Below are 132,978 nucleotides of genomic sequence, written 5' to 3'. Positions count from 1 at the left end.
CCATCGTGCGAACATACCTTTCAGCTGCTCAATCACCTGTAGACTGGAGGTGGTCCATAGCTGGGCGATCTCAATGTCCCTGGAATAATAATCAACCACCACCAGGTAGTTTTTTCCATCCTGTTCGCAAAGGTCTGCCCCAATCTTGTGCCATGGGCCGGGCGGCAGTGGTGTTGTACGTAGGGGCTCTTTGTACTGTGAGGGCTTATTGATTTGGCAGAATGTGCACTGTGTAACTTTCCGGTAAATGTCCGATCCAATGCTGGGCCACCAGACAGACATCCTGGCTCTTTCACGACACTTTGTAAGGCCTTGGTGCCCTTCGTGAATCCTGTGTAGGATGTCTTCCTGATACACGGGGGGAATTACAATCCTGTCTTGGTACAGGAGCAGCCCGTCTGCCTCGGACAGCGATGCCCTCGCAGCGTGGTAGCCATGCAGATAAAAGGGCACGTGCCTCGGCCATCCCTCTCTGGTGTACCCGATCACCCTCTGCATTGTGTCGTCCTGATGCGTGGCCTGCTTTAACATGTCCAGCTTCGTGCTCGACACCGGTTTGGTTTTGATCACAGCTTCGACATGCGCACGCATATCCCCGTCTGTGTCTGCCCTGCGGCCGTCCTGGAGTGGGTTCCTGGAAAGGGTGTCGGCCACCACCAGCTGTGAACCCGGAACATACACTCATCTGGGGTTAAAATGCATTAGACGAATTAGAAGCCGCTGGCATCTCGGCGGCACTTTGTCCAGACCATATGCATTAATGAGGGGGGCCAGGGGCTTGTGGTCTGTCTGTAAGCTAAACTCAGCTAAGCCTAACAGATAACGGGAAAACCGCTCACAGGCCCACACCCCTGCAAGGCATTCCCTCTCTAACTGAGAGTATCTCTTCTCTGCATCTGTGAGAGTTCTGGAGCAGAAGGCAACAGGCTGAACTTTGTCCCCCTGAACCTGCAACAGTGCTGCCCCCAGCCCGTAACTACTAGCGTCCGCGCTCACAATGGTGGGCCTTGCTACATCATAGTATGCCAGGGCAGGAGTGGAAGACAACATTGCTTTTACCTTGGTGAAGGCTTGCTGTTGGGGCTCCCCCCACTGCCACTCTGCGTCTTTCTTCAGCAGCTCACTCACCGGGTGTAGCACTGATGACAGTTCGGGTAGAAACCTCCCCAGATAATTTACCATACCCAGCCACTGTCTCACCTGAGGGACACTCAGGGCTCTGCATGTCTGAGATGGCCTTCACCTTGCCTGGATCTGGTTTGATGCCGTCTTTGCTGATGATGTGCCCGAAATATTGCAACTCACTCCAGCTGAAGCGGCATTTCTCCCGGTTGAGCTTCAGCCCCGTTGTTTTGATTGTTTGCAGTACCGCCTCCAAGTTTCTATAGTGCTCGTCCTGGTCCTTGCCGTACACGAGTATGTCATCCATGACGACGACCGTGCCCTTGTGGTCTCTCAGCAGAATGCACATTTTCCTCTGGAAGATCTCCGGTGCCGATGTGATGCCGAACGGGAGCTGCTGGAAACAGAACCGGCCTCTGGGAGTAATGAAAGTAGTTAGTTTTACACATCTGGGATCTAGCGGAATTTGCCAGAAGCCAGACGATGCGTCTAGCGTTGTAAAAACCCCTGCCCCTGCTAACTTGGGCATAATGTCCTCCAGCGTGGGAAGCATAAACCGCTCGCGCTTAACAGCCTGGTTTAACCGTTTTAGGTCCACACAGATCCGTATCTTGCCGTTCTTTTTGACCACGGGCACCATGGGTGCGCACCACTCTGTGGGCTCGGTCACTTCTGTGATGATCCCCAAGGACTGCATGCATTGCAGCTCGTCGTCCACCTTTGGCATGAGAGGGAAAGGGACCCTGCGTGGCGTGCTGAGGGCATAAGGCTGTATATCGGGCTTTAGCTCAATCATGACAGGTCACAATTAAGCAATCCAATGTCCCCGAAAACATCTTCGCTGACCTGATCTGTTCTAAAAACTAGGCCCATTTCACATGCAGCTCTGCGACTCAATAGATTGTTGGCATTTGGCCCTTTTATCACAAAAATCCCAATTTTGTGCATCTTCCCCCGTCTCTCCGTGCACGCCACAAATTTCCCCGCACACTGCAGTGCTCCCCCTGGGCTTCTCAGGTCGATTGATGTTTTAACCAGCTGTGGCCGTTCAGGCAGTGACCTATATGCAGTCTGTGACATGGTAGTGATGTCCGCCCCCGTATCGATTTTAAAATTTAACCAACTTGCCGCAGATCGGTAACTCCACTTGCCACTTTTTCTCAAAATCCATCCCCTCTATGCAACCGAGGAAGTAGGGGCGGCTTTCACTTTCCGCTTCGCCCTCATACGCATCATCCTGGTAAACAACCTCCCTCACGTCTCTGGTTTTGCATACGGCAGCAAAATGTCCCAGCTTGTCGCATTTCCTGCAACGCCTGTTGCGTGCAGGGCATTCCTGCTGCTGCCCGTGCACGCGATTACATCGGGGGCAGGCTGTCTTGGGCCGCTGTGCGTTTCCGTCGCCCTTATTGTAGTGGTTGCTAGCGTTACTGCGGTCGCGGTTGGTATTGGCGCCCTGTGCTTTGCTAACTGCACTCAGTTCAGCTGTAATTCCTTCCGCATTTTGCTGTTTAACCGGTTCGAACTGACGGGGGGCCATTTGCACCGCTTTTCCTAGCGTGAGCTCATCTTCCATCTGCAACTTCTGTGACACGTCTCGGTCAGCAACTCCGATCACAACTCTATCACGAATATGTACTTCCTTTAATGCCCCCAACTCGCAGTGTTCTGCCAACTCATATAAACTCCTCCTCACAAAGGCCTCGACAGTCTCTCCAGCTCTCTGCGAGCGCTGGTGAAAACATGCACGTTCGTGGATGACATTTCTCCGTGGTACGAAATGCTCGTTGAACTTACTGACCAGCCTGTCATAATCGTTAGCGTGAGAAGCCTCTTCGAACGTAAATGAATTAAAAACAGCTTCTGCATCTTTCCCCATTGCGTATATCAAGGAATTGACTTGGATCTCACCATCCTCCGCATTTAGCTTGGTTGCTAGTCGAAACCGGGAAAACCTCTGAATCCAAATCGGCCATACCGCCGGTTGCGTGAAATCAAATGCCTCGGGGGGATTAAATTTTGCCATTCCTCGTCTCACCGGACCAACTCCGTTCCCGATTATTGAGGTAAGTGGATTCGAAGATCTTCTGACACCATGTCATGTGCAGGAACGACAGGCAAGGGAGTCGCGATTAATAACGTGCTTTATTCAGCCATCTGCTTCCAGTCCCCGATCCGGACAATCCCCAGAATGCCCCAGTACAGAACCGCGCTAAAACATATAGTTGCGTGCCCCTCCTCTTACGTACACAGCATGCTGGGCACTGTAGTTCTCATCACAATAGCCTAAGGTATCCCCACCCTTATAAACAATACAGTGGCATCAGAGGCGAAGCTTCTGATCCGCATTTTTTGATGGCCAGGTGATGGACAGGCTGACAGACGAGATCAGGCAGGAGTCTCCGTCGACGATGATGTTAGCGGATGACATTGTCATCTGTAGTGAGAGTAGGGTGCAGGTTGAGGAGATCCTGGAGAGGAGGAAGTATGCACCGGAGAGAAGAGGAATGAAAGTCAGTAGGAGTAAGACAGAATACCTACGTATGTGTGAATGAGAGGGAAGACAGTGGAATGGTGAGGATGCAAGGAGTAGAGGTGATGAAGGCGTATGAGTTTAAATACTTGGGGTCAACTGTCCAAAGCAACGGGGAGTGCAGGAGAGAGGTGAAGAAGAGAGTGCAGGCAGGGTGGAGTGGGTGGAGAAGAGTGTCAGGAGTGATTTGCGACAGAAGGGTACCAGCAAGAGTTAAAGGGAAGGTTTACAAGGTGGTTGTGAGACCAGCTATGTTATATGGTTTGGAGACAGTGGCACTGATGAAAAGACAGGAGGCGGAGCTGGAGGTGGCAGAGTTGAAGATGCTAAGATTTTTACTGGGAGTGACGAAGAAGGACAGGATTAGGAACGATTATATTAGAGGGACAGCTCAGGTTGGATGGTTTCGAGACAAAGCAAGAGAGGCAAGATTGAGATGACTTGGACATGTGTGGAGGAGAGATGCTGGTTATATTGGGAGAAGGATGCTGAATATGGAGCTGCCAGGGAAGAGGAAAAGAGGAAGGTCAAAGAGGAGGTTTATGGATGTGGCGAGGGAAGACATGCAGGTGGCTTGTGTGACAGAGGAAGATGCAGAGGACAGGAAGAGATAGAAATGGATGATCCGTTGTGGCGACCCCTAACGGGAGCAGCCAAAAGTAGTAGTAGTGACATAACGAAAGAAAACAACGATCGGTTTCATATACAAATTGCCACGACTTTAGTGCAGCGACCAGGACACATACCCACATCCGGCTTCCCACTCGCAGACGGGACGCCCGGTTAAGCCGGAGGTAACACAGGGATTCGAACCGACGGTGTTGGTACGTAGGCAACGGAACAGACCGCTATGCTACCCAGACGCCCCCCAGATTTTCTAGTTTCCATCGGTACCCTGTGAGGGCACAGCACCGAGGGCAGTCGTTGTTAACCCGGGCCTTGACCGATCCAGTATTGTCTTGTCAATCCGCACAATGATTTGGAACAATTTTACGTCGGATGCCCTTCCTGACACAACCACTACAACCGCTATGGACGGTAAAGCCCTGGATGCCATCCCAGTATCCATGGACTTGCACCCATGCCTGTCGCCATAATGCCAAGTATAATTTAACATATATGTTCAATGCAATAAACGAGTCAGTGGTCTGAGTTTCTGAAACTCATCATAGGTATATATATATATATATATATATATATATATATATATATATATATATATATATATGGCTTTTACTGATTGGCTAGGCAGAGGGAGCGAGCTGGGAAAGATGGGCAGCAGGTTAGGGTGATGAAGCATAGAGATGGAAATGTGCTGACGAGCGAGGAGAGTGTGTTGAGAAGGTGGAAGGTATACTTTTAGGGTCTGATGGATGAAGAAAATGAGAGAGAAGGTTGGATGATGTGGGGACAGTGAATCAGGAAGTGCAGTGGATTAGCACGGATGAAGTGAGGGCAGCTATGAAAAGGATGAAGAGTGGAAAGGTGGTTGGTCCAGATGACATACCTTTGGAGGCATGAAGGTGATTAGGAGAGATGTTAGTGAAGTTTCTAACTAGATTGTTTAACACAATCTTGGAAAGTGAGAGGATGCCTGAGGAGTGGAGAAGAAGCATACTGGTACGACTTTCAAGAATAAGGGCAAGGCGCAGAACTGTAGCAACTACAGAGGTATAAAGTTGTAAAGTTGATCAGCCGCAGCATGAAGTCATGGGAAAGAGTAGAGGACAGTGATGTACTGGCCATTAGGCTAAAGAGGGAAGCAACAAAATGAAAAAAAAAACAGGTAAAATGAGTGACTGAACTGAGAACAGACAGTCATAACAATGTTCATGAGAAATATCCTGGCATACCTCCCTCAGCGAGATATTGATTATGATGATTATGATTATGCATCACCCAGGTGGGTGCTACACATTGGTGGTGGTTGAAGTGAGTTACCCCCTTCAATGTGAAGTGCTTTGGGTTTCTAGAAATGCACTATATAAATGTAATGATGATGATGATGACGGATTAGATTTGTAGAGCACTTTATCTAGACACTCAAAGTGCTTCACGTTGAAGAGAAACATGGTTGTGTTTGTTGCCCTGCACAGGTACTGTACTGCTCGAGAACATCTGTGGACGGTTTGCAGAAAATGCCCATCCTTGTGCATGACATGTGAGGTAATGATAATGAAAATCTTTGTGTTAAAAGTGGAATCAAATGCCCCCCCCCCAGCTTGACCTCACAGAATGTAATTGCTCTTGTCATTATCAACATATATGTTACGGGTTGTGCAGGAGGACCCAGAAAAGTAACAAAGTAAAGAGAGAAAACAATAAGGGAGAGAGAAATGCGGGATGTGTGTGGTGCTCGGGTCGTTTTGTGTGTAGGGTGTGTGAATATGCTGTGTGTAGTGACAGGCGGTTATGTGTCTAGCTATGTGTTAGCGTAAATTATCTTAAGTGTGTGTAATGTGAATGGAGCATTGGGTGTTGTGTAAGTGTGCGTGCACCAGCAAAAGTTCCAAGTCCGTAGGCAAAGGGGAATCGAGGAGTAATCCGAGTTCAAAAGCCGAAGTATTAGTCCGAGGAGGTTGGTTGGCAGGCGAGCCAGCTCTGCGCAACAGGTCACAGGAAGGCTATGGGAGGATCTGGCAATGAGTTGAGAGAAGACCAGGTTCTTGTAGGGGTTGAAGTTGAGTGACCGGGGAAATGCAGAGCCGTGCTGCCAATCTGCCAGCAGATGGCACCAGAGGCGCCGTAGGGCGCGCCGTGCCCGTTGGGAGGTGCTGGGGACCTCAGGGTCTGAGTGCGGTGATGGGGAACGTGAACGCGCCCCAGCTCTGGTGGCGAGGAGTGGAAACTCAGGCGAAGCCGAGCGCCGTGGAGACCCAGGGGGAACGGAAGCGGTAGGCTGCGGGGGTTGTGAAGGTGAAACGTAACAATATATGGCTAAAAAAAAAAGTAAATAAATGCAGGGTAAAGTCATACAACACCATCTTATCCTGGCATGGAAAAAATAGGAGTCAGACCGACATACATAAACAAATAATGTAATCTGTTGACATTTTTGATGAACCGCTGATTTTCTCCCCGCGTAAGAAGTATAAGGCAAACTTGGATATACAACACTTCCCTTTCACCACTTCCTGCATCATACTGTCTATTACTGTGAGAGGGGGGGGGTCTCTGACGTAATCAGTGTTTGACAGGAAATTAAATTAATTCATTGGAATCACTCAGCCCATATTATAGCCAAACCCATGTTTTCCAGCTACAACCAAACTTTCACTCCACTGGACGCTCCTCCATCTCACCGACTGGGCAGATTTGACTGAGTTTGACATTGAGGTAAGATACTTTTACAAAGTTGCTTCTGAATTCTGCAGTGCACAGCGGCGAAATAACGATTAAAAAAACACAGACACACTTAGAATATGTGTATCGTTAGTCCCAAGGGGCATTTCATAAGGTATTATGAATATATTAGAATATATTAACCTGGGGTTTGTTGATAAAGTTAATTTAAATTGTTGAATAAAGCTGAATGCTTTGTAACTGAATGACGCAAACGTTAATTTAATGACTTACAAATACTATAAGTACTCACAAATACCGTAAGGAGTTACGGGAAACATTATATAAAGAATTTTCAAGTCATATTATCAGATATGATTTTTTACTTTGAATTTCAATACATTTGTTACACTTTATATATATATATATATATATATATATATATATATATATATATATATATATATAAACTATGTGATACCTGCATGTAAGCTGCGTCTATAGTCTAAATACTGTCGTTCGGATTCGCCTTTGGTTTGGTCCACAGCAAAATCCAGCTGAGATTAGAATAACCCGTGGACCCTTTCTGTCTCAGGCTAGGAGAGAGTGACGAGAATGAGAATAAAGGTAGAACCGAGTAGAACAGAATATGTCACGTGTCCCCTGGCTTGTATTTGGCTCATCACATGTATTGTAAATTGACGCTTATATCATCACTGATCTCTGTGGCAGTTCATTCTTCTGACGGTATCAAAATGAAAGTGTGTTAAATCCAAAATGTCCTCAAATACAAACCTTCACGAAAACTGACTGATAGATTAATCGCAGTTGCTACCTTGTGGTAGCAACTGCGCAGACTCCCATTGAAACTGAGGTATTTTCATTTCAGGGTGTAAAAGGTTTATTTTTCCAGACAATTTATCAAAAGAGCTATTCAAAATGGACAGTTTCTCAATTCAGTGGGCGTTTTATTTGGGTAAGCAGAGCTTTCTTTTGGTAATAACCTGTATGACTCTGTCAGTCCTTTTTATTTAGGTGAGTGCTAAACCTAAACATTAAAATATTCCGATTCATCTTTACGTTCATCAGCTGGGTGTTCCCCCATCGGTTTTTGTTAATTTTCAGCCCTGTAATTGAGCTACTGCAGTCTAATTTAGCAGAAGTCCCAAATCACGAGGCTGGGCTCACTGGAGAACCTGAGTCTGTCCTGGGCAAGAACACAAATGGGCAGCATTGTGCATGAGCAGCTTAATCTGATGGGGCGAATCAGCAAAAATCTAATTTCCCAGCACAGTCATTCTCCAGTGCAACCCAGTAACACACAACATCAGGCTATTCTTTTTTGGGGTGGGGTGGGTCTTAATTGAGGTAAGGATTAACTCATTTCACGTGAGGGCGTGATCTCAGTGGTAAGTCATTACTAACATCAGCTGCCGAATTTGGAGAGTATTGTCCCGCTCGTAAATCACTGTGTACATTTTGGGTGAATCCCATTCATGTTCGTGTCCAACACAAGGAAACTTCTGTTTGACTGATAAGCCCCCTGTTTTTGTAAGCATTTAATTGAATAACAGAGTTAGAGACCTAATTATAGTAATTTGGAAAATCACTGTGCAATGACGTAGAGAAAAGTGTAAGGAACTGAGTCTGAATGCGATTCTGATAAGTTGTTTGATATTAAATAGGTACATGCATGCATGCGTGTGTGTGTGTGTGTGTTTGTGTGTGTGTGTGTATTCAGTGACTAGAATCTGAGGTTTTTTTCTTAGAAAGACAAGGAATTCAAGGAACATGCTTTTTCTAACACATCGCTCGCTATCTTCAATACACAAGCATTGTTGTGTTAACCTTGATCTTATTTGGACCCTATACTGAGGAGGGTCCTAGTGCTTTTTGAGACTGACTTTATGATGGGTGATGGATCATATAACCCTGCAGGTGGTGCAAAGCATAACTCAACACTCACAACTCACTCTTCACAGACTCATGACCCCCTTTTCTTATGCTGCATTCAAGATAACCCCGAAATAGTTAAAGAAATCGATCCGACTTGTGAAAAATAGATCAGGGGTTTGAGCATCATTTCAGAGCTGCAGCTTATCTGATCTGAGCACCGTTGCCGTCACAGCAAGAAAAAGTGAAGAAGAAAAAAACCTAATATCTATCGAGATATATATTCTACTTCTAGAAAGTAATTGTGTAAAGAAAAATATTCGACACTATTATGTTTCTATAATGGAGGTTTTCCTGCAGGCAGGCCTGCTTTTTTACCTTTTTTCTTGATATTCACAAATATTTCCAACTTGAAATATTTGAGTTCTGAGGTAGTCTTGAACATAGCATAATATGCTGATCCTGTAAAGGGGGCAGCAATGTCCATACAGGGAATTTGCAGCAGTAAACTTTATTAACTTACAAACTCGGTAAAAAGTGAATCAGCAGCATGTGACCTGTGCTTTCACATCTCTCTCCATTTTCTTGCATTCTTTTAAACTCTCTCTCGCTCACCTTCTCTCTGTCTATGCCTCTCTCCCCCAACTTTCCCCCCTTATTGACAGGATGGCACTTCTTGATTATCCCATTCCCGACCTGGATAACACTCTGCAAGAGGCGGGCCGTATTCTCCAGCTCACACTGAGCGCTGACCGTTACCCTGAGTTCAAAAACACACTGGCACAGCAGCGCGAGGTCCTCCACAAGGCTCAGCAGAAACTGGGAGCCTCCGCCTTGGGCCGGGAAAACTGGGTGACGGAACAGTTCAAGAGTCGGTTGCTGTATTGTTTTGACCCTCTGCCCACATCTACTGCCCTCCCTGCTGTTCTCCCCACTTCCAGAGCAAATAGAGAGTGTACCCAGTTGGAAAGGGCAGCTGCTCTGCTCTGGGCGGTGGCAAAACTATATAGTGAGCCCATGCTGGTGGAGGGAAATGAGCCAACTGAGCGTACACAGCAGTCTGAGGTGTTTGCTGCCTGCCGCATTCCTGGCAAAGAGCAGGATGAGATTAAGGTGAGGATCTGGGGAGGGCCTAACGTTAAGACCTGTTGACGTGAACTAAATGTTTGAAATCAAATAATTGGCATCCGGGTAGCATAGCGGTCTATTCCGTTGCCTACCAACACGGGGATCATGGTTCGAATCCCCGTGTTACTTCCGGCTTGGTTGGGCGTCCCTGCAGATACAATTGGCCGTGTCTGCGGGTGGAAAGCCGGATGTCGGTTTGTGTCCTGGTCGCTGCACTAGTGCCTCCTCTGGTCAGTCGGGGCACCTGTTCGGGGGGGGGGGATGGGGGGAATAGTGTGATCCTTCCACGTACTACATCCCCCTAGTGAAACGCCTCACTGTCAGGTGAAAAGAAGCGGCTGGCGACTCCACATGTATAGGAGGAGGCATGTGGTAGTCTGCAGCCCTCCCCGGATCAGCAGAGGGGGTGGAGCAGTGACCGGGACGGCTCAGAAGAGTGGGGTGATTGGCCAGGTATAATTGGGGAGAAAAAAAATCAAATAATTTCAGGTTCAAAAGTAGTATGAGGTAAGTAATGCCAATCAAGACTAAAACAGTGTGTCTAAATATCTTGGGGTGCATTATAAACCTATTTCATATTTTCCCCAAATGAGCACAACAACTTAATAAATCAAGGGTGCAGATGTCATTACAACTTATGGGGGGACCACAAACAGGGCATTTTCCCAAAATGACAGGGCCTCTCATACAAGTGTCTTACTACAACTGTGAAACCTTACCTGAGACTCCCCATCTCTGTCCCTCTGTGTGTTGCCGCTGCTGCCCTCTGCAGGTTGTTTCATTGCTGTTGTATAATGGCACAAATATTGAACAATTGTATTAGCCCTTCATTCATTTTCTATGGGGACTTTCTCAACTAGTATTTGTAATATTACAGGGGTCTTCCTACTTACACCGTGGCGTTTTGAGCCTCCAAAAAAATGTCCTGATGTCCACCTTTTTTCTTTTCTCTGACAAGTTTTGGTAAACCCTGACCTGGCTGACACACACACACACACACACACACACACACACACACACACACACACACACACACACACACACAGGTTAATTATGGGAGGAACTAATATACTTTAACTTAACTTAACTCTAATATAACACTTATGTATTCCATGATGAGCAACGGGTGTTAATGTGGGCTACGGGAGGCTATAACGTTAGCATAAGTTCACAGTAGCTAGCTAACGTGAGCTGGCACACATTCAGATAGCTAAGAAAACGTTTGTTAGCGAGACAGTCATCACCATGTAAGATGTACCTCCCCCACATCCACTTTAAACACTCACCACCAGATACCAGAACGAGTCTGAATTTTTAAATTAATATATCTATATCAGCCTGTCTCAGATAATGGCCTGTCTCTAATAAAGGCTGGGTGCACTATGCTGGTCAAACAAACACACGCCCGGGCTATCACTGAAAATGTTACGTGTATGATCAATGTAATATTAGCTAGTAAACTAGCTTAAATATGGATCTGGCTGAGGATAAGTTAAGTCACCTGAGGCGGTAAACACAGTCTGGTGATGTTTTTTAAACTTTTTATTTTGTTGATGGGTAGACTTTATCTTTGTTTGAACAAAATTACTTAAAAAGGATCTGTCACAGGACTAGCCTGTGGTCCTAGCACTCACACCAGCAACTACACTGACTCACTGAAGATGCAACTCCGACGTGCTAGAGAGATGCGACAGCGATGGAATCTGGGAAACTTAGTCCAATAGCAAGCAAAGGTATCAGGATGAAGTAAACAGTTAACTTAATTTCCCAAATTCCCACTTAGTTTAGTATATGCAAAGGTTCAGACCACCAAGCAGGATACATAGAGGGGGCATGAACAAAACCTTCAAACGGTGTGTGTTTATGTGTGAATTATTTCAAAAGTGGAGTCAGCTTCTACACATTTTCAATTACATAATTTCTTTAGAAATATATTATTGGGGGGATAACTTCATGTTTTTCAGAATTTGATATTTTGATATCATACTTCAGTGGTACTCATCCATGTGCTATGGAGGGCCAAAGTTACGTAGGTTTTCCTTCCACCCAAACTCCACAACAGCTGGTTTCACTGTTTAGCACACCTTCACCCAAAGAGGTGGTTCAAATGGTGAAATCACCTCTCCCTGAATTTGGCTGGAATGAAAACCTGCATATTCGTAGCCCTCCTTGACACATGGTTAAGTACTACTGAATTGCATATGACCATCTCTAATATCCAGCATCTTCATTTCTAGGTGTACCCAAATAGCCTCCATGCGCTCATCATCTCTGCTGCAGGAGTGTTTCCTGTTAACATACTGTGGCGTGCCAGTACTGGGGGACCAATGTCTGCTCTGCCATTCCCTGACATCTACAACCAGGTGGCTCAGGTGATGAACCAACCCACTGCAGAGAAACAAAACCACCCCTCTGCCATCTGCAGCTTGTCTGCCCTAGAGCGCAAGTCCTGGGCTGTCCTCAGAGAGGAAATCCTGGGGCGAGGAGGGGATTCAGCAACATCCCTGGAGCTAATGGAGAGCGCAGTGCTGGCTCTTTCTCTGGAGGACTGCAACCCGCCCACTGGACTAGCCGATACCTTAAACGCTGTCAGGTTGGGAGGTAGAGACAGACCCTGTCTGAGATACTACGACAAGGTATTGTCCTGGATTTGGATAGAGATTTCTGCACAAAATTAACTTTCTTTCTCCCTCATTCTCATTCTCTCTCTCTCTCTCACACACACACACACACACACACACACACACACACACACACACACACACACACACACTAACACACAGTTCGGGAACATTTACTGTTGTCAACACCTGGTTAAATCCTCTCTTGAGAAAGGGAGAGTGGGAATTTTTAATGGGAATAGTAGATTTAGCACATTTATGCTGCCGTGATGGAAATAACTATGATCAATGCTGAAACTTATTCAGTACAATCAATCAATACAATCTCTTTTTGATTGCTTCTTTGAGAAAGGCTATTCAAAACAAATAAAAAGTCTATGTAATGAGTTTTAAGAGGTGATTTATGCAAATGTTTGAATATGGTTAAGTTTAGGAAACCCCTTTCTGTATTTCTGATATGATCATTCATCTGACATTTAGCTCAGCTTGCAGGAATCAACACAATATATATTTACATATACAGTGTATCACTTTAAATCTGAGTAAATTTCAGATACCAAATTTAATATCAAATATACACTCATAGAGAAACACAATGATGATTATTATTCAAAAACTCACCCTTTTCATTGTTACCTGTTTTTCCATCTTTTTGACAGGTGTTGAACCTGGTGGTGTTCACGGACAGCACAGCAGGAATGGTGTTTGAGCACAGTGCTGTTGATGGGATGGTGGCTGGGCTTGTGTCTGAGTGTGTGTACATTCTCTCTGAAACTGTTAAACTAAACCTAGTCCATACAGACACAGGGAACAGCAATGGCTCTATCACTGTAAACAATATTAATTCTGCTCCCCCTACTCCCCTAACATTTTCCTTGGAAGGGATAAACAACCCCTACCCAAGCCCTCCTCTTAAAGCTACATATCCAATTATCACTTTTGAGGTTTCCTCTTATCCTGATGTCTTTTCTACCCTCCGAGGGCAGAGGGGCCTATATGATGCTTGGATCAACTTCTCTGTGCAGCTTTCCCTTCGGCAGACTCTTGGAGAATCAGCTGCCAGTCACATCCTTGTCACACCTACCCATATGCGGCACTATAAACATGGTCGCTGTGATCCAACATATTCTGTCACTATGTATTCCCGCCAGCTAGTAGGTGCTTTAGCATCTTGCGTTGGTCCCGATAACAAGCCTCAATATACAAACGACCTCCTTCGACTGTTCCATGTTGCTTTCCTAGAGCATAAAAACCTCATTAAAGCAACCAAAAGTGGCCAGGGAGTTGGGCCTCATATTGCAGCACTACGCTGGTCCATTCCCTCTGACAACCCACTGAGGAAGTTCCTGGACCCCTTTGGATGCCCTTCCATTTACCTCACAGGTAAAGATATGATGGAAGGCGTTGAGTGTGCAGTTGGGAATGTCTATGCTACAGATCAATTAGCTGTAACTTATCTAGGGAGGAGAGACAAGGTCCGCATGGTGCTCAGTGGGAAAGGCAGCTTTGCTGTGGTACTGGAGAAGCTGAAAGAGAGCTTAGAGGTTAACTTGAAGCTAGTGATGCTTTTAGCTGTTAGGTATGCTATCGCATGCCAGATGGGAGCCCTGGAGTGTCTACTCCAACAAGGTCAAGCAGGGCAATTAAATGGAGAGATATTCCATTCTCCAGGACGTCAAAAACCATGCAAAGGAACAAACAATACAAACACTGCCTCTGACAGGAGCCCAGACTATACTCTGGTGATCCATGGTGGGGCTGGAGAGGAAATTATGTTGAACACCAAAGTGGTGGGAGTTATTGAGTTTGCCCTTCAGACAGCATTGACACTTGGTAACCAAGTACTTCATCAAGGTGGCAGTAGTCTGGATGCAGTTCAGAGATCAGTGGAGGCTCTAGAGGACTGCTTCCTCTTCAATGCAGGCAAAGGCTCCGTATTCAACAAAGACAGCAAAAACGAGATGGAGGCCACCATTGTAGATGGCTATAAAATGAAATCTGGATCTGTTGCCTGTCTGAAATCTGTAAAGAACCCAATAAAAGCAGCAAGATCTGTCATGGATAAAAGCTCCCACTCCCTCATAGTAGGAGATGGTGCTGAGGAGTTTTTGCAAAGCTTGGGGAACACAGAGAAACCAATGGGGCCTGAGTATTTCTACACAGATGTACGTCATAAAGAGTTAATCATGAAGCTCAGTGGTGACAAAAATTCAAAAAATAATCATCCCCAGACAGTAGGAGCTGTGGCTTTGGATCACTGGTGCAGACTGGCTGCAGCAACATCTACAGGTGGGTTAGTAGGGAAGCTGAAAGGTCGAGTTGGGGATACAGCAGTGGTAGGGGCTGGAATATACGCTGATGACAAGCTTGCTGTTACCTGCTCTGGAGATGGAGATGTGTTTCTGAGACACACAGTTGCACACAAGGTTGCCAGTCTCTACCATCACAAAGGCTACAGCCTCAGGAGGGCATGTAGAGAAGTGATGACTGAGAACCTGAGAGGGAGTTGCGCAGGAATCATTGCTGTTGATGCTAAAGGTGATGCTGTCATTGAAACCAATGCAGGTGTGTTTTTTGTAGCCTCCATGACTGCTGGCATTTCACGAGTGGAAGTCTTCAGACCTATGAGGACCTTCTCTCATGTGATCTGGGAAACTGATGAGCTGGTTACGTACCTACATTCAAACCCCTGGACGCCAGGGGCAACCATTCTCACAAGAAAAACTCTAAGTGGACCAAGCAGCATTTTCCAGTTAGCAGTACCTGATTTTTTATCTATGCTACAAGGAGCAAGAATTGTGTCAAATCTGCTGTGTGAGCGACTGGGAGTGCAACGCTGTGCCTTGGTTTTCTATCCAAAACCTGATCATCCAGCCCAGATCAGACTGCTCCCACTTCATGGCCTAGATCCCACTTGGTGCCCCCAACTGAGTGAAGATGAGGAATTTTATGCTTATGATCCTGGATACTGCAGTTCAAAGAGTGGTCCTCGCTGGAATGACGAAATACTGGATGGAGTACAGGGCAAGATTAGAAACAAGTTACCAACACCGAATGCTCCTCCCTGCAATGACTTTTTTGGAGATCCTTCAGATGATGGTCTTTTCTCTCGTATTGTACGGGGAGAGGAAAAACAGTGGAGAGTGTGGGAGGACAGTGAGCATGTTGCATTCCTCACCCCATACCCCAACACCCCTGGACTAACTGTCTTGGTGCCGCGCAAGCCACTATCTAGTGACATCTTCAGGCTGCAGGAAGCTGACTACAATGCACTGATCCTAGCTGCTTATAAAGTAGCTCATCTACTGGAAGAGGGGATGAAATCTCGAGGTGTTGCACTCATCTTTGAGGGTTTTGAGATTGACTATGCTCATGCTAAGCTGATCCCTCTGGTACCTTTACCAGAAAACACCATATGCGGAGAACTGAAGCTAGAATACTTCCAAAGCTACCCTGGATATGTATCATCTCTAGATGGCCCAACTGGCTCCTCTGAGGCTCTCGAGAAGATCCACTCTAAGATCACCCACTGCCAGCCTCCTCGTTCATGGGAAGACCCTCAGACCCATTCCACACTTGCCATCAAAAGTCAATGGTATTGCAACCTATTCCAGATCCAGAATACACTCTTCCACAGCACAGTAGAATATTTCCACAATACCTGCCAGTACTCCTATGCTCTGACCCCTCTCACGACTGATACTATCTCTTCCCCAATGGGCCTTGGATCCGACTCAGAGCCAGTTTTCGTCAACATGTTGGGCCAGGGTATATACCTAGCTGATTCAATGCAGTTTGTTTTAGAGTACTTCCTCCGCTTCCAAAAGAACTTGCCTGGGACCTACTATGTATCTCCCAGCTTCAGAGGGGAAGACCCTGATGCCACACATCTGAATCAGTTCTACCATGTAGAGTGTGAGCTGTTGGGTGATATGAACAATGCCATTCACATAGCAGAGGGATACTTGGCTCATGTAACCAATGCAATGTTGAAGAAACACTCTAATATACTTCTTAGCACTGCTGGAACCCTGACACATGTCACTGATATGCTCAGTAAACTGGATGGGAAAACTCCTCTGCCAAGGGTCACTCTTGATGAGGCCATTCCCATGATGCCCTCTGCTGACTGCCTTGAGTGGGTACAAGATGGCCAGCCCCAGTTTGGCAGGAAGCTAACCCGTAAAGGGGAGAAGGTCCTGATAGAAAAATATGGTGGAGCCGTTTGGCTGACTGAGATGGACCACCTAGGAGTTCCCTTTTATCAGGCCTATGTGGAAGGCACAGGACAGTGCAAGGCCAAGGCTGCTGACCTTCTGCTAGGGTTGGGAGAGACTGTAGGTCTTGGTGAACGCCATTCCACCCCTGAGATGGTACAAGAGGCCCTAAGGCACCATGCAGTTCCAGAGGAGTCCTACAGGTGGTACATTAACATGCGTGAAGTAATACCACTACTCACCAGTGGGTGGGGCATGGGGACAGAGCGCTACCTGTGCTGGCTTCTCCAACATGATGATGTCAGAGACATTCATATTATACCCAGAATGAAGGCAAGAAAGTACATGCCTTGATAAGCAGTGTTCATCGACATTATGGCACCTTGGAACATAATTAGGCCACAAATAGACCATACTACCTTAAGAGGACCTTGATAATTCAAACTCATGAGCCGCCCAGCTCAGAGCCCAAGACAAAACACCTTTACTGTAGCCCAGGCCTGAATAACCCCCCAACCCCAAATTCTTCAAAAAGAGAGTGTGTGACAGTATACGTCACAATTATGATTCTCATTACATGAAGTAATGGAGACGAGCTTTTCTTTTGACAGGTAATAAATTCTAGTAGAGCTGAGTAAATAGTAGCAGTAAGGAGAGTAAATAGATAAGGAAAATGAAATGAAATAAATTACCGTGACGTGATGCCAAAATCGGTTACGAGTGAGAAAAATGTTTGGCAGATAATGGAGATAGAGTAAAGCAAGAGAAAATAGTAGTTTCCTAAATTAATCCATTCTTGTATTACTTATCCAAGATGTTTTCAAATATTATTCAAGTGATTTTTTTAGTTACAATAAGGAAAAATATTACACTTCATCTTCTTTATACATTAAGTTTTTTTGTCGTCAAATTTTCAAGGGCAGTAGCTTTGCCATATCTTTGCAGAAACGTTACTGAATACAGTTAACACAAGGTGAACGGATACCAGTCATAGGCAGCTCAAGTGTGGTTAAAGGAATGAAAAATGATTTTTATGCTGTAATGAATCATAAAAGCTGCCTGGAACATCATCTTTCTTGACTCACAGCCTGTAAATCACAGTTTAAGTTTGCTGTGTCCAAACCAAGTGCAATACAGGCTACAACAAATTTAGATGTGTAATTACTCTGTGAAAAGCAGACAGGAAATGCAATCATTTAGTGTGCATGTACTGTTTTGAGATATTGATTCCAGTTTATATAAGGAGATATATGTTTATATCTATGTTTTAAATGTGATCTCTTTCATGTTTGTCACTTAAACGACGGCGCTCATGTAACAAGATATCATTATAAATATGAAAGCTTTGTAAATTTTTGCATGTACTTTTCCATTTAATGGCACAAATTAAATGGCTACTGAATAATTTATCCGGTCTAATTATAAATGATGTCCTCACTCACATTGTGAAAAATACACAGAAAAAACATTGGGAAACACCTAATTATTTTATGAGAGGGGCTTATCCACAAAATCCTATTCTGGTGGTACGTATCTAACAGAGACTATAAAAGACACCAACTGTAAGGGTGAATTTGTTTGAAAGTTTGGCATGAGGATTACACAGAAAATACTGAATTATTTCTGAATAAAGTAGCATATGCCATTTTCTAAAGAATTCAAGACTATTGTAGCTGTTAACATGACTCAGAACATTACTTGCTCTTATGAATCAAGCCACTTTTTTTTTTTGCCAAGTGACTGCTTATTCTTTTTGGACTTGCCCGCAGGCAGTTCATGGGACACCTGGCACAATGGTTGTCCCCTAGTGCAGAGATCAAATTTCTTAAACTATATGAACACTCTGATACTGGTGCGTTAAGATAAGTTAAATGGTGAACTCTGGTTTCCTTGCATTTTTTGTGAATGTATGGAGTCTGCAGACATCAAGATTTGCATAACTAATGTTAGTAAACTCTAATTAAACTAAATGTAAGGTCTGACCTGACATTCAGCTCCAGGCTTTCTTTACATTACTGGGTAGCCTCATTGAGCATATACATTAAGGTTTAAGCTTGATACTCACAAATGAATGCCAGTATATGGGTGTGCAATCAATGTGCCCTAATAAAGCACACTATGTTAATGTTAGTTAAGTCCACCTTTACTGGTTTCAAAACAGACAGAGGAAGAAAAAAAAAGATAGATTCAGGAATTATAATCCTGCCCATCTTCCCTACTATTTGATCTTTGGACAGTGTGGGACAACTTGGTACAACTGACATAAATTGATAACTCTGTCAATGTGGCTGACTGCTGTTGCAAGGAAACCACTGTCAGTACTGTCCTGATCACGCAATCTTGTCGCACCCTGCACACTGGCTGTTTATTCCCGCATATTGGAAACCGTCACATTTTGATGTAAACAATGACTGTACAGACTGTCCGCATTTAACAGCTCAATGTAAGTTTTATACATTTGAGACTGCATTTTTATTTACACTGTTTCTGTTAATAAACACTGAGTTAAACACCACTTTTTCAAGCCATTCTAGCGAAAGAAAGTTGTTGATTGTGAGTCAGACTCTTGAGGAATATACCCTCATGACATCTATAGCCTGAGGACAAGTAAAATTAATACTGCATTACTGACAATGGCTTTGCTTTGTTGTTGTTGCTGCAAAACACACAACTAAAACAAAACAAATAGAATGACGAAAATAGGAAAATTAGACTAAAACAATACAGGAATAAGAACAGGAACATATGAAATGAGTTGACAAAGGTCAGTCTATAAAAATTTCACACATTTTTTTCAGGGTATTTTAAAAGAGGACAGAGTCTCAGGGTCACAGGATAAGTGGTTTGGATAATGGATGGATGGCTGGATGAATGGATGGATGGACAGAGTCTGTCAACCTAAAGTTCTAAAAGGGGCATTTCAATTGGGGCTCTAGCTGCTGCTAGGTCCTATTTCAAGTGAAGCTAGCCCCCCCCCCCCCAAAAAAAAGACCTTGCCTTCAGGCTCATATGCAATAACAGGTCCGATAGCCTTCCAGGGCCAGACGAGCTTCAAAAGTCACCATTTGGTCATCAGAAATCACCTCTAAAAATGAAAGACACCGGTGCAGGGAAACCAAGATGGGTGGTGATGCTGCTTATCTATTTTTTCACATCATTTAGGACTTGGCATTTTTACTTAGTGCAAGCTTTATGACAGTAAGCGAAGAAATAGTTGATTGTATGAATGAGTGGGTAGATAAAATTAAAGAATAGATGATTAAATTAACCAGGACTGCTGATCTAATACACACAAAATGGAAATCAATCACAAAAGATCTCCTGGTGTGTAAGACACAGAATAACTAAAGCTAAAAAAATAAATTAAAAAAAGGGGAGGGGATACATCATCAGGCCCGGCGCCAGGATGAAGTTAATGAGGGGGGGCAGTTAAAAATGGCGAGGGGGCAAATCGTTTTATATAGTACAACAGTAGGTTATCACCCTGTTATGCCTAGGTTTACTGAAATTCATTGATTTAATCATGCAATAGCATCTGCTGAAAGGTTAAATAACAACATAAGACTACTGTTTCAAAATCAAATAATTTATTTCACAACCAGTAACCATAAAACGTAAACTGAGGGGGCTAAGCCCCCTCACGCGCCCTCGTGGCGCCGGGCCCGGGATACATACTGTTGAAACAAAAAAACAACCTCATAAAGAAGTCTTCTTCTACGTTCAGCTTATTCTCTGTTTCTCAGGGGTCGCCACAGCCTAATTTAGAATAAAACATTTAAAATGGAATTAGCCCTTTGAGAGCAGAGTTGAGCAAGTTACTTCCAAAATGTAATATTACATATTACTAGTATTACTAGTTACTTTCATTTAAAAGTAATAAGTTACACTACAATATTATTTTGTGTGTAGAGTATTTAGTTACTTATTACATATTACTTTGAGTTACTTTAACCAACCTAAACACCGAAACCTAGGCATTAAAAAATCAAAGCACATACTACTTCTTTCATGGCGAATAATGGAAGCACAGAAGTTCGGATTAACTGGAGCTGATTGCAAAGAATTCCATCACAACAAACAAATACATGACAAGACACAAAATATATTTTTCTATGCTTTTTTTAATTGCGTGGACTTCAACAACTTCATGTTAGAGCGTCACTAAACATACAGCCACCAGAAGGGCATTCATTTTTTCCATCCCTGAAATAGTATGGGACCAACAGCAACAAATATTAGTGCATCATTCATTAATTATAAAATATGGTTCATTTCAGTCCTGGATGAAGAAAAAAATAATACATAACCTCAACTTCATTAAATAAACAAGTGCATAGCTTGTAGTGTAGGCTATTATTTCAACAACAACAAAAAACACTACAGCCAAACAGGGTAGACCTGCAGTACAAGCAAGGGAAACATACAGCCTTATGAAGGCTGATAGTAATAATAAATGATAAATAAAAATAAACTATAGAAGGCAATTAGCCTTGACCTAAGGCTTTACTACATACTGCTAAAGAACTTGTTAAAACGCGGCAGGAGTAGGCGCTGAAAGCGTGCTTCACTGAGACGGTTTCTCTTTGGAGTGAGAACAAGTCCCCCAAGACTGAAAAGTCTTTCCACTGGTGCACTGGATGGTATTGCTGTGTTATAGCGGAGTGCCACTTTTTTAATTCGTGGAAACTTGTGCATGCTTTCTATCACAGGATCAGATTTGAGATAGTCCACCACCCCTGTTTCCACTGACATAGCTGCACTGGTTACATTGGCCTCTGCATCAAAGGAAAAAAAAGTCCTCCTCATTGTAGGCAGCAACAGGTGGATGAGGATTAGGCATCAGGGCTGCTGGTTCTTCTATAAAGGAGTGGCACTCCGTAATGACCAGCAGCTTAATGTTGTCTTTTCTCGTTTCCTCTTTCAACCAGCGGAGCCTAAACTTGGGGAGCGAGACAGCAGCCAGTAAAGCCTCCTTGGAGTCAAGAATTGTTGCAAACCGACTTTTGATTGCGGTCACAATGATGTCTGGCAGTCCACTGGTCATCTGCGATAGGCCATGTTTAATAGCGAAGGTTTTGGCCATAAGAATTTCTAATGTTGGCTGAAGTGATCCATAAAAACAATTCTCCTCGCCCTGCAAAATGTCTAAAGCAGCTGTGAAAGGTCTCATTATAGAACAGTATTCTTTTAGAAACTGGTACTCCCTGTCGTTCATACATTTAATCTGAAGCTTTGTGCAGAGGTTATTGATGACAGTGAGGGGCATTTCTGTAATGCGGGCATATGCCTCATAGAATGAGTTCCACCTGGTTACAGTAGGAACAATCAACTTTTTAGTGCTGACCTCTTCCAGGTACTCTGATGCTATTGTAGAGCGGCTGGCCTTTGTCCATAGTGCAGAACATTTGCCTGTAGCACTACAATACACAGCCTCATCCCAGTACAAGGATGACGTCACCCAGTAAGGAGAAGTTCCGCCTGAGCTGTAGGTGTTTGGGTGAAGGTACGGGTAAACGTTAGGTGAGGGTAACCCTAAACGGTAGGCGAGGGTAACCCTAAACGATATGGGAGGGTAAGGGTAACCCTACATGGTAGGTGAGAGTAACCCTAAACCGGGGGTTGGCAACCCGCGGCTCTAGAGCCGCATGCGGCTCTTTGGCGCCGCCCTAGTGGCTCCCTGGAGCTTTTTCAAAAATATGAAAATGGGAGATGGTGTGAATATATTTTTTGTTTTAATATAATTTCTGTAGGAGGAACAACATGACAAACATTCTTAAAGTTTTCCAATGCTATAAAAATGTGTATAATAAATATTTAATTTCAACATTTCTGTCAACGAAGATTTACGTCATAGCCTGCGACACACGTTTCTTTCGGCTCGGCGTGGTGCCAGACAGGTGGCTGTTGCAAACAAACCGGCGGTTGTGTCATGGGCCATGGATCCCAAAGGGAAAAAGAGAAAGATAGCTGAGGAGAACAGAGGATTCAACAATTCTTGGACCGAATCATTTGCTTTCATTGCCAATGCGGAAGGATTGCCTGCATGTTTGCTTTGTAATGAGAAGTTGTCAAATAACAAAAAGAGTAATGTGGAAAGACATTTCCAGGGAAGGCATGCTGCATTTGCAGCCGAGTACCCAGTTGGGAGTGAGAGAAAAAGTGCGATTGCATTACTTCTGGAGAAATTACAGGTGCGCAAAGATAGATTTAAGAAGTGGATTGCATCTCCAAACTCCGCTACTGCTGCTAGTTTTGTTGCAACCCGGGAGACGATAAAGCGTGGAAAACCGTTCACAGATGGTGACTACATGAAGGATTCATTCATTAAAATATCAGAGCACCTATTTTCAGAGATAATACAGAAAATTAAAGACATGCCTCTCTCCGCAAAGACAGTGAAGGAAAGGGCTATTAAAATGGCAGGCAACATCACCAATCAGCAAATCAAGGACATTAATTCAGCTCCAGCATACTCAATTGCCTGTGATGAGTCATGTGATGTGATCGATATTGAACAGGCAGCGCTGTTATGCAGGTATGTGAACTCTGGTGGGCCGCAAGAAGAAATGGTTGAATTAATACCACTGAAAGGCCAAACACGCGGGGAGGACATATGTGAGGCTGCGCTGAAGTGTTTAAATGACAATGGAATAAACACCAACCACCTGATTTAAGTGGCTACAGATGGGGCACCCAGTATGAGAGGATCACAAAAGGGGTTTCTGATTTTACTACAAAAAGCGTTGGATCGAAATCTGCTTGCATTTCACTGCATCTTGCACCAAGAAGCACTGTGTGCACAAACATTCCCACCGGAGTATATGGAGGTGATGAACCTTGTCATCGAGATGGTGAACAAGATAATTGCAAAAGCATTAAACCACCGTCAGTTCCGTGCATTGCTAGATGAAGTTGACAGCGAATATTCCGATCTCCTGCTACACAACAAAGTCCGATGGCTGTCCAGGGGGGAGGTTTTGCGTCGCTTTGTTGCTTGTTTAGAACATGTGAAAACAGTCCTAAAAAGCAAAAACCTGAACTACCCGCAACTGGAAGATACCGAGTGGCTGGAAAAACTGAACTTTATGGTGGATATGACAAGTCACCTAAACATGCTGAATAAAAGTCTGCAGGGGCGGGGAAACACTGCACTTCAAATGCTGGAAGATGTTTTGTCATTTGAGCGCAAGCTGACTGTATTCGCCAGAGATGTACAGAGAGGCACGCTCTCTCACTTCCCCTCCCTGAGAGAGTTCAAAGAAGCCAATCACGACCACACACCCAACGGGGATTATTTACAAGGTGCGATCGTTGATATGCAAACTGCATTTGGGAGCAGATTTAGCAGTTCCGAAAGGAAAAAATGACACTATCTTTCCCTGTCTCACCCCTGGAGATTGACCCGTCCTTGTTGAACACATTCCCAGGAGTAAATCAAGCTGACCTTGAAATGGAAATGGCTGATATAACTGACAAAGATATGGGTGTCCAAGTTCAAAAGTCTGACAGCCGAGCTTGAAGACGTCACTCGCCAGAAAGCCCAGCTTGCCCAAAGCCACAAATGGAGCGAAATTGAAAGCCTCCCAACACCCGAGAAACTTGTGTTTGAAACATGGAATGCTCTTCCTGACAGTTACAGGAACATGAAGAAATATGCATTTGGAGTATTATGCATCTTTGGATCAACATACCTGTGCAAGCAGATATTCTCAAACATGAACTATCCAAATACCGCACCCGCCTCACAGATGAGAGCTTGCAGTCCTGCGTGAAGATTAAAGTTACATCTCACATGCCCGATGTTGAGAAGCTGTCCAGTGATGTCCGAAAACAGAAGTCACATTAAACGGGTAAGAACACAATCCTGTCATAGGCACATATTTAGTAACAAAGTGGCTGTTTTTATAAAGGGACTTCTGATTTTTGTCAGTAAATGACACATACTAATTAATGTGTTTTGTTGCTCAGGTCCGAGGATGGCTGCATTGTGCGTGTCAAAAGAGAAGAGGATGCTGCTACATTTTACCCTTCTACTGACTTACTTGGCATTTGCAGAAAACTATAGAGAAGAGGATAATGCACAGAAATCGAACTTAAACTATTATTTTAATTTTATATACTTTACCTTTTCAAAAGGCTGCTGTTTTATTTTTTAAGCAGGCTGCGTTTTAATTGTGGATTGGAAAGAGGATTGTGCTGCATTTTATTCATTTGCACTGACTTGCACTGGCTACTTGGCTGGCATTTGCAGAAAACTAAACGGAAGAGGATAATGCACAGAAATGCAATGAAATCTAAATTAAACTGGCTTATTTTCGTTTTATATAGCCTACTTACCTTCTCAAAAGGCTGCTGTTTTATTTTTTAAGCAGGCTACGTTTTAATTGTGGATTGGAAAGAGGATTGTGCTGCATTTTATTCATTTGCACTGACTTGCACTGGCTACTTGGCTGGCATTTGCAGAAAACTAAACGGAAGAGGATAATGCACAGAAATGCAATGAAATCTAAATTAAACTGGCTTATTTTCGTTTTATATAGCCTACTTACCTTTTCAAAAGGCTGCTGTTTTATTTTTTTAATTGCAGGCTGCATTTTAACTGCAGGCTGCGTTTTAGGATTGAAGAGGACTGCATTTTATTTCCATGGGGAGGTCTGAAATTAGAGGCCTATTATGCACGTTGCACATTTTGTTGTTTAAATAAAAATGACATCAAAAATCTGATTTCTTTATTGTATTTCTATAATTTCATCAATGCAATGAAACATAATACATTAATATTATACTGGAAGTTAAATTTTAAGCACCAGAGTAGCACGTGGTTCGTCATTCTCTCCAGGATGCGCTGCAGGGAAAATAAACATTTACCGGTAATCATGAATGCTCATTATGTATTTGTAGCCTACTTAGTAGGCTAATATAGCGAATATGGACACAGCATGTGTTGCCTTCATTATAAGGCTTATATAAGGCTTTTAATTTTTTGCGGCTCCAGACAGATTTGTTTTTTGGGTCCAATATGGCTCTTTCGACATTTTGGGTTGCCGACCCCTGCCCTAAACGATAAGGGAGGGTAACCCTAAATTGTAGGTTAGGATAAACCTACATGGTGAGTGAGGTAACCCTAAACGGTAGGTGAGGGTAACCCTACGTGGTAGGTGAGGGTAACCCTAAACGGTAGGTGAGGGTAACCCTCATAGAATGAGTTCCACCTGGTTACAGTAGGAACGATCAACTTTTTACTGCTGACCTCTTCCAGGTACTCAGGTGCTATTGTAGAGCGGCTGGCCTTTGTCCATAGTGTAGAACATTTGCCTGTAGCACTACGATACACAGCCTTGGATTCTGAATTAGATGACAGCCATTTATCTACCTCATTGTTTGCAATTAGATTTAGTGTATGGGCTGCACATCTAAAGTGGGGAGGCAGTTCACATGTACTGTTTTCAGCATTTTCATTGGTGGTGGAGAGCACACTGTGCAAGTCTGTCAAGGTCACCTCACCAACTTCCTCCATCTCCTCCTCATCAGACTCTGACTGTGCTTGCTGCTGTTGAAACTCCTTGAACGCCTTTACAAAATTACTCCCATTGTCTGTCACACATGCAGTCACTTTGTTGTTGGTCAGTCCACATTGGGAAAAAATGTCCTCCAGCTCTGTTGCAATTGCATCACACGTGTGTCGGCCCCTGAATCTTCTACAAGCTATAGCTGCCTTTTCTCATTGGAAGGTACCTGTCATAAGAAACAGAGAGCTAGTTGAGTTTGCTTTATCAAAATAATCCAGTCATCTTGTACACCAAACATGTGAAGGCTCTCCTTAATGTCTAGTTGAACTGACTCACATGCGTGCTGTGTATCTACATCACTATCTACAGTAGACTATTTACCAATGAACCTGTCAATCAACATAAATATGAATAATAATATAACTACAATAATAATTCCAGTATAGTATTTATAGAGCTTTTTTCCATCAAAAAGATGCTCAAAACTCTGTGGGAGAGGGGGAAGGGCACATCTCATCACAACCAAATACATTGACTGTACCTTCATCGATCCAGTGAGCAGTCACTCCCAGGAAACTCTTGTTATTGCTGCTCCATATATCAGCTGTTGCTGACACATAGTCCTGGGCATCTAATTTATTCTTCAGCTGTTTTTCCATCGCTGCATAGGCCTTGTCCAAATCCTTGGCAAAGGTTTTTCGATCTGGTAGTACATGCTGAAAAATAAGAAGATGGCAAACACTACACGTTACCCTTTTTGTTTGTTTCCCAAAACTTCGTGCCTTCAGCTACAGTTAGCTAGCCAATGTTGGCTAGCCTAGCACAACAAGGCTAGTTCCATTGCACGCTGTGTTGGTTGGGGCAAGTTAGCCAACTAACGTTAGCAACTTCCTCACCTCAACCCAACTCCCGCTTCTTTGGAAACAGCATGAACGTTTGGTTACGTTAGAGTAAGCTAACGTTAGCTAGCTAGCTACCGTTTTACACCAGTTTTGCAATCCCTTTAGTTGTTAGCTAGTAGTTCATCCCCTCTTCTAGCTAGCCAGCTAGGTTAGCTAAGTTAGCTAGTTGATTTGAGCCAAGTCCGAATATTAAGGGTGACGTTAGCTAGCTAGCTAGTTAGTTAGCTAAGCTAACGTTAGGGTATGTTTATTAGGACTTATTTAGCAACGCATTAGGGGGACTAGCTAGCTACGTCACGGTTTTTACCTTGTGAGTTGATCTGACAGGGATCATGGATACAAGTTTTCGGAACGCTGGTGATTCCACCGTAGCAAGAGGCAGCATGTCCTCCACGACATACTCCGCCACCAGCCTTCGCACTTCTCCTGGGTCCACCAACTTTGACTCGGGTCTGGAAAAATCCAGCTTTAGTTGTTTCGATGTACTCGCGCCATGCTCCCGGTCACTCTGCTTGCAGTCGTTAGTAGCAACTCTCCAGGTGCTTCTTCAGGTTGCTTGTGCGATTCCTAGCAGTAGATAGCTCCTGATCGGCAATACATAACACTTTACAGTGATGTTCTTCTCTTTTGCTCGGACAAACTGAAAGTAGTGGGAATATATCCATTTTGAAAAAGTCGGCTCGGGCTCCGCTGTCGTCGCCATTGCGCGCTTCTTCAGTGACAGTAGAATTTATATCAACAAGACATGCGCGCGGCGCTCTAGTCAGATAGCATCTCGTGCTGACTGGTGTTGACGCTGACTGCGGAAGCGGCATTTCGTTCAGAAACTCGTGAAAAAAAAGATGAAATAGAAGACGGTAACGCGTTACATGGGCACAGTAACTGTAATAATATTACCGATACTGTATCAGTAACGTGTTATGTTACTCCGTTACTGCCTAAATGTAACCTATTACTCTAAACGCGTTACCCCCAACACTTTGAGATACAGTCTGGAACTGGTCTAAAGTCATGAAGGAGGGCATGATAGCCTTTTCTTTACAAATGAGTTTGACATTGTAGCACTCACCGCTTTACAGATCACACTTACAGACTTACAACCGCACGTCATCTTTATTCTCGGCTGTTGTCGGCCAGTCACGCCGTACAGGCTGCCATTATCTCAACCACTCGCTGGTCGTCTCCCCCGCCAAATGAAAAACAACGAAACCAGTAAGTACCCAACGAGGCCAGCCCCCCCCCCCCCCGCTCCACCAACCACAGGCACGCATACTGACCCACATAACATGCATTCCCGTGATTGGCAGAGAGCCGGGGGGCGATAAACTGACTCCGCTAATCAGCATTCCCAGCAGTACAGGGTCGCTACAACATTCCCCCACAGTGAGAGCTAGATCACCCAAATGGGGCAGCATCCGAGTGATGTCACAGCATCGCTGTCGCTATGGACGCGTCACAGGAAGTCAGACATGCGGAGCACGTTAGACAGTACAGCATGGCTGTGTTTACAACACCAACTCATGCCGCCATAAATCCAATAATATTAACCCCGAATGATGTTCCCGGTGCAAAGTTTACATCGGAGATTGAGGTGCACAGTAACCTGCAACTAAAAAGATGGTTGCAGTGTCGAGGACTGCCGAGGACAGGAAAAAATAACAGGAGTTGACTGACCGTTTAGTTGAAGGGGTGTGTCAGCTGTCACACAGCACAAGGTTTCCCATTTTCTCTTCATTTGGCTATGTAGTCTACTACATACAATCAGATTTGAAATCAGACAATTTCATATGAGGTTAAAGTACAGCTTTTCAGCGTTTAACTTCTATTATTGACACCGTCAATAGCGGACTGCCCAGGGAGCACCGGGACAAAGTACCGATTGCACCCCACCCCCCGCTCACGGTTTTATGAACACTTGATTACAGTTAAAGTAGTGGACTTGCTTTATTAGCTCTTATTAACTTTTTAATATTTTATTTTATAATGTTAACTTGTCCCAATAATTTAAGTGGTCTGAAATACCGGGAATTTATTTTAAAAAGTGTTAGCTTCTAAAGGGTGAATCGGATATTTATTTATTTTTGAAAATTATGTTTATTAATTTTCCATGTTTACATTATATCAAGAGAGACAAACATAACAACTCACACCCAGTGCCACAATAAGATATACATCTTACATTTATCATTCACTGTACACACACACCACTAGGATTTTTAGCATGACTCCCACACCCCGAAATATGGATACAGAGATAGAGACTACTACTACTACTACTTTCGGCTGCTCCCGTTAGGGGTCGCCACAGCGGCTCATCCGTTTCCATTTCTTCCTGTCTTCTGCGTCTTCCTCTGTCACACCAGCCACCTGCATGTCTTCCCACACCACATCCATAAACCTCCTCTTTGGCCTTCCTCTTCTCCTCTTCCCTGGCAGCTCCATATTCAGCATCCTTCTCCCAATATACTCAGCATCTCTCCTCCACACATGTCCAAGCCATCTCAAGCTTGCCTCTCTTGCTTTGTCTCCAAACCATCCAACCTGAGTGGTCCCTCTAATATAATCGTTCCTAATCCTGTCCTTCTTCGTTACTCCCAGTAAAAATCTTAGCATCTTCAACTCTGCCACCTCCAGCTCCGCCTCCTGTCTTTTCGTCAGTGCCACTGTCTCCAAACCATATAACATAGCTGGTCTCACAACCATCTTGTAAACCTTCCCTTTAACTCTTGCCGATACCCTTCTGTCGCAAATCACTCCTGACACTCTTCTCCACCCACTCCAACCTGCCTGCACTCTCTTTTTCACCTCTCTACTGCACTCCCCGTTACTTTGGACAGTTGACCCCAAGTATTTAAACTTAAATGCCTTTGTCACCTCCACTCCTTGCATCCTGACCATTCCACTGTCCTCTCTCTCATTCACACATAGGTATTCCGTCTTGATCCTACTGACTTTCATTCCTCTTCTCTCCAGTGCATACCTCCACCTCTCCAGGCTCTCCTCAACCTGCACCCTACTCTCGCTACAGATCACAATGACATCCGCGAACATCATCGTCCATGGAGACTCCTGCCTGATCTTGTCCGTCAACCTGTCCATCACCATTGCAAACAAGAAAGGGCTCAGAGCCGATCCTTGATGTAATCCGACCTCCACCTTGAACCCATCTGTCATTCTAACCGCACACCTCACCATTGTCACACTTCCCTCATACGTATCCTGCACCACTCCTACATACTTCTCTGCAACTCCTGACTTCCTCATACAATACCACACCTCCTCTCTCGTCACTCTGTCATAAGCTTTCTCTAAATCTACAAAGACACAATGCAACTCTTTCTGGCCTTCTCTATACTTCTCAATTAACATTCTCAAAGCAAACATCGCATCTGTGGTGCTCTTTCGTGGCATGAAACCATACTGCTCCTCGCTAATCGTCACCTCTCCTCTTAACCTAGCTTCTATTACTCTCTCCCATATCTTCATGCTGTGGCTGATCAACTTTATACCTCTGTAGTTGCGGCAGTTCTGCACATTGCCCTTGTTCTTGAAAATCCGTACCAGTATGCTTCTTTTCCACTCCTCAGTCATCCTCTCACAATCCAAGATTGTGTTAAACAATCTAGTTAAAAACCCCGCTGCCATCTCTTCTAAACACCTCCATGCCTCCACAGGTACTATGTCATCAGGACCAACTGCCTTTCCACTCTTTATCCTCTTCATAGCTGCCCTCACTTCCTCCTTACTAATCCACTGCACTTCCTGATTCACTATCCCCACATCATCCAACCTTCTCTCTCTCTCATTTTCTTTATTAATCAGCCCCTCAAAGTACTCATTCCACCTTATCAGCACGCTCTCCTTGCTTGTCAGCACATTTCCAGCTCTCTCCTTGATCGCCCTAACCTGCTGCACATCATTCCCAGCTCGGTGCCTCTGTCTACCCAATCAATACAAGTCCTTTTCTTCTTCTTTAGTGGCTAACCTCTCATACAACTCCCCATATGCCTTTTCCTTTGCCACCTCTCTCTTTGCTTTACGCTGAATCTCCTTGTACTCCTGTCTACTGTCTTCATCTCTCTGACTATCCCACTTCTTCTTTGCCAACCTCTACCTTTGTATGATTTGCTGTCCTTCCTCATTCCACCACCAAGTCTCCTTGTCTTCTTTTGTCCTGATGACACACCAAGTACCTTCCTAGCTGTCTCCCTCACTATTTCTGCAGTGGTTGCCCAGCCATCCGGCCACTCTTCACTACCACCCAGTGCCTGTCTTAACTCCTGCCTGAACTCCACACAACAGTCTTCCTTATTCAACTTCCACCATTTGATCCTCGGCTCTGCCTTCACTCGCTTCCTCTTCTTGGTCTGCAAAGTCATCCTACGGACCACCATCCGATGTGTCCTAGCTACGTTCTCCCCTGTCACTACCTTGCAGTCTCCAATCCCTTTCAGATCGCGCCTTCTACATAAGATATAGTCCACCTGTGTGCACTTTCCTCCACTTTTATACGTCACCCTGTGTTCCCCCCTCTTCTTGAAATATGTATTCACCACAGCCATTTCCATCTGTCCTTCCACATTTCTCTCCTTGACACCATACCTACCCATCACCTCCTCATCACCTCTGTTCCCTTCACCAACATATCCACTGAAGTCTGCTCCAATCACCACTCTCTCCTCCTTGGGTACCCTCTCCACCACGTCATCCAACTCACTCCAGAATTCTTCTTTCTGTTCCATCTCACACCCAACTTGCGGGGCATATGCGCTGATCACATTCATCAATACGCCTTTGATTTCCAGCTTCATACTCATCATTCTGTCTGACACTCTCTTCACCTCCAGCACACTCTTGACATACGCTTCCTTCAGAATTACCCCTACCCCATTTCTCCTCCCATTCGCACCATGGTAGAAGAGTTTGAACCCACCTCCGATACTCCTGGCCTTACTCCCCTTCCATCTGGTCTCTTGCACACAGTATGCCTACCTTTCTTCTTTCAGCCAGCTCTCTCCCTTTACCAGTCATAGTGCCAACATTCAAAGTTCTGACTCTCACCTCCACACTCCCACTCTTCCTCCTCTCCTACTGCCTCTGGACATGCCTTCCCCCTCTCCTTCGCCCAACAGTAGCATAGTTTCCACCGGCACCCTGCTGGTTAACAGTACCGGTGGCGGTTGTTGGTAACCCGGGCCTCAACCGATCCGGTATGAAAATCTTACTTATGATCCGCATATTTGATTTGGCAGAGATTTGACACCAGATGCCCTTCCTGACGCAAGCCTCCCCATTTATCCGGGCTTGGGACCGGCACTAAGAATGCACTGGCTTGTGCATTCTCAGTGGCTGGGTTATATTATCTGTTATTATGATAATCCAAAAGATGGTGCTCTTGAATATCTGATTAATTTTGTTATTTTGTATGCAAAACTTTTTATTCACAAACAGAAATGATCTAAATCAATACGTAAGATCACTTCTTTTCTCCAAGAACTGAACTCGTTGCTTAAATCTCTCAGCCTTGTGAACAACAAAAAAGTAATAAGCTGTTGAATTACTATGAAATGTTTTTCCCTGAAACCTTTGTCTGATTATTTTAGATTAGTACATATGCACCCGGTTTTCTTTTGATGTTTGTCTGTTCTTTGTTTTTATTATACTACTAGAAGAACCCCGCTACAATGTAGCAGTTTGGTTATCCACCCGTCTAAATCTCCCTCCTCTTCATCCTGCCAGCTAACCGCCTTCCCCCTGCCCCTAAACCCCCCCTCCAACTCCCTCCCCCCAAATGCTCAGAATCTTCTGAAATGCCGAGAAAAGTGGTTTACCCCCCCCACTCCCTCCCCCCAAATGCTCAGAATCATCTGAAATGCCGAGAAAAGTGGTTTTTAGCCAGTTTTAGAAAATGCATGTTTTGCATAATTATGCATAATCATTTTAATTTTCTGCTATTTTTCTGGTCCTCTCTGGAACAATACCTACCACCTCCAAAAAAAATTAGGATCATAAATGCTTTAGTTTTCGGTCCCGCTATCTACACTAACTAACACACACACTAACACCACACACACACACACATTACGACAATATATGAGTAGATTATCATTTATTTATCTCTGTAACTGTCTGATACCCTTGTTGTATTCTTTTGACGTAGTTGTTTAATTGTATTGAACCTGATATGTGCAAATACTATATACCCGGTTTTCTTTCTGTTAAAACGTTCTAATGTTCAATTAAAAAAAAACTCCTCATGGGAGCTCGGGTAGCGTATTGGTCTATTCCGTTGCCTACCAACACGGGGGTCGGTGGTTCGAATCCCGGTGTTACCCCTGGCTTGGTCAGGCGTCCCTACAGACACAATTGGCCGTGTCTGCGGGTAGGAAGTCGGATGTGGGTATGTGTCCTGGTCGCTGCACTAGCGCCTCCTCTGGTCGGTCGGGGCGCCAGTTCGGGGGGAGGGGGAACTGGAGGGAATAGCGTGATCCGCCCATGCGCTACATCCCCCTGGCGAAACTCCTCACTGTCAGGTGAAAAGAAGCAGCTGGCGACTCCACATGTATCGGAGGAGACAGGTGGTAGTCTGCAGCCCTTCCTGGATCGGCAGAGGGGGTGGAGCAGCGGCAGGGACGGCTTGGAAGAGTGGGTTGTTGCTAGATGGAATACAGCCACGGACGGAATTGACGCAAAATCTCTCTGGGCGTATTTGGTTGCTATGGCGATAGCTAGCCTAGCTAACCTCCTGAGCTACTGCGAGTTTGGACTTTGGTTTTTAAAGCCAGATGAATGACAAGTCGGATGAATTAGTTTTACTTAAAATAACTATAATTTCACTCAATAAAAACTGGTAATTGTGTATTTTAAATGAAATATCACTGTTGCCTGTGCGTAGCTACTGCTTCCCAATGCTAGCAAGCCAGCTAAGTTTAGTATATAAACCGGTAGATAACGTTAGCTAGTGTCTGTGACACAGTAACTATTTATGAGTGAGGGACGGGAAATAAACTACAATGTGTCAGATTCATTGCCAGTGCATGGACATTTATCCTGCTAAAGTTAAATGCCGAATGTGGTCATTCAAAGTAAAACAGTCCTACATTGATTACCATCCGTTATCTGCACATACTGCCATACCTTGCATGGTTCAGCCAAAGAATCGGACAACAAATTTCGTCAGTGTGTCCTCCTCATATTTTTTTTTAAAAATCCCCTCTAAAGATCTACGTGAAGGGAAACTTTGAAAATAGCCTACGTGGGCTTCTTCTGAATTTGCTGCCATGTGTCTCAGGAGGTTAGCTAGGCTAGCTAGTGCCATAGTAACGAAATACGCCTGGTGAGATTTTGTGTCACTTCCGTCCGTGGCTGTACCCCATCTAGCCACAACCAGAAAAATGGGGTAATTGGCCAAGTACAATTGGGGAGAAAAGGAGAGGGGGGGCAAAAATAAAAATTGACCAACCGACTTGTTAGAAAGGTGGCATCCTATGACAGTACCACGTTGAATGTCACTGACCTCTTCACTACGACCCAGTGTTTGCCTATATGGAGACTGCATGGCTGTATGCTTGATGTATTTACCAGCAATGGACGTGGCTGAAATAGCCGAACCCACCAATTAAATCGGGTGTCCACATACTTTTGACCATGTCATGTACAGTCTGACAAAATATTTATTACATGAAAGTGATAAACTGGTATAATGTTCAGTAATCGTGGACTGACAAGCAATTTCAATGATAAAGAGTTTGCCCGCATTCATCACTACAATTTTGATACTCAAGCTGATGTCAGTTCTTTCCAGTGATGATCATTTTCTCGAAGTGAAATTGTGAAAATTAGACATCAATAACAAATTCTGTCTTGGCTTAGCAATTAAATCCAAATTAATTTTCTTGAGGTGTTGGATCTTTGTTTTCCATTCAAGCTGCTATAGAAGTTTTCATACATGTTTTTTTTTCTTTTCATTTTAACCAGTGACTGTCCAAAGACAAAAATAAACCGCCAGATAGAAATGGGTCACCCTCTGACTTTATGTTGTTGCAGGTTTGTGGCTTGAACATGAGTTGTGAGAGAGAGTGTGAGAGATAGTCTCATGTGTAACTATAGATGCTCATTTGAGAAGTTGGGATTCAAAAACTCTCATGAGGAGGTATCACGAGATGTCTTTTTCAAAAACTAAAGAGAAATTACATTTGAATTGAAAATTACAACCCAGCCACTGAGGATGCACAAGCCAGTGCATCCTTAGTGCCGGTCCCAAGCACGGACAAATGGGGAGGGTTGCGTCAGGAAGGGCATCCGGCGTAAAATCTTTGCCAAATCAAATATGCGGATCATAAATAAGACTTACATACCGGATCGGTCGAGGCCCGGGTTACCAACGACCGCCACCGGTACTGTTAACCAGCAGGGTGTCGGTGGAAACTATACTACTGTTGGGCGAAGGAGAAGGAGAGGAGGAAAGCATGTCCAGAGGCAGCTAGAGAGGAGGAAGGGTAGGCATGTGGAGGTGAGAGTTGGAACTTTGAATGTTGGCACTATGACTGGTAAAGGGAGAGAGCTGGCTGACATGATGGAAAGAAGAAAGGTAGGCATACTGTGTGTGCAAGAGACCAGGTGGAAGGGGAGTAAGGCCAGGAGTATCGGAGGTGGGTTCAAACTCTTCTACCATGGTGTGAATGGGAGGAGAAATGGGGTAGGGGTAATTCTGAAGGAAGAGTATGTCAAGAGCGTGCTGGAGGTGAAGAGAGTGTCAGACAGAGTGATGAGTATGAAGCTGGAAATTGAAGGTTTATTGCTGAATGTTATCAGCGCATATGCCCCGCAAGTTGGGTGTGAGATGGATGAAAAAGAAGAATTCTGGAATGAGTTGGACGACATGGTGGAGAGGGTACCCAAGGAGGAGAGAGTGGTGATTGGAGCGGACTTCAATGGACATGTTGGTGAAGGGAACAGAGGTGATGAGGAGGTGATGGGAAAGTATGGAGTCAAGAAGAGAAATGTGGAAGGACAGATGGTGGTCGATTTTGCGAAAAGGATGGAAATGGCTGTGGTGAATACATATTTCAATAAGAGGGAGGAACACAGGGTGACGTACAAGAGTGGAGGAAAGTGCACACAGGTGGACTATATCTTATGTAGAAGGCACCATCTAAAAGGGATTGGAGACTGCAAGGTGGTGACAGGGGAGAGCGTAGCCAGGCAGCATCGGATGGTGGTCTGTAGGATGACTTTGGAGACCAAGAAGAGGAAGCGAGTGAAGACACAGCCGAAGATCAAATGGTGGAAGTTGAAGAAGGAAGACTGTTGTGTGGAGTTCAGGCAGGAGTTAAGACAGGCACTGGGTGGTAGTGAAGAGTTGCCAGATGGCTGGAAAACCACTGCAGAAATAGTGAGGGAGACAGCTAGGAAGGTACTTGGTGTGTCATCAGGACAGAGGAAGGAAGACAAGGAGACTTGGTGGTGGGATGAGGAAGTACAGCAAATTATACAGAGGAAAAGGTTGGCAAAGAAGAAGTGGGATAGTCAGAGAGATGAAGAAAGTAGACAGGAGTACAAGGAGATGCAGCGTAAAGCAAAGAGAGAGGTGGCAAAGGCAAAGGAAAAGGCGTATGGTGAGTTGTATGACAGATTAGACACTAAGGAAGGAGAAAAGGACTTGTACCGATTGGCTAGACAGAGGGACCAAGCTGCAAAGGATGTGCAGCAAGTTAGGGCGATCAAGGATAGAGATGGAAATGTGCTGACAAGCGAGGAGAGTGTGCTAAGAAGGTGGAAGGAATACTTTGAGGGGCTGATGAATGAAGAAAATGAGAGAGAGAGAAGGTTGGATGATGTAGGGATAGTGAATCAGGAAGTTCAGCGGATTAGCAAGGAGGAAGTGAGGGCAGCTATGAAGAGGATGAAGAATGGAAAGGCAGTTGGTCCTGATGACATACCTGTGGAGGCATGGAGATGTTTAGGAGAGATGGCAGTGGAGTTTCTAACTAGATTGTTTAACACAATCCTGGAAAGTGAGAGGATGCCTGAGGAGTGGAGAAGAAGCATACTGGTACCGATTTTCAAGAACAAGGGCGATGTGCAGAACTGTAACAACTACAGAGGTATAAAGTTGATCAGCCACAGCATGAAGATTTGGGAAAGAGTAATAGAAGCTAGGTTAAGAGGAGAGGTGACGATCAGCGAGCAGCAGTATGGTTTCATGCCACGAAAGAGCACCACAGATGCGATGTTTGCTTTGAGAATGTTGATTGAGAAGTATAGAGAAGGCCAGAAAGAGTTGCATTGTGTCTTTGTAGATTTAGAGAAAGCTTATGACAGAGTACCGAGAGAGGAGGTGTGGTATTGTATGAGGAAGTCAGGAGTTGCAGAGAAGTATGTAGGAGTGGTGCAGGATACGTATGAGGGAAGTGTGACAATGGTGAGGTGTGCGGTTGGAATGACGGATGGGTTCAAGGTGGAGGTGGGATTACATCAAGGATCGGCTCTTAGCCCTTTCTTGTTTGCAATGGTGATGGACAGGTTGACGGACAAGATCAGGCAGGAGTCTCTATGGACGATGATGTTCGCGGATGACATTGTGATCTGTAGTGAGAGTAGGGTGCAGGTTGAGGAGAGCCTGGAGAGGTGGAGGTATGCACTAGAGAGAAGAGGAATGAAAGTCAGTAGGAGCAAGACGGAATACCTATGCGTGAATGAGAGAGAGGACAGTGGAATGGTCAGGATGCAAGGAGTGGAGGTGACAAAGACATCTGAGTTTAAATACTTGGGGTCAACTGTCCAAAGTAACGGGGAGTGCAGTAGAGAGGTGAAAAAGAGAGTGCAGGCAGGTTGGAGTGGGTGGAGAAGTGTGTCAGGAGTGATTTGCGACAGAAGGGTACCAGCAAGAGTTAAAGGGAAAGTTTACAAGATGGTTGTGAGACCAGCTATGTTATATGGTTTGGAGACAGTGGCACTGACGAAAAGACAGGAGGCGGAGCTGGAGGTGGCAGAGTTGAAGATGCTAAGATTTTCACTGGGAGTAACGAAGAAGGACAGGATTAGGAACGATTATATTAGAGGGACCGCTCAGGTTGGACGGTTTGGAGACAAAGCAAGAGAGGCAAGATTGAGATGGCTTGGACATGTGTGGAGGAGAGATGCTGAGTATATTGGGAGAAGGATGCTGAATATGGAGCTGCCAGGGAAGAGGAGAAGAGGAAGGCCAAAGAGGAGGTTTATGGATGTGGTGAGGGAAGACATGCAGGTGGCTGGTGTGACAGAGGAAGACGCAGAAGACAGGAAGAAATGGAAACGGATGATCCGCTGTGGCGACCCCTAACGGGAGCAGCCGAAAGTAGTAGTAGTAGACATTTGAATTGAAAATCCGTTAATATCAGATGTTTTTATGATTACATTCTGCATTTGTGTGTGTGTGTGTGTGTGTGTGTGTGTGTGTGTGTGTGTGTGTGTGTGTGTGTGTGTGTGTGTGTGTGTGTGTGTGTGTGTGTGTGTGTTTGGTGCAGATAGGACCTGACATGACTACACAGTCATAGTTTAGTTATAGGACTACAACTACCAGTGTTCATTGTTTTAGGTAGTTAACGTTAACATCCGGACTGAGACGGTTAGGTTAGTTCTGATAGCATGCCTAGCTGACAGCCACGAGTGCCTCACTTGTAACTTTTATTCTTTAATTAAACTTCGTTAAACGGCACCAACAAGTTTGGTTATTATGGTTAGGAAGACGCACTCCTACATGTGGCGACGAGGACTTTTCGAACTGAACGTTGACGTCTGACGCTGGCGAAGCAGACGAAGAGGCATTACAGCCGAAGCAAGCGGCCGAGCTAGAAGAGCTAGCTACCAGGCCCGCCGCAGAAATGAGTGCGTCCGCATTTTTGGCACCGATCCAGCCCTTTCTGGCCGCGCCAGGTGACCCTCCTCTACAATGGAAAATATGGAAAAGACACTTTGAAACTTACCTGCTAGCTACTGGATTAACCAAGGTCCCGAAGGAGCAACAGTTGTCGATCCGTCTCCATTGTTCGGGGACCGAAGGACAACGCATATTTGCTACGCTACCAGGTGATGTTTAAGTTACTGAAATGGAGCGTGCTATCATAGCGCGCCTGGATGCTCATTTTCTGCCCAAAGTAAACGTCACTATTGAGCGGGCTAAATTCTACACAAGGGCACAACTGCAGGGAGAATCTGCAGCAATGTATGTAGCAGAGTTAAGGCAGCTAGCAAGTACTTGTGAATGGGGAGAGCTTACAGAGCAGCTGATAAAAGATCGGTTGATAAACAAGACTACAAGCAACAAGTTGAGGGAACGTTTGCTTAACAAGGGGGGCATTACCCTGACTAAAGCTGTTGTCATAGCAACTAGCGTGGAAGCTACGAGAGAAGAAGTGAAAGTCCTGCAGGGGGCAGCGGCAGCACAGGCTAGTACAAAAGCTGATGTGCAGAGAATCGATTACTCACAAAATCGTAGGGGTAATTCACAATGGAAAAAACGAAGGCAGTCTCAGTCAGATGACAGAAAGCGAGGAAATGGCTCAAATGAAGTGAAATGTAATAACTGTGGATTATTGGGTCATAAGTCAAGAGATGAAAACTGCCCAGCTCAGGGAAAAAGGTGTAACAGCTGTAAAAAGTTTGGACATTTCAGTAGAATGTGCCGTTCAGCTAATGCTTCAAACTCAGCCGTCAGAGCTGTGACAGAGAATACAGAAGATGGTGATGATGATGATGAAGATGGGGAAGTTAACACTGTAATGCAAGTATACAAAGTACACAGTCTTCACATTAAAAACCCAGAGGACACTTTCTCTCATCAGTGCATTGTTGGTGGCATACAGGTGAAAATGACACTGGACACTGGAGCCCAGGTGTCTTTGCTGAACTCGGATATTCACTATGCAAAGTTGGCACAGAAGTTTCCCCTACAGCCACTGGATGCTAAAATCAGTCAGTATGGTGGATCTAGTGTGCCTGTTGATGGCTATATAGTTATGCCAGTGTCTCACAAAGGTAAAACAGTCCAAGCTACGCTGTATGTTGCACGTAATCGTGACTGTCTGATGGGACGACCTCTCCTACAGGCACTGAACTTTCACTTGGTCCAGGGAAACCCAGCCATTGCACCCACACAGCCTGCTCTTCAGATTGCAACAAAATCAGAACCAGCGTGTGTAAAAGAATATGCACAGCTCTTCACTGGTCTAGGCTGTATTAGAGGTTTTGAACATGCACCTAGAGTGAGAGAAGATGCCTGGCCCGTGGTGCAACCGCTGAGATGACTTCCGTTGTCTGTCAGGGAAGAAGTAGCAGCAGACCTGAAATGACTGCAACAAGGGAACATAATTGAACCAGTCGACGCGCCAGAATGGGTTTCGAACATTACAGTTGCCAGGAAGAAATCAGGAGAGAGTCGTACTTGCTGTGACTTACGAGAAATCAACAAGGCAATCATAGTGGGAAAACACCCACTTCCTTCGATCGATGAGCTGATTACTGAGTTTGCCGGAGCCTCGGTTTTCTCCAAATTAGACATGAGAAGTGGATATCACCAAGTTCCACTGGCCCCTGAGTCTCGCCACATCACCGCATTCATCACGCATGAGGGCGTGTTCCAGTACAAACGCGCACCCTTCGGATTAGCGTCTGCGCCAAGTGCTTTTCAGAAAATCATGGACATCGTGCTGACTGGCCTGAGGGGGGCGCCACACTACCTTAACGATATCACAGTCCACAGAAAGGGCACAAGAAGAACAACATGCATAGCCATGGCCAGCTCGTAAAAGAAGACTACCCGCTAGACTGAATGACTTTATCTTGACCTAGGGTTTTAGTAAAAGAAGGGGGAAAATCTAGGACCTGACATGACTACATAGTCATAGTTTAGTTATAGGACTATGTAACGGGGGCAGTCCTATGCTGTTCTATGCTGGTCAGCCTGCTGCACGCCCGTCACTCTCATCATTAGCTCTGCGTTGTGTTCTATTTTGGGTGGGGCCCCAGGTGTTGTGGAGGGCCCTCAGTCTCTCATCATCATCATCATGATCAAGGAAGGAGGGGGGACACACAGGACTCTATTTGGCCCACCTTGCCAATTATTTTGGTTTCAAACCCTTCGACAAACGTCCAGTCCTCCAGCTGGAGCGGTGTTTCTTACGGACGTGGGGGTCGAAGCTCAACCACTGCCCGGACTTCACTCGTGTGCGTTAGAAGGAGAAACCGTCCACGGGACTCCGATGTAAGAAAGGATAAACAAGTATTTTATCCCACAGCTTGCAGTATCTTCTTACAGGGATACTCAAGGTTACGTTCTCCTCAACCAGCAAAACTGTACTACCATAAGAAACACGTGTGGCTCGGCTCGATCGCTGCTTGAGATTCCTCCCACAAAACAAAAATGGCCTCTCCCGCGTTCCCTCTTCCGTGTACCCACAAGACCTCTCTCTTAAAGCGACAGTACAAGTATATGACGGTCGTTATAAAACATACATAAAAGTAAATAATGACATAAAATAAAATGTAGTAAACACAAATAACAGCACACAGACAGGATTTGGTGATATTTCATACTCAAACAAAATAAAATAAAAACATTAATTTTAACCTGGTTACAACTACAACTACCAGTGTTCACTGTTTTAGGTAGTTAATGTTAACATCCGGACTGAGATGCTTAGGTTAGTTCTGATAGCATGCCTAGCTGACAGCCACGAGTGCTTCACTTGAAACTTTTATTCTTTAATTAAACTTCGTTAAACGGCACAACAAGTTTGGTTATTATGGTTAAGAAGACGCACCCCTTACACATATGAACAGGAAAGGCTTTTGTGTTGTCTTTGCATGCCCCTGTGTGTGTTCATGCATACTAAGTGTGTGTGTGAGTGTTGCAGATATGTTTATACGTGTGAGCGGGAAAGGCTTTTGTGTTGTCTTTGCGCGTACGAGTGCGTGTGCGTGTGTGTGTGTGTGTGTGTGTGTGTGTGTGTGTGTGTGAGAGAGAGAGAGAGAGAGAGAGAGAGAGAGAGAGAGAGTACTTGTATGCCTATGGGTTTTTGTGCACGGGTATTTTTTACTTAAGTTCTTTAAGGACATCACACATTTCTGTATCATCACATTTCACACATCACAGCATCACAACATTTGTGTAAATGTGCCAGTGTTAGCCAGCAGGCTAACTTTCAGCTGCAGTCCTGCGGGGAAGTGTTTTGAAGCCTCCCTAACATGCATACATCTGTTTCTGTAAGCGCGTGTTTACATGTCCTGTCAGGTGGTCTCATGCGAAGGTGAGCTTGCACTTGCGTATTAGGATGTGGTTTGACATTTAGCTCTGACCCAGCTTCATACAGTGACATCCGTTTAGTGCTCAGAGTTTACAAGAATTAACCACGAAGAGTCACAACAAGTAGTATTAAGATCTTTAAAAAAACAAAACAAAACAGAAAATCATGAAAGAGACTTAAATGATTATAATTAGAGGCCGTTTTCATTTTTATAAATATTGGCATATATCATGGAATAATTAAAAATAATTAGGTAATTCAGGTAACCTGACTGACTTGTAATGCCTTGATGCATGCTCAGTAATGCAGGTAAGAAAATCAAAGAAGGTTGAATCAGTTCATCTGGATACAACGTTTATTGACAGATACGTTTCATCACTCAGCTAAGTGACATGTGATGAAACGTATTTGTTAATAAACGTTGTATCCAGATGAACTGATTCAACCGTCTTTGAGCTTGACTTCGAAACAAAAAGTCTCGATCAGAAACCTCTGATGACGTAAACGACTGCGTTCATCATCGCATTTGTCACGGGCACTCTGATGTCATGAGACTTTTAATGTAGGTTTCAACTCACAACTGCTTAGAATCCCCATTAAGTTTGATACGTTGTTTCATTGCAAAGTCTAATTCAAGTTGAATTTGATTCAAAGAGTTTGTTTGAATCACTCAGTGCTGCCCAGGCTTAACGATAGTGACGATGAAATGACTCCTTACAGAAACGTTCTTTTAACTTATAACGGCGTCATCTCAGCAGCGTTTGGGAGGCAAAAGGATTCCGGTGGTCACGTACAAGACACGGTTGTGCCCAGTTAACCTCGCCATCTGTACACTTGCGTGTATATGTAGGCAGAAAGTGTGGTGTAAACAGTCGATTGAGCGATGCGATGGATGTTATAAACTGCAATTACTGGGTTTTGGACTTGTGCTTACTGTCCCTTAAGGGGGAGAGTTGTTCATACTGTTGCTGAAAAAGACAGACAGGGGCGTCTGGACGACGTGGCAGTCTATTCCGTTGCCTACAAACACGGGGATCGCCGGTTCGAATCCCCGTGTTACCTCCGGCTTGGTCGGGTGTCCCTGCGCGTGGGAAGCCGGGTGCGGGTATGTGTCCTGGTCGCTGCACTAGCGCCTCCTCTGGTCGGTCAGGGTGCTTATTTGGGGGGGAGGGGGAACTGGGGAGAATGGCGTGATCCTCCCATGCGCTACGTTCCCCTGGCGAAACTCTCACTGTCGGGTGAAAAGAAGCAGCTGGTGACTCCACATGTATCAGAGGAGGCATTTAGCCTTATGTGTTACGCACTCTACCAGCCCAGACAGCAAAGAATCTTTGGCTCAAATAGGGCCCACATCTGCATTTAACTTACGGCCCACATTTGGCCTTGAGTGACAGCGTTGACTCAGGGTGAGTGTTGCTGCCTCATCTCAGCCACGCTTGGGCCACATCTGGCCCACATAGTATGTGCTGTAACCCAGGTCGAGCCTGGTTCATTACATTTGGGCCATGCCTGGCCCACACAACACTTGCCGTAACCCAAGTCAGGCCTGGTTTATGACATGTGGGCCATGTCTGGCCCACTTAACAGTTGCCAGTGCCGTAACTGAGCCGTAAGTACCAAAAGTGCCCCAGATCAGGCCTAAATGTGTCTGCTATCTGGGAGATGAGCCACCAGGATGCCCTAATAATACAATAGTTTTAGTTTAAGATGGTGGATGTGAGACCCTAACGCCAGATTCCATGGAAGAGAACCAGAACCGAGAGAGAGTAAGTAGGACTCAGGGGAACAATTTTCATTGTATAGCTCTACATCCCAATTGCCAGCGGGCTTTATGGTCCCGTTACATTCTGTGCAAAGTACAACATCCCCGTATCCTGATTTAGACCCTTGATTTGGATAAGAAAAACACTCCACAAGAAAAACATGATCAGGGAAAACAAGATGGGAGAAACCTCAGGAAGAACATCAGAGAAGGGATCCCTTTTCCTGCCAAGTGTAGACAAGCAATAACAGATTTGCAATAATTACTCCATGAGGCAGTGTGATTACACAATTTATGGCTAAACAATGCCAAATATATATATATATATATATATACACTACCGTTCAAAAGTTTGGGATCACATTGAAATGTCCATATTTTTGAAGGAAAAGCACTGTACTGTTCAATGAAGATAACTTTAAACTAGTCTTAACTTTAAAGAAATACACTCTATACATTGCTAATGTGGTAAATGACTATTCTAGCTGCAAATGTCTGGTTTTTGGTGCAATATCTACATAGGTGTATAGAGGCCCATTTCAAGCAACTATCACTCCAGTGTTCTAATGGTACAATGTGTTTGCTCATTGGCTCAGAAGGCTAATTGATGATTAGAAAAGCCTTGTGCAATCATGTTCACACATCTGAAAACAGTTTAGCTCGTTACAGAAGCTACAAAACTGACCTTCCTTTGAGCAGATTGAGTTTCTGGAGCATCACATTTGTGGGGTCAAATAAACGCTCAAAATGGCCAGAAAAAGAGAACTTTCATATGAAACTCAACAGTCTATTCTTGTTCTTAGAAATGAAGGCTATTCCATGCGAGAAATTGCTAAGAAATTGAAGATTTCCTACAGGGAGTGTGTACTACTCCCTTCAGAGGACAGCACAAACAGGCTCTAACCAGAGTAGAAAAAGAAGTGGGAGGCCGCGTTGCACAACTGAGCAAGAAGATAAGTACATTAGAGTCTCTAGTTTGAGAAACAGACGCCTCACAGGTCCCCAACTGGCATCTTCATTAAATAGTACCCGCAAAACACCAGTGTCAACATCTACAGTGAAGAGGCGGCTGCGGGATTCTGGGCTTCAGGGCAGAGTGGCAAAGAAAAAGCCATATCTGAGACTGACCAATAAAAGAAAAAGATTAAGATGGGCAAAAGAACACAGACATTGGACAGAGGAAGACTGGAAAAAAAGTGTTGTGGGCGGATGAATCCAAGTTTGAGGTGTTTGGATCACAAAGAAGAACGTTTGTGAGACGCAGAACAAATGAAAAGATGCTGGAAGAATGCCTGACGCCATCTGTTAAGCATGGTGGAGGTAATGTGATGGTCTGGGGTTGCTTTGGTGCTGGTAAGGTGGGAGATTTGTACAGGGTAAAAGGGATTCTGAATAAGGAAGGCTATCACTCCATTTTGCAACGCCATGCCATACCCAGTGGACAGCGCTTGATTGGAGCCAATTTCATCCTACAACAGGACAATGACCCTAAACACACCTCTAAATTGTGCAAGAACTATTTAGAGCAGAAGCAGGCAGCTGGTATTCTATCGGTAATGGAGTGGCCAGCGCAGTCACCGGATCTGAACCCCATTGAGCTGTTGTGGGAGCAGCTTGACCTTATGGTACGCAAGAAGTGCCCATCCAACCAATCCAACTTGTGGGAGCTGCTTCTGGAAGCGTGGGGTGTAATTTCTCCAGATTACCTCAACAAATTAACAGCTAGAATGCCAAAGGTCTGCAATGCTGTAATTGCTGCAAATGGAGGATTCTTTGACGAAAGCAAAGTTTGATGTAAAAAAAATCTTATTTCAAATACAAATCATTATTTCTAACCTTGTCAATGTCTTGACTCTATTTTCTATTCATTTCACAACATATGGTGGTGAATAAGTGTGACTTTTCATGGAAAACACAAAATTGTTTGGGTGATCCCAAACTTTTGAACGGTAGTGTATATATATATATATATATATATATATATATATATATATATATATATATATATATATATATACACTGATCAGCCAAAACACTAAAACCACCTGCCTAATATTGTGTAGGTCCCCCTCGTGCTGCCAAAACAGTTGACCCGTTGAGGCATAGACTCCACAAGACCTCTGAAGGTGTCCTCTGGTATCTGGCGTCAAGATGTTCGCGGCAGTTCCTTTAAGTCAAGTCAATTTTATTTGTATAGCCCATTATCACAAATTACAAATTTGCCTCAGTGGGCTTAACAGCAATACAACATCCTGTCCTTATACCCTCGTATTGGATAAGGAACAGCTCCCTAAAAAAAAAACCTTTTAACAGGGAGAAAAATGGGAAGAAACCTCAGGGAGAGCAGCAGAGGAGGGATCTCACGTGCAATGGATGTTGTGTGTACACAATTTACAGAATACAACATTGAAAGAGGATAACAGAATTATAAGATATATGAAGAATATAGTGAGGAAGATGCCTAGCAGTGTCCTGATACCATTGGAACAGCCCAGGGGTCTCATTTATAACCGTTGCGTACGTTATATATATTGTGATTATACCTGGTCCGTTGCTGCCACCTACGGGCGGACCAGGGTATTGATATTACGGGCGACGTTACAGTTGTGAATAAACTACCGGCTGTCATGACGGCTAATTTCGAATCCGTCTCCCGACTGATTTGTGTTGTAAACCTGGCAGCATAAGCTGGGCAATACTCTACGGAAGATACAACAGCGTACGCACAAAACGGAGCCTGAAAGAGGCGTACACCACTTCCCACGCAAAATGTGTGATCTATAAAAGCAAACGTGACGGGAGAATGTGCGCGCCTGTACGTAAACTCTGACCCGTGCGTTCGAGCGCCTTGGGGACGGGGGAGGAAATTGGCGACGCAGATGGTGAGGTGGTGAACTGAAGCCAGATAGTATAATGATGCCTCTCACACATTTAATTTCACTTAATATCAAACGTGAATTATAGATCCACGTTATGATAAACATTCAAACCAGCAGTGTTATTTGCACCTGCGCTAAAATAGCAAAACCGACATAAATAAAAGAAATTGGGTTCAACTATCAAACTTCTGCCTTCAAATGATGTCTCAGGGTGATGGATAGGCCTGCCACTGATTGACGCGATCATTTTGGCAAGGTTTGAAGCAGTCATTGCTGTAAACATATAAATACACTCGTGCGGGTACTAACCACTGCGGTTTCTGGCAACTGGCTGTTACCAACGGGAATTATGTGTTTGATATGATTAACAATATATAATGTTTACCTTTCTGCCCAAAGCCCCTTTTGGGAATAATATAATTCTGTTACATTATATCCTGAGGTCTGGGATATCACAGCCCTCCCTGTATGCAATAATGCCTGCGGTCTTGGATGGCATCATTAATATGAGTAGTCGATACATCAGGTTTCCTTACATTGTGGGAGAACAGGCCAACATTAAAAGGCATCTGCAGCAATGTCCAGTTTCCCAAATGTAAGCGGTGCAAGTGGCTGCACTCATCTTGCTATAAGGGCTCCATATGAAAATGATTTTTTTTCTTCGTTAATCGAAAGCATATGAATTCAATTAATGTCCAAGTCACATGTGACTCCAACGTGGTCCTGACGATATAGTGGCACGATAGCCTGGCTCAACACACGACTCCTTTATCCTGGCGCATAGCAGTGTAGGGAACAGACTACAGGCGTGCTGTGTGTGATGGCTGGCTGCCTGCTTGGTAAGTTAATAAACATGTATTGTAGAAATTCTGACCATTCAAGCCTGATGTGTAATTACTCTTCTGTTATAACCTGCAGGTGGCAGTGGCTACCCCCTCAGGCGCTGGCTCCTCACCCCGTTTCCAGATCCGCAGAGCGCAGAGGAAATGCACTATAATGCTGCTCGTGCGCGCTCAGTCGGTTGTTGCACCGTAACATACCATTGATCGACAGGCTCATTTATATGCATCAGCATCCATGTGGTGCTTTGCTTTAACCATATATGGTTGAATTTGGGCGTGTAGAGGGCGGGATATGAGGCTGACACAGGTGCGCACATTTCCAGGTGGACTGTGATTTATAAAGGGAAGATTGCGCACGCCAATTTCGGCTTTTGTGCGCACGTACACTTTTAGTAAAGATCCTACGCACTGTTTTATAAATGAGACCCCCCCCCCAGGACACGAGCCTCGTGACCACCATCACCATGGAGACCTGACAGGAGGACAGACTACACATGCACACAGGGGAGACTCACATCACACCATACACATCTATGGGAGAAGAGACAAGAAAAAAAAAACATTAGTTACACATCAGAGAGAGAGAATGATACAACATTGAAACAGGTTAACAAAATTATATGGATTTATAAGATGTATAAAAAGAAAATGTGATGAGGGGAATGCCAAGCAGCATCCAGGTGGTGACCACTGTCACCATGGAGACCTGGGAGGAGGACAGACTACATATGCACACAGGGGGGACTCACATCACACCATTCACATACACAGAAGAAGAGATAGGAGAAGACATAATTCAGAGAGAGAGAAAAGAAAACAGTGCTTGGTAAAATCATTGAGACAGAAACCGACCCACCAGGCAGTACAGGTTGTGAAGCACTCAACTTAAAGGCAACTAATTGCAGGCGAAGGCAAAAAGATGAGTTTTAAGTTTGGATTTAAAGGACTCAACAGACTCTGATTGTCTGATGGCAGCAGGCAGGTTATTCCACAAGAACGGGGCCCGATAGGAAAAGGCCCTGCCACCAGCTGATTTCTTTTTAACTTTGGGTACACACAGGAGCCCTGTATTTTGAGAACGAAGAGCTCGAGATGGAATGTATAGTTTAAGGAGATCAGACAGGTAAGATGGGGCAAGCCCATTTAGGATTTTATAAGTCAGCAGAAGCACCTTGAAGTCTGATATAACATGGATAGGAAGCCAATGAAGGGAGGCAAGAATTGGTGTAATATGGTCAAATTTTCTAGTTTTAGTTAGGATTCTAGCTGCAGCATTCTGAACCGTCTGAAGACTTTTAGTACTAGAACGTGGCAAACCTGAAAACACAACATTACAGTAATCAAGTCTTGATGAAACAAATGCATGTATGAGTCTCTGCATCAGCCATGGACAGGAAAGACCGAATTTTAGCTATGTTATGTAAGTGAAAAAAGGCAATCTTGCTGAGTTCTTGAATGTGCTTATCAAAGGAAAGGCTGGGATCAAACATAACACCAAGATTTTTGGCTGCCACACTTTGTGAAATACAGAGTTGTCAGTTTTGTCACTTGGTCAAATTGGTGTCTGTGTCTAGCAGGGCCAATGACCCGCTTCTCGGTTTTATCCAAATTGAAAAGCAGGAAATTTAGTGACATCCAATTTTTCACAGCAGCCAAGCAGGCCTCTAAATTAGTCATTTCATTATGATAATCAGCCCTTATAGGCACATACAGCTGAGTATCATCCACATGGCAATGGAAATTTAATCCATGACATAAATAAGTAGAACTTAAGCCAAGCAAGCGCTAAACCAGAGACACCAAAATCACAATTTATTCTGTCTAACAGTATACAGTGGTATACATATGGATGTGGTGAGAGAGTTTAGTTTAGTTTATTCAGTTCATTTCAAATGTTAAAAAAATAAAATTAAAATGTATAACAAAAAAAATAAAAGCGAAAAAAAAATCAAAACAAGCAAACAATATCACATTTGTTTCAAATCTCAGCAGTTCGAAAAGGAGTAGGCAGAAGTAAAAAAAAAAAAACTTTTCTAGTCCTACCCCCTTTTGTGAGAGAGGAAGATGCAGAGGACAGGAAGAGATGGAAACGGATGATCCGCTGTGGCGAACCCTAATGAGAGCAGCCGAAAGTTGAAGTAGTACTAGTAGTAGTAGTAGTAGTAGTAGTCTGTCTAATAGTATACAGTGATCAGTGGTGTCAAAGGCTGCACTGAGGTCTAGTAGTAGAAGCACAGAAGTGGAATCAGAGTCCATAGCTAGTAGAAGATCATTCACCACTCTGGTCAGAGCAGTTTCAGGCCCTGAAAGCCGACTGACAAGGTTCATATAGATGTTTTTCTTCTATATGGGTCGAAAGCTGTTGATACACAACTCTCTCTAGTACTTTAGAAAAGAATGGAAGACTGGTCAATAGAGACCCTGGATTGAGGTGTGTGTGTTTTTTTTAAATTTGAGGTTTAACCACAGCTGTCTTAAAACTGCTGGGAACAATGCCAGTAATAAGTGATAAATTAACATTGTTGTTCCCAGGAAAGGCCAGAGGTCTTTAAAAAGTTTTGCTGGTAAGGGATCTAGTAGGCAAGCAGTTGGTTTAGAAGCTGACAGGAGCTCAGTCAAAGTATCAAGAGAGATAAGTCTCAAAAGCTGTAATAACTGGGACTGTCAGTGACTCATTTTATAGATATGAATTTGGTAAGACAGGATCTGCAGGAGTAGATGGAGTTGAAGAACTAATTTTGTTTAAGATCTCATCAACCTTATTGCAGAAAAAGTCTAGAAACTCATGGGCCGTGAATGGTGAGCAGCTAATAGACAGCTGCTTTTTAGTATGTTTAGATACAGTGCCAAAGAGAAATCTGGGGTTATGTTATGTAAGCGGGAGCGATACACTGATTTTTCAGCAGATAGAGCACACTTGTATTCCAATAAACGCTCATGCCAAGATAGATAAAAAAAAAACTTCCCATTTTTATTTTCGCCATTTACATTCCAGTCTCCTGGAGGCCCACTTAAGAACACGTGTCTCATCGTTAAACCAGGGTGTAGCCCTCTTTAGTCGCTTAGCTCTGATAGTGAAAGGTGCAACTGAATCGAGGAGACTAGAGAGGGCCACATTTAAGTCACTAGTGACATTTTCAACAGAGTTAGTTACCACAGTGAAAGGAGCCAAGACTTCAGGCAGCTGCTGGCCAAATGCAGCTACAGTGGATGGACCAGTGTGGCGAGTGGCAATTACATCTGTGCCAACATTAACAGGACAGGCCAATAATGCTTCAAATTTGATGAGAAAATTATCTGACACAGCAGATGTTGTTGGCAAGACATTCAGATTACAAACAGCTATCCCTTTAGATAAAACCAAATTAAGGGTGTTACCACCGCAATGAGTCAACTCCTGAACAAACTGAGCGAACCCACAAGTATCAACAAGCACCAGAAAGGCTTTACTTAGAGCCTTACTCAGATGAATATTGAAATCACCAAGAATTAGAATCTCATCAGAATGAGTAACAAGACCTGAGACAAATTCTCCAAATTCTTCAAGAAATAGTGAGTAAGAACCAGGAAGTTGAGAGTATCACAAATTGGACTGAGCTGAGCCTATTCATGGCTGAGGAAGGTGGACCTTGAATATGAGCCCCAAATGACTTGAATTTAGTTTCACGTTTAGAAGTTAAATTGAAAAAAGACATATATTAAAGTGACACCCCCACCTTTTTTATTTGCCCGAGCTGCATGGGCACAAGTATAGTCAGGTGGGGAAGCTTCATTTCAGGGAAGGAAAACATTTGGTTTCAGCCATGTTTCACATAACCCAATCATATCAAAACTATGTTCAAGAATCAGGTCATTTATTACTAAGACTTTGGTAGACAGTGATCTGATATTTCCATCCATCCATCCATTAATCCAAGCTGCTTATCCCAATTGGGGTCACGGGATGCTGGAGCCTATCCCAGCAGTCACTGGGCGGCAGGTGGGGAGACACCCTGGATAGGCCACCAGCACAGCTCAGGGCCGATACACTCACATCTAGGGACAATTTAGTATGGCTGATTCACCTTGTCTTTGGACTGTGGGAGGAAACCGGAGCACCCAGAGGAAACCCACACAGACACGGGGAGAACACGCAAACTTCACACAGAGGATGACCTGGGATGAACTCCCTTAGGGGGGACAACCCCGGGATTTGAACCCAGGACCTTCTTGCTGTGAGGCGACCGCGCTACCCACTGCGCCACCGTGTCGCCAATCTGATATTTATGAAACCAAATTTAAGCATCTTGTTGAAGTGAGCGGTAGTAGGCAGAACTTAACCTCGTGTTGTTAGTTGACAATTATGACGACCCAGCTTTGGACGATATGTGGTCACACTTTTGATAACATTAGATGTTTGATTCTGTAGTGCATTAGATACTTTGTTGCAGATTTCGTCATCACTAGTGGTCGGAGTGATTATTAGATTGTCATTCGCACATTTAGGAGAGGAGAGCTTGGGAGCAATACAACAGGACCTCGATTTGTTGACTCAGGTGTGTAACTGCTTGGTTGGAACAAAGACCTGCACCCACACCGGCCCTTTCTGGATCATGTTGCCCACCCTTGCCAGACGCAGGATACGTGAGGCAGCCATCACGCACACGTGACCATGTAGTTAAAATTTAATATTTCTCTGGCCTTAAGGTTATGAATGTAAAAGCCCTAAAATATTGAGATAAAGTTCACAATGAACTTTAACTAATTGTGCAGTTAATTAGTGGCGCAAATACTCCATTAAATAACATTAACCTCTGTTTTCAGTGGACTTCATGCAGTGAATTCAGAATTGTAAACTATTATTACTCCACATGTATTGTTTATTTGTGAGGGACAGGTACAAGTGACACTGACCATTGCACTTATAGTGTCTGATGTGTTGTACATGCATATCGAGCCCATTCCAGTTCTGTCTGTCTGATCTGTCGTTTTGTTTCTCTAATTTCCTGTCTTTAGTTTGTATTGTAATGAATGCACTTCTGTCTTTTATGTGCTGCAGAGCAGGAACCTGCTGTAAACCAGTTTTAACTGACTCAGGCCAGTTTAAATGTGACGCATTTTAACATCTTTAATGTTACAGTAAAGTAATTTCTAGCATTAATCCCTTGATGGGCATTAAAAGCCCATTTCATCAATACAATTAACATTGTTCCAATTAAAGTCGGTGCATGAGTGCAATTTGACCTAATTTTAGCCTCGACTTGATGTTTAAGGAAGATTAAAAGTGCTATATAAATAAAATTATATTATTAAAGTAACTCATTAAATTAAAAGAAGGGATGGAGACGTAATTTTATATTGATTGATTGACATTGATTTCGCACCCCATTTTTTTGTCCAAGATATTAAGTGCGTAATTGTGTGTGTGTGCGTGCGTGTAATAATCCCATTCCAATGGCCTTTTCCATATCTGATCTATGTATCTAGATATTTTATATTGTACATGGGGCGTACGTGGGCCTCTAGCCCTTTTAGCCTGCGCAATTGGGCGTTGAAACAACGAAACAAAGTCCAGGCGATTTGTCAACAAACTCCCACATAACTTCCCAGTATGTGGCTTCAGTCGGTGAACCGTCATGGCGGCGCCCATCCGCGCGATCGTCTCGGGCAAATGGCTCGCAGACGCAATCAAGAGCAACCTCGCGGGCCCCAAAGTGAGAGTTCTCGACACGTCTTGGTATCTTCCGAAACTGAAACGGGACGCAAGGGCCGAATTCAAGCGGACGCACGTACCGGGCAGCTCTTTCTTTGATATTGACGAATGTTCAGACAAGACGTCCGCGTTTGATCATATGCTGCCAACTCCGAGCCACTTCGCCGAGTACGTCGGGGATTTGGGCATCGGGAGCGACACGCATGTGGTTGTGTACGACACCAGCGACTTCGGCTCGTACAGCGCGCCCCGCGTCTGGTGGATGTTTCGGTTCTTTGGCCACAATCTGGTTTCGGTTCTGGACGGCGGCCTGAAGAACTGGCTTGCTGATGGACACCCGGTCACGTCTGATTACACTAAACCGGAGCGCAGAGACTTTAAGGCCACAGTGGACCAGTCCTGGGTGAAGACCTATGAGGATATCTTGGAGAACATCAAAACCAGACGGGTCCAAGTTGTGGATGCCAGGTCTGCCGGCAGGTTCAGGGGGACTGAGCCAGAGCCCAGAGATGGTGAGTGACTGTTTAACGGTGGGCGAATAAAGGCCCAAACGGTGGTTTAATTGGCCAAATATAACTGAGCTACATACAAAACTTAAGAGTTTTAACGATCGTAATTAAACGGCAGAAAACATTAGAAACGTTGATGTCGTTTGCTGTTACTCGTTGTATTAAGAGATACACTCTATGTACAAAAGTATTGGGGCACACCTCTTAATCATTGAATTCAGGTGTTCCATTCAGACTCATTGCCACAGGTGTATAAAATCCAGCAGCTAGCCATGCAGTCTGCATTTACAAACATTTGTGAGAGAATAAGTCATTCTGAAGAGCTCCGTGAATTCAAGCGTGGTACTGTCATAGGACGCCACCTTTGCAATAAGTCAGTTTGTGAAATTTCTTCCCTGCTAGATATTCCACGGTCCGCTGGAAGTGGTATTATTGAAAAGCGGAAGCGTTTAGGAACGACAGCAACTCAGCCACAAAGTGGCAGACCACGTAAAGTCACACAGCGGGGTCAACGAGTGCTGAGGTGCATAGTGCGTAAAAGTCGTCAACGCTCTGTTGACTCAATAACTGCAGAGTTACAAACTTCCTCTGGCATTAACATCAGCACAAACACTGTGCGCCGGGAGCTTCATGGAATGGGTTTCCATGGCCGAGCAGCTGCATGCAAGCCTTACATCACCAAGCACAATGCCAAGCGTTGGATGGAGTGGTGTAAAGCAGCGTTTCTCAAACCTCTCCTGGAGGACCACTTGTCCTGCATGTTTTAGATCTCTCCCTGCTCCAACACAGCTGATGATGATCAGTTTTGTTATTAGGCAGCTTTGGGAGCTCATAACGAGTCGATAATTTGAATCAGCTGTGTTGGAGCAGGGAGAGCTCTAAAACATGCAGGACAAGTGGTCCTCCAGGAGAGGTTTGAGAAACGGTGTAAAGCACGCTGCCACTGGATTCTGGAGCAGTGGAAACGTGTTCTGTGGAGTGACGACTCATGCTTCCCTGTCTGGCAGTCTGATGGACGAGTTTGGCGGATGCTAGGAGAACGTTACCTACCTGACTGCATTGTGCCAACTGTAAAGTTTGGTGGAGAAGTGATAATTGTATGGGGTTGTTTTTCAGGGGTTGGGCTAGGCCTCTTAGTTCCAGTGAAGGGAAATCTTAATGCTTCAGCATACCAACACATTTTGGACAATTCTATGCTTCCAACTTTGTGGGAACAGTTGGGGGAGGGCCCTTTTCTGTTCTAGCATTGCTGTGCCCCAGTGCACAAAGCAAGGTCCATTAAGACATGGTTGGGTGAGTTTGATGTGGAAGAACTTGACTGGCCTGCACAGAGGCCTGACCTCAACCCCATCATACACCTTTGGGGTGAACTAGAACGGAGATTGCGAATCCAGGTCTTCTCGTCCAACATCAGTGCCTGACCTCACAAATGCTCTTCTGGATGAATGGGTAAAAATTCACACAGACACACTCCAAAATCTTGTGGAAAGCCTTCCCAGAAGAGGGGAAGCTGTTATAGCTGCAAAGCGGGGACCACCTCCATATTAATGCCTATGGGATGTCATGAAAGTTCCTGTAGGTGTAATGGCCAGGTGTCCCAATACTTTTGTACATATAGTGTATGTCAGTCAATTTGGGAGTGTTGACAGGTTTGTGTTTTGGTAGCATGGTTAGCCTACATTTGAATTAAGGATTGTAACTTTAAAAGTAGGCCTATTCAGAGAGCAAAGTCTTGGATGCAAAGGTGAATTATATTAACTAACTTTTTGCATTGGTCCCTCACCCTGCCACTTTTTATTTTATTTCATTGCAATTGTTGCAGATTAACACATTTTTCTAGTTTGCCAATAAAGTAACAAATAATAATTAGCACTTTTGAAAACAGTTACAAAGTGCTGTACATACTACATAAAATAGAGTAAAATAATAAGAGACCTGGGGAAAAAATTACAGGGTGTCAGATCGCAAAATAAGGATTACAGGGGCAGTTGCAAATATGAACATAAAAACAGTAAAAGGAATGAAATAACCAAACAACAAATAAGAAAAACAAAAATAAAAACATCAGAATCAAGAATTAAAAGCGGCTTTATGCAAGTGCTCAATAATCCAGGTAAGGAAATCCCAGAAAGTTGAATCAGTTCATCTGGACTCAACGTGTATTGGGAGAAACGTTTCATCACTCCTGATGAGTGATGAAACGTATGTCAATAAACGCTGTATCCAGATGAACTGTATTCAACCTTCTTTGGATACAGTTGCATAACGGCTGAAAACAACGATCAGTTTCATATGCAAATATGGGTGTGAGCATTAACTAGAGTTACAGTGACCATGTGTACTATTCACAGAGGATTGGGGAATAGTTGCAATCACAGCATTGTAAGATGGCAACAGTTGTACTCTTCGCCCCCCCCCCCCAGTTCAGGGATGGTGGTTCCCTCTTCACATAGATGGCCTCTTTGACTCTCCGTTCAAACCAGCGTTCCTCCCTATCAAGGATGTGCACATCCTCATCCTTGAAAGAGTGGCCACGGGCCTGTAGGTGGTGTAGACTGTGTAGTCCTGGCCTGACGTGTTAGCTCTCCTGTGTTGTGTCATCCTGTTGGCCGATGTCTGTTTAGTTTCCCCAATGTATATGTCATGGCAATCCTCCTGGCACTTAACAGCGTACACTATATTGCTCTGTTTGGGTGTTTTGAGGAGTGACTTAAAATGGGGCACCGATTCTGCTGATACACCGATTCAAATGTATACATTACAATCATACCTCCATCCTTTTGAACATTGTGTAATGCCCTGTGGAATTCACAAGATAGCATACAGGACACGATACATAGAAGAAAAGGGTAATTCTGACTATATCTGAAGCTCATCTATTATCAGTAGATTTTTTTTTTCAAAAAAACCGGGCCGTTTAATGCTTTCTCATTGTTTGACTTGGTAACGGATTAGGTGAAACCTCTCAACTCAGTGCAGAATAGATCATGAATGGGTTTAGTGGAGGCCACTGATTTTATGAACGTGACAATCTCACAAAAGACAAGGCCTTCCATACATTAGCAATAAGTAATCAACCTGGATTAACTACAAAAAAAATGGCCCGCTCTTCCTTTTATATATCTATTATCTTTTATTAAAAGAAGTTTAAAAATAATCAGTTATCTCAGTCCAGAAAGTTGATGAGTAGAAACATCTGAGGAACAAATGTATAACGGATTCAATTTTGGCCCTCCCACTCTTAACACCTCCTCCTCCTCCTCCTCCTCCTCACAGACACATTACCTGGCCATTTCTCTGGTGCCATCAGCATGCCATTCACCACTTTCATGGACGCCTCTGGGAAGGAGCTGGGACCAGAGGACCTTTCCAAACTGTTCATGGAGGCCGGTGTAGACCTGGAGCGCCCCCTCTGGGCTACCTGTGGGTCAGGTGTTACAGCGTGTCATGTCGTCCTAGCTGCTCACCTGCTTGGGCACCCCGGAGTGTGTGTCTACGATGGCTCCTGGTCCGAATGGTTTAAAAGGGCATCTCCAGAGCTTATCATCTCAGAGGGCAAGGGAAAGCAGGAGTGAATGGGAGAGTAGAGGCCGGACGCTGCTATTGTCAAGGATGTCATGTTACTTTTAAATGAGGAAGCATTATGTTTATTACTTATGCACGGTGAGAGAATGACTGAAAGACTAGACAAGTTTGGAATTAACCTATAAATGAAACTTAATTTTACAAATAAAGAGAAGACGTTTAATTGTATTGCATAGAAGATAACAGTTAAACAGAAATGACAGGTTTGTAATAAATCTCACCTTAAAACTGAAGCTTTTCAGTTTATACCACTATAGTACATAGAAGTTTACTGTTTATTTTTCTCTATGCAGGAAATTACACAAAGATTAATAACTTTGTTGTATACCAGATATGTAGTTTTACTTGGAATAAATCCAATACTATATTCTGCCTGTATCTCATTGATTCTTTTTATATTTATATATATATATATATATATATATAATGTCATTTGAGATGCTGCTATAAAGTCATGAAATGTTACAAAATGGTTGTCTAATCAAAAGTTGACATTTTCAAGAAAAGGTCAGTTATGGTAAAACATTTAGTCCACTTTGAGTTGCTGGAATACTTTCATTGACTGTTTGATTAGACGACATACCGTTTCATAATTGGCGTGATGTCAAAATAAAAGTCTCCCTGAGGTTCTTGTTTATTTTCCACTGCCTAATGATTACCGCAATTTTTTGCACCCCCCCCCCCCCCACACCTCTCAAAATATATTAAAGACCTGATCAGGACAACCTTAACTTTATTCAGTAAACAGAAAAGCAAATATTTAGCTCACGACTGAAGATGCTGATGGCTGAAAGGCCGAGCAATGTCCAAATTTTTGTACTATGTCGAATTCTTGGAAATGACATGCAAAGTGTATCAAATTAATATGCCATATCTGGGCATCATTTATGTTTTTTGCAAACCGTTTTTTTATCATTGATCATAATGACTGCGACAGTATTATGACAGTATCACTTAATTGGACGTCATATGTGACCTCAGACAGTCTTGTGTGTGTGTATGTGGGGGGGGGGGGCGACATACATTATGTATGTAGACAAACTCGTTTCAGCAGGGACGCTATAGTCAACCATCACGAGGGGCTGACGCAGACCAAACCGAAACCAGTTCAATCCGGTTCCTGTGCTGGATTTGGGGTGTCTGGCAATATGCCTGACATCCCAAAACGAAATGTTCTATTTTTAGCACTTCTAAAAGACATGGCTATGCTATGCAAAATAATAATGTATATAGGTAAGGGGCGTGACACGACTAGGGAGCTTAGAAATAAAAAAGAATGTCTAAAATGTATAATGGAGGGTGGGTGGGGGGTGTCCCATTTTGAATGTGGCTCTGCAGCCTATAGTACAAACTGTGCTTCTGGGAGTTGATTTTACACACACCGTCCTTCGTGTCAACTTTTTACATACCGTAAAGGTTCACCACTAATACGTGCATAAAACAGTCGTATACGGAACAGGCCAATATACTTAAAAAACTACGGGCAATAGTCATCTTTAGAACAAAATGGACAATATCTGGGTGGCCTTTGGTTACGCATGTTTAAATTAAAATGTGCTTAGTTCACAATTATCGGTTTCCACAAAACGGTTAATAACAGAGGAATGTAACTGGTTAAATTCGCCACAACAAAAATGGCAAACGATTTACGACTTGGAAAAAGCTGCCCTGCAAACTGCCTGAAGGTCCCGACGAAATAAATAAATTGGGGTCCTTTTTGCGATAGTGGCACCTACGAGTTGCATTGTCTTATACAAATGTGGTAAATTTTAATACATGAACGTCAATAGCAATACCTTTGAGTTTTTAAGATAAGCGTTAAAAGCATAGTCTCTGTAATAGGTTGTTCAGCAACTCGCTAACTGTGCCGAATAGTTTGGTTTTGTATATCAAAAGGGTGTGTTTTTTTTCTCGGCAGTTAGCATAGCTAGTAACAGCGGGGCAAACAAGGTAGTTAGCTAGTGTTAGCCTACGAGCTGTTTCCTAGCTACCAAACCAACTGTCAGCGTTTGCCAAATTGGAAAGGAGGTAAAATAAGCTGAATTATTTTGAAAGGAAAACTTTTACCGTTGAACCTTGATACATTTGAGGAATTTCTTCAAAATCTGTCCCTTGCGATGCACGTAGAGTCTTGTGGTGGATAAATGCATACATCGTGGCTGTTAATGCTTCATTTGGCTTTATTTCTTTGTCTTTGCGTACACACTCACGAAACACGTTAACATGTCGCCCGGTTTTTAGAACCAGCAGTCATGTTCCATTGTACCGAATTAAATTGTTTAACTTAGTTTCGTTACAATTTTTATTTTCCACAGGGAGGCGTTGATGAACAGCAATGTCTGGCATTGCTCTTAGCAGACTATCCCAGGAGCGGAAAGCTTGGAGAAAAGACCACCCATTTGTAAGCAGCACCTAAGTTGCCTTTGCTGATAATTATGTAAAATTCCCATTAAGTCCCAGCTGTTGAAGGTTAATATGTTGCTCCTTGCTTCATGTCCAGGATGTTTAGATCATATGTTTCATCCTCCAGTATTTCATTTCAATTCGCTGCTGTGCATCACCCAGGTGGGTGCTACACATTGGTGGTGGTTGAAGTGAGTTACCCCCTTCAATGTGAAGCGCTTTGGGTGTCTAGAAAAGCGCTATATAAATGTAATGATTATTATTATTTCTCTTGTTTGACGATGTAGGGTTTTGTTGCCGTGCCCACTAAAAATCCCGATGGAACCATGAATCTGATGAACTGGGAGTGCGCCATTCCAGGAAAGAAAGGAGTAAGTAACATGCCATCATACCCTTAGTAAAGAAATTGAGATCACATCTTTTTAATTATTTTATTGGTTTAGAGTTACTTACAATTCATTGTAAATTGGGAATATTTTTCAGTCTTATGTGTCACTCAGACTAACATATTTAACTCACTTAACACCCCACCACTGAAATTCTGGCACAGTCATAACAAATACTGCTGGCATCTTTACTATCCAAGACACTTCAAAACTCAGGGTAGTTCATATATGATGTAGGGGTCAACCGATTGTTTTTTTCAGGGCCGATACCAATTATTGTTTAGTTATGGAGGCCGGTGGGCCGATATTCAGTTGCAGTAAATGTAAAATAATTGTGCCAAAATTGACAACACAAACCCCAACACAAGGCTGCCTTTAAATGAACATATTTTTGACTGAATTTTGTGTAAAACAGAAAATATTTTTTAAAAAAAGTGTGTGATGTTCAAGGCACTACATAACAATCTGAATGGAATTCTTTTTAATTAAAAATAAATAACTTCCAAAACATGAAAATTATAAACATTGATCAAACTAAATAATTATATTAAAATAACTCCACATAAATTGTTTAAAGTGCTCCCAGCAGGCTTTGACTGAACTGAATGGAAGAATGTACATTAGTGTTATTAATTTCCCTTTCTCTTATTTTTAAAGTGATAGTTCAAGTTTTTTGAAGGGGTTGTATGAGGTACTTATCGATAGTCAGTGTATTTATTACCTGCAGTAGATGGGAGTCTGTGCGCTCCCAGTTTGGAGATTCAGCAGGAGTAGCCGGCACAGAAGTTAAGGAATGGGACATGGACAAAACGCATTTTAGCCACTTAAGAAAAGGCTCACCTAAAATAATAAAATCTGTGTAAGTGTACGCTATGTTTTGAATATTTTCACTGCTTTATTTTGCCGTCAGATGGCCCTTTCATATGGAACTACATTCTCTCAACCATAGACTGTCTGTATTCCTTCGCATAAGTGCACCTATGCAGCACACCTTATTACGCCGTAGATCAGCAAAATCAGATGGACATTCTGCAGTTGAGAGAATGTAATTCCCCGTGAAAGGGCCGTTTGACACGTTCATGCACAACCCTGACAATAACACTGTAACTAAAATATCACACATTAGCTTTTTTCTTTTAGCCTAGTTACCTTTGAAGGTTAAGCACAGCAGTGGAAACTGTGTTCTTTGTTGTTGAGTTCATGTTGGACCGACGTTATGCTGTTTGGTGTGTGTGAGAGGGAGAGAAAGACGGGAGAAACTAACGTTACGGGGATCAAAGTGAACTAGTTCACATTCATTATTTTGAATTTTACACCAAGTTCAGGTTCTTTTTTTCTTTTCTTTTTTTTAATGAGCTGCTCCCAGCTTTAAGAGCCTCCTCCTACCCATCCATCCCCAGCCTGCAATCATTGCGATGAGTGGATAAGTAACTGTTTCCCTGACAGGATTTTGGGGTTACGACCTGACCTTGTTGTTTGGGAATAATGATGTTATATATATGACATCAAAACATGTTGTACATGATACCACATTTAATGACCGCTGCTCTTTTAGCAACGCATTGCCACCCGACGTCGTCGTCGTCTGGGATTAACGATGTTGTATATGACATCAAAGTATGTTGTACATGATACCATGTTGAATCAGAATCAGAAATACTTTATATCACACCCTCCAGGAAATATACGACACCATGGATCTTCTGTTACTGATGGATTTCTACCACTACTCTTGGCTGCTGCCATTAGGGGTCGCCACCGAGGATCATCCGTTTCCATCTCTTCCTGTCCTCTGCGTCTTCCTCTGTCACACGGGCCACCTGCATGTCCTCTCTCACCACATGCATAAATCTCCTCTTCGGCCTTCCTTTTCTCCTTCTTTCCTGGTAGCTCCATATTCAGCATTCTTCTCCCAATATACCTAGCATCTCTCCTCCACACATGTCCAAGCCATCTCAATCTTGCCTCTCTTGCTTTGTCTCCAAACCGTTCAACCTGAGCTGTCCCTCTAATATACTCATTCCTAATCCTGTCCTTCTTCGTCACTCCCAATGAAAATCTTAGCATCTTCAACTGTGCCACCTCCAGCTCCACCTGTGTTTTCATCAGTGCCACTCTCTCCAAACCATATGACATAGTTGGTCTCACAACCATTTTGTAAACCTTCCCTTTAACTCTTGCTGGTACCCTTCTGCTGCAAATCACTCCTGACGCTCTTCTCCACCCTGCCTGCACTGTCTTTTTCACCTCTCTTCTGCACTCCCCGTTACTTTGTACAGTTGATGCCAAGTATTATAAACTCATACGCCTTCATCACCTGTACTCCTTGCATCCTCACCATTCCACTGTCTTCCCTCTCATTCACGCATATGTATTCCGTCTTGCTCGAACTGACATTCATTCCTCTTCTCTCCAGTGCATACCGCCGCCTCTCCAGGCTCTCTTCAACCTGTAACCTACTCTCGCTACAGATCACAATGTCATCCGCAAACAAAATAGTCCACGGAGACTCCTGCCTGATCTCATCCGTCAACCTGTCCATCACCATTGCAAACAAGAAAAGGGCTCAGAGCCAATCCTTGATGTAATCCCACCTCCACCTTGAACCATCTGTCTTTCTAACCGCACACCTCACCACTGTCAAACTTCGCTCTTGCGTATCTTGCACCACTCTTACATACTTCTCTGCAACTCCCGACTTCCTCATACAAAACCACACCTCCTCTCGGGACCCTGTCGTAAGCTTTCTCTAAATCCACAAAGACACAATGTCTGGCCTTCTCTATACTCCCAATCAATGTTCTCAAAGCAAACATCACATCTAGTGTTCTTTTTTTTGGCATGAAACCATACTGCTGATCATCACCTCTTCTCTTAACCTAGGTTCTATTACTCTTTCCCATATCTTCATGCTGTGGCTAATCAACTTTATACCTCTGTAGTTGCTACAGTTTTGCACATCGCCCTTATTCTTGAAAAACAGTACCAGTATGCTTCTTCTCCACTCTTGAGGCATTCTCTCACTTTCCAAGATTGTGTTAAACAATCTAGTTAAAAACTCCACTGCCTTCTCTCCTTAACATCTCCATGCCTCCACAGGTACTATGTCCTCTGGACCAACTGCCTCTCCACTCTTCATCCTCTTCATTGCTGCCCCCACTTCCTCCTTGCTAATCCACCACACTTCCTAATTCACTATCCCCACATCATCCAACCTTCTCTCATTTTCTTCATTCATCGGCCCCTCAAAATACTCCTTCCACCTTATGAACACACTCTCCTCACTTGTCAGCACATTTCCACCTCCTTGATTGCCCTCACCTGCTGCACATCTTTCCCAGCTTTCTCCTTCCTTAGTGTCTAACCTCTCATACAACTCACCATACACCTTTGCCTTTGCCACCTCTCTCCGCATTACGCTGCATCTCCTTGTACTCCTGTCTATCTTCATCTCTCTGGCCATCCCACTTCTTCTTTGCCAACCTCTTCCTCTGTATACTTTGCTATACTTCCTCCTTCCACCACAATGTCTCCTTGTCTTCCTTCCTCTGTCCTGATGACACACCAAGTATCTTCCTAGCTGTCTCCCTCACTATTTCTGCAGTGGTTGCCAAGCCATCTGGTATATCTTCAGTACCACCCAGTGTTTGTTTTAACTCTTCCCTGAACTGTACACAACAGTCTTCCTTCTTCAATTTCCACCATTTGATCCTTGACTCTGCCTTCACTCGCTTCTTCTTCTTGGTCTGCAAAGTCATCCTATGGACCACCATCCGATGCTGCCTAGCTACGTTCTCCCCTGTCACCACCTTGCAATCTCCAATCCCTTTCAGATCGTGCCTTCCATTTAAGATATAGTCTCTCCTTGACATCATACCTGCCCATCACCTCCGTTTCCTTCACCAACATGCCCATTGACGTCTGCTCCAATAACCACACTCTCCCCCTTGGGTACACTCTCCACCACTTCATCCAACTCACTCCAGAATTCTTCTTCCTCTTTCATCTCACACCCAACTTGCGGGGCATATGCGCTGATAACATTCATACTCACCACTGTCTAACACTCTCTTCACCTCCAGCACACTCTTGACATACTCTTCCTTCAGTATTACCCTTACTTAATTTCTCCTCCCATTCGCACCATGATAGAAGAGTTTAAACCCACCTCCGATGCTTCTAGCCTTACTTCCATTCCACCTGGTCTCTTGCACACACAGTATACCTACCTTCCTTCTTTCCATCATATCAGCCAGCTCTTTCCCTTTACCAGTCATAGTGCCAACATTCAACGTTCCTACTCTTACTTTCACACTCCTACCCTTCCTCCTCTCCTGCTGCTTCTGGACAAGCCTTCCCCCCCTCTCCTTCTCCTTCGGCCAACAGTAGCATAGTTTCCACCGGCACCCTGCTGGCTAACAGTACTGGTGGCGGTCAGTGGTAACCTGCACCTCGACCGATCTGGTATGGAAATCGGACTTATGATCCACATATTTGATTTGGCAAAGATTGTACTGTTACTGATGAATTTATTCATCATAATTGTACTTCATTCAACATCACCATCATCAAATCCACCGTCGAAATACATGTACAGAATAAGCATGCCTTCATATCACACACACAAACTGTAGAAAACTAACTATAAATATGCGCGTCGAAATATAGAACACGTAAATAAACAGTGGGTTTTATGGCATCTGGCATGCTCCTCTTACCTTAAGATGGTCTGACTCCTCGATGCTTCTCTTCTGCGTTTGTGTTGGAGTGAGTGTCGTGCTGTGCTTCAGGAGAGTGAAGGCTGCGTCAGAGGCATGCATGTTCAGCCGTGACCTTTCTTTTTAATCGGCTGGCCAATTAAAAATGTGCCGATAATGATAATATGAAAAATGACGAATATCTAAGCCGATAATCGGTTGATCCCGAATATGATGTTTGCTTACTTTTAATCTTTGACTGTGTATGAGCTATACAGTTTTACATTGCTTGGATAAATGCTTAAAGCTCATGTGTAGCAAATCGAAGGTAGTGTTATAAAGTGTCTTCTCCATGTAAACTAACGAAGGCCTGTTATTAACTCTTAGCGGATATCAGAGTAATATGTGGGACGCTCACTCGAGTGTAACAAGGGTTTGAAGGAACCGTCCTGGAGAATTACGACCTGAAAGAGAGGGAGACCTGACCTGTGAACTCTTAGAGCAAGTTCTGTTATCCATTAGGATGACAGTCCATCAATAAAGATAAAGTACTTCCTCCTTGGATTAGGGAGAAACTGGGTACATACCATGGTGACCGTGACAATAAGCATGTTTGGGCTGCAAGGTATAAAGGGAGTGGGCTCTGAGATCAGGGCACGCACTTGAAGTATCTATGCTTTGTGCATCTGTTCATGAACATATTATAAAGCGTGACAATACTGTAAGAGATTTTTGTCTTGCTCCATATTTATTGTCAGTCGAAGTAAATAATTGCCACGACAAAACCTAACTCAAAACCCGTCCTTCTAAACAAACTTTACATATGACAGCAAATACAATCATGGTAGTGAGAAGTAACTAAGGGACAAATCTTGGTCAAGTTGAATGCAATTCTACATCTTAAAATATTCTCATCACTCAAGTGTCATGGCAATACTCAGTCACAACTATGACAAAGTGGCTGGCGACAGGATGCAGTCAATCATAAAGTTCAAGCAAGTCAAGCCAAATGTAACCCAGAATTCTTTCTGTCTCAGCCCCCGTAGTCTATAGGGATCTCTCCTGCACGCCCTAGTTAAGGTTAGTGTCTCTGCGTTATGTTAAGGGTGGGTGTGTCTGGTGGGAGAAAAGCAGAGCCGGGTTCTGTTGCTACGGTAGAGACTTTTATTTCCATACCTGTTATACCTGTGCGGTATCACAGGTATGGAACCTTGCAAGATAATGCAATACGTCTCCAATTATTAGTGTACAATAAAATTATTCTTTCGATGTTTTTTTGTCTTTTCTTTTTTTCACATGAGGTCAACTGAGATGCAATCCTTTGGAACATACAGGCAAAAATAAGCAAGCCAAAAACAAGCAAGTAGCAACTAAGCTAGTGCTGATACTGCTAGCCAAAATCACGGCAGGAACACTTTTTTTTTTAATTTTGACAACAATAACACAATCTGCTTCTCAAATCCACACATTTAAAACATTTTAATAAACTAACGCTATCACCAAATTAGGTGTATGGGTAGTTGTAGTTCTCATATTTTAATAGATGCTACAGACTGCCGCTTAGCACAGCTTACCCTGCAAGATAATGTAATACGTATGAAAGTAGGTGTCCTGCATAGGACTTTAATACGTAGTGCCAGATATAAAGGAACCAAAACAGGGCAAGAGCACCACCCAGCGGCCAATTCTAGACAACTGCCCTACGTCTACCCCCTCTTTCTTCCATGGTGTCGCAGCTGTCAAACTGAGGAATGACAAACTAAAACCACCCACTTAAAAAATATCAAAGCAAGTACTTGTGCATGTGTGGAGTTGTGTTCTGTGTATATTGTGAGTGTGTATGCTATATGAAGGTGCATATGCTTTAGTGTCAGTACTCTTTGCACTTGTTGGGCTTAACTATGTCCTGTTGTTCTCCTTGCCTTAGCCCTCTGCCACAGTCTGCATCCTCATTCTATCTTTTACTGGTCACTCTCCAGTCTTGTGATGCGACACTCAAATGACAGTCTCTTTGGAGAACGTCTATCCCTTTGTGGATTTCTCCTAAGAGCACCAGACTCATGCACTGACTCATTGCGACTAACCTGTTCACTGGTCTCCCATCCTTCGATCTCCTGTTCCTTCTCGAGCTCTGTGTTTGTTCGACCTGCTCGTCTGCCCCTTTCATTTGGACTTCCCCTATACTCTGCTCTGTGTTCTCCATCTCCAGATCCTCCTCTGCACCTAACTCAGTTTCTGCTACGCTTACCTTCCAGTCTACCTCCTCACTCTCTCTCAACTCCTCCTGAAGAGACCCCATTGGAAGAAACATACATTGTATGAGGAGATTGCGGTGGAAGACTGTCTCTCTCTCTCTCCATCCTCAGACTCCACCACATATACTGGAATCCCAGGTTGTTTCTTCACTACGACGTAGGGTTTTGTCTCCAATCTATCTCCCAGTTTCTTCCTCTCCCACATGGCATATTTTTTTTATAAATGTATTTCTGATTTTTCCTTTTTTCTCCCAATTTAATGGCCAATTGATCCCTATTTTAGTTCAAACACCCACCCTCTTACTGCATGCGTTCGCCCACTGTATCTCTCCGGCCGGCAGTCTCGAAGGAGACACCTCGCCACTTTCGTGACAAGGCGAATCCAGGCCGAACCACTGCTTTTTCCGACACGCACAGAGACGCATTCATGCGACGAACACAAGCCGACTCCGCCCCCCTCCCGAAGACAGCGTTGCCAATTATTGCTGCTTCATCGAGTCCGGCCATAGTTGGATCTGACGAGACCGAGGCGCGAACCCCGGTCCCCAGTGGGCAACTATATCGACACCGATGCTTAGACCGCTACACCACCGTGGACCCACATGGCATATTTTAACCAAAACTCTGTCTCCAGCTTTGAAGATTTGATTCTTTGCTTTTTTGTCATAATATTTTTTTGCTGGTCTTTGGCATGCCAGGACATTTGGTTAGCCTGGGCATATGCATGCGACAAACAGTCCTGGGGGACTTGAACGTAGTCACTGTACTCACATGGCTTCTTGTTGGTGGACAGCCTGAAAATCAAGTCAGCTGGGAGCCTGGGATGTCCACCAAACATCAGGAAGTATTGCATGTACCCAGTTGAATCATGTTGGGTACAGTTGTATGCGTGGGTCATGGCATCCACATATTTATGCCAACAGGGCTTCTGGTGGGGCTAAAGTGTTCCCAACATGTCCATAAGTGTCCTGTTGAACCTTTGCATAGTTCCATTGCCCTATGGGTGATAGGGGCTTGTATGTGTTTTGACTATACCCGTACACTTGCATCGCTCTTTGACAACTGCGCTTTCAAAATTTCATCCTTGGTCTGCAAGCAATTTCTCCGGGAAACCGAAGCGAGAAAGGAAATTTCTCCAACGAACCCTTGCCGCTCTGCCGGCTTTCTGGTCTTTCATGGGGTAAGCCTGTGCAAAGCGGGAAAAATTATCATTAACAACAAGCACATTTTCCTGATCACCTTTGGATTTCTCCAGGGTCAATAAGTGTACAGACCAGCTCCATGGGAGCACTGCTGTGGATGCTGACCAGCAGAGCTCTGAGGCCTGAAGTGGGAGTTATTCTGAGGCAGCATCTCTGACACTGTTCACACCACGCCTTGATCTCCTGGAACATCTTTGGCCAGTAAAACCTTTCTCTTACCCTCTGAAATGTCCTTTCGAATCCCAGGTGCCCAGAGTCGTCATGAAGGGCATTCTTTACTGACACACGCAGCTTTTCTGGCAGAATGAGCTGCTCCCCTTTGACAATCCTTAAACCAGCAGTACAGGATACCATCACTAATCACCAACTTCTTCCACTTTTTTAAGAGAAGACACATTGCCCCCCACCATCCATCCTCTCACTGCGGCTTGGCTTGTGGTTCAGACTCATGTAATATAGAACTGGGCCAATGGCAGGGTCTTCCTTTTGTCCTGCATGAATCTCCTGTTTTGTGATGGGAGGTAGTGATTCTGTCCCCACACAAGGCCTATTATTAACTTTTAGCTGATATCAGAGTAATATGTGAGAAGCTCACTCGAATGTAACGAGGGTTTGAAGGAACCAATCCTGGAGAATTACGACCCGGAAGAGGGGGAGACCTGACCTGTGAACTCTTAAAGCAAGTTCTGTTATCCATTAGGATGACAGTCCATCAATAAAGATAAGCTACTTCCTCCAAACAGGATTAGGGAGAAACTCTGGGTACATACCATGGTGACCGTGACAATAAGCATGTTTGGGCTGCAAGGTGTAAAGGGAATGGGCTCTGAGATCAGGGCACGCACTTGCAGTATCTATGCTTTGTGCGTCTGTTCAGAAACATATTAAAAAGCGTGACAATACTGGAAGAGATTTTTTTTTCTCTCGCTCCTCATTTATTGTAAGTCGAATTAAATAATTGGACAACAAAACCTAATTCAGAACCCGTCCTTCTAAACAAACTTGTCATATGACAGCAAATACAATCGTGGCAGTGAGAAGTAACTAAGGGACAAATCTTAGTCAAGTTGTATGCAATTCTACATCTTAAAATATTCTCCTCAAGTGCCATGGCAATACTCAGTCACAAATATGACAAAGTGGCTGGTGACAGGATGCAGTCAATTACAAAGTTCAAGCAAGGCAAAAGATTTCCAAGAATGGATACTTGATAAAAAAACATTTTCATTCGTGAAGCACTCTTTTTAACTGCAAGTCTACTGACAAAAAAACTTCTGGAAAATACAAACGCAATATCAAGTCCAGTGTCTAAAGAATAAATTCCAAGTGTTCCCTCAGTATCTAACACAAAAAGCTTAGGATGCCTGCAAAATGAAATTCTTGAGTCATGGCGTGGGACTAACTTCAACTTTGCTTGAGGCTTTACCATTCACCCTTGTAGCATTAGTTATGTACATCCAGCCATTTCACAACATGAAGACAATTTCTAGCGGTTTTCATCTTCTTCATTCAATAGACCCTGTGGGAGGGAGGCCTGTACAAACTCAGAATGCTGTTTAAAGATGATTACCCCTCCTCACCACCCAAATGTAAGTACCAAATGATATAGCTTACGTGCAATATGCCAGTTTAATCTGAGCCCACAGTACTTAAATGCATAGGAACAGAAGGCAGTGTTTTTAAAAGTGTACTGTTTTGTGAAAAGGAAACCGAGACACTGCTCTTTGTCATAGCATCCCCTCAGTTTCTACGGCATATTCCCAGTCCCTGTCTTAATGGAAAACATGAAAGATTTGTAGATTCCTACAAACTATACACTAGAGAAGATGCAATGTTTCAGTCACAAGATCTTGATCAGGCATAAATGCAGTACAAAAAGATGTATAATATAGCCTTGGCTCGAAACAATCATAATATCCCAATGGAGAGGACATGGGAAACATCTGGCCAATAATAAACGGATCAGTACATATATATACACACATAACCATATGCCCATTCACAGGGTCCAAAACCTGAGGAGTGAAATGAGCAACAATTGGGTATATAGGTCTACAGTGTGAAAAAGGACAACTTCAGCTTTGTGGAAAACCTCGTGTCAGTTGAAAGATATTACAAATCCCAAATATCATTCGTCACGTCATAACATGTAACACTAGTTAATTATCAAAAAAGTACACATCCAACAGGATTCCCTTTTTTTCTTTCAGATGTTCCCATTAAAATGAATGGTTGAAAAGTTGGGATTGATGTCATAAAAGTGAACGGCAAACGGTAGTCATGGTCTTTTCTACAAAAGGTTCTTTTGTGTTTACTGGTCATGTTGATTAACACAAACTGAGTCCTCTACATTGGGCCTTTATGATGATCGGTTGTCTCTAGCCTAGTCTGTTCTATGTCTTTTTGTATTGCGTTTATGATGCCAGGTGAAAGACGTGACTGAAACAATGCATCTTCAATGAAGTTTTTCTTTTTTTTTTCTTTTTTTTTTGGTACGTGTGGACGGAGTATTGGAATCTATATAATTTTCCTCCATTATTGGACCTCTACTACGCACCTGTTGTTCAGGTGTGCATACGACGTTATTTATTAATGAAAAATTGGTAAATTAAATTATTACAAATGCTAGTTATTAAAATAGGCAAAGGAATGTTATGGAAATTATTTTAGTTTTCTACTTCTCTGTCAACCAGGCAAGTATTTGAAATTAAGCTTTGCACCCTGGAGAATATGAAGTTTCCAGAGTACATTTGTTATAAATTCTACCAGCTGCAAGGCAACACAAGAGCTGGTAAATGCATATCAAACCTTTGCTTAACGTTAAAATCTGTTTTTAGCAATAACAATGGCAGTTATGTGTCAGGACATTGTATGATATGTGAACATCATAATGACAGAAAGGCATTTACAGTCCAGAGTGTGTTTTTCTGTAGTGTGACATAGGATTTAAAGTAACTGTCTTGTTTAAAAAAAATTGTGTTTATGAATAGATCTCTTCAACTGTACCTTACCCATGTTACTTCCAAGTGTTCATGGTCCTGAAACTGATTTTTTTTTTCCCCTCACTGATTTCAATTCAGGCAAGTTTGAGCCTCCTATATTCCATCCAAATGTGTACCCATCAGGCACTGTGTGTCTGTCCATCCTGGAGGAAGACAAAGATTGGAGGCCTGCCATCACCATTAAACAGGTCTTAGTCATATACACACATGCATGACCCCAGCACCTCTCTTTATTTCTCCCTTTCGCTTGCTCTGTCACTGGTGTAAATATGTGTATCCTCTTACATTGTTTATCTTCTCCCAGTTAGCAATTGGAGTGTTGTCCCTCAAGCTTATTTACAACTAAACTGTTTGCAGTCATTCATGACTGTAAACTTGGTGTACTTGTTGTATTGTGCATGTTTTAAGTGACCCTGGACAAGGGTGTGTGCTAAATGTTGGATTTTAAACCTTTTTTTTTCTACCCCCTAGATCCTGTTGGGTATCCAGGAGCTACTGAATGAGCCCAACATTCAGGACCCAGCACAAGCAGAGGCTTACACAATTTACTGGTTGGTGTTTTCAGATTCATGTCTTTACACAACAGATAAAATGAAAGAATATCCAGGAGTAAAAAAGAAAGTAAATGATCCTTATCTTCCCATCCAAGAGGTCACAATGAAGATATTTTGTTTGCACTGCCAGAAAAACATGCTTTGTCTCACTAACCACACTTGATAAAATATCGTCATTGCAAGTATCTTTCAGTAGTGCCCCCTGTAGGAGCCAATTAGCCCTCAATTGCATAATTAGGAACCAATCTTTATCTGGTCAGGTGTTCCGCCCGGAAGGTTAACAGTTTTTGACCACCCACCCAGAGACACATGCTGAGGCAGCTTGTTGCTACAGTCGTTACTTGTGGTTCTGGATATTACTGTTTGTTTATCTTTGGAAATGCGTTCGAGTTTAATGGACACTAACGATAAATGGACAGAGTGTTCAACTGGCAAGTTAGTCTTGGCCTTTGATTCATCAGACATGGTAATAAGTGTGTCAATTACTTTTTCTGTGGCGCAGCACCTCAGTGGCTTAAAGCATCTGCTTAGCCTCTACAACACTGCCTTTTCTTCCAGTTTCTCATTGGTATCTTTTGTGAATGTCTGACAGTCTGATGTTTTTCTTTATGTACAGGTCACTAACTGTATCCTCAAGGCTGTATACTTCACCTAAATGACACCTTGAGAATGTGCTCTTTATACTACTTGTAGGCCAGTGTTATGGAGTTTCTAAATTGATTTTTTGTGAGAGTCTCGCAGGCTGAAGGGACATGGCCATGAAAACTACAGTGATACTTCAAGGCAAAGAGACAAGTCCCGAGATTGGAATTACAAGATTCAATTTACGTACAGTAGGGAGGAGATATTGAATGCTAGCATTCACAAGGCAAAGAACAAAACAAATCTCACTTAAAATCTTTATTTTTGTCCACTTAAACAAATCCAAAAAAAAGTGCATGACAAATGACATTAGTAAACTCTTAAATCCTCTGTATATCCTTTCTATTCCAGTCAGAACAGGATGGACTATGAGAAGAGGGTGCGGGCACAGGCCAAGAAGTTTGCGCCCACATAGAGTGCAGAACTGCCCTCCATCCCACCAGAGCAGCCTGAGCCCCTATTGGTAATGAACAGAAGGGAGGCAACCCCTGAAGGACCACTCTGATAAGAATCAAATTAATTGTGTAATTTTACCATTATGCAGGATATATGTGAGCCCGTTACATGAACAATAAATTTTTAATGAGGGCATGCCCAATTTTTGCATTGCTGAGTCATAGTCTCTTCTCCTAGGCTCCGCTATCAACATGCATCATGCTATTGATAATGCTTGTATAATCGATATCTCAAGATTTCCTTATTTATATGATGGAACAAGAGATGTAAATCATTCTGGTTCAGGTCCAAGTAGCCTTAAAAGTAATTTGCATTTTCTGCACCTTGGAGTTTTGGCAGGTTCAAATGCAATGTGCTTATGAGTAAGGCCACTTTTTGTCTGTTTCCTTGAAGTTCATTTCATCAGTCTCATGACTCCTCGCTATATAGGGTGGATAGGCAGGACTAGAGTCATTTTTGCCCAGTTAAGTGAGAGATTTTTTTTTTATTATGAAAAATCTTGTTTATTTTTCATGTATAGGCAGAAATTAAACCTGCCTCAAAAAGGTAAATGGAAATAGATGGAAAAAAAAGTTTTTTTTTTTTTAGTTGTGCCATAAAAAGGGGAATTTGCAAATTGGTTGATAACTGAAGGAATGAATTGGCACATTTTTAACTTCATTCTGAAGTAGTTCCTTCCTCATCTCGTAAGCATCTGGCTCAGGTGGCCTCAAACTACATTAACTAAAGAATACTTTATAGACAAAACACGACCTTGGTGCCAAGATGTTGATTGTAAAAAAATCAAACATGACTGGTTTTGTGAGTTGTGGTCAGTTCCATAGCTCTGTCCACTACAGATCACCTCAGAAGTCGAACATAGGGGGAAGCGCTCTTAAATCTGAAACCAAAATGGCAGTGCAAGCCGTAGACCGGTAGGGTTACGGCTTTGTCTCCCAACCTGTACTTGGACTACTCTCGGTTTACAATGAAAATAAAAATACTTTCAGTGCTAAGATTCATTTTGTAAATCCAACTTTATGAACCTTTTTTAGGAATTGGTGAAAGTGTCATTTGCAACCCATGTCAGGATACAGTCCCAAAATGCTACAGTATGAGGTGAAAATCGTGCTAGAAACACAAAGATCACCTTGCTTCCCTTTTTCCACTCTTCATTGTCATATGTCGAAAGCTGTAAAGACATGATGTACAGTAGCACACCACCGCCTTCATTCAGTTGTTCATTTAACAATAGTTATTTTAATCTAAAGTCATCTCTACAGATTTGAAACCTCTTGGAAATCCACTTAGCAGTGAACTAAAAGAAGCCAGGAGGTCCTCATCGGAATGGCCTCTCTACCAGCAAGAGGACAGTTTATAGTGAACAGGAGAACGACAGAAGGCTGTGACGGTTTTTCTTTTGCCTCAGAAAATGTGAGTGCATGTACATAATATAAATACTGAAAACTGTGGAAGTTATGTTTTATATTGTTTTAGCCAGTTGACATTTGTGTGGTATTAAAAGCGATGAACGCAATAAATGTAATTGTGAAATAAAGTTGAAAGGTCTAAATAAAAAAAATTTAAAAATTGTCTTCCGTTTTTTTTTAATATATATTCCATTAAGTTATGTCTTAATATCGCCGTAAAGTGTGATTGTACAGAAAAGTGAACATCTTGTCTGAGTGTTAAAAAGGTTTAGAATTTAGTGTGTAGTGATTGATGGTCATTAAGAGTTTGGCTTCTGGTTTTACGCAGAAATGCTTCAACTATGACGTTGAGCAGGTGACTGAGGCTCGTTGTGGCGTCAGCTGTCAAGGTAGCCGGGGTCAGAGGTCAATCGTTAACCAGAGAAAAGATCTCAGCGCGGGTGACACACGGGTCAAAGCAGCCGAGGCTCAGCTGTGAGAGCGACCTAAAAACCAATCAAGTGAATCTGCATTTAACAATGCCTTGAAGCCTGTTTTGTGATGAGGCACAACAATCGCATGTTTGGGATGACAGTGGTTGTACATGTAAACCTTGTTGACAACATCTAGAATGTACTCTTTGTTATACGGATTCAAGCCGTCGGATTTTGAGGCTTTAAGTTGGTATCTAGCACAAATTACGTAGTGAGGTTTTGCTTTGCATGTGTACCAAGTGCCCAACAGGAAACCGCTGTAAGCGTACACTTGCAGTTTGTTTTTTTTTCTTCATATGAGAGTTGCACCTTGTGTAATGTTCTCCAGCAGAGTGTGTTAACATTTTAACACCTTTTGTTGTGACTCACTCCCCGTGTGGTTAGTATGTCACCATGACCTCGCTTGACCAAAAAGAGTCAAAACCCACAAAAATACAGGTGAGAGCCATCCTTTTTTAATTTATCCATTTTTTTTAGCTTTAAAGCTGGTTGACTTTGTGTGACCAATATGTTCCATTGTTATTAGTTACTACTGTTGTCTGTTCTGCTGTCTACCCTACAGGTTGTGGTAGCGGAGTGTCCCAAGGTGTTGTCCCTACCTCTGCCTTGCTACGATGACCCCGGAGTTGCCTTTTCACTTTTTCCCCCCACAGCAGCTGTTGTTTGTCCGTCGCAGCAACGAGGACCATCTAGTCATCCTGTAGGGGCCGAATTCTGTGGGTGCAGAGATGGCTGGTTAGTCCAATCTGCACCCTGAATGTTCTTTGCCAGTGTGGGCATGGGATAGTGGGAGTAGCTGGAGGGTTGCAGGCACGGTCTTTCCTGGCCTGTCTGCGGCTCTCTGCTGCAGCAATCCTGGCGGCCTCATATGTGTTTGCACCATTTCGGGCAGCTGCACGGCACGCCACTCTCCTCTGTTCAGAGCTTTCTGTTCCCATGTATCATAGTTGATGGTGAAGGCCTTTAACGAAACCTTCAAGGTGTCTTGAAACGCTTGTTTTGACCGCCATGGGAGCGTTTGCCTTGCTTGAGTTCACCATATAACAGTTTCTTTGGGAACCGGTGATCTGGCATGCGAGCTACGTGGCCCACCCAACGAAGCTGCGATTGCATGAGGATGGTGTGTCTTGAGCGAGTGAGGACCTCTGTGTCCGGGATCTTGTCATCCCACTTTATGCCAAGAAGTTTTCTGAGGCATGTGGTGTGAAAGCAGCTACAACAGCCTGGGACGCTATACAAAACAACACATTCCCAGGTCTGTATCCCAACTTGAGCATTATTCAAAGTCTGTGTTTCTGCAGTGAAACAAACAATGTCAGGACTTATCATTGAAAATGCCTTTCATCCTAGATAACGAAAGTGGTAGACAGGATTTGGCACAGTGCCTAAGCTTATTCATTGAAATTGGGCAACAAATCAGGAATCAGCCACACTCATTGTAGCATTCCAGCCAGATGCTAAATAAATGATCAGTGAATTATAAGCTGTGAATTCGTTCTGTGCATAGCGAACATGACCATCGTGTCCAACTTTCAGTTTTGTTCTGCCGTTTTCTCGCAGCAGCGCACAGCATCATGGGAAACCAGAGTTTTTCAAATAAAGGTCACATAACAAAAGGAAGAGTAATTCGCTGTTAATATCAATCAGGACTGTACTTTAGGCACCAAATACAAATCAATAATGAGCACCATACAAATCAATAATAATAAAAAATATTAGGACAAAATTATATGGGTCATTTACACTCCCACCAAATCATTAATGTTTCGAATATAGAAAATCAAGCATAAGCAAAAGCAAATGATTTCTCAACTCAAAATGACCATAAACCATAAGTATCGTGGGAAAGGAGTGTCAAGTACTTTAAAACAAAATAAAAAACGCATCTCAAGAGATGCAAGGCATGTGTTAGTAACTAACTAGTCACTATCTAGTAACAAGACCAGTTTTTGAACTGGCCGTTCAAGCACTGTCTGCTTGGTGAGCTGTTCACCTTTTTTGCCTAGGTTTCTATCCCCTAGACAGATCTTCACCCTCCTAACCAGTCCATCTCTATCTACTACAGTCTCTAAAACTACCCAACCTCCATTCATTTCTAGGCAGATCATCTTCTTTCATCATCACTATATCCCCTTCCTGTAGGTTTCCTTTTGGCAGTTCTGGGATCACCTCTTCCGAGAGGCCAATTTCCTTTTCCCATAAAAATACAAGTCCTGTGAACCAGTCCGATGATATCAGTTCACCGATAGTTAGGCCTCTGGAGGCGTGATCCGCTGGATTCTGGTGGGTGGGGACGTATCTCCATTGCTGGGGAGTTGTGCTGAGGTGTATCTTATGGATGCGGTTGGCCACAAACGTGTGGAATCGTCGAGCCTCGTTGTTAATGTATCCTAGAACGACTTTAGAATCGGTCCAGAAGTACTCCTCGGCATCAGCGTATCCAAGTTCTTCTTTCAGCACATTGCTGGTTTTCACTGAGACGACTGCAGCTGTTAGCTCTAGTCTTGGGATTGTGGTGACCTTCGTGGGAGCAACTCGTGATTTCGCCATGACTAGGGCGCAGTGAACGTCTCCTTCATTTCTGAGTCTCAGATATGAACACTGTCCGTAGCTAGTCGTGCTTGTATCGGAGAAGTGGTGTAACTCCTGTCTGGTGACCCTCCCAAAGTTTGCAGGTGCATAGCTCCGGGGAATGTCTATTTTCTCCATGTTGGTTAGGTCATTTTTCCATCTCTCCCACCGTGGGCGAAGTTCATCAGTCAGAGGATCATCCCAACCCGTTCCATGTCTGCACATTTCCTGCAGTACTCCCTTTCCGATGAGCAAGAATGGGGCGACAAACCCTAGGGGGTCATACAAGGAGGCAACCGTAGACAGTATACCTCGGCGTGTTGCAGGTTGATCCTTGAGATTGACGTTGAACTTCAAGCAGTCTGACTCGATGTGCCATTGGATCACCAACGCTCTTTCTGAAGGTAGGTCATCCAAGGTAAGGTTAAGATCTTTGATTTCTGATGCACGTTCAGATGACGGTATGCTTTCTATTACAGCTCTGTCGTTGGACACAAATTTGTAGAGTCTAAGGCCACCCAGGGCACAAAGTTCTCTGGCTTCTCGAGCGAGCTGAATAGCCTTCTCTGTACTCTCCATACTTGCGACACCGTCATCGACATAAAAGTCTCTCAGAATGAACTGTGAACCTAGGGGGTATAGGTCTCTGTTCTCAGTAGCCAGGTACTTCAAGCCGTAGTTTGCGCAACCAGGCGATGAGGCAGCACCGAAGATATGCACCCTCATTCGGTACTCTTGAGGTTGCGTGCTGATATCTCCTTTCTTCCACCACAGGAAGCGCAGGTAATCCTGATCCGTCTCGCTCACTTGGAATTGGTGAAACATCTTTTCGATGTCGCACATCAACGCAGTAGAATGCAGTCGGAAGCGAAGGAGAACACCATTGAGATTGTTCATCAAGTCGGGTCCGGTGAGCAGATGATCGTTTAGACTGGTTCCCTTGTATTTGGCAGGGCAGTCGAATACAACGCGCAGTTTGTCTGGCTTCTTGGCGTGGTAGACACAATGATGAGGTATGTACCATTTTTCTCCTTCCTTCCCATCATCATGTACTTCCTCTGCGTCACCCTTTTCTATGACATCCTCCATGAACTTGATGTACTGTTCTTTGTATCTTTCATCCTTTGACAGCTTCCTCTTCAGATGGCTGAGACAAACGATGGCAAGCTGTTTGTTGTCAGGTAGGTTGGGTCTCTCCTTAAAAGGTAAGGGCATTTCGTAGTGACCTTGACTGTTCTTCTGGATGCCGTTTTTGAGTTTGTCCAGGAACAAGATATCTTCCTGGGACACCGTCTTTTCATCCTCCTTGGCATCTTTGAAGTCGGACTCCAGAATGCGAATAGCATCTGCAGGGGTGACTGGCGGGAGCTCCTTCACAGCTACCCGGAAACACTGTCTCGCCACGCTTGGAGTGTCAAGGCACGGTGAAGAGCAACCCACGATGCTCCATCCAAGGTCGGTTCGGATTGCGTAAGGCTCTTCATTTCCTCCTGTTATTACGTCTCTTGGTGCCATTGCCCTCGCACAGTTGTATCCTATTAAAAGACCAATATCACAATCTTGCAGCCGTCGAATCTCGTCTATGACTGCGGAGAGATGATTCCATTGTCTGGCTGTTTCACTTGTAGGAATGTGGGCGCGGTTCACCGGTATACCGTCCTTAGCGTAGGCAGGAGGAAGGTCGATGTGGAGGGAAGATCTGTAACCGCGCACACGAAGCCCCGAGACTCGTTGGCTTTTCACGATAGTGTCACGTCCTATCATTGTCGTTAACTTCAGTTTCAGGTATGTCTATGTCGACAGTCCTTCGCGCTATGGCCGGGTTTGGTGCAGCCATAGCAGAGCCTGTTCTCTTTCACGAATTCTCTTCTCTCCTCCAGAGTCTTGGCGATGAACTTGGGACATGCATGTAGCCCGTGTTGACTGTCTTGGCAGAACGCACAGGGGGTTTTTTTCTTTCCGCTGGCTGGCTTTTGCTTGTCACTGTCCGTTTCAGTTTGCGTACTCAGAACACTCGCCTTGTTCCTCTTAGGGTCGCTGTTATTCGGTTTCGCTGTGCTAGACTCGGAGTTGCGTAAGGCATAAGGTGAGGTGATCGGATTGCATGCGATCGCTGCCTCCTTTGCCATGAAGGTGGTGAAGTCCTTGAAACTGGGGAATTCTTGATTCCTGTCCAAGGCTTCCGTAGCCTTCCTGTTCCATCGAGATGCTGCCCAGTCTGGCAATTTGTGGACCAGCTTCATGTTCTCTTCACAGTCGTTCAATATTTCGAGGCTCTTCACATGAGACATTGCGTCTTGGCAGGCATTCAAGAAGTTGGAAAAGTCTCTAAGTCCCTCTGCATCCCTTGGTTGGATTTTTGGCCACTTTGTGAGCCTGTCTCTGAAGGCTCTCTGTATGACGAAGGCCTGTCCGTATCGGTGATTCAGTTTGCTCCATGCGTCCTTGTAAGACTCGCCGTCGTTTCTGTAGAAGGTCCCTTCCAGTGTCTTACGAGCTGGGCCGCCTACATATTTCCTCAAGTAGTAAAGCTTGTCTGCTGAGGAGATGGCCTTTGAGTCAATGAGTGACATGAATGAAGTTCTCCACTCAATGAACTGAATGGGGTCGCCATTAAATACCGATGGCTCTGGCACTGGAAGTCTATTCAGGGCTATACTATCTTGGAGGGCCCGGGCGAGGGACGACACGTTTACGTCAGGTGACGATGCCGTTATATTGAGGGTTTGGTTGCTGGTAGCTGGGGAGCCGTGAAGATTTCTTTCAGGATCATTAGAGTGGACACTGCCGCCCTGTGATGTTCCCTGGTTATAGACTTGAAGTCTGGCCCGTGCAGCCCTTAAGTCCTTTTCTGCCTGTAGACGTTCAAGAGCGCGTTTTTCAACTTCAAGCTGCCACTTTTGTTGCTCCTCTAGTGTCCTTTGTTGCTCCTCCAAACGTTGTATCTTCTCCCTTTGCTTATCTTCTTCAAGCAACCCTTCGAACTCCGCTTCCTTTGCTGCAAGCTCTGCTGCCGCGTCCACACGTTTGACTGTTAAAGTGCTGCCTTCGTGGCTGTGGACTGACTTTGACACTCTTGAGACAGTGGATCCATAGATTGAGCGCGCATAGCCGCCCTTGAGTAGCTCATTGAGACGTCGTTGTGCTTGTTCTGCATCAAAATCTAAATCGATGTCTACAATCCTCTCGTAGGCGATTTTCTTAATTTCTGTTGTAGCTGCCTCACATGCATCAACACGGCTTCTCATTTCGGCTGAGGGTGTGAAGTGACCTCGTATGTCATTATAGGTGTTCAACACAGCCTCTTTATCCTTCTCCAAAGTATCAAGCAGAGATGCCAGCTCAGTTTCCTTGAGGTCTTTCTTTAGCCGCTCTCTTGACTCACGAGCTCGACTCTTCCATTTTTCCTACGCTGACAGGAGTTTTCTCTCCTTCTTCCTCACCTCCTCTTGTTGCAGTTCAAGCATTTTAGGAGTCGAGATCTTCACTCGAGTCGAGCGTCGGAGGCTATCCCCATTTTGTTCTTCAAGTTGACTTTGGAGGCTACTTAGTGTTTCTTCCTTAGTTTGAATTTCCTTCTCTAAGTGTTCTATCTCGGTAGTCTCTAGCGTTTCGTTGAGAGCCTCTTGTAGCTTAATAATTTTAAGCTATAGTCTATTTATCTGATTCTCTAGCTCTGACTGTGGGGCAGGATTCTCTGTTTCGGTCATATTCAATTCTGCCATGATAAATGTGATGTAATGAATTGTTTGCCTTTACTATAGCCCATAGACTACCCGAAGAGAGGAGCAGAGAACCTGGTATAGCTACAGACTGCTTAGAGGACTAGAGCCTATTACTGTAGGCTGACTGTTATATTACTGACTGCAAGGTTATAATATCAATCTCTCCACTGAATACAACATTCAGTTACCATTCAGACTGTATAAATCATGCATTAAACATTTTCCCTTTTTTTTCCACAGTCAACAGGAAGGATGATCAGTAAATTGATAGTAATAATAACAGTCAATAAACAAAGTCACTTGAGTCACTTGTTACTTTGTGTGAACTTATTTGTTCTATAAAGTCCCATCAGCTTCACATTGAGAAACATCAAATTCAATAAATGTCCATTGTTGTTGATGTCTTTTTCTTCTTAAACCTTTTCTTCTCAAACCATATGTTTATCAATGTTCTCAGTGAAGATGAATTGTTCCTTATCAATCAATGAAATGTTCCATACCTTTAGAGTCTGACCGTCACACCAAACCTTCAAGCCAGCTGCCTGATGAGAGTAGAGTTCCTTTGTCTAGAAGACCCGTAAAATGGCGCCGAGTTGCCCGATGAAATGACGCCGATGAATTGTCCCTTGTAGACTAGTAGCAACTTGGCTCCGTGGCTCGTCCTCATAGACCTCCTCTGGCAGCGTGGTGGCGGGGTTGATGAAGAGGCTAGCTCTTACTGTAGCATTCCAGCTAGGTGCTAAATAAATGATGATCAGTGAATTATAAGTTGTGAATTCGTTCTGTGCATAGCGAACATGACCATCGTGTCCAACTTTCAGTTTTGTTCTGCCGTTTTCTCGCAGCAGCGCACATTTAACGGGGGCAGTCCTGTGGTGTTCTATGCTGGTCAGCCTGCTGCACGCCCGTCACTCTCATCGTTAGCTCTGCGTTGTGTTCTAGTTGGGTGGGGCCCCAGGTGTTGTTGGGGGTGTAATGATCTGTGCCCTCTGGCTATGTTAACTTATAACATTAATAAAGCAAGGACGACTTCTCTCGTGCTGGGTGTTTATTCACCGACCGGATTCCCACTGACGTTGTTACGTACATCACGTGACTTTGTTGTGGCGCTACGGAAAGCCGTAAGGGACATTAGCAAATCAAATATTACTAGCAAATATTACATCTCCCTTTTTCTGAAAAGTGCTGCTTTCTCTGCAGAGATACAGACCACGTTGAGCACGTTTATAAGCGAATACAATCTTAATAAGAAAGAATATGAAAGTGGAACTCTTATATAACTGGACTGCAACAAGTAGTGTAAAACATTTCCTTCACTGTCTAAATGTGACACCGTAATAACATTTCATCTTTTTTTTTTCATTTCATTACTGGTAACTGCAAACAGCAGGTAGGTACACAAGGTAAATGAACGCTGTAAATATTTCTTTTCAAAACATAGCAGGTATAGTACAGGTTGGTGTAAAATTCTCTCTTTTTTTAACATTCATAAGTCAAGGATTTGTCTTGGTTTGATCGTGCGACCTGACCTCGTGGTGTAACCAGGCTGTGTGTCTGGTTGTCGCTGATTGTTCGTGTCTGGAGGTTCAGCATGCTCTTGCTGATGGGCTTGTGTGTTGTTGTTAGCGCTGGTAACAGTCTGCTGTGAAGTGTGTGTGTGTGTAGTGTGAGTGTTCACTCTGCTTTGTCGCAGGTGTTGACGGTTGCGTTGGTAGATCTGACCTTTGGTTTGGATGTGGTAGCTCCTGTCTGTGTTCGCTGGTCTTTCCACAGTTGCAGGTCTCCAGGGTCCATCCTCCTGCCGGAAGCGGATTGGTGTGCCTGCGGGCAGGTGGGGCAGAGGTTTGGCTGTTCGGTTGTAGTATGCCTGCTGGCGCTGTTGACATACCTCTCTCCTTTTGTGAACATCCTCCTGACTGGCGATCTGTGGCTGCAGGTGTTTTGCTGTTGATGGGAGAATGGACCGCAGCCTCCGACTCATCAGTAGCTGTGCCGGTGATTTCAGGTTGTCCACCGGTGTGTTGCGATACTCCAGTAAGCTCATGTAGGGGTCTTTGTTCTCAGCTTTGGCTTTGTCCAGGATGCGTTTGGCCGTCTGGACAGTCTTCTCGGAGAGGCCGTTGCTCTGTGGGTAGTGGGGGCTTGTGGTGGTGTGTGAGAAACCCCATGTCTGTGAGAAGTTGCGGAACTCACCAGAGCTGTAGCACGGACCGTTGTCGCTGATGATAGTCTCGGGGATTCCGTGTCGAGCCATTGCTGCTTTCAGCTTCATGATGACGGCAGATGAGGTGCAGCTGTAAAGTCTCTCTAGCTCGAAGAATCTGGAGTAGTAGTCCACAGTGACTATGAAGTCCTGTGAGTTCCATGTGAATAGGTCTGTGCCTATCACTTGCCACGGCCGCTCGGGTATGGCGTGTGACATCATTGGTTCCTTTGCATTTGCGCTGCGCCGTTCTTGGCATATGCTGTAGTCTGCTACCGCATCCTCGATCTGTTTCCCCATGCCAGGCCAGAACAGTAAGTCTCTTGCTCGGCATTTGCTTTTTTCCACGCCAAGGTGGCTGGCATGGATGCGCTGTATCATGTCCTTGCGAAGCTTTTGGGGGACAATGATTCTCTCACCTTTGAACAGGATACCGTCCATTTCTGAGATTTCTGCTCTGTGGTTCCAGTATTCCTGGATGCTGGGCGGGCACTTTTTCTTTGTGTCTGGCCAGCCAGTGAGTGTGGCTCGTCTGAGTGCGGTGAGCTGTGGATCTTGCGCTGTTTCCTGCTTGATTTCTTTGAGTCTTGTGTCGCTCACAGGGATGTTGCTGAGGACTGTGTGCACTTGGGCCTCCATCCCTTCCTGTAGGTCACTGTCGTGGTGTTCTATTGACTTGCGTGACAGTGTGTCGGCCACCGGTATGTCCTTACCGGGGCGGTGGATGATTTGGATGTTGTATTTTTGGAGCGCCAGGATCATCCCTTGCAGCCGGGGTGGTGCTGCTGCCAGTGGCTTTTTTAGTATTGCCTCCAGAGGCTTGTGGTCTGACTCCACAATCACTTTTCGTCCGTACATGTACTCGTGGAACCTCTTGCAGCCGAAGACCACAGCGTAGAGCTCCTTCTCTATCTGTGCGTAGTTTTCTTCAGTGCTGTTGAGTGACTTGGACGCATAGGCAATTGGTTTGCCATCTTGGAGCATTACAGCCCCAAGGCCCCTTTTGGATGCATCCACTTGGAGTCGCAGCTCTTTCTGCGGGTCGAAATATGAGAGTACTGGACCTGGGTGCTGTGTAAAGAGATTCTTCATCTCTTGGAACGCCTTGTCGTGGACTGCATCCCACACAAACTCACTGTCCTGTTTCAGAAGCTGTCTGAGGGGTGAGTTTATCTGTGAGAGGTGTGGAGCGAATCTGGCGAGGTAGTTGATCATCCCGAGGACTGTCTCCAGCTCTGCTTTGTTCTGTGGGGGTTGCATGTCCTTGACCGCCTTCACCTTGTGTGGGTCTGGTTTGATGCCTTCGTGTGAGAGCGTGTGGCCGAAGTAGCGTACCTCGGACACGCATATGTGACACTTGTCGGGGTTGAGCCTCACCCCTCGCTCCCTTGTGCGCTTCAGCATCGCTCTGAGACGCTGGTCATGTTCCTCTTTAGTCTTGCCGAACACTAGTATGTCGTCCACTATGGCCGTCACACCGTCCAATCCTTCATATGTTTCATCCACGCGTCTCTGGAACTCGTCTTGAGCGGACACGATTCCGAATGGCAGTCTGAGGAAACGATACCTGCCAAACACTGTGTTAAATGTCGTCAACATTGAGGATTCAGTGCTCAGTTTGATGGCCCAATAGCCTGACCGCGCGTCTAACACGCTAAAGTACTCAGCTCCAGCGAGCTTTGTGGTGGCGTCCTCCAGCGTGGGGAGGGGGTAGTGAGGTCGTTGTATCACTTTGTTAAGAGCTCTGGGGTCTAAACACACTCTAAGTTTGCCTGTCTTTGGCTTCTCAACAATGACGAGTGCGTTCACCCATTCTGGCTGCAAAACTGATTAACAGATCGGATATTGATTGGAAAGGACAGTCCGTCCAGTCATTTCAATAAAAAGATAAAAATAAATCAGTACTGTCTCTGTGGTGGTGCCAGATGAGTCAGGATCAGAATCAGAACACTTTATTTATCTCCGAGGGGAAATTGAATCTCCATTTCTGTTCTATTCTGTGCTGCTTGTTCTATTCTGCTCTTTTGGTGCTTTTTTCATGTTATGTACTTTTAATTGAGCATTTCTGAAACAAAATTATCATCGTTATTCCTCGTTATTTATTATTTATTTATTGCAGCACAACGGACAGAGAGGAACATCATGAGCCAAAGGCTTAACAAAATGCTCAACGAAATGGAAAACAAGGGCGCCACAAAATGAGGCGTTGCTTCCTACCGCCAGACCACAACACGCGCGCGCGCACACACACACACGCACGCACGCGCACACACCATGTGCACTAACCACACCATTCGCACCGTGGCAGCTTAAATACAAATAAGATGCAGATACGTTATCCCATATGAAGTTGTGTTATACACGTTTACCTTCCCCCTCTTTTCATTTTAATACCCAAAGTGTGAAGGGGGGAAAACCGTGCTGCTTTAAACGTGGCGTTAAAGACGCAAAGCAACCGGAAGAGATGGTGAGTGAAATCAGACTAACCAGTGATCTCCGTCTCTGGCTGGTTACTGGGGAGACCAGACAAATATCAAGCGACGAGCGCTCCAAACCCCAACCCTTCCAACCAATGCCGCTAACGAGGAATTGCGATATGAGCCGAAACGTGTGTGTACGGGTGTGTGTCGCTCTCCGCATTTACGTTGTATGGATATGAGAACCTCTATACTAGCCAACCTTCACTCGGCCTCTTTGATACACCTTTAAGGATTAATTACTCTTAACTCGAGTTGAAATGCTGAGTTTGACTATTTTGTCCCCTTACAAATGCACGACAGTGCCCCCGAAAGACTGCTGTGGACACTACCCGGAGTATCGTGTGTAAAAACTTAAGTATGCTCGAGGACGACACGAGAAGAAGGAGGCGAGTTTCCTCTCTGCTGCGTCTCTTGGCGGTGTGCTAGGCTAGCAGAAAAGAGCCCATGTGACAGGGACCATTGTCGTGGTTTCACGAGAAACCACAGAAACGCTCGTCACAACCTGCCGCCGCCTCTCGTCGAGTATCAGTCCTGTAATGGCTACCTGCCGTAGTACGCGTATCGCGGTCGGTGCTTTACTACGCTGTCAGGAAGAGCGCGCGCGAGCTGTTTGAAGTTTCGTGCAACTGACTCGACAATAAACCATTTAAATGTCAAAATGAAACCCCGTGTGCGGCGTTCGCCCGGTGTTAATTCCTTTAAGACGTTCGGTTTCACCGTCTAATTAACTCGAAAGGATCGATTTGGGCTTAAAAGCAACTTTTGTAAGATAGAATTGTGAACAAGCGTGAGCTGTGAAAATGCACGTGTCTCCAGGACGGTGAAAGAGGTGTACCCTGGGTAACAGGAACACAGGGGAAGGAGCCCGATGCAGATGACTTGAGACGGTTCAGTGGTTGGAAGACACAAAATGGTGGGTTACAAAGGCTTAACGGGGATGCCGAGGCAGGCAAAGGTCAACACCAGAAAAGGCAGTCCAGGCAAGCGTCAAAAGTCCAGTAAACAGGCAGAGCAGAGTCTGAAGCAAGACCCGAAACACGTGGCCAGTTCAACGATCTGGCACAGGGAAAACGGGAGGATGTGTGCTGGAGCTGAACAGGGAAATGGGGAACAGGTGTAGGACACACGGGGGGTTAACTGACCCGACAAGCCAGGTGGGGACTTCAAAATAAAAGAGGAAGAACAACAGAATGACTGAAGTTACGATGAGCTGACTGAGCTGGGAGACACCAATATGCTGCTGATATAGGTGCTTAAATTCACCCTGCTGAGTGCAAGGCTCAAAATCTTGATGACGGAAAATGAAACTTGAACCTTTTCTTTGAAGCCGAAACTCAACCAACTAATTCAACATGGTGTTTCATTTGTCGTAAGGACGATTTACCAGTGGGGGTGCCATGGACACGTTTGAGGTATCACAGTATGCATAGTGTTAGTGTAGTTATTCGTATGAGGATAGGCAGGCCGTGTGTGGCCTTGCGCAGAACAGGTAATTGGTCTCAGTCAGGCCTGGCAACCAGTCACAGTAATTATAAGTTTTATTGATTGACTTCACATTGAATCTTAATATTTGATGGACTGATACTCAAAGACGACATGAAATGGAAACGGACCTATTTACTGCGTTCGCTCATTTTCCCAGTCTTCTTATGCACCTGTGCAGCAACTCATGACAAAATAATAATTCTGATTTAACATCAAATCGAATCATCTCAGCATTACACCGCACAGAAGCAAGATACACTCTGAATATTGCTCCACATTGTCTTCAGATGTGGCTTTCCAGTAATGTAGCTTAATATTTCCAAACGGCTTGACACTGACGCTACCAGTCAGTGTCATACATACATGCATATACTTTATTAGGTACACCTTGCTAGTACCAGGTTGGACCCCCTTTTGCCTTCAGAACTGCCTTAATCCTTCGTGGCATAGATTCAACAAGGTACTGGAAACATTCCTCAGAGAGTTTGGTCCATATTGACATGATAGCATCACGCAGTTGCTGCAGATTTGTCGGCTGCACATCCATGATGCGAATCTCCCGGTCAACCACATCCCAATGGTGCTCTATTGGATTGAAATCTGGTGACTGTGGAGGCCATTTGAGTACAGTGAACTCATTGTCATGTTCAAGAAACCAGTCTGAGATGATTCGAGCTTTATGACATGGAGCGTTATCCTGCTGGAAGTAGCCATCAGAAGATGGGAACACTGTGGTCATAAAGGGATGGACATGGTCAGCAACAATACTCAGGTAGGCTGTGGCGTTGACACGATGCTCAATTGGTACTAAGGGGCCCAAAGTGTGCCAAGAAAATATCCCCCACACCATTACACCACCACCACCAGCCTGAACCGTTGATACAAGGCAGGATGGATCCATGCTTTCATGTTGTTGACGCCAAATTCTGACCCTACCATCCGAATGTTGCAGCAGAAATCGAGACTCATCAGACCAGGCAACGTTTTTCCAATCTTCTATTGTCCAATTTTGGTGAGCCTGTGCGAATTGTAGCCTCAGTTTCCTGTTCTTAGCTGACAGGAGTTGCACCCGGTGTGGTCTTCTGCTGCTGTAGCCAATCTGCCTCAAGGTTCGACGTGTTGTGCGTTCAGAGATGCTCTTCTGCATACCTCGGTTGTAATGAGTGGTTATTTGAGTTACTGTTGCCTTTCTATCAGCTCGAACCAGTCTGGCCATTCTCCTCTGACCTCTGGCATCAACGAGGCATTTTCGCCCACAGAACTGCCGCTCACTGGATATTTTCTCTTCTTCGGACCATTCTCTGTAAACCCTAGAGATGGTTGTGCGTGAAAATCCCAGTAGATCAGCAGTTTCTGAAATACTCAGACCAGCCCGTCTGGCACCAACAACCATACCACATTCAAAGTCACTTAAATCACCTTTCTTCCCCATTCTTATGCTCGGTTTGAACTGCAGCAGATCGTCTTGACCATGTCTACATGCCTAAATGCATTGAGTTGCTGCCATGTGATTGGCTGATTAGAAATTTGCGTCAATGAGCAGTTGGACGGGTGTGCCTAATAAAGTGGCCGGTGAGTGTATATGCACTGACAAGTAAAAAGGCCACAAGTTAAAGCAGTGGCAGGTAGAAATGATTTTTATAAGAGGTGGGCTTTTCTGACATGAAAAAACAAATGTAATGCATCTTGTTGTAACTTCTCAAATGCGCTGGCGTTATGAAGGTTCTCGCAGAGATGGATGGTCCCGGCCAATCTCAAGTGCCTCGAGTAGACGAGCGGCCTTGGGTTGCTGTGTTATGAGTGTTCTTACTGTTTGTTCTCATCCCCACCTCGCCGACGACCATAAACCCCCGTGTATTTTTGTGGTCTGCCGATCGAAACTTTTTTTTGTGGCCTTTTGAGCACAAACATAATCGAGGCCTCAGAAAAAAAAAGACTTCCCGCCGCCGTCACAGCGGACTTTGACCTTTAAGATTGAGTGCCGTATCGTGCAGTACCTTCTCCTTTTCCTCTCAGCATCTGCCTGCCTGCCCCCCCCCCCAACCAACCCCATCACCTCCTCTGTCCTTGCGTCGTCTTCTGTCGGGTGGTCTGGTTGACAAAGGGACACTCGTGCACATGAACCGACCGCATGCTGACTGGGGGGGATTTCAGACGCACCGTGTTGCAACAGCCCTCCGTGTGTGTGTGACGCTTCAGCCTGTTGGTTCATGTAGCTCCTACATGCAGAACGTGAGAGTGTTGCACAATGTCCCTCTGTTGAAATGCAATACCAACAGATATGGAGACAAGCTCAAAGATCACAGGACCGACCTGGATTTCTTTTTTCTTTTTCCTTTTCCGTTGTCTTGGGTCTTGCACAATGCAGGCCTGTGAGCTTCAGTGAGAAAAGCTACAAAATCAAAAAATGACAGTTGACAATCGGAGCGCTGCCTTGTACTCACACATGTTGCGTTCAGTCACACAAGTACGCCGTATTGTGCTGAGGTTGAGGAAAGTTTCATGCATGTTATTGTCTTTTCATCAAAATTATAGTTGGTTAACAACTGGTTGCATGGGCGTGCATATTACTGCCTTGCATCCAGGCCTTGGGGCAGCATACTTAAGGCCCATCAAAACACTCACTGATGCTAAATGGGTTTTCACTGCAACAGACAGACCTTATTTACAATGCATTGTTACATCCCTCGGTCTGCTGAGGGACAACAACTAGTGCACCAGGTAACAGTGAGGTGAGGGTGCAACACAGTAAGGCAGCTAAACGTGCTACAGCGAATTCGAGAGGGTAGTCGGGAACCGCCACAGCCAGGACGCGAACCCGTATTCCCTGAACCGCGGGCGACAACATTAACCAGTCGACTAAAGGCTCTGACCCGTTAGCCAAGTGCTACCGAGCCTATTTATCCGTGCACGTTACACTACCCCGCCTCCTTCGGGGAAGCGAATGGGTGCCAAAACAACAAACTACTAATAAAAGTACCCCTCCGCCTTGACAGTGCTCAAAGGCACCAAACCTAAATACAGAGGTTGGCAACCGCTCCTGACCTAGTCTAGTGTGTATAACAGGAGGTAAGCTACGTGATGGGGTGTGTGCCCATGGGCATCTTACCTTGATCCCCTTGCCCAAAAGAACTAAACAAACTAAAGGCTCAACATACTTCAGACTGAAACAATGCAAAACCTAACTGAAAACTGGCCAGACTTTACAAACACAAAGTAGCTACAGAGACAAAGACATCAACACAAGGTAGCTAGACAACACTAACTACAATCACACAAACGAAACTAGCTGGCCGGGGAAGTGAAGACATGCGGGGGTTCAAACAGTGGACTGCACAGCTGATGGGAACTGGTTGACTGCTTGGTTATTTATAGGTGACGAGGAGCGCCTGGCGGATACCTGAATGTCGAATGAGAGCGGGTTGAATAGAGAAGGGAACACAAAACACAACACAACACAACTAAACGGACATGGACACACCTGTTATGTCTGCACACATCGACGGCGCTGCATTTGATTTGGCACTGTTCGATTGTGCTGGGATCGATTGGTGATGCCTGCGGGCTCTGGGTTGTTGTATCGGGTCTGTCTGTGACGCTGGGTCAGTCAAAATAAACAACGCAACGCGGAGGTTGCGTCGCGCGACAGCGCTGTGTCCTGACGTGATTTCTAAACACAATAACACCCGTGGCCGTAACGCGCGTCATCACACAGATATCTCAACACACTTCACATCAAAACGGGGGAGGGGGGGCAACAAAAGTGCACAATAAAGGACATCATTAAGGACGGACTGGTCCAGCCAACATGAGGTTGGCCGTGGTAGATTAGGCGATTAAGTCTCGATTTAAAAATGTCCGCATGTTGGCGACCTATTTTATTTTCAGAAATCGGAAATGCTTTACTCATCCCCAAGGCCCGAGGGGGGGGGGGGGTTGGGCATTAAACGTACAGAAGGTAATTAGCCGCGCGCGCGGACTCGCCGAGTCCCTTACTTTAGCTCTTCGGCGTTCAGCCCAGTTCTCCTGCACCGGTTTTGCTAAGGCGTCCATGGATCTTGTGGCTGTGGTTTCATTTGTGTTGAAAAACGGTGTTGGGTAAATCTAGGAGTCTTTGCAGGGGGGGGGGGACGTTGGTCCGCGATTCTTATTTCGGCGTGTTAAGCCTCTTTCATCAGTGTTTAATCTGGATCTCCAAACCACTTCAGAAGATAATGCTAACTTTCTCTCTGACTCCACACCTGCAGCGCTGCAATAGAAACAGGATGCGGTGTGTTGGGGTTTTTCTTTTTTTTCTTTTTCTTTTAGACTTTATCTTGGAACATGTGATGGGGCCGAGGTAACTAATGGCCGCGCATGTGAAAGAGAGAGAAGTGGTGTCAGGTGAGATACCTCCATCTGTCTCTCTCTCTCTACCTCGTGCTCTCTGTCTGTCTCACTACCACCTTGTTTTCTGTGAGGCTTCGCTGCTCACGTCAGCGTCACAGACGCCGCTGCGGTTGCAAATGGAAAATGTCACTGGGCATCTCAATCAAGAGAGAGAGAGAGAGAAAAAAAAGAGAGAGAGGGTGGAGATCGGGGTGTGAGTGAGAAGTGAATGAGAGGGTGAGATTGCAGCAAAAGAGAATGAGAGCGCGAGGCAGTGAATAAAGAGAGAGAGAGAGAGAGAGAGAGAGAGGAGAGGGACTGAAGAGTAGAGACGACTAGAATGTATAGTCCTTAACGAGCTCACCTCAGCTGAAGACCAAGGTACCTGTGTGTGTGTGTGTGTGTGTGTGTGTGTGTGTGTGTGTGTGTGTGTGTGTGTGTGTGTGTGTGTTTTTATACAAGTTACAGTGTATTGATTTGTCTGCCTGGCGCTGTTTCAAGATATTTTATGCACTTATTACAAATACAGACGATGCATTCATACAGCTCAAAAGTGCCCCCTTGTCATATGGTGGTATACACGTGTATGATGCAATGCTCAGCTGGCTGCTGTCAGTTGTGCCTTGCAGACCCGTAGCATTTAGCGTAGCGCAAGTGTTCCCTTTCTGCTTCATATGCCGATGTCATTTGCCAAGTTTCACTTCCTAACGGCTGGCTCTAGTGATCGATGGCTCAGTTTCCCCCCCTGCACTCTTTTCCTCTCTCGTGTAATTGCTCGGTGAATGGCCTTTTAAACTTGCGCGGGCGGATGGTTTGACATTTAGGCCTGCAGCGAACCAACTGATGTCAACCCTTGATGGGAAACCACCGACAACCGATGACACACACACGCAAGATGGGTCATGGCACAACGTCTCTGTTCAAAATACAAGGGTCACTTCTGCCATCACATGTTCAGAATAGCTGTCTTGGTTTTCTCTCCTTTTCTAGACTAACCTTCACGAGCGCTGCTGCGGGAAACAGCACTTTGTTTCATTTCATGCACGCACATGAAGTGAGATGACAAATATAGTGTTCCTGATTCCTGAAACAGAGGCCCTTTCTTGTTCAGGGCCGGGTCTGAAGTCAGCCCCAGCAGGGTTACCAAATGAAGAGTGACGCTGAGCTGTTACTGGTATGAGCAGTTGTAACTGTGCATGCATCTGTGTGCAGCCACCGCAACACACACTTGGCAACACACGGGTACAAATGCAAACGGTTTCAATGAAGTGTCACTGTGGCGACAAGCTTCCCGCTCACGAGGTTGCACCTCGACCAAGCGTGGGTCCTGCACGGCGGGACTCGACGGTGTTGCTGATGCAGTATCAGAAATATGAGTTTAGTTCCCAGGAAAGTGGCCTTTATGGTGTCACCTTCTGAATGTTTTTGTGGCTCTTGCTGTCAGCCACCTCTGGTGACGGAATATAGTATCATGCATACTTACATGCAAGTCACGTCTCCTTACGAAATCAAAGTATGCGCCTAATGTCGGCATATGGATTTCAGCTCTGATGTGCTCTTGCGACTTCCGCTGGAGTGATCTCCTGATCAGATCACAGAACGTGCAGGTAGTCTGGTTAATTTCTAAGGGGGTTTTCTGCAATTGAGAATGAATGGGTGGATAACGTACTGTTGGGTTTCCACACTGGATAATTCTGCAAAAAAATAATAAAAAAATACCGTGGTATAATATCCAATCCAGTGTTCCTGGCCGGCGCTTCACTCTCTGCTGTGCTGCTCAACATGGCAGCGAGGTGAGGGATATTCCCTGTGGTTGGTGTCGTCTCAGATGTCGTAAACCATGCTGAGGGGCCACTGATACCATCTACTGCTTGGTAAGCTGCTTGTGAGCTGATGCCTGTTAAATTCACCATTATACCTTCAGACATATATATATATATATATATATATATATATATATATATATATATATATATATATATATATATATATATATATATATATATTGTAGCGAATTCGGGGGGCAACCACAGGAACTGCCGGGACGCGAACCCGTATCGCCCGCGCTGCGGGAGACACATCGCTAACCGCTCGACTAAAAGGTTAGCCAGCGGCCAACGTGTCTACTTATCCATGCACCTTACAATATATATATATATATATATATATATATATATTTTTTTTTTTAATTTTTATTTTGAATATCGCACCTCTCCCTTCCCCATTGGATGTCGTGCACGTGATGTGCACGTGCACGTTACAGTATGTGCTTTCCTGAGTAGCTTTATTGACAGCTGATGATTGCGTATGGCGGCTTGTACTGTCCCATAAAGAATGTACTTGACTCACTGGATGATACATCATCCTTATTTGTTGAGCACTTTCCCTACCATTGAATGTTTCTTTTAACAAAGAGCCATATTTTGATTTTGATTTTAATATACGTTATTAATCCCTATGGGGAAATTATGCTCTGCATTTAACCCATCCTAGCTGTGTAGCTAGGAGCATCGGGCAGCACCCGGGGACCAACTCCAGTTCGTCTTGCCATGCTTGGGTCAGGGGCACAGACAGCAGCACTAACCCTAACATGGATGTCTTTCTGATGGTGGGGGAAACCGGAGCACCCGGCGAAAACCCACCGCAGACACGGGGAGAACATGCAAATTCCACACCCGAGGACGACCCCTCCCCCAGGTTGGACAACCACGCGGTTCGAACCCAGGACCTTCTTGCTGTGAGGCGATAGCGCTAACCACTGGGCCACCGTGCCACCCAGAATTATTTGTGAGCTATCAAGCCTAGCAATCCCTCCTCCAGGGTAATGAATCCAGGGGGCAGTCGGGAATTGAACCCGGAGAGCCCGGACCACGGGCCACTGCGATAACCAGTCAACTAAAAGGTCTGACCCATATATCCAGATATATATGCGAATGAGTCACAATGTTGGGAACAAGGAGAGGAGCGAGGACATTGCCGGCTTTGTTTTGAATGGACCCGCAAACGGTCTAGAGTTGTATTGCGAATTTCAGGAACGCAAGGGTGTCATTTCTAACGAGTTCCTGGACAGCAGCAGGTTGCGGTTTTCCCTCTTCGAAATGCCCCATGGGTTGATAGGCTTACCACAGTGAGGGGCAATATTTACCATAGTGAGGGGCAATATTTACCACGGCGAGGGGCAATATCTGATGCTTCTGAAAGAGCCTTGTAAGGCTTATCAGCAGATCATAGGCCAACTCTGGTTATTAGTTCAAAAGGTCTTTTCTTTTTGCAGGTTGCATCATAGTCGTCATCATCACCATCATCATTTCCCCTGCAAGCGGGGGGGGGGTGTGCGGGGGAAAGCAGCTAAAATAGTTCTACTAGTAGCCCTGTATTATTCTGCATTCCCCTTGAGTGAGGTGTAAATCCCCTCTGATCTATGTGGCGCCGGGTAGAAAGAGAGATGTGAAGTGTTAGGCAGCCGGGCTTTTGTGAGCAGACTGAAGTTTCTGTTTTCACGCAAGTGTTTCAGATTCATTTTGAGACTCAAGACACTTACACAGCAAATCATCTTCTACGGTGGATTTGGCCAGCAGGTCTGAAACCCTTCAGCTGGCGCAGATGTGAGGCATAGTTGTTTACTGGTCGGGCTTCTGGATGTGGAGATGGTGCAAGGTTTATTGAGTATTTTCCACATAAGAAACAAAAACCCAGATACGTCGATACCGTACATGGCACACCATACAAATTAACCCCCCCCCAGATGAAAACATTTCACACCTGAAACGGTAAAAATTAAACTTTTCCCCGCTACAATTGTATACAAATATGTGCAATGTTTCAAAGCTACAGTCCTACAGATGAACACGCAAACAAATGTCCTTTGACCCCCCCCCTTCACCCCCACCGTTTTTCTCCCCAATCACCCCCCTCTTCTGAGTCTTTCCGGTCTCTGCTCCACCCCCTCTGCCGATCCGGGGAGGGCTGCAGACTACCACATGCCTCCTCCGTTACATGTGGAGTCACCAGCCGCTTCTTTTCACCCGACAGTGAGGAGTTTCGCCGGGGGGGGGGGGTGTAGCGCGTGGGAGGATCACCTCTTGATGCATGCAAAACAATAGCTAATGCAGGAATAGTCAAACCAGCAGCTGTTTTGTTGACGCTCACCGTCATGTGGTACCTTCCTGTGGAAAACGATGCCGTACGGAACTAAAACTGCTGAAACTTTGCAGATGTCATTTGATTGGCGGTAGAGCAGGCAGTGACGTAATAGCGTCGGTCGAGCCTGTTCGGGACGCGTGATTTTTTTTTCGTATCCGTTTTCCGGGCACTCTGCCTCTGATTGGCTAGTATTCGTTGCCTCCGTTGATTAGGTTGGTTAAGGTTAGGGTTAGGGTTAGGGTTAGGGATAAGGGTTAGCCAATCAGAGATAGAGTAGGGGCGGGTCTTCCCGGAACCCAGGTGAACGCTCTCTCAACGAGTACTAGCCAATCAGAGGCAGAGTTCCCGGAAAACGGGTACGAAAACAAATCACGCGTTCGGGACATGGGTTGCTCCATCGCCACCGACCATTAGTGTCAGTTAAGTTCAGTGAAAGTGACGGTCTATGGGATTGTAGCTTTAAATACAGGTGTTCCCAATACAGCGTTTTATACATTTCCGGTAGGTATTATCCGTTTGGACCAGTTCATCTGCTAGTACTTGGGATTCATTTAAAAAGACTCTGTCACGCCGGGAGCAGGAACTGAAGACCCAAATGCAGACAGCGGAGACAGGCTGGTCTGGTCTAGAACAATGATTAATAAGGCCGCAAGGAAGACTCGAGACAAGCGGTGAAACATCCGGCTACCAGAGGTTAAACATGCCTGGGGAAATATAACTGCCGGGGAGCCGCTCAGGAAAATGGGGCGCAGGTGAGGAGGGCGGGGCGCAGGTGAGGAGGGCAGGGCGCGAACAGGCACGCCAATCAGGGAACGGGGAACAGGCGAGTCCTGATGATCCAGACCACACAACCATGACAGATTCACATGAAAATGAACTTTAAAACGGTGTGTGTGTGATTCAGGCCTGCAGTTCCCAGTCAGACGATGGCCGTTGCGATGCAGATGCTTTGGACCGCGTGCGCTCTCGTGGTCGTTTTGGCCGGTTCACGTGCGGTCCAGACTGGAACAAGCCCTCAAGGTAAACTACACCGGTCCGGTCACTTGTCTCGTTGTAAAAACCAGTCCGTGCAAGTTGATGTTGATGGATTCAGTGTGCATGCATAGGATACGTGAAGGCTGCTTTTTTTGTGTTAGACCTTTTAAAGTGTGCACTTTTTTACGCAGTTGTAAAAAACATGTAGAAAATGTTTCATGCTGAAATGAAATCTGCAAAAAAAAAATGGATTCTTTTCCGAAATGATTGATATTATAGCTTGGTATCGTATCTTTTAAATACGTATGACTTGTTTTAGACGCACTGAATGATTAATATAACAAATTTTTTTTTGCCCAAATTGGAAATGTATTATTTAAAGATGAAGTCTTCATATGTAAACAAAACACTTAAAATCTTGAAATGAAGAGACAGATATTTTACATTTTCTAGGTAATATTTCTCTGGTAATGTATGATGAGCTTCACTCGGCCCCTTTTTACACACACACACACACACACACACACACACACACACACACACACACACACACACGTTTACAATTATTTGCATAGTAATCAAACATTCAATGGTTTGTATATTGTACGATATTGAGATTTCGATGTATTTAAAGACAGAACAAGCATCTAAATATGCAATTTGGTAAGAAGACACGTCACGCCGATCCAACTACTAGTGGAGTTTGCTTTGCTGTTTGTGTCAATTTAGCAACATCTCACGAGAGGTCGTGCTGTTATACTGAATATCCGCGCGGCTGTTCAGTGTAACAGCACTCCCTCTCGTGTGAGCTTGCTTGATTATACAGCAGTTCTACAATCGCCATTTATTAGTTAACAGCAATAAGGGACAACAGATTCTGATTTGTTTGTTTGTTTATTTAATCATTTATTTAGCTCCGCCAACAAATAGTTCCACAACTGCGCTCTTGAACTTGGACCGTTGCCAGGCAACCTGAACACAAACATTTCCCTGCACAGCTTGCTACTTTGTACAGGTCTACACGCGTTACTGTGTGTAGACCATTCGTAATTTAACTGAAATGTTTTGTGGAAATGTATAAATCTTTGCCGTGCAAGTTTGTTACAATCTAATGTTGATAACGACCGTTAACGTAGCCTAATTAACGGTTGTTAATAGAACACCTGTTTGGCGGAGTGATACATATAGTTAAAAGTCCGAGCGCTGTTATACTGAATATCAGCGCGCATGGAACGCCTCTTGTCCAATCAGATGACTTGGTTGGAACTAACTGTTGTATAATATGGAACGTACCCTCTAAAAGAACAATTAATGCAGTGATCTCGCTGATTAAAAGAAATAAAACCAAAACCTCATCTCCATCTTTCCGTCTGTGCCTCTCAAGGGCTCTCTTGCGTAAATGACCTTCTCAAAAACGTCAACTGTACGTGGAGCCGGCCTCCAGTGGACCCAGATGAGGACTGTCAGGTCCACGGCACCAGGAAGACCTGGGTATGGAACAACGGTCTACATGATGGCCGTCCCATGATGTAAGAACAACACAGTGCAGGAGTTACTCTTTATACGACTGAAACGTGCAAAAATATCTTTTCCTGGGATGAAGACGAGCACAGTGCCAAAATGATTTTCTATTGAGACCAATATTTATGTCCCCCTTTTTTTTCTTCTTCATTTTCTTTTTTTTTTTTTATGCAGCCAAAGCTGCAAGCTCGAATGGCTGGGAAACTCTGTGCGGGGTTGCAGTCTTGTCTTTGAAACAAAAGTAAGTTGTCGACACCATGCATTTCTATTATGAGCACCTGAACACAACTTTGATTTCACTTCAACCTCTTTCTGCGCCTGCAGACAAACTCACAATGTGAATTTTAGGGTTGATGCTTTCCTTTGAACAGAGGCTTTCGACCATTACCAGCTTTCACTTTTAAAAATTCATCGGGGCAATATCACATATAAGGTCTATATGATAAGACATGCATGAGTTAATGTAAAATGATAATACTTGGATTGTTTTAGCTTGTCAAAATAAAGCGAGGCTTATATGATAAGACGTATATATGACATACGTGTGGAGGCATGGAGACATTTAGGAGAGATGGCAGTGGAGTTTTCAACTAGATTGTTTAACACAATCTTAGAAAGTGAGAGGATGCCTGAGGGGTGGAGAAGAAGCATACTGGTACCGATTTTCAAGAATAAGGGTGATGTGCAGAACTATGGCAACTACAGAGGTATAAAGCTGATCAGCCACAGCATGAAGATATGGGAAAGAGTAATAGAAGCTAGGTTAAGAGGAGAGGTGATGATTAGCGAGCAGCAGTATGGTTTCATGCCATGAAAGAGCATTACAGATACGATGTTTGCTTTGAGAATGTTGATGGAGAAGTATAGAGAAGGCCAGAAGGAGTTACATTGTGTCTTCGTAGATTTAGAGAAAGCATATGACAGGGTGCCGAGAGAGGAGGTGTGGTATTGTATGAGGAAGTTGGGAGTTGCGAAGAAGTATGTAGGAGTGGTGCAGGATATGTATGAGGTGACAGAGTTGAAGATGCTAAGATTTTCATTGGGAGTGACAAAGAAAGATAGGATTAGGAACGAGTATGTTAGAGGGACAGCTCAGGTTGGACGGTTTGGAGACAAAGCAAGAGAGGCAAGATTGAGATGGTTTGGACATGTATAGAGGAGAGATGCTGGGAATATTGGGAGAAGCATGCTGAAGATGTAGCTGTGTGGATATGAGGGAGGACATGCCGGTGGCAACATGACAGAGGAAGATGCAGAGGACAGGAAGAGATGGAAATGGATGATCCGCTGTGACGACCCCAAACGGGAGCAGCCAAAAGTAGTAGTAGTAGTTATATGATAAATATCGAACATCTTTTTTTTTAGAGTTGATTGCAAAAATGGTAAGACTTTGTTTTAACTTGCCAATATAATCTATCTTTTGTTGTTTAATGGCTTTTACTTGTGCTGCTCTCCAGAACTTGATAATTTCCGAGGTGATGCCCAGTATTCAGGTAGTGTGCAATGGCGTGCAGATGGAGAAGATTGCCAACTATACTCTATATGAGCACAGTGAGTGGCATTTCTTTTTTTTCCCTTCATATTTTTATTTTCCGTTTATTGTGGCATTTGTTCATTATGACTTGCTATAAGGAATGTTCACAGTCATCACACAAACTGTGGAGGAAAAAGGCATGCCAATTTAAGAGATTTACTTTAACTACCACTAAAAATGATCCGTCTCTGAAATGTAATTTGCTTTTGTCTTGAGGTCAGTGTGTTTATCCCCAAAATACCCTGTCTGAGTATCTCAGACAGGGTATTTTGGCTGTCTGAGATACTCGCTCCTTTTTTAAAATGATTTGCTGCTGACAAAAGCGAATTCCTTTGACATCTAGACTTGTTTAGACGGTTGCTGAACTGGCATCCAAATAGAGTTAAACTGAGTTAAATATGTTTATTTTTTACTTGCTGCTTGTGTACATGACTTTGTGTGCCCTCACAAATGTGTGTGTGTGCATAAAATTCCTGCAAACAGTTAAGATGCACCCTCCAAGTGCTCCCAATATCACCTTCCGTAACAATGAGACCTGGATATCCTGGACCCCTGGAAGCCCTCGCTCCTCCTATTTATCTGACTTCATATTCCATGTTCAAATCAAACAGAACCACCAAAGCTGGAAGGTGTGTGTGAATGTGTGTTTGTTTCGTTTTTTTATTTGTTTATGGATCTGTCAGATTGTGCATTTGTAATGAGTGTACCAGTGTGTGATCACATCCTCTGTATTTCAATATGTACTCAAATATATTGGTATACGCCTATATAAAAGCAATGTATATACATGCATGTTTAAATCTGCCAGTGCATGTATCTAAGATGTTGTAATGGACACACTGAAAATGCCAGGATTTTGTCCCATGTATTATAAGGAGGCCAGAGATCTGTCCACACAAGAACAAGAGCTGAAATTAACTACCTGGTGGATGAAGGCAGGACTCCACCAGGTGAGGGTGAGAGTGAAAGTTTCTAACTCTCATGAAAATATGCAGTGGAGCGACTGGGGCGCTGCTACATCCTGGATGATGGACCCAAAACTGACGTCGACCCCGGAGGATGAAGGTATCACTCGGGAGGAAAAAAAACAAACACACATTTTCACATCTATGGTCTTTTTTTGTTGTTGTTTGAATCCCAATAGGACCTCAGTTACGGTTTATTCGAGTTAGATTCAACCCCGAAACACCAAATTTCACAACTTTGGGGGCTGACATAGTTTAAGAACTGAGGACACACAGAACTTGCACTAATATTGTGCACAAAGGCAAACTCTGGACTGTGGAAAGATGAAGTGTAATAGTAACATCAGGAAAATTTTGTCACTGTGAAATTTAAGAGACATTTTCTGCATCTTACATGCATTCTATTTGCATCTTAATCCACTTAATCAGTTTTTTAATAAGAGTCGCAGGGGGGTCTATCCTGCATTGTACAAAAGGCAGGGAGACGAACGAGACAGGTTGCTTGTCACACACCATTCACACCTTATGGGCACGTGAGAATCTCCACTTCACATAAGGTCTGTTTCTTCTTAGAAATACATGTGAACACAGAAGGTCCCCTGCTGTACAAGCCAGCGTGCCATCCAGCCTCCTGCCTAAAGTTTGTAAAGGCAATATACTCAGTGAAATATAATTACAGTCTTACAAGTTACACTAATACAAATTGGCAAACAGTAAACTTCACAGTTTGGTGGCATTTGGCAAAACGGGGCAAAATCCATCTGTGTCTGTTGAATAAACTGAGAACTCTGAGTGCTACTTTATCATTACTCTCTGCTAAATATATACTAGGTCACAGCCTTTCTGTTCTTCCTTGTTTCAGTGTCAATTTTGGCCTGGTTACTGGGTGGAATATCCCTTGGCATTTTTGTCCTTATCCCACTGCTACGCGTGGCTCACTTGCATAGAGGGTGAGTATAGGTTTGTGTGGGTGTGGGTGTGAAGTCAAGTCAATTTTTTTTGTATAGCCCAATATCTCAAATTACAAATTTGCCTCAGGAGGCTTTACAGCAATACAACATCCTGTCCTGGGACTCTCACATTGGATAAGGAACAACTCCCTCATAAAAAAAAAACAACCTTTAACAGAGAGGAAAAAATAGGAAGAAACCTCAGGGAGAGCAACAGAGGAGGGATCCCTCTTAAAAGACGAACAGACATGCAATGGATGTTTGTACAGAATAAAACACAATTTACAGAGTACAACATTGAAAAAGGATAACAGAATTATAATAGAATTTTAAGACGTGAAGAATGTGATGAGGAGGACGCCAAGCAGTGTCCGGATGCCACTGGAACAGCCTAGGACCTGAGCTACGCGACCACTGTCACCATGTAGACCTGTCAGGAGGACAGGTTACACATGCACACAGCGGAGACTCGCATCACACCATTCACATACACAGGAGAAGAGAAAGGAAAAGACATCATTCAGAGAGAGAGAAAAGACATGAGGACAAAAGAGAACAGTTGCAATAATCTCATCTGCAGAACAGTGTTTAGTAAATTCATTGAGACAGAAACCGACCAGCCATGCAGTGCAGGTCATGAAGTATTCAATTTAAAGGCAAGTAATTGTAGGTTAAGGCAAAAATGAGTTTTAAGTTTGGATTTAAAGGACTCAACAGAATCTGATTGTCTGACAGTAGCGGGCAGGTTATTCCACAAGAATGTGGCCCAATAGGAAAAGGCCTCGCCACCCGCTGACTTTTTTTTTAACTCTGGGTACACATGAGCTCTGTATTTTGAGAGCTCAAAATGTAATGTTCAGTTTAAAGGGATCAGACGGGTATGCTGGAGCAAACCCATTTAGGATTTTATAAGTCAGCAGGAGCACCTTGAAATCGGATCTAACATGGATAGGAAGCCAATGAAGGAAGGCAAAAATTGGTGTAATATGATCAACTTTTGTTTGTTTGAATTTTAGCTGTATATTTTGAAACATCTAAAGTACTGGCATATGGCAGATCTGAAAATGGAACATTACAATAAGCAAGTCTGGATGAAACAAATGCATGTATTAGAGTCTCTGCATCAGCCATGGTCAGGAGACAGAATTTTAGCTATATTACATAAGTGGGGAGAAAAGGCAGTCTTGTTGGTTTATTTAATTTGCTTGTCAAAGGAAAGGCTGGGATCAGATGTAATACCAAGATTTTTGGCTGCCACACTTTATGAAATCAGAGTTGTCGAGTGTTACTGTTAGTTGATAAAATTGGTTTCTAGGTCTATCGGGGCCAACGACCAACATCTCAGTTTTATCTGAATTTAAAAGCAGGAAATGTGGTGACATCCAATTTGTCACAGCAGCTAAGCAGGCTTCATAAGCCCTTATAGGCACATACAGCTGAGTATCATCTGCATAGCAATGGAAATTTATTCCATGACTGCCTATAATTTGGCCAAGAGGCGAAATATAAAGAGAGAAAAGTAAAAGGCCAAGGACTGAGCCCTGAGGTATGCCATATTTAACATCAGAGAATTTTGATGTAATATTATAGCAGACACAATGTGTTCATTCAGGTAAGTAGGAATCGAGCCAGGAGAGAGCTAAGCCAGAGACACCAAAATTACAATTTATTCTATCTAATAGTATACAGTGATCAATGGTGTCAAAGGCTGCACTGAGGTCCAGCAATAGACACACAGAGGTGGAATCAGAATACATAGCAAGTAGAGAATCATTTACTACTCTGGTTAGAGAGCAATTTTTTTGGGGGGGGGTTTCCCCCCCTTTTTTCTCCCCAATTGTATCTGGCCAATTGCCCCACTCTTCCGAGCCATCCCGATCTCTGCCCCACCCCCTCCTCCAGTCTGATACTTGACAGTGAGGATTTTCGCCAGGGGGACATAGCGCTTGGGAGGATCGCTCCCCGACCGACCAGGGAGGGTGCTAGTGCAGCGACCAGGACACATGCCCACATCTGGTTCCCCACCCACAGACACAGCCAATTGTGTCTGTAGGGGATGCCTGACCAAGCCAGAGGTAACATGGGGATTCGAACTGCCAATCCCCGTGTTGGTAGGCAACAGAATAGACCACCACGCTACACGGACACCCCTGTTAGAGCAGTTTCAGTGGAGGGACGGGCCCTGAAAGCTGACAGAAAAGGTTCATAGAGATAGTTTTCTTCCATTATGGGTCAAAAGTTGTTGATACATAAATCTCTCTAGTACTTTAGAAAAGAATGAACGATTAGAGACTGGTTCATAATTATTAAGAAATACTGGATTGCAGAGTGGTTCCTTAAGTAGCGGTTTGACCATAGTTGTCTTAAAACTGCTGGGAACAGTGCCAGTAGTAAGTGATAAATGAATGATGTCTAGCATTGCAGGTCCCAGGAAAGCCCAAAGATCTTTAAAAACTTTTGCTGGTAAAGGGTCATGTAGGCAAGTAGTTGGTTTAGAAGCTGACATGAGCTTAGTCAAAGTATCAAGAGAGATGGCCTCAAAAGCTATAATAATGGGGACTATCAGTGACTCATTGTGTAGACACGAATTTGGTAAGACAGGATCTGCAGGAGTAGCTGGAATTGAAGGACTAATTTCTGAGATCATCAACCTTATGAAAGCCACTTTACTTTGTTGTTGTACAGGTTACAATGAAATTTGTTTACTGCATTTAAGCTATCCTATTGTATAGGAGCAGTGGGCAGCTGTGGTGCAGCACCCGGGGACCAACTCCAGTTCTTTTTCCTATTGCCTTGGTCAGGGGCACAGGCAGGAGTATTAACCCTAACATGCATGTCTTTTTGATGGTAGGAGGAAACCGGAGCACCCGGAGGAAACCCACGCAGACACTGGGAGAACATGCAAACTCCACACAGAGAGGTCCTGGGACAGCCTGGGGTTCGAACCCAGAACCCTCTTGCTGTGAGGCAATGGTGCTAACCACTGGGCCACTGTACTGTGCCATTTATTGCAGAAAAAGTCTAAAAACTCGTGGGCCATGAATGGTGGGCAGCTAACAGACAGCTGCTTTTTAGTAAATTTAGCTACAGTGTCAAAGCGAAATCTAGGATTGTTTATTAGTACTGATTAAGCGAGAGAGATACGCTGCTTTCTCAGTAGATAAAGCATGCTATTATTTCAATAAACAGTCATGCCAAGATAGGAAAAAAAACTTCTAATTTTGATTTTCGCCATTTACGTTCCGGGCTCAGGCAGCACAATGCCGCAGTGGTTAGCGCGGTCGCCTCACAGCAAGAAGGTCTTAGGTTCGAACCCCGAGGTAGTCCAACCTTGGGCGTCATCCTCTGTGTGGAGTTTGCATGTTCTCCCCGTGTCTGCGTGGGTTTCCTCCGGGTGCTCCGGTTTCCTCCCACAGTCCAAAGACATGTAGATCAGGTGATTCGGCCATATTAAATTCCCCCTAGTCCAGGGTGTCTCCCCACTTGCCACCCAATGTCTGTTTGGATAGGCTCCAGCATCCTCGCGACCCTGAGAGCAGGATAAGCAGTTCGGATAATGGAATGGAATGGAACGTTCCAGGCTCCTGCAGGCCTTGATCACCTAGCTCGAATAGTGAGAGGTGCAACTGAATCAAGAGACTATAGAGGGCCACTTTTAAGTCACTAGTGAGATTTTCAACAGAGTCTGTCTCTACAATGAAAGGAGCCAAGGCTTCAGGCAACTGCTGGCTAAATATAGCTACAGTGAACAGACCAATGTAGCAAGTGGCAATAACATCTGTGCCAACATGAACAGGACAGGCTAATAATACTTTAATGAGAAAATTATCTGACACAGCGGATGTGGTTGGCAAGACAGTCAGATCTGAAACAGAAACGGCTATCCCATAGATAAAATACAGGTGTTACCGCTGCAATGAGTCAACTCTTGAACAAACTGAGTGAACCCAAAAGTATCAACAAGCACCAGAAAGGTTTTACTTGGAGGATCAACAGCCTTATTCAGATGAATGTTGAAATCGCCAAGTATTAGAATCTCATCAGAATGAGTAACAAAACCTGAGATAAATTCTCCAAGCTGCTACCCGCTGACTTCTTTTTAACTTTGGGTACACACAGGAGCCCTGTATTTTGAGAGTAAAGAGCTCGAGATGGAATGTACAGTTTACGGAGATCAGACGGGTAAGATGGGGCAAGCCCATTTAGGATTTTATAAGTCAGCAGAAGCACCTTGTATTCTGATATAACATGGATAGGAAGCCAATGAAGGGAGGCAAGAATTGGTGTAATATGGTCAAATTTCCTAGATTTACTTAGGATTCTAGCAGCAGCATTCTGAACCATCTGCAGACTTTTCGTACTAGAATGTGGCAGACCTGAAAATAGAACATTACAGTAATCAAGTCTGGAAGAAACAAATGCATGTATTGGAGTCTCTGCATCAGCCATGGACAGAAAAGACCGAATTTTAGCTATGTTATGTAAGTGGAAAAAAAGGCAGTCTTGTTGATTTCTTTAATGTGCTTCTCAAAAGAAAGGCTGGGATTAAGCGTAACACCAAGATTTTTGGCTGCCACACTTTGTGAAACCACAGAGTTCTTGATTGTTATCGTTACTTGATCAAATTGATGTCTCTGTCTAGCAGGGCCAATGACCAGCATCTCGGTTTTATCCGAATATAAAAGCAGAAAGTTAGGGACATTCAAATTTTCACAGTAGCCAAGTAGCCCTCCTAAATTAGTCATTTGAGTATGATCATCAACACTTATAGGCACATACAGCTGAGTATCATCGGCATAGCAATGGAAATTTATTCTATAACTGTGTATAATTTGGCCAAGAGGTGAAATATAAAGAGAGAAAAGTAGAGGGCCAAGAACTGAGCGCTGAGGTACACCATATTTAACGTCAGAGAATTCTGATGTAATATTACTATAGCAGACACAATGTGTTCTTCCAGATAAGTAGGACTTAAGCCAAGAGAGACCTAAGCCAGAGACACCAAAATTACAATTTAATCTGTCTAATAGTATACAGTGATCAATGGTGTCAAAGGTTGCACTGAGGTCCAGCAATAGACACACAGAGGTGGAATCGGAATACAGAGGAGGATGCAGAGGACAGGAAGCAATGTAACGGATGAGCCGCTGTGGTGATCCCTAATGGGAGCAGCTGAAAGTAGTAGTAGTAGTAGTATCTAATGGTATACAGTGATCGATGCTGTCAGAGGCTGCACTGAGGTCCAGTAGTAGAAGCACAGAAGTGGAATCAAAGTCCATAGCTAGTAAAAGATCGTTCACCACTCTGGTCAGAGCAGTTTCAGTGGAGTGACAGGTCCTGAAAGCCGATTGAAAAGGTTCATATAGATGGTTGTCTTCTATATAGGTCGAAAGTTGTTGATACACAACTCTCTCTAGTACTTTAGAAAAGAATGGATGGTTAGAGACTGGTCAATAGTTATTAAGAGACCCTGGATCGAGGTGCCGTTTTTAAAATAGAGGTTTAACCACAGTTGTCTTAAAACTGCTGGGAACAATGCCAGTAGTAAGTGATACAATAAACAATGTCTAGTATTGTAGGTCCCAGAAAAGGTCAGAGGTCTTTAAAAAGTTTTGCTGGTAAGGGGTCAAGTAGGCAAGCAGTTGGACTAGAAGCTGTCATGAACTTAGTCAAAGTATCAAGAGAGATAGTCTCAAAAGCTGTAATAACTGGGACTATCAGTGACTCGTTTTATAGATATTAATTTGGTAAGACAGGATCTGCAGGAGTAGATGGAGTTGAAGAACTAATTTTGTTTAAGATCTCATCACCCTTATTGCAGAAAAAAATCTAGAAATTCATGGGCCGTGAATGGTGAGCAGCAGAGAGATGACTGCTTTTTAGTATGTTTAGATATGGTGTCAAAGAGAAATCTGGGGTTATGTTTATAATCTTGATTAAGTGAGAGAGATATGCTGTTTTTGCAGCAGATAAAGCACGTTTGTATTTCAATAAACACTCATGCCACGATAGGTAAAAACTTCCAATTTTGATTTTTGCCATTTACGTTCCAGTTTCCTGCAGGCTTGCTTAAGAGCATGTGTCTCATCGTTAAACCAGGCTGTAGGCCTCTTTAGTCACCTAGCTCTGGCAGTGAGAGGTGCAACTGAATCGAGGAGACTAGAGAGGGCCACATTTAAGTCACTAGTGAAATTTTCAACAGAGTCAGTTACTACAGTGAAAGGAGCCAAGACTTCAGGCAGCTGCTGGCCAAATGCAGCTACAGACCAGTGTGGTGAATGGCAATTACATCTGCGCCGACATTAAGTGGACAGGCCAATAATGCTTCAAATTTGATGAGAAAATGATCGGACACAGCAGATGTGGTTGGCAAGACATTCAGATCAGAATCGGCTATCCCTTTAGATAAAACCAAATCAAGGGTGTTACCACTGCAATGAGTCGACTCTTGAACAAACTGAGCAAACCCAAAACTATCAACTAGTGCCAGAAAGGCTTTACTTATTAGAGGATCAGCAGCCTTATTCAGATGAATATTGAAATCACCAAGAATTAGAATCTCAGCAGAGTGAGTAACAAGGCCTGAGACAAATTCTCCAAATTCTTCAAGAAATTATGAGTAACAGCCAGGAGGCTGATAGAGTATCACAATTTGGACTGAGCTGAGCCTATTCATGGCTGAGGGAGATGGACCAAGAACAAGAGACTCAAAAGACTGGAATTTAGATTTAAGTCTAGAAGTCAGACTGAAAACAGATTTATATATTAAGGCAACACCCCCACATTTTTTATTTGCCCGAGCTACATGGGCATAAATGTAGTCAGGTGGGGAAGCTTCATTTAAGGGAAGGAAAACATTTGGTTTCAGCCATGTTTCACATAACCCAATTATATAAAAACTATGTTCAAGAATCAGATCATTTATTAGTAAGGCATTGGTAGACAATGATCTGACATTTATGAAACCAAATTTAAGCATCTTGTGGAAGTGATCAGTGGTAGGCAGAACTTTAGAGCTACCAATAGGTGAAATATTAATTGGATTTGGATACCTTATTGACAATTTTGACAACCAACGCTTTGGGTGATATGTAGTCACATTTTTGATAACATTATAGATGTTTGGTTCTGTAGATTATTAGGTACTTTATAGCACATTTCGCCACTACCACTGTAGGAATAATAATTGGATTATTGTGATTCACACATTTAGGAGAGGAGAGTTTGGGAGCAATACAGCAGGGTAGGGAGACAGTCTCAATGTTATAGACCAAGCTATCAGTCTGATAATCTACACTATGAGAAATTCCCTAACTAATCATATTAATTAAACTACTTGACACCACACCCACACTAGATTTAAACCCGGCAGGCTCTCTAATCACCTGCAACCTGCTGAATGATAAGTCCCTAGTGTCAAACTAAACGTAAACAGCTATCTATATTGCTAGACAAAAGAGCGGCGCCATCCCCAGTTGGGTGAATGCCGTCCGCTTTCAGCAGGTAAGGGCAGTCCCAGAAAGAAGGCCAGTTATCAACAAAGCAAAATCCCTGCTCATTACAGTAACTAGCCAGCCAGCGGTTCATTGAGGTGAGCCTACTGTACATCTCATCATTACCCCTCACAGGTAAGGGACCAGAGACAATTAATCGATGCCGACACATCTTTCTGGCAAACTCAAGCGTTCTGACTAGGCTGGCTTTTGTGATCTCTGATTGCTTCATCCTAGCACTATTGGTGCCGACGTGAATAACAATGTTGCTGAAAGTAGTGGTGCTGTGTGCCTGGGTTCCCTGACTCTCCCTCCGTGATGCCAGCACCCTAAGATTAGCCTCTATGTCAGAGACTCTGGCCCTGGGTAAACAGTGAACCAAGGCTGGCGAAGCTAATCTAACATTGCGGGTAATGGGGTCTCCTATCACTCCTGTCGCTAGGTCATTTTGCCGGGGCTGAAGCCCCAAACGTTGTAAGTGTAGCTCCGAATATAATTTTAAATTTAAGCGGTTTAAATTTAAATAGAAGAGAGTAAGAGAATAAACGGCAGTTGTTGAGTTACTAACAGCAATTAGTCTCACGAAGCCGAATCTCATGAAGCTGGAAGCCGGAACTGTCGTGCGTGTGTGTGTGTCCTGTCCTCATCACCTGTTTGTACGATTATATTATCCTTGCTCATCTGTATTCTGTTTCAGTTTTCTCAAGAAGCCAGTGCCAGACCCTTCTAAATACTTCCATACCCTTGAGTCAGTTCACAGGGGCAACTTTAAGGTACAACTATAATTTGATAATGATAATGCTGCATACGTGTTTCACCCCCATGTATTACAGCTTGATGCATTTTATCATTACCTGTTTTAGCTGTTGGTTTTTTTCTGACACATTACAGCCACATAACCTGACCACTACAAGCATTTCTCATAAACAGTATCTTATCACGACAATATGATACAGAAGCAACACCATGTTGGAACTCAAATACCATATTAGTTCATTATCTATCAACACTATATGGACAAAAGTATTGGGACACCTACAGGAACTTGTATGACATTCCATTCTAAATCCATAGGCATTAATATAGAGTTGGTCCCCCCTTTGCAGCTATAACAGCTTCCACTCTTTTGGGAAGGCTTTCCACAAGATTTTGGAGTGTGTCTGTGGGAATTTTTACCCATTCATCCAAAAGAGCATTTGTGAGGTCAGGCACTGATGTTGGATGAGAAGACCTGGCTTACAATCTCCGTTCTAGTTCATCCCAAAGGTGTTCGATGGGGTTGAGGTCAGGGCTCTGTGCGGGCCAGTCAAGTTCTTCCACACCAAACTCACCCAACCATGTCTTAATGGACTTTGCTTTGTGCACTGGGGAACAGTCATGCTGGAACAGAAAAGGGCCCTCCCCCAACTGTTCCCACAAAGTTGGAAGCATAGAATTGTCCAAAATGTCTTGTTATGCTGAAGCATTAAGATTTCCCTTCACTGGAACTAAGGGGCCTCGCCCAACTCCTGAAAAACAACCCCATACCATTATCCCTCCTCCACCAAACTTTACAGTTGGCACAATGCAGGCAGGCAGGTAACGTTCTCCTGGCATCTGCCAAACCCAGACTCGTCCATCAGACTGCCAGACAAAGAAGCGTGATTCGTCACTCCTCAGAACACGTTTCCACTGCTCCAGAGTGCAGTGGCAGCGTGCTCCATCCGACGCTTGGCATTGTGCTTGGTGATGTAAGGCTTGTATGCAGCTGCTCGGCCATTGAAACCCATCCCATGAAGCTCCCGGCGCACTGTTTTCGTGCTGATGTTAATGCCAGACGAAGTTTGGAACTCTTCAGTTATTGAGTCAACAGAACGTTGGCGACTTTTACGCACTATGCACCTCAGCACTCATTGAACCCGCTGTGACTTTGTGGTCTGCCACTTCATGGCTGAATTGCTGTTGTTCCTAAACGCTTCCACTTTTCAATAATACGACCAACAGCTGACCGTGGAATATCTAGCAGGGAAGAAATTTCGCGAACTGACTTATTGCAAAGGTGGCATCCTATGACGGTGCCATGCTTGAATTCACTGAGCTCTTCAGAACCCATTCTTTCACAAATGTTTGCCAATGCAGACTGCAAGGCTAGCTGCTGGATTTTATACACCTGTGGCAATGGATCTGAATGAAACACCTGAATTCAATGATTAAGAGGTGTGTCCCAATATTTTTGTCCATATAGTGTATCTAGTCTGTCACCCACACACGGGCACAAGATGACTATGACTAAATGCTGATGGTGATTCCAGGGGACAGGGGACTTGGTCTACACAATAATGGGGAAAGATGTGGTCACAATCTCAACCAGTCAAGAAACATTAGTCATCACCTGTGGCCTCTTAATGTGGTTTGTCTGTTACTTTGAATTCCAGTTATAAGTGACAAATGCACACAAATCTGCACAAGTGCACGTAGGTGGTTATGCACACAGAAGCACACACTAAGACAACCTTTACACAATACATTTGGTTTGGCATATACACAAACTCAATCCATCTCGGTTCATTTACAAACTACAGGTTTTAACTGAAGTTCATTTTTACAAACTTACTTTTGTAAGTAGTAGGGCTGCACAATTGCTCATATTTCGACATTGGCTTCCACAATCGATTGTAGCCGGGGCAATAATTTACACTGGGTATAGCTTGCTCTGAAGCAAAGAGACTTTTATTTTGATTTGAAGATCTATAGGTGTATAAAATACATTCTGAATGTGAATTTAAAATGCTCAATAAAACAATTGTTTCAAGAATAATCGTGATCACAGTACAGAGGAAAACAGTCATATTTCTTTTGCAATAATTGTGCAGCCATAGTAAGTAGACTACAGCAGTTTTGACATATTTAAGTACATTGTCTAGCTTATACCATTCATGCATTGCTTCTTCCTCTCTCCACAGAGATGGCTGAATCCTCAGTCAACCTCAAAGTGCTTTTTCATGGCCCAGCCCCATGATCATATCTCCCCACTGGAGGTGTACGATGCCTCATGTGTGGTCCCCTCTCCCTCCCCCTCCTCTGATCCTTCCACTGCCACCCTCCTTCATTCCCACCCCAACTGCTTGTCCAGCGGCCTTGGTGAGAGTGGCAGCACTGATCACTCCACTTCCTCTTGCTTCTCCAACATGGGCTATTTCTACTCTAGCTACACCAGTAGCCACTCGGCTGGCAACCCCTGCCCCATATACTTCACCTATCAGGAGGATTTCCATGACCCAAGCAACAGCCACAACCTCCACATCACCATGTGCCCCTCCCTCACCAAATACCCATCCTACCAGCAACCGCAGGTCCCTGGAGGCCACCAGGAGAGGGAGCCCCACAGTCCAGACTCTGGCTTTGGGATTGGGATGGATGCTCAAATGGCTGAGGAAGAGGAAAGAGATGAGAAGAAAAATGGACTAAAGGATTCAAGCATCTGTGAAGACACTCCTCCTCTCTGCCTCACTATCCAACTTCCTTTCCAGATCTCTTCTTCCTCCCCACCTCCTCCACCCACTTCCAACTCTACAAGTCCCCTTCAAGTGCATCCTGATAACACATCTCCCGTGGCCGGGCCCAGTGGAAGCTATGTGGCATGGCCTCTGAATGGCACCATAGGTAGGGCCTCCTCTATGCCTCCTGGAGAGCCCCTTACTGGAGGGTACCTCACTCTCAAAGAGCTACAGACTACCTATAGCAATAAGTCAATTTGAACCACCGGTAGAATTGTTAATTGACCAATCTTAAGCTCCACCCACCCTTAGTTACAGTTGCTATCTCAGGCCTTTTACTGTCCTCCAATGTGGCAATGCACATACTGTTTTGTCAGCTTGTCCAAGTTGAAATTGAGTTTCGGAGGAGGCATGTGGAGTCGCCAGCCCTCCCCGGAGCAGCGACCGGGACGGCTCGGAAGTGTAGGGTAATTGGCCAAGTAAAATTGAGGAGAAAAATGGGGGGGGGAATTTGCTGTGACAAGTTTTTTTTAAGATGATAAAAAAATGGAGATTAGTAAAGTCGAACAAATGTAAACAAAATTATTGTTGGTGCCATGATATGAGTTCCTGTTTTGATGTCGCAGACGGTGCCTACTACAACTATTACATCATAATGTAACGTGCATGGATAAGGAGACACGCTGGCCGCTCACTCGCGTGTCTGATCCTTTAGTCTAGCGGTTAGCGATGTCTCCTGCGGTGCGGGCGATACGGGTTCGCTTCCCGGCCGCGGCAGTTCCTGTGGTTGCGTTGTCCCCCGAATTCGCTACAATAACATTATTTCAAGACAGTCTTGGAAGCCTCACAATTCACAGTCGGTACAGTACATCAAAATGACTGGAATTAACGGTTATTACAGAATATATCTGTATCTTATCCTCATATTGATCGTAGACAGAATGGATGGACATTGTAGCGAATTCGGGGGGCAACCACAGGAACTGCCGCAGCGCGGGAGACACCGCTGACCGCTCAATATAGGGTCCGACCCATTAGCCAATGGCCAACGTGCCTACTTATCCATGCACGTTACAGTATAGATACTGTATAACCTCCGTCTCTGACGTCATATCTCGAGCTTTATACCGTCATGAATAAAAACAAAACGCTGCTGCATTTTCCGTCAAATTGTTTCTTAAAAACCTCTGAGATGTCAGATTTTGCCATCTTTCTATACTTTTTTCAATTTTCAGTGTAGATAGTTTGACACTTACATCCTTTTAAATTCCACTGCATTACAACTAAAAATTCATTTTTAATCAACATTAGGAAATTAACTTTTGGATTTAATGTAAACTATTAATAAGACACGTTAGCCCCTAGCTAACAGGTCTGACCCTTTAGTCGAGCGGTTAGTGATGTCGCCTTGTGGTGCAGTGCACCCCGTATCGAATCCCGTACCGGGCAAGAAAATAGTCGGTTACATAAATATCAACGATATGTAATGAGTGCCGAAGTGTGTAAAAACACTTTTACATTTGTTTGGGTCATGTTTTTGCAGTATAAAACTCAGTTTCACAAGCAGAATTTAATTAGTAATTTAAAAAGTTGAGCGTTTAAGACCTACACACTCCATTGTCCCTTTGAGCATTGTTACGACCCTCGGTCTGGAGAGGGTGCAACAATTAGTGTACTGAGTAACAGTGAGGTGAGGGTGCAACACAGTGAGACGTAAACGTTTAAATATAATAAAATATCAATATTTATTTACACAATGACAGGACAAGGGAACCGAACGGTTGCCAAAACAAACTATTAACAAAAGTAACCCACACTTGACAGTGCTGAAAAGCACCAAAGCTAAAGCCAAAAAGTGGCAACCGCTGCTAACCTAGTGTGTCTAACAGAGATAAGCTACGTGATGGGGTGTTTGCCCATGGGCATCTTACCTTGATCCCCTTGCCCAAAAGCAATAAACAACTGAACATGACTCAAAATAGTCAAAATGCAAACTTAACCAAAAACGGGCCAGACATTACAAACACAAAGTAGCTACAACACACAAACTAAACTAGCTGGCCGCTGAACTGAACACATGTGGGGGTTTAAACGGGAGACTGCACAGCTGAGGAAGATTGGACTCGTTGACCGGTTGATTAGGTGATGAGGAGCACCTGGCGGATACCTGAATGTAGAGTCAGAGTTAAATACAGGAGGCAAGAAAAAACTATACGGACACACCCGTGGCCGTAACAATTATACTGAAGGCGTGCATTATTCTGTTGTTGGAATGGTCGCCGATTTGCCAAATTGTAAGTTGTGAGTTTCTCATTTTACTTGTACTTAAAAATGTGTGTAAGTACTACACTGCATGTCCAAAAGCATGTGGACACCTGAACATCACACCCATAGGTGCTTGTTGAACATCTCATTCCAAAACCATAGACATTAATACCCAGTTGGTCCCTCGTTTGCTGCTAAAACAGCCTCCAGTCTTCTGGGAAGGCTTTCCAATGGATTCGCTCCCGTTCAGTTGGGCAGAAGGCCAGGCTCACACTCGGTGTTAAAATACATCCTAAAGGTTTTGGGTGGTGTTGTGGAGTTAGAAAACAACGAGACAGGAAGCGTGAGAGTAGACGTAGTCGAGGTAGTTTACTAGCTCCAACTTTGCATGTCATACATTCGACAACGACACTGAACTGTGTACCGGAAGCGGAAGTGCATTATCTGACCCCTCGCCTCTTCCCTTAAAGGTACACCGTCCTCTTAGGTGAATGTCTCTAGTTATATAGATGTGAGTCACCACAGTGTGACGTTACTTTATTAGAATGTGAGAAGAGTACTTTTATTTTGAAGTTTATTTGCTCCCTCTAGCCTTCCTCACGCGACTTTACTTCAAGAAATAGTTTGCTGCCTGATAGTCATGGTAACAGTACAGTCCAGCTTTCCATGCGGAGTATCATATGTTTGCCCAGCTCCTGTGTTTATTGCTTCTATCTACGTTTGTGCCTTGGAGAGCATCGTCTGTAAGTTCAGCTGCGACATTATTTAAATGATCGATGATGTCCGTCATAAGAATTTCGTTGTATTCATGTTAATACGAAAATAGCTATGTGTAACGTTAGCTTCTCCCATTTTCTGTTCGCTAGTTAGCCAGCCAGGCTTTCGGTTGCTAGTTAGCTGTGTCAGCTCCGTGGTAGAAATGTCACGTTATTCTGTCTGCCTGTATTCCGCCTATATTATAGCATACTGATCTATGTTATATGTGCATTATTTACAATTAGTTCATAAGTCATGTGTGATTTCGTAATTCCTAGGTTACGTACAGCTATTTACATGCAGTTATGTAGCCTACAATTATTATTTACGTGCAGTCATTTGCAGTTATCTACATGTGTTATGTATTTATGTCATAGACGTGATAACATTTTATAATTTATGCGATGTTTATTGAAACATTCTTTCTCTGTATTGCTCCCCTATACAGCTTTACAAAAAAAAGTGTTGAATTGTTGAAAAGTTCCTCAACTTGGACCGGGACTCTATTTCTTTGGGATTCTTCATATTGGCTATCTGTCGGCCTGTTTATACATGGACACAAACACGTAGGACAGAATAGGTGGCGTTGAGGCAGGGCTCTGTGCACGCTAGTCAGGTTCTTCCACACCAAACTCGCCAAACCTGTCTTTATGAATCCACTTTGTGTACGGGGACATTGTCAGGCTGATACAGGAAAGGACCTTCCTCCAACTGTCGCTACAAAGTCGGAAGCGCACAATTCTCCAGAATGCCGTATGGTGTAGCATTAAGATTTCCCTACACTGGAACGAAGGGGCCGAGCCCAGACCATGAGATTTCCCTGCACTGGGCGTCCGGGTAGCGTAGCGGTCTATTCCGTTGCCTACTAACACGGGGATCTCCAATTCGAATCCCCGTGATACCTCCGGCTTGGTCGGGCGTCCCTAGAGACACAATTGGTCGTGTCTGCGGGTGGGAAGTCGGGTGTGGGTATGTGTCATGGTTGCTGCACTAGCGCCCCCTCTGGTCGATCGGGGCGTCTGTTCGGGGGGAGGGGGAACTGGAGGGAATAGCGTGATCTTCCCACGTGCTACTTATCCCTGGCGAAACTCCTCATTGTCAGGTGAAAAGAAGCGGCTGGCGACTCCACATGTATCAGAGGAGACAAGTGGTAGTCTGCAGCCCTACCCGGATCGGCAGAGGGGGTGGAGCAGCAACCGGGACGGCTCGGAAGAGTGGGTTGTTGCTAGATGGGATACAGCCACTGACGGAAGTGATGCAAAATCTCCCCAGGAGTATTTCGTTGCTATGGCGATAGCTAGCCTAGCTAACCTCCTGAGCTACCGCGAGTTTGGACTTTGGTTTTTAAAGCCAGATGAATGATGAGTCGGATGAATTGCTTTTACTTAAAGTAACTATAATTTCACTCAATAAAAATTGGCAATTGTGTATTTTAAATGAAATATCACTGTTGCCTGTGCGTTGATACTGCTTCCCAATGCTAGCAAGCCAGCTAAGTCTATATAACACGGTAGCTAACGTTAGTCAATGTCTGCAACACTGTAGCTATTTATCCATAGAGATAACATATTTAAAATGTTAATTCTGTGCATTTATCCCTATTAAGTAATCGCGGTTGCCACGCTCCGCCAGGAGTGAGGGGCGGGAAATAAACTACAATGTATCAGATTCATCGCCAGTGCATGGACACCGTATAACCAAACATTTGGCCTGCTAAAGTTAAATGCCTAATGTGGTCTTTCGAAGTAAAACAGTCCTACATTGATTACCATCCATTACCTGCACATACTGCCACACCTTTGCATGGTTCAGCCATTGTCAGACAACGAATTTCGTCGATGTGTCATCCTCATATTTTCTTAAAATCCCCTCAAAAGATCTACGTGAAGGGAAATTGTGAAAATAGCCTACGTGGGCTTTTTCTGAATTTACCACCATGTCTCCCAGGAGGTTAGCTAGGCTAGCTAGCGCCATAGCAGCAAAATACGCCCAGCGAGATTTTGCATCACTTCCGCCCGTGGCTGTACCCCATCTAGCCACAACCGGAAGAGTGGGGTAATTGGCCAAGTACATTTGGGGAGAAAACCAAAAAAAATTTTTTTTTGACCAACTGACTTGTTAGAAAGGTGGCATCCTATGTCAGTACCACGTTGAATGTCACTGACCTCTTCATTACGACCCAGTGTTTGCCTATATGGAGACTGCATGGCTGTATGCTTGATGCAGCTACCAGCAATGGACGTGGCTGAAATAGCCGAACCCACCAATTAAATCGGGTGTCCACATACTTTTGACCATGTCATGTACATTCTGACAAAATATTTATTACATGAAAGTCATAAACTGGTATAATGTTCAGTAATTGTGGACTGACAAGCAATTTCAATGATAAAGAGTTTGCCCGCATTCATCACTGCAATTTTGATACTCAAGTTGATGTCAGTTCTTTCCAGTGATGATCATTTTCTCGGAGTGAAATTGTGAAAATTATACATCAACAACAAATTCTGTCTTGGCTTAGCAATGAAACCCAATATAATTGTCTTGATGTGTTGGATCTTTGTTTTCCATTTGGGTCAGTAGCTGCTATAGAAGTTTTCATACATGTTTTTTCCCCATTTTAACCAGTGACTGTCCAAAGACAAAAATAAACCGCCAGATAGAAATGGGTCACCCTCTGACTGTGTTGTTGCGGGTTTGTGGCTTGAACATGAGTTGTGAAAGAGTGTGAGAGATAGTCTCATGTGTAACTATAGATGCTCATTTGAGAAGTTGGGATTCAAAAACTCATGAGGAGGTATCACGAGGTGTCTTTTTCAAAAGCTATAGAGAAATTACATTTGAATTAAATATCCGTTAATATCAGATGTTTTTATGATTACATTTTGCATTTGTGTGTGTGTTTATGCATACGTGTGTGTGAGTGTTTGGCGCAGGTGTCTTTATGCATATGAACGGGAAAGGCTTTTGTGTTGTCTTTGCATGCGTGTGTGTGTGTGTTCATGCATACTAAGTGTGTGTGTGAGTGTTGCAGATATGTTTATACGTGTGAGCGGGAAAGGCTTTTGTGTTGTCTTTGCGCGTACGAGTGCGTGTGTGTGTGTGTGAGAGAGAGAGAGAGTACTTGTATGCCTATGGGTTTTTGTGCACGGGTATTTTTTACTTAAGTTCTTTAAGGACATCACACATTTCTGTATCATCACATTTCACACATCACAGCATCACAACATTTGTGTAAATGTGCCAGTGTTAGCCAGCAGGCTAACTTTCAGCTGCAGTCCTGCGGGGAAGTGTTTTGAAGCCTCCCTAACATGCATACATCTGTTTCTGTAAGCGCGTGTTTACATGTCCTGTCAGGTGGTCTCATGCGAAGGTGAGCTTGCACTTGCGTATTAGGATGTGGTTTGACATTTAGCTCTGACCCAGCTTCATACAGTGACATCCGTTTAGTGCTCAGAGTTTACAAGAATTAACCACGAAGAGTCACAACAAGTAGTATTAAGATCTTTAAAAAAACAAAACAAAACAGAAAATCATGAAAGAGACTTAAATGATTATAATTAGAGGCCGTTTTCATTTTTATAAATATTTGCATATAACATTGAATAATTAGAAATAATTAGGTAATTCAGGTAACCTGACAACTCTTGACTTGTAATGCCTTGATGCATGCTCAGTAACGCAGGTAAGAAAATCAAAGAAGGTTGAATCAGTTCATCTGGATACAACGTTTATTGACAGATACGTTTCATCACTCAGCTAAGTGACATGTGATGAAACGTGTCTGTTAATAAACGTTGTATCCAGATGAACTGATTCAACCTTCTTTGAGCTTGACTTCTAACGAGGGGGGGGTGGCGTAATCCTCCCACACGCTACGTTCCCCTGGCGAAACTCCTTATTGTCGGGGGATGCTGGAGCCTATCCCAGCAGTCATTGGGCAGCAGGTGAGGAGACGCCCTGGACAGGCCGCCTGGCCCTCACAGGGCCCACACATTCACACCTAGGGATGATTTTAGTACAGCCAATTCACCTGACCTTTGTCAACGGTTATTTTTACATTTAAAACAAAGGAAGATCCTGGTGACCCCACTGGTAGGGGTTTATGTACACTGGATCATCATCGGGCCGCAAAGGGCTGAAAGGCCATTGTACTTTTCTCTCGCATATTAATAGTACTCTGGGAGCTCTCACTCATAAGTAGAGCTTCACTTCTAACTAAGGCATTTTGACAGCTCAAATATCTCTACCAGCATAGAGAGATTTTAAAAAAACATACAAAAATAAAAGAAATGGGATGCTCCTTACACTCAGGAATGGTGTATCATTCATTCAAGCTGAGATTTGTGCAAAATAAAGAAAGGCACATATAAGCTTTCAGGCCCTTCCCCTGCTGTCCTTGTGGTTAGAATAGAGCATTTCCCAGCTGATGATATCTTGATCTGTTTGTGGATCATCAACTTCCTGTCAGACGGGTCAGCAAGTAGTATAAATACACATCAAACCCACTGATGCACTACAAATGTCTGCGCTCCATTTTTGTTCTATTCTCAATCACAGCATCTCCAAGGATGCCTTTGTAAAGCTCCTACAAATTGCTAATCGCACCACACTTCAAATTCACACAAAACTTTATGACTGAGGTCAGCAAGTAGGTTTCTTCTGGAGCTCGGTTCTCTGGAGATGTTAGAGATGACGGCAGACTTAAGACGACTATGCAGCTGGCATGGTAGTGGTACTTGTTATCAGCAGTGCTGCACAGTAGCAAAGGCTTGACACCAATGCATTTATTTATTTTGTCTGCCACCATGTATGAATTTGTTAATGAGTTTGTACAGGACAACTTGCATCAACTGTCGACTCAATAGACCAAATAGTTTTTGTATCCAGCCAATTGCCAATTACCCCATATTGGGCTATACAAATAAAATTGACTTGACTCTTCCGAGCCGTCCTGGTCACTGCTCCACCCCCTCTGCCGAGAGGGGGGACTGCAGACTACCACGTGTCTCCTCCGATTCATTTGAAGTCGCCAGCCGCTTCTTTTCGCCTGACAGTGAAGAGTTTCGTCAGGGGGGCGTAGCGCGTGGGAGGATCACGCTATTCCCCCAGCCCCCCCCCGAACAGACGCCCCAACCAACCAGAGGAGGCGCTAGTGCAGCGACCAGGACACATACCCACATCCGGCTTCCCACCCGCAGACACGACCAATTGTGTCTGCGGGGACAATGGATGTATTATAGCAGACCTGGATACAGCGTCGCCGCTCAGCTTTGCAGCCAATTTTTTTCCAGTGGTCACTCGCGGTATTGCAGCGAAAAATCCCCTGCGGCCCAAAAAGCATCTTCCCTGTAGACCACCATTGTAAAAGATTGTTACCACATGCTACTGCAGCGTTGTGTTATATTGAAAACGTAGAGAGAGTACCGCTCGCTGCCAATAAGCGCCGCTATTGGGCCAAACTTTCTGTGTAGCTTTAACATGAATGGATATACAGTCAAGTCAAGTCAAGTTTATTCGTATAGCCCAAATTCACAAGGTAGTCCCGAAGGGCTTTACAATCAGTATAATACACAACAGTATATGACACCCTCCATCCTTGCACCCTAGACCCATCCTGTTCTTCAAAACAGTCTTCAACGTGCAGTCATTCATGTGCTTGGAGCCACAATCTTTCAGGGCCTCAAGCTGAGGAAACATGTGGACTCAGAGACAAAATAGTCTGCAGTTTTTTGTTTTTTGGGTTTTTTTTTTTGAAGGGGACGGCTAAGGCAAGGGGCCTGACGTCTACTTGTTTGTTGTTTTTTTTAAATAACATTTCCTGAACCACTAAATGCCTTCACAATAACCTTTTACTCTTTTATAATGCTGTCATTATAGTAGTAACAAGAATGTCCTAGTTTAGCTGTGTTACTTCAAGGATTTTGTCAAAATTCAGGATTATCTCATGGTTTTATGAGGAGCTAGGTTCTCCACTTAAATAGGTGCTGAAAACGTTTCCCATGTAAGCTTGGTTTTATTATTGGCGGTTACAGCTATGGGTGGGGGCAATGGTGGCTTTGATGTCATTCTGCTTATCATTCAGTATTACCTTGGTTCACCATCAATGGCAAGACACGCTCGATAAGATAACTGAGCGCCTCCAAGTGTCAGTAATGATAAAATATACCCGCAACACAAGGCGGGGGGAAAAAAGACAGGGAGAGACTGGCATTTTCAAAGAAAACAAGTGGAATGGTTTTGTGAAGTTCACAGGTCTTATGCCAATAAACAACACTGTGGAAGTCAGATTTAAAATTGATCGAATCAATTATAATCAAATCAGATCAATTGTATTTCACCTGCTGACTCATGAGACCATTCTGCTCTCCTTGAAACAAAGACACATTTCACCACATTAAAAAACTATATAAGCCGACTATTCACGTATGCAGTGGGAGGTCAGGGTCAGACGTAGTAGTAGTACTGTGAGTAGTACTGTCTACTAGTATAGTACTACTGTATAGTAGTACTATGAGAAACCACAGTACTACTCAACCTCACAGACCCCTAGTGCAATTTGTTCATTTCACCACAAGGGGCTGAGAAAAATAACCGCACTAAAAATCTACAAGATTTGTTTTGAATCCATCTTACAGCCGTGTGTGGAGGATGTGGGGTTAGTGTGACATTGTGTCTTCCCTTCTCTGTTTGATGAGAAACAGAGAGGCAGACATCACTATCAGAATGGAGGACAGACGGCGAAACCCTCACAAGTCACACAGGCCAAAACAAAAAGGCAGCCACCATATAAAACTGGGTTGTCTCGCAAATACGATAACCAGGCATGCGTATAAGAGCCCATTCTGCTGTCTAATGCTATTTCAGCTCACTTCGATGTGACATTGAACTAGATAGACACCAACAGTTAGCGCTTTCACGTGTGTTGCATATCTGAAAGCAGGAAAATACACAAACGGCAATCCTTTTAAAAGGTCAGTTACCCTGCATTAGGGATGGGCAGCATCACCCAGAAAGGGCCCGTGTGGGTGCAGGACTTTGTTCCAACCAAGCAGTTACACACCTGATTCTATTAGTTAACCAATAGTATTTGCTAAGGACCTTGATTTGTAGACTCAGGTGTATAACTGCTTGGTTGGAACAAAGACCTTCACCCACACCGGCCCTTCTGGATCATGTTGCCCACCCCTGCGGGCCTGCATCTATCCTGTCTTCTCCTGGATCACCACCTTTCCGCAGTGGAGAAGCTTGCATGTACCAATGATCCCAAGAGCAATGCCATCTAGAGCTTGGCTCCTGGTAGAGTCACCCAAGGCAGACAGGTCAAGCGGGAGGTTCCAGACGAAGCACAATGCAACAAAGATTCAACAAAGACTTCAACGGCGGAACTGGTGGAAGATGTCTCCAGGTCACAACAGCAATGAAGGCAGATGAAGGCTGCAACAGAGGGTGGTCCCCAATCGTCTTGGTTCTCCGTGCCTTTGGACTCTGACCACCCCCTGCCAAGGACCGTGTGGTGGCAGCAGGTGTATCAGCCACTCCATGTAAAAAGCTGTCACGCTCAGGCCCATTATGTGGCTCCAGGGTCAGCCTCTATGCCCACCGGAGGACCCAGGAAGACCCAGAGGGAAGACGGTCATACTCAATCCCGAGTGACCACTGATGATGATGATGATCTAGCCTGCATTTCAGGTGCGACAACTCAAACACAACTTCCTTTCCGGGTGGAGAGACAGAGTGGCACCAGTAGCAGCACAGTGGACCAGTGGTTAGCACTGTTGCCTCCCAGCAAGAAGGTCCAGGGTTCGAACCCCAGGCCATCCCATGTCCTTTCTGCATGGAGTTTCCATGTTCTCCCAGTGTCTGTGTGGGTTTCCTGCGGGTGCGCCGGTTTCCTTCCACCATCAAAAGACATGCATGTTAGGGTTAATACTGTCTGTGACCCTGACCAAGGCAATGGAAAGAAGACTGGAGTTGGTCCCCAGGCACTGCAACTGCCCACAGCTCCTAGCATAGGATGGATTAAAGGCAGAGAACAAATTTTGTTGTATGTATGTACAATGACACATAATAAAGTGTCTGTGTCAGTACGGCAGCCACTTGCCATATGTAAGTTCTGATGCTACAAAAACACCAAAAAAAACATACATTCAAATAATAGTTTTACTCTGATATAACGACGCCGAAATGTTTTCATCATGAGTGGCAAAAATTACAAAATTTCATATTCTTTCCTTGATTTGTTGTCAACTGACACCTGTCTGTCTGCATAAGACAACACACCATGCTCCTGCACATAGCTGGGTCACCCGAGAGAGAAAACCAGAGGCCATGTTGAGATCAGTAGCCAACAGACACAGGTGTGAAAGAGCAGAAATTACTCACCTGTAAGGTCATGGGGTCAAAAGCCGCGGGTCATATCGGCTGAATGATCTCAAGGGTTAAAGAAAAACAAAATGGGAGAATGGAAAAACTGCAAGGTAAATGGACTGGGAGAGAGAGAAAGACGGAGAGGAAAGGAGGGAAGGTGAAAGAGAGATGGGGGTAATTAGACGGGCATGGTGATACGGTGGTTTGTGAGGTGATACTGGCTCTAACAGTAAAACACAGCCAAGAAATGGAGGTCACAGAGGTAATAGGAGGGTTTATAAAATGAATGATCTAACAACTCCTTCACCTCCAGTCAATGCGCACCCTGAGAGAAAAGGGCAGCAGGATAGCTGAGGATTAACGGATACTGAAGGCAGAAAGAGGAGACGTTACCATCCCAGATGGGGTTGTAAAAGCCTGATTCCGAAAGAAGGCCGCATCAACTCTGGATTTCCATAAAACGGTTTGAGATTGGTGTATTAGTAGTTTATGTGGAAAGGACAAGAAAATGAACTCTTGCCTGGTATAATTGCATAACTTCTCTTTGGAGCTTCAACCCGTCGGGACACCAGGGCGGTAATGTTCAACAGCTGTGCTCATGTTACACGTGTGCACAAACCCAAGCTCAGTTTCCTCTCTAGCTGTGATGGGAAAGAGAGCCATGCTATTCAAACAACTGCAGTCAGGATCGTAAAAAGCGCGAGTGGTGGGGTTAGTCATTTTCCCCTCGGGTGCAGGTTGACCGAACAAGTCCAGTGAAGAGACTGTGGAGCCCATTAGCTTATATTGCTTACCTGAATGCATTTTCATGGCAGTTTGTGGTTTTGTGTGTGTGTGTGTGTGTGTGTGTGTGTGTGTGTGTGTGTGTGTGTGTGTGTGTGTGTGTGTGTGTGTGTGTGTGTGTGTGTGTGTGTGTGTGTGTGTGTGTGTGAAGTGTATATATGCATGGGGTTGTGTTGGGTCAGTGCATGTCTGCTTTGGCTTCATGTGCATGCGTTTGTGTAAGTGTCCATGTGTGTGTGTCCTTGTGTGTACATTTGCCTCTCCATGCATGAGGGACATTTACTGTTGAAAAGAAAGAATAGCAGGAAAGAGTAACAATGACATATGCTTCAAGTTGTTTTGTTTTGTTTTTTTGTAAGATTTTATTTAGATTTTCCTATATATACAATATACACTTCCCACATCGACAAACCAAAGACCAACAGTCTTAACAAAGAAAAGCAAGACAGGAAGACATAGCATAGCATAGCATAGCAACACCACACATCAAACAAGCTCAACCTCAATCTCTTCACATCTGATCAACTTAAATTGAATATGTTAAATATTTGAAATACATCATACATAACTCGAATAACATTAATCTCTATCGAGTACACCCATCTTTTATCCTTCACCAAATGAAATTTGGGCTGTAACAATACGATCATTTAAAGTCTGACCATTCAATAGTTATGGCCTTGGTGGCATTATTGTCCGCCTGTCTTACATGCTAAAAACAAGAAAACGCAAACAAGAAAAAAAGCAAACGTGTAGAAAACAGAAAACAAACAAAAACCAAAAACCTCAAACCAGGTTTAAGTGTAAAAGCTGTGTTTTTATGTACTGAATGCTTGTAATATTTCCCCATATGATTAATTTGTTCTTTAACGGTGACTGCTTTATAACACGTTTCTTTTTTTCCCAGTGTAGGAGGATATGTGGATTTCCAGTGTTTCGAGTATCAGCTTCTTTAATACTACTACTACTACTACCACTACTACTACTACTACTACTACTAGTTTCGGCTGCTCCCGTTAGGGGTCGCCACAGTGGATCATCCGTTTCCATCTCTTCCTGTCCTCTGCATCTTCCTCTGTCACACCAGCCACCTGCATGTCCTCCCTCATCAAATCCATAAACCTCCTCTTTGGCCTTCCTCTTTTCCTCTTCCCTGGCAGCTCCATATTCAGCATCCTTCTCCCAATATACCCAGCATCTCTCCTCCACACATGTCCAAACTCTGTCTTGCCTCTCTTGCTTTGTCTCCAAACTGTTCAACCTGAGCTGTCCCTCTTAAATACTCGTTCCTAATCATATCCTTCTTCGTCACTCCCAATGAAAATCTTAGCATCTTCAACTCTGCCACCTCCAGCTTCGCCTCCTGTCTTTTCGTCAGTGCCACCATCTCCAAACGATATAACATAGCTGGTCTCACAACCATCTTGTAAACCTTCCCTTTAACTCTTGCTGGTACCCTTCTGTCGCAGATCACTCCTGACACTCTTCTCCACCCTGCCTGCCCTCTCTTCTTTGCCTCTCTTCCACACTCCCCATTACTTTCAACAGTTGACCTCAAGTATTTAAACTCATCCACCTTCATCACCTCCACTCCTTGCATCCTCACCATTCCACTGTCCTCCCTCTCATTCACGCATAGGTATTCCATCTTGCTCCTGCTGACTTTCATTCCTCTTCTCTCCAGTGCATACCTCCACCTCTCCAGGCTCTCCTCAACCTGCACCCTACTCTCGCTACAGATCACAATGTCATCCGCAAATATCATAGTCCACGGAGACTCCTGCCTGATCTCGTCCGTCAACCTGTCCATCACCATTGCAAACAAGAAAGGGCTCAGAGCCGATCCTTGATGTAATCCCACCTCCACCTTGAACCCATCTGTCATTCCAACCACACACCTCACCACTGTCACACTTCCCTCATATATATCCTGCACCACTCCTACATGCTTCTCTTCAACTCCCGACTTCCTCATACAATACCACACCTCCTCTCTCAGCACCCTGCCATATGCTTTCTCTAAATCTACAAAGACACAATGTAACTCTTTCTGGCCTTCTCTATACTTCTCAATCAACATTCTCAAAGCAAACCGCATCTGTAATGCTCTTTCATGGCATGAAACAACACTGCTGCTCGCTGATCATCACCTCTCCTCTTAACCTAGCTTCTCTTACTCTTTCCCAAATCTTCATGCTGTGGCTGATCAACTTTATACCTCTGTAGTTGTTACAGTTCTGCACATCAACCTTATTCTTGAAAATCGGTACCAGTATACTTCTTCTCCACTCCTCAGGGATCCTCTCACTTTCCAAGATTGTGTTAAACAATCTAGTTAAAAACTCTGCTGCCATCTCTCCTAAACACCTCCATGCCTCCACAGGTATGTCATCAGGACCAACTGCCTTTCCACTCTTCATCCTCTTCATAGCTGCCCTCACTTCCTCCTTGTTAATCCACCACACTTCCTGATTCACTACCCCCACATCATCCAACCTTCTCTCTCTCTCTCTTTCTCTCTTATTTTATTCATTCATCAGCCCCTCAAAGTATTCCTTCCACCTTCTCAACACACTCTCCTCAATTGTCAGCACATTTCCATCTCTATCCTTGATCGCCCTAACCTGCTGCACATCCTTCCCAGCTCGGTCCCTCTGTCTAGCCAATTGGTACAAGTCCTTTTCTCCTTCCTTAGTGTCTAACCTCTCATACAACTCACCATACACCTTTCCTTTGCCTTTGCCGTCTCTTTCTTCACTTTATGCTGCATCTCCTTGTACTCCTGTCTACTTTCTTCATCTCTCTGACTTATCCCACTTCTTCTTTGCCAACCTCTTCGTCTGTATACTTTGCTGTGCTTCCTCATTCCACCACCAAGTGTCCTTGTCTTCCTTCCTCTGTCCTGATGACACACCAAGTACCTTCCTAGCTGTCTCCCTCACTATTTCTGCAGTGGTTGCCCAGCCATCTGGAAATTCTTCACTACAACCAGTGCCTGTCTTAACTCCTCCCTGAACTCCACACAACAGTCTTCCTTCACCAACTTCCACCATTCCACCATACTTCTTCCACCAAGAAGTATCAGCTTCTTTAATGCAGTTGATGAAAAAATGATAACTCAACTATGTGGCTACCTCGCTGCATCCTGTAACATATCTTGAAATATACAAATTTATGGATTAAAACTAAATTGCTTCGGTATTTCGCTGTCGCCAGAGACATTTCCATGGACACAAAAACCATATACTGATGTGCAGTGAGAACTAGCCATGTTAACAGATGTTGGGCTTGTAAAACGTCTTCATAATAGTCATGCAAAAAGAGGCTCCCTCTGCAGAAGTTGTGTTTTTGGAATGTGTGTGAAGTGTTCGTCCGTGTGTGTGCTTTGTGAGTACACTGGTGTGTGTGCGCGTTAGTGTGTGCACGCCTGCGTGAGCAACACACAACTGGGACATGCCTGCGGTTTCTCATTGCACTAACTTTCTCGATCATGACGTGATTCTTGGTCCAGCTGGCTCGAGAATGAACAAGCACCGATGGCGCGTTCGGCCAGTCCACCTGCACAAAGCTCTGTGAGATATCATCGTTTTTCCTAATGCTTAGCAAGCTCTCCGTGTCGGCATTCACTTAACCCTGTGACCCCGTAAAGACATTCAAGCTACCAAGCTTTTATCACGGAAAGGAATAGCAAGGCGTTGTCAGGTTTTGATTGGAAGGCTGAAAAGGCACAAAGGGAGTATTTACTTCAGGCTGCCACGACACCAGCTCCTGCACCGTTAAGCTGTAAACACCCAGCATGTCTGAGAAAGGCTGTGTATAACCCTGTCACTCCCAATTTGGCCTGCAGCAACTGGCTTTCCTCAAGACCCACTGATGGAGGGCTTTGACCCCTACGCCCCCTCCATCTCGCTCCTCTATCCTCACGCTCTCTCTTTAACTTTGCCATCTCCTCTGCCACCCCCCTCCTCTCTTCCTTTCCCTCTCTCCCTCTTTCTCCCTTTTATCTCCTCTATCTATTCATTGTTCACTCCTATATCCCTAACCGTAGTATTTTAGACTTTGTCAAGTTTCGGCTGTGTTGTCATTCCAAACATTGTTTCTCGAGCAGGGGGGTCTTAATAGAAGGATGCTGCTCACATCTGCTGTTTACAACCCACTTAAGAGCATCCGGACTTTCCATCTCTCCTTTTCTTTGTATTTTTTCCTTATAAACCAAACCTCCTCCCTAAATGATTTTTCCCATACGTTGCCTCTAGTTCTTTCTCACACTTCCACATCTCTTTCTCATTCACTGTTTGTCTCTCATACCCTCGCCCATCCCCCCCCCTTCTCTCTCTTTTCTGCAGCTGCAACATATGGGAGTTAGGAGGTCCTGAAGAGGAGGAATTCAAATGAATGGAAATACAGAAAGGGAGGGGAATGACCATGGGTTGTGTTTGTAAATAGACACCACAGAGCGTCCCACCAGGATATGCTATATGTGAAACTCTGTGCGCGTGTGTGTGCATGCATGTATGTGTGTGTGTGTGCATGCATTCTTGCTTTTCCATCTGCAGTTAGGGGGTTATATTATTGCTTCCAGAACTATGAAGCCCACTTGTCTAGAATATCAGAGGGCTCAGTCGAAATAAGAGCATGGACTATGCAATCATGCTTCCTTTGAGGTCAAAACTGCCTCTGTTGTGATATATGGTGATTGACAAATTTATTTTTCTGCAATAAAAAAAAAATCAAAAACGGATTGAAGAATTGCACATCCCACCATCTCTGACATGAGTTGCGCTGACATGCAGGGAGAGTTGGCGATTTATGTCGTCGTAACTGACCGGTGCAGTGTCACAGCCCGCTCTCCCACAAGCTGTAAATGTCACGCTAGATTTCGTCGACTCGAATGGATGGAGAAACGCTGCTGTCATTGTCTCCGTCCGTCTGTCCGTCCATCCGGGCCAGGAGCCACGTGATCCTGCAGACGGACTCCGGACGGAGCCAACTGGGTGGTTTTTTTTACCGGATCAGCTGTTAGAGAGTGGATGTACATACACATACTGTGCATACAGGACAGATTCATTTAAATACATCTCTTCAAAATGGTTGCAGTGTTTCTTGGTATTAATATATTTTAACTGCAATATCCACACACACACACACATAGATATACTTTTTAACTCCAAAATCCAATTCTTCTGTTTTATTTTTAAGTTAAATTTATCTATTTTCATTTATATATTTGACTACAATGTTGCAGTGTGACACATTCTGTTTACACAGGTCTTTATTCTAGTAGATCCTACCTGAACCTGAATCTGAATTAGAATGACTGGACGGTCAGTTTGAAGAGAAGGTAAGGGATGTAAGGAATGTAGTACGAGAGAAATCAATAACGAATCGGTGAAGAGTATTCTGAGAGAACTGTTACAGTAGCCCAGACGCACGGCGGAAATTAGAGGGGGGGCGAGAGAGCGGGGGGGGGTAGAGACGGACAGAGAGAAGGGGGAGAGAGAGAGAGTAAAGACAGCGAGAGAGAGAGTGAATGAGAGAGAGAGAAAGAGGAAGAGGAAAGAGAGAGGGAGGGAGGGAGGGAGGGAGGGAGAGGGGGGAAATAGCCCTTCATCTCTGTCCTCCTCTGCGGACTTGAAGCGGTTGCGGAGACGTGAACGAGGTGAGGGTCTTTTTTTCTACTCCAGTCTCTTTTCACTTTGCAGTCCGACTCGGTCCATCTGCCAGTCTCGTGAAGGCATGCTGGTCAAGTTATCTTCGTTACGGAGGGGACGAATCAGGACGTTTACGATTAAGATTGTCAGCGGACTGAAACTTCACGCGCACAGCTCCAGTCATCCGACATACGAGCCAAGCTTTCTTTATCCCCCAAATACCACGTTGATCATGCAAAACGGTGCATACGAGTCTGCGGTGTTGTTGTTTTTCCTTGTCATCGTTAACGCTGTTTAAATGATAAGACTGGCGATGCCTGCGTGCTGAGCTACTGCAGCCAGCTCGATGACTAAAGTAAGAAACATGCATGGAGGAAAGACCATCTATGCGCCGACGCTGCCAATCTAACCGGAGACAAGGGAAGGAAGCATCGTGTTAGCCCTGCGAGGAAAGCTCTGCATAGATTCTTTTCCATGCATCAGACAAAACATCACCAGGCTGAAGAAAAACCAACCTACTGGCACACACTGAACTTCTAATGGATGTTGTTCAAGATGCGTACACACCACTCTCCCTCCCTCCCTGACGCTCCCTCTCTCTCTCTCTCGCACACACACGCGCACGCATGCACACACACATTTGTTTTTCTATACTTGTCAGGACCCCTCATTGACAACATTCATTCTCTATAGCGCTTAACCCTAATCCATAACCGCATGCGTAACGCTAACCCTTACCTTAACCTTAACTTAATCCCGATCCCATCCTTAACCCTAAAACCCAAGTCCTAAACCTCAAATAGACAATTGGAGAAACGGGGGCCGGCCAAAATGTCCTCACTTTGCAAAAATGTCCTGAGTCCTGTGGTTAAAAACGCAAATTGGTCCGTACAAACAAAGCTTAACATACACGCGCGCGCCTCATAATTGCGTCGAGTGTCTCGCGCTCTGAGGCTTGATTGGGTTAGCTCCGGCTGGAGCCTGCAGGGCACTGGTCAGTTTCTGCTGATTGTAACTCAAACAACGTGTGCCTGACTGTGACCATATAAAACAGCTGGGCGGCCATATGTCCTGAAGAGCTTCCCCTGCAGTCTACAGAGCATATAGTTTGCTTTCCTTTGCTCACGATAGTTCTTTGTTAATCCCAACAGATTGCAGACCACAGCTTCAGCCATCATAAAAATGCATTTTCTTGCAGTCTCTCTCTGAGGCCCCAGAATCTGGCTGCATCAATGAAGACTAGGGTAGAAGTCAGTAATTGCTGCAACATAAATCACTGTTGGTTTATTTAACCATTATCATGGTTCCGTCTATCTGAACTATGTTATTGTAGTCTATAACAGTAATGTAATCCCTTAGATTAGAGTGGCAGCAGAACAGAGCCCTGCTTAGTTTCACTTTTGCAGTTTTCTTTCACAAAAGAAAAGGGGGTTTGGGATCGATTCCCCGGCGGCATGAGTTCAGTGTACTCACAGAAAGCCTTAGTCAAGACCACCAGACGCAAAAACAAATCCACACCAAGTGGAGTCCAAGACCACAGTTCATTGAGTCCGAGTCAAGTCCAAGACCTTAAAATGGTGAGTACAACTCAAGACCAATGGGACTAAAACCTCTGTGAAGACCGACACCAGAAAAGTGCGAGTCTAATTAAACACCGTGACTGTAACTGCAGGGCCGTCCATAAGGGGGGGCGTTCTGGGGCTTAGCCACTAGGGGGGGCATGGAGGCCAGCAATAATCATTCCGTTATCCAAAGCGCTTATCCTGCTCTCAGCGTCGCGGGGATGCTGGATCGTGTTCATGCTAAATATAAGCAATGATAACGGCAATACTTGCCACTGAGTGTGAACTGGCTAAACAGGTGGACTTTTAAGACCTTATAAAGGATTTTGCATCCAGTAAGAAGAGGAAGATGGCTGTATAAGAGGCAAAGATGAAGCCATAATATAAGAAATTACATTTTCTATTAAGAAATGTGTGATATACAGCTAAAATTAAAACAGGATGTGAGAATGACTTTGGTGTT

At 44.2% G+C, this 132,978-nt stretch overlaps 5 protein-coding genes across 8 annotated transcripts in view; all 5 read left to right on the top strand.

Annotated features, from left to right (window-relative positions):
- Positions 1–6,352: 6,352 nt before the first annotated feature.
- Positions 6,353–17,150, top strand: si:ch211-256m1.8 (uncharacterized). Its single transcript, XM_056287724.1, has 5 exons — positions 6,353–6,549; positions 9,496–9,943; positions 12,196–12,594; positions 13,239–13,293; positions 13,822–17,150. The coding sequence occupies exons 1-5, from the start codon at positions 6,353–6,355 to the stop codon at positions 17,148–17,150; spliced, it is 4,428 nt and encodes a 1,475-aa protein (XP_056143699.1).
- A 36,410-nt stretch (positions 17,151–53,560) lies between these two features.
- On the top strand, positions 53,561–58,401 carry mpst (mercaptopyruvate sulfurtransferase). The gene is made up of 2 exons (XM_056288147.1): positions 53,561–54,178; positions 57,452–58,401. The coding sequence occupies exons 1-2, from the start codon at positions 53,590–53,592 to the stop codon at positions 57,748–57,750; spliced, it is 888 nt and encodes a 295-aa protein (XP_056144122.1). The 5' UTR covers positions 53,561–53,589; the 3' UTR covers positions 57,751–58,401.
- Positions 58,402–59,483: 1,082 nt separating this feature from the next.
- LOC130119092 (SUMO-conjugating enzyme UBC9-like) lies at positions 59,484–74,922 on the top strand. Its single transcript, XM_056287492.1, has 7 exons — positions 59,484–59,788; positions 60,076–60,161; positions 60,451–60,534; positions 70,220–70,292; positions 71,784–71,893; positions 72,177–72,256; positions 73,253–74,922. Exons 2-7 carry the CDS (start codon positions 60,096–60,098, stop codon positions 73,314–73,316), a joined length of 477 nt encoding a protein of 158 aa, XP_056143467.1. The 5' UTR covers positions 59,484–59,788; positions 60,076–60,095; the 3' UTR covers positions 73,317–74,922.
- A 17,457-nt stretch (positions 74,923–92,379) lies between these two features.
- il2rb (interleukin 2 receptor, beta) lies at positions 92,380–115,215 on the top strand. 3 transcript variants are annotated; one of them, XM_056288246.1, is made up of 10 exons: positions 92,380–92,452; positions 97,119–97,234; positions 98,574–98,718; positions 98,885–98,951; positions 100,168–100,261; positions 100,728–100,873; positions 101,240–101,309; positions 102,072–102,159; positions 110,350–110,425; positions 112,595–115,215. In XM_056288246.1, the coding sequence occupies exons 2-10, from the start codon at positions 97,141–97,143 to the stop codon at positions 113,387–113,389; spliced, it is 1,575 nt and encodes a 524-aa protein (XP_056144221.1). In that variant the 5' UTR covers positions 92,380–92,452; positions 97,119–97,140; the 3' UTR covers positions 113,390–115,215. The 3 variants fall into 3 exon arrangements, with proteins under 3 accessions (XP_056144221.1, XP_056144220.1, XP_056144222.1); XM_056288245.1 differs by having other exon boundaries at positions 101,120–101,309; XM_056288247.1 differs by lacking the exon at positions 97,119–97,234 and having other exon boundaries at positions 92,391–92,452; positions 101,120–101,309.
- A 15,681-nt stretch (positions 115,216–130,896) lies between these two features.
- Positions 130,897–132,978, top strand: part of c1qtnf6a (C1q and TNF related 6a) — a 16,847-nt gene continuing 14,765 nt past the window's right edge. The window contains exon 1 of one of the 2 annotated variants that reach the window (XM_056288180.1): positions 130,897–130,961. The gene's annotated coding sequence lies outside the window, so the exon portion shown is untranslated. The remainder of the gene's footprint in view (positions 130,962–132,978) is intronic. The other variant, XM_056288179.1, reaches the window with a different exon arrangement.

The sequence above is a fragment of the Lampris incognitus genome, chromosome 10 (assembly GCF_029633865.1).
Source record: "Lampris incognitus isolate fLamInc1 chromosome 10, fLamInc1.hap2, whole genome shotgun sequence".
Taxonomy (NCBI): Eukaryota; Metazoa; Chordata; class Actinopteri; order Lampriformes; family Lampridae; genus Lampris; species Lampris incognitus.
This window is presented reverse-complemented; position numbering and strand designations above follow the sequence as displayed.

Excerpts from the sequence above, each read along its gene's own strand:
- si:ch211-256m1.8 (XM_056287724.1), top strand. The coding sequence starts at position 6,353 with ATGCAGAGCCGTGCTGCCAATCTGCCAGCAGATGGCACCAGAGGCGCC. Across the intron at positions 9,944-12,195 it reads AAGAGCAGGATGAGATTAAG|GTGTACCCAAATAGCCTCCA; the intron begins GTGAGGATCTGG and ends CTTCATTTCTAG. Across the intron at positions 12,595-13,238 it reads GTCTGAGATACTACGACAAG|GTGTTGAACCTGGTGGTGTT; the intron begins GTATTGTCCTGG and ends TCTTTTTGACAG.
- mpst (XM_056288147.1), top strand. The coding sequence starts at position 53,590 with ATGGCGGCGCCCATCCGCGCGATCGTCTCGGGCAAATGGCTCGCAGAC. Across the intron at positions 54,179-57,451 it reads TGAGCCAGAGCCCAGAGATG|ACACATTACCTGGCCATTTC; the intron begins GTGAGTGACTGT and ends TCCTCCTCACAG.
- LOC130119092 (XM_056287492.1), top strand. The coding sequence starts at position 60,096 with ATGTCTGGCATTGCTCTTAGCAGACTATCCCAGGAGCGGAAAGCTTGG. Across the intron at positions 60,535-70,219 it reads CCATTCCAGGAAAGAAAGGA|ACCCTGTGGGAGGGAGGCCT; the intron begins GTAAGTAACATG and ends TTCATTCAATAG. Across the intron at positions 71,894-72,176 it reads CTGCCATCACCATTAAACAG|ATCCTGTTGGGTATCCAGGA; the intron begins GTCTTAGTCATA and ends TCTACCCCCTAG.
- il2rb (XM_056288245.1), top strand. The coding sequence starts at position 97,141 with ATGGCCGTTGCGATGCAGATGCTTTGGACCGCGTGCGCTCTCGTGGTC. Across the intron at positions 100,262-100,727 it reads CTATACTCTATATGAGCACA|TTAAGATGCACCCTCCAAGT; the intron begins GTGAGTGGCATT and ends TCCTGCAAACAG. Across the intron at positions 102,160-110,349 it reads GTGGCTCACTTGCATAGAGG|TTTTCTCAAGAAGCCAGTGC; the intron begins GTGAGTATAGGT and ends ATTCTGTTTCAG.